A 144,179-nucleotide genomic window follows, 5' to 3' on the forward strand; every position below is an offset into this window, starting at 1 on the left:
CACCGTGCCGCCCTTGGAATACCGTTAGTAATTAGTTATACCGTTTGAATGTATGTTTTCTTGGCATCACAAAATCAACTGTTTAATATCATGCAACAGTAACAATGTTTAATGGAGAAAATTAAGTTTTTCACAATATGTATAAACCTGTAATCATTATGCAGATTAAAACTATAAAATAAACTATTACTAAATTATCAATGCATTTGATATAAAGATTTTGTCTTCTCTTTGTATTTTGCTGCACTACCTCAAAACTGCATTATTAAATATAACCTTATTAAAGATTGCCTATAATTGAAATCACACACATTCTGCTGCCACAACAGCTATCATTATAGATATAGTAGAAATGTATTGAACTGGAAAAGAAAGAATAAAGAGCCTCACAATTCATGGACTATAACATCAATGACCATTTTACAGCTCCAATTAAGCCAAATTGCAGTGTCACTCCACCATTTAATAACAACAGTGTTGGGAGAGCAGTGGTGTTAATCAACCATTATTAACTCCTCCACACTGCTGCTGAACGCCACTGGTCACTGAGGTGAATTATCCACCATCAGGAACTTTATTGTACCCTGAGAACCGTTTACTTTATGTAATGCAGAACATTTTAACAAAGGAGATGTTCCCTTCAAAATATGTTTTTTTTTAATGTAAAGTTATTTTGTCTTCAAACGCTCACATTTTTACCCTCTTTCAAAAGCTGTATGTTACTATGGGTTGGTTTCCCAGACAAGGATTAAGCCTACCTTTGGACTATATCCTCCTTTCAATGGAAAATCGCAATTCAAAATGATGTGTATTCCAGGTCTAGGCTTTGTCCCTGTCTGGGAACCACCCCTATATGTACATGCTGGAAAAGTGGGGGGATACATCTGTCCAAAGTGAATGAGGTTTTATTCCTTCTCCTGTTACTCTTTTGGAGAATATATTCACTCATTCATTGTCTGTCTCGGTGGGTCCGGAGCCTACCCGGAATCACTGGGCACAAGGCAGGAAAAACACCCTGGAGGGGGCGCCAGTCTTTCACAGGGCAGCACACACTTACACATACGGACACTACTGAGTCACCAATCCATCTACCAGTGTGTGCTTTTGGACTGTGGGAGGAAACCGGAGCACCTGGAGGAAACCCACGCGGACACAGGGAGAACACACCAACTCCTCACAGACAGTTACCCGGAGTGGGATGTGAACACACAACCCTGGAGCTGTGTGACAGCGACGCTAGCTGCTGCGCCACTGTGACACCTGGAGAATATATGCATATATATAATTTGTATGTATTATATTTGTTTATTATTATGGAAAGACAATGTAAATTGCACATAATGCTACAGTCACAAAAACAGAAACATTACAGTTTTTCATAATCTATTTTGTTCTGATTGCAAATCCAGCGAGCAGGACAGTGTTACTCATGAGGGGGAAAAAGCCAGTGACGAATAGCCAGCAAAACACAGAGCTTTAACAGCTCTAAATCAACAGTTTACATTTAAAATGCTATCAATATAAACAATTGATTTAAAAATCATGATGATACTGCACGGCTGTTTAAAATAGCCATAAACTCACTGAAATAATTGATATATTTCAAAAGACAGAGCCAGTAACATCTGAATAATTAACCTCTTTGTATAATAACTCATATTTAGTGAGATACTGATAGTGTTGCAGTTTGGTAGCTCTGCTATTTACTTTTCCCTGGTTTGTTGTGATTTTAAAGCTGTGTTTCAATTTCCACAGGAAAGCAGAACTAAGTAATGGAAGCAAAGTCTCACCTCTCCACCGCTCATCATCTCTTTCAGGAAAGCTTTAAGTTTAAGAATCTAATTATGTGTCTAAAACAGGATTATTATTTCTGATAAACAATTCATGTCAAATGTAAAAGGTTTGTATACCTCATTATATATATATATATATATATATATATATATATATATATATATATATATATATATATATATATATATATATATATATATATATAAAAAGACATTTAATTAAGCATTCAACATGCTATTGATATACATCATTCCATATACTCTTCACTGTGTTTCACATTCAGTAACAACATTTAATCATAAGGCTAACCTTCCTGAGCAGTGAGTAAGCCTTGGACACCAAGGAGAACGTTTTGATGACTTTAACATGGCGTGTTCTGGTGCATGTGGAAGTGAAATACAAGGAAAGAAAGAAATACAATAGAACTATTCAGTTCACTGAACATTAACAGAATCCTAAAACACTCTTCCCATTATTGGTGTTCTAACTGCTAAAAGACCTGCTGTAATAATATAGCCCTGTTCTATGAGCACTTAATGATCCCTTATAGCAAGTGTGCATAAAATTACACTTGAGTGAAAGCTATAACCCACAGTTTGTCATGATCTTGCAATGTTTGAATTTTTTCTTAGTTAAGGGTCTGTGTAGACTCTGTGTGAGAGTCATGAAAGGATTGGACAGCCGTGGCCTAAAGGTTAGAGGACTAGGCTTGGTACTGGAAGGCTGCCAGTTCAATCCGGGCTGAAGTGCCTTTGAGCAAGGCACTGAACCCACAACTGCTCCCCGGGTACTAGAGATGGCTGCCCCCCACTCTGGGTGTGTGTTCACAGCCCCTAGTGCACTAGTTTGGGTGTGTGTTTAATGCCACAGATGGGTTAAATGTGGAAGACGTTTCTTTGTAGGTTGTAATGACAAGTGAACCCAAATGAAATGCAGGACCCAAATGAAATGGCAGTTGCTTGTCTTGTTTTTGTGCTAGTTACACATTTCACCATTTTTCCCCCACTGTTCAACAGCAATTAAAATAAGTAATGAAATTAAACCAAATTACACAAGAGATTTTGATTCAGGATTCTCCTTATTGAGAGCACAGACCAAAAACACTGTTCCAGCTTCTGGGATACATATGATCATTATATTTGGCATCAAGACCAGTAAAGTTCAGTCAAAGCTGAGCATATATACAAATTAATTAATGTGCTTAAAAGTAGTGGAAAAAGCCAAACAAATACATATTGAGGCAGTTTCCTTGCTTCCCTGCATCTTGATCAATACCTGAATCTTTAAATCGATTTGTAATGCCATATACAAATACAACCACTTTCTCTCCAACCCAAGTTCAATACTGCAAGATTCATTTATTCATTGTCTGTAACCGCTTATCCAGTTCTGGGTCGCGGTGGGTCCAGAGGCCACCCAGAATCATTGGGCGCAAGGCAGGAACACACCCTGGAGGGGGTGCCAGTCTTTCACAAGGTAACACACACTCACCCATTCACTCACACAGGACTGCAAGATTGCATTAATTAAAAGCTTGAAAAATGTAAACACAGAAATACAATACCATCAGTACATTCAGTGGCCACTTCATTTGGTATCTAGTTTGTCTTGTGAATACATATCCTAAATAGACCAGTGTCTTCCATTTCAAATCCTGGAGGCCCAGCACTGTATGAATTCATTTTCCTTACATTATTTCCAACATTATTAGCAATGATCATATTCTTATATTAATAATAATCAAGTCTTTCTTGTGTTGAGATTTGTTACAGGAAGAGAACACAATCTCTAAGGGATCTCCAAGACTGGAGTGAGGAAATGAGCTGTTACAGGTAAGTAGGACTGCAACGTCTGATTGGTTAAACTGTATGTATACAACTATGAGATAAACAGCTCAAAGGAGACAGCTTTTTCACAAAAAGTTAATTTCAAACTACTTTAATTTTTTAATGTCCTGGAGAAAGATTTAGTGCTTATATTTAAGACGTGTATTAAAACATATCATTTTATGAAAGTTAAAGATAAAATGCTTAAGCTGTAACAGGCTTAAACTGTGTTTCTTAATGTGAATTAAATACAATGCCCTGCATTATTCCTTTTATGTAAAAATAATTTTATTTATTGTAAATGTGTATGTTCGTTAATTTGTAATCATTAGTAATAAAATTAGGATAAACCAGAAATCTAAGAGTTGTTAATGACCTATCTTTTATTATTTATTGTTAACTGCAATCCATGTTTTGATTTGACTCTGTTTTACTCTAAAGTTGTTTAAGTGACTGGAGTCCATCCATCCATCCATTATCTGTAAGCGCTTATCCAATTTTAGGGTCACGGGGGGTCCAGAGCCTACCTGGAATCATTGGGCGCAAGGCGGGAATACACCCTGGAGGGGACGTGACTGGAGTCTTATGTGATATTATTTTCTGGCCTGCTCTTTTATTTAATTATTTTTATTATTTTACTTTTTTTATTAGTAATGGCACAGAGAACTTCAAATTGATTTATATACTTTAGCATTATTAACATCTTTTATATTACTCCATGCATTCTACATGGAATTTGGACAAATCTAATTATTTGGTTTGCTTGTTTCATATTTTGTATACAATATTCATTTTCATGTTGCTCTTATTGGTTTATGACTTTTTGCTCTCAGTTCTCCTCATGTTCTGAAAAGATTATTCCAGGAATTCTGTAAAGCATTTGTACAAAGTAAACATTTGGACCACACTCACTTCTTACAACAGCATGAAAATATAGAGCAGGGCATCATTACGGCCATGGCAAGAAATTTTTCTGTATTTATTTAAAGGTGACCTTCATGATTATATTAAAACATTTTTTATAAAAATCATGTTTCCTTACCATTCGCTAGCTCTGCAGTCTGTTGGCATACACGAAACAGGTCTAATGTATTTATGAAGCCCCCAGTGTCTTTGTGTTAGGATTTCTCTCTCTCTGTCTCTCTCCTCATGGCGTTGAAAAGCATGAACTGAAATGAGAATATTGCTCTATTCCCGCTCCATAGATGTTCTCCAAACTCAGGAGACGGCTAACTGCATTACCGAAAGTGCTACAAAACTAAACAACTCAAGTTACAAATGTGTTTCTGTGTTAAATGATGTGGCGCTTCTGAATGTAAACAACCAGAAAGAACTGCATTTTCCCCCTCATTCACAGATGTTCCCTTTAAACATTTTATATAGATCATTGTTCTTCTCAAAGTTTGATATTAGATCCAGTTCTTATGTTTTGGCATGCAGTCAGATTTTCAGTTATACTACTCCTGGTACTTCATACAGTATATAACATGCATCCTTGTCCTGGTGTTCAGACTGCATTATATCAATTGGTGTAGCATAGTGGGTAAAAAGAGCTGCATGAACGCATGGTAGATTAAAGTTCAAGCTCTACCTTGAGCAGGAACATCATGCAACATTAAGGAAAGTCCAGGAGTAAAAAAATTCTAATGCTACGCGGTCAGTTTGGAGTGTCTACCACAAACATAACTGTCCTAATTAATCTATGAGTGTAGAATGTAGAATTAGTATGTGGTAGCAGGGCCTGTCTTCAGTTAGTTCTCGTGTACACTGCTTTTGCATATCATATGTAAAGCCCTAGTGCTGACTAACAAATCCAAAAGTGAACATACCTGATATAATCCATACCTCACACCCTGCAAACTTGGAGCTTCAGGTCCAAATCAGCTTAGTCTGCTCTCCCTCAACGATCTTGGAAGACATACATAACTTTGCTGACGAACCAGGTGGCGCAAACTTCTCCAGGATTCTAAACAGCATTTCACTGCCTTCTAACAGAACTGAAGACCCAGCTCAACTCACTGAAAATCACTTTAGTAATCAGTAATATTCCATCTATCTGTATTAAAATATATTACTGTGATTAATAAAGGTGTGTATATATTTGCTTTTTCTTTTTTTCTTTTTACCAATTTTCTGCCCAGTTTTGTTGTCAGCCAATTCCAGACACTTATGAAGACTCCACCAGTTACACACAATACTATCACTTTGGAACAGAGAATGCTTTTTTGAGACATGCTTTCTCTGAAATATGTGAAGTAACATACCACATTTTTGAACGGTTCTTAACACAGCACACTGGACAGTTCAGCTGGTTTAAAGGAGAATGTTAAATACAATGTCCAAATATTATATGCAAACAGCTAACAGATGTATATTCTGGCTAGCTATAGATATGAGTTTCTGCAAAATACAATGCATATATTTTTACCATGTTTTGATAAAAGGTATACCTGCCAAGTGTAAGGAGAAATGGAATGTGTCACATACAGCAGCTACTCATGACTGGAGTTAACAGTGCTGTAATATACAGTGTGCACCTTTTGTGTCTTTGTATTTCTTTTCACACCAAATGTCCCTTTCAGGTTCTATATTTAAATATATACTTTTAATGAATTTAACTTTATTGATAGCTCATTGCTGTTCTTCTGTTAAAAGTTAAACAAGTTATGTTTAGAGCTTTTCTTGGGAAGTATTTGAACTAAAATGCTTTGTAGCCAGTCAGACTGTGAAGTCACAACTACTTGTGATGTAACTATCCATCCATTATCTGTAACTGCTTATCCAGTTCAGGGTCACGGTGGGTCCAGAACCTACCTGGAATCATTGGGCACAATCATTGGGGAATACACCCTGGAGGGGGCGCCAGTCCTTCACAGGTCAACACACACACTCACGGACACTTTTGAGTCGTCAATCCACCTACAAACGTGTGTGTTTGGACTGTGGGAGGAAACCTGAGCACCCGGAGGAAACCCACGCGGCCACAGGGAGAACACACCAAACTCCTCACACACACTCACCTGGAGCGGGAATCTAACCCACAACCTCCAGGTCCCTGGAGCTATGTGACTGCAACACTACCTGCTGCACCACTGTGTCGTTCTGTGATGTAACTAATCTTAGCCAAATACAGGTAAGGATAACTTAATTCATGAGCAGGTGAAAAGTGAGCACCTCTGACTCATATCAAAGTTTTTGGGTGGATCTCCATCACCCAACAGAACACAGTTCTCCACTGACCTGTAATAGGGAGAATAGAGCTTCTAAAGTTGCTAATCTGGGCTCAGCACTGCAGAAACTGCACTGTGTAAATTGAAGGAGGAGGGTGATTCTGACTACTAGTTGTGCTACCGAAATGTGCTACTTTGCAGCTCTGCGCATGCGCAAACCAATTTTTTTTTTATTATTATTTTCATATGATTTTCGTGTTAAATATGTTTTTCTCCTGTGAATTTCACAATAGTAGTGTACTGTTATTATTTACTTGAGTGTTCCAAATCTGGCGAATTAAATGTAAAAAAACTATAAAACCATTTCTTATCACCGTAATAATCTTATAATTTCTTTAAAAAGGTGATTTAGGCTGTGCATATCTCTTACTTGTACTTCTGTAGGCAGCATTCCTTGATACACTACATTTAGCTTACCTACTATTTTATTTAAACAACTGTACGTATAAAAGTATGCTATGGCAGCACATTTCGAAAAGACAGCACAACTCGTCAGAACACCACCCTGAACAGGATGAAACAGTTGCAGAAGAAGAACGGTGAATTTCTAAATACTGCAAATATAGTTCACACTTAAGAATGAGTTATTAAATAAATAAATAACAGGCCTATTTATTAGTTCAACACATTCACTGAAAACATGCGCCTCATATAACCATATCAGTGTGGTTTTGAGCAACTATCTGACTTTGGCAGCTCTCTGACATTTCTCCAAATTAACTCTATTTTTGCACCATGCAGCTTTTATCATCATTAGTGTTTTGATCTAACAGAGCTGTCTGAACGACAGAAATCCCTCCAAGAATTGTTTTTAAACGCTGTTTGTCATACCGTCTCTCGGCCGCCTCTTCTTCCTGTGTTTGTGAACTCCAATTCCCAAGATTCTTCGGGAGATCACGAGGAAATAATGGAAGGTTCCTACACCAACCAGAGACTGGGACCGCAGCCCCTCGCCACAGCGCTGATTAGAGTCACCTGTTCATGAAGCTGTCGCTGGTACTTGAGCTGCACAGTATGACCGCTACCGTGTTTGTGAAACGTAGGCTCTATTTTTTTCCGCGTACTGACATTTTGCTCATATTTTTGACTACGCTCTGCCTTGCCATTTTTAAATAACTGTAATGATTTTTCTCGTTTTTCTCCGTGATTGACCGTTTTTTCTGTACAATCGCTACAGACTTTTAGGCTTTGTATTTTATGAAATTGCTCCTCGTTCCTTATTCGTCTGTACTCCTGTCCTTTCTTACAGTTAGCTATATGTACACCCTGCGCTTTTAGATAAGTGTAGAATAACCTGTCCAAACAAAGTAAATGTATTGATACTTGTGTAAACACAGACTCTTTGTGTATAAATTCAATTTCAAAATCTACAAATTTAGCTCAAACTGTAGAATTTTAGTAATTTAGTAACTCACAGAAATGCAATAGAACTTCTTAGAATCCAGCACCTATCTATCAATCAGCAAAGACACTGAAGGGTGTATCTGTTTATTTTGGAGTATTTTATCTTTAAACACACACACACACACACACACACATATATATATATATATATATATGTTTTTCAAAGAAACAAAGTGTAAATAATCAGCCATTGTACTGACAGACTGGGATTAAGTTTATGTAGCATAAATAAACTGCTTCATTGAGGAACTAAAGTCGATTCTGTGTTGCACGCATGTTGCACATCATAGAAAATATGTATATACAATAAATAATCCATTTCATGAATGCTGTTTGTTTCAGTGATGAATATGACTCATTACTTGCTAAAGGCCTGTGTTCCAAGTCTCGTGATGATACAGGGCAAAACCAATACAACACTGGATATGAAGACTCTTTTGCTATGAGAGATGAGTGAGCTTGCTCCACCTTAGCTTCTGCTTTGTGGATGTGGTCTCTGATGAAAAATGTTGTGTTGTCTTTGTTAAATGCTCCTTGTCTGTATCTTGACAGGTTTGGAAGTATGTTAGCCTGCACCTGAAAACATATTACATTTAAAATAGACACACTACGTCAACAAACTTGTCCTAGCAGAAGCTGCCGAGAACTCCAGCCCAAGTCCATTTGAGTTCCCCTTCCTTTCCCTGTTTACATCAGGCATGGTCCTCACTTCGCAAATACACAATTAAATAAGAGTATTTTTTTGGATGTATTTCTGTATTTCTGTGGCATAAACTGTGTTGGCTCCTTGTAGGAGTCTTCACCATCAAGACCCTGTTTCCCTTATATTTATTTTATCCTCTAATTTATAAATTGAAATAGCTCTGGGTAAACACTAGCCATTTTGTCTGTCATGAACAGGGCCCTATTTGTGACATAACAAGGTTTTAACAAAGGTTACTTTTACTGGAAGTTAGTTTTGAAGCAGCAATATATTATGTGTTTAGTGTAGTAAATCATACAATTATCAGGGTGTGTAATCAGATATTGAGCAAGCATTCATTCATTGTCTGTAACCACTTAACCAGTTCAGGGTCGCGGTGGGCTCAATATAGGAACACACTCTGGAGGGGGCGCCAGTCCTTCACAGGGCGACACACATTCACAAATTCACACCTATCGACCTTACACACGTTTTTTGAGTCACCAATTCACCTACCAACGTGTGGACTGTGGGAGCACCCGGAGGAAACCCACACAGACACAGGAAGAACACACCAAACTCCTCACAGACAGTCACCCGGAGAAGAGCTTGAACCCACGACCCAAGGACCCTGGAGCTGTGTGAATATGACACTACCTGCTGCGTCACCGTGCCGCCCTTGAGGAAACATATGAAGTTGAAACACAAGCATCTCTGAGAGCATAGGCTTATTGAGTGGTGTCCTTTCCAGAGCGGAACTTTTGTTTGTGTTTTGGCCTGTCATTCTATTTACTGCCCAGTCCCCAGCAAAGTTTCCACACCCTGAGTTGCCAGGTATGAAACACAATAGCAGAGAAACACAGCATGCTGCAGCCCTGGAAGAGAGCAAGCAAAAAGAACAAAACAAGAGTAAATATAGTTGATGTGTTATAAAGATGGAGATGTCTTACAATCCAGCAGGACTAATAGACAGACAACTTAGAGCTGACTAATTTTCAATGGGTAAGCAAATCATTTCTAAAAAGTTGTTAAAGTACAGATGTGAATGTATTGATTAAAGGTGTAAAATCTCTTGTTTGTGTGTTTTAAATGAAGAGAGTGAGTAATAAATATTGTGTTTCAAAAAGCAATCTTAAAATCTCATATAGTTGCCAATTTAAGGTGAAACAGAAAATTCAAGAAAGAAGATTATTCAAGGAAGAATTCAAATATTTTACCCCATAAACTGAAACATTTAAGGTGGAACTAAATGTATGAATGTGAAAAGTGCAAGTAAGAAACAAACATCTGTCTCCTAATATGACATTAAATCTAGAAGATGACATCAGCCTCGTCTTTTGACACATTTGAGGTAGAAAGGGAAAGTCAAATATGAAGCTGGTAAAAATTGCTCATGTAGATACTGTAGTGAAATTAAGTTAACTTTTTTGTGTAAATAGGTTGATTATGGAATATTCTTTTTAGTTATAAAGGTCCAAAGTTCTTTAACTCCTATTGTGTTAATTCGTGTATACTCAGTTTTCAGCAACCTGGCAACCTCTGTGGGTGTTGCCTATGGAGAGGAGGGGATGCATATGTCCCTCTCCAGTGTTTTGAATTAGGATTATTTTAATTGCTTGCTGTCAGTATTACAGACTGCTCCTTTAACAGTTTTATTGTGTACAACTAAACTCCAAAACGTGAACAAAAACAGAAATCCACCACTTCTTTCGTTCGTCACAAAATGAGCCACAATTTTGGAGATGCATGTTTTTCTTTGGACAGCAACAATATGTTATCATACACTGTAAACCCCCAGAAAACTTAACAGAACTAAAAAAATAAAATAAAGGCAGTCAGTTGCCTTAATATTTTTATATTCATAAACTCAAGTGTCAGAAGCATGCATACACATTTACTTTAGGTGTCCACTACTTCAATTTATGCTTAATACGATAAAAAATACATATGCCTTTCTGTTACTCATTGAATACATACTAATAAGTAATCAGTTGTGAGTATTGTAGCTAAATATTTAAGGTTGTCTAAATTTCTTGTGTAAGAGTTCTTCTAACTATTCAACCACTACACACTCACCCTTACAGGCGCTTCTGCTTGGCCAATCCACTTACCAATGTGTGTTTTTAGACTGTGGGAGTAAAACCTTGCAGACACAGAGAAAACACACTAAACTCCTCATCGACAGTGACCTGATATCACAGTGATTACATGTTGTACTACCATGCCACCCACTGAAATAAGCACATGAACGTGTCCACTCAACCCACTTAATAACTTTGAATATTGGGGTTTACAGTGTTTATGCTCTATGGTGTGGGTCCTCACATGGGAGCAACCATGTTTATATGTTTCGTACAGAATCTCTGATCTCTGTTTATTCATTAAGGTTAAAAAAAAAAGAAATGAAGGACATGACTGACTGCCCATAATGTTTGCAAAGAGCTTTCATTCATTCATTCATTGTCAGTTACCGCTTATCCAGTTCAGGGTCACAGTGGCTCCAGAGCCTACCCAGAATCACTGAGTGCAAGGTAGGAACACACCCTGGAGGGGGCTTCAATCCATCACAGGGAGACACACACTCACACATTCACACCTAGGGACACACTTGACCAGCCAATCCACCAACTAGTGTGTGTTTTTGGACCGTAGGAGGAAACCGGAGCACCCGGTGGAAACCCATGCTGACACTGGGAGAACACACCAAACTCTTCACCGATAGTCACCCAGAGTGGGACTCAAACACACAACCCCAAGACCCTGGTGTTGCATGACAGCGATACAATATGTTACGCTTAGAGCTTTCAAGATAAATAAACGAAGACAACATTGAAATGTCTAAATAAAAACAAATTTTTAGTGGAAGTAATGGAGATTATTTTATGTATACCTATAACGCCTTGGATAATGGCAATTTGTTCTCACCTTTTCGTTAAAGAATATTTGACCTGACAGTTTCTGTTCATATTTCTGTTCATAAAGCTTCACAAGATACAGGAACATCACTTTTTCAGGTGGTTTCCTCACATCCAATATATATCCACTAAACACACAGTAATGACTGCAGTAACAACACTTCTTATGGTTTTCATATGAATGCATGAATAAAGTGCTTTACACAGTAAGAAAAAACTATAATATATCTGGACGTTTTTGTCCTTCACAGTACAAAAGATATCAGTAAATACTCAAGTTACACATCCAATGGGAAAGATGCATATTTATTTTATTTTATTTTAGTTTTTTTAAGATAAATTAAAAAGCCAGGAAAATGTAATTTAGCTATACAATGGCTGAGTTGCACAACAGGTTGTGTTGCAGTCACACAGCTCCAGGGATCTGAGTTTGGGGAATCAAGTCCCGCTCCAGGTGACTGTCTGTGAGGAGTTTTGTGTGTTCTCCCTGTGTCCATGTGGGTTTCCTCCCACGGCCCAAAAACACATGTTGGTAGGCGGATTGTTGAGTCAAAAAAGTGTCAGTAGGTGTGAGTGTGTGAGTGTGTGATGCCCTGTGAAGGAGTGGCGCCCCCTCCAGGGTGTGTTCCCACCTTGTGCCTGATGATTCCGGGTAGGCTCCGGACCCACTGCGACCCTGAACTGGATAAGCGGTTATATGATTTACAGCACCATCTCCATTTTACACATGGCAAATTGCTTGGTGATTTACACATTGTTCTTGTTAGGTAGTGAAATAGCCGTTACCACAGGACTGAGTAGAAGGACAGGAAACTGGGTTCACCAATCATGGATCACTCCAAACTTCAAAAATTATCTGCACCCCAAGCGCTTAAGTTTATTATATTTACTCCACACACAAAAATAATAAAAGAAAAAGAAACAAAAAGAATATACCAAAAAGAAAACAATCATGAAATATGCATATAGTGACATGCACTGACTTCACAGCAGTCAGTAAATTAAGGTTTGCAACTACTCGATTAGTTCAAAACCTTTAGCCAATAGACCGCTAGGACAGCTCTTAATGACTTCTTTCCCCTTTATAAGTTTTAGCCCCGCCCCCAATTAACCTGAGCCAAACCATTCTCCCCCTCCAGGTGGGACATCCTTAACACTATTAATTCCTATTATCTAAATACATAAGATTTAATCCATAAAAAAAATAAACATACATATGAGGTCTCTTTCATCTTACCGGTAAGTATACTTCTATTCATTTAAACTCTTTCCTTCTTCCTCTACAGGTACAATATTAGACCATCCTACATCCCCGTTTTCTAGTCAAACAAGGGCCCTTCAGCATCTGCAAAAAGGGAAGTCGGATGGACCTCTCCTCGCCTGACCACTCTACCCGAGGGACAAGCAGGAAGAGGTAAACAATTTTAAATTTATTCACCTTTAACATGTTAACTAGAATAATGTCTACTAGGTGTTACAGACTTAGTGATGAGACAGGCCTTAACCTCATCACAGTTCACCTCACCATTTGGTGACCCTGCTCTGTAAGTTTTTGTGGCTTGCCACTTCATTGCTGAATTGCTGTGGTTCCCAAACACATCCATTTTTAATTGTACAATACACATGTTTAAGGTGAAACATGTAGAAGTTAAGGAATTTCATAAAAAGTCTTACTTCAACATTGGCATTCTATTTAGAGTACCACACTTGAAATTACTATCATTTGGAGAGGGTGGCACAGTAGTGCAACAGGTATGACTGTGGGTTTGAGCCCCGCTCCAGATGACAGTGTGTGAGGAGTTTTGTGTCTTCTCCCATGTTTTCGTGGGATTTCAGGGGCTCCGGTTTCCTCCCACATTTCCAAAACACACATTGGTAGGTGAACATTCATTCATTCATTTATTGTCTGTAACCGCTTTTTCCAGTTCAGGGTTGCGGTGGGTCCAGAGCCTACCTGGAATCATTGGGCGCAAGGTGGGAATACACCCTGGAGGGGGCGCCAGTCCTTCACAGGGCAACACAGACACACACACATTCACTCACACCTACGGACACTTTGGAGTCACCAATCCACCTACCAACATGTGTTTCTGGACCGTGGGAGGAAACCCACGTGGACACGGGGAGAACACACCAAACTCCTCAAAGACAGTCACTGCGAGACTACCTGGTGCGCCACCGTGCCACCCTGGTAGGTGAACAGGCTACTCAAAAGTGTTTATAGGTGTGAGTGTGGGAGTGAAGTAGGGAGTATGTGTTGCCCTGTGAAGGACTGGCACCCTGTACAAGGTATGTTCCTGACCTGTGCCCAGTAATTCTGATTAGAACCTGGACAAACCATGACCCTGAACTGAATAACTGGTTACATTCAATAAATGTAAAGCCCTGGCTAAAAGGCTAAAAGGAGATAGCTAAACTACTGTAAATGCCCATTACCAGGGCAATAATAAAGAAGTTCAAAGGTGCTGGCAATGTAAGTATCCTGAGTCTCCTGGGAAGAATCTTATATTTATACTCACCCTAGTGAGAAGGATGGTGCAAGTGCAGTCTCCAAGGATCACAGCTGGAGATTTGCAGACATTATCTAGTTCTAGGGGTCAGAACATCTCCCTAACTACAATGAGATTCCACCTACATAATCATAAGTGCTGTCAAGGACCAAAAACGCAAGTGCATTTCACCTACTGGAACTTTCAGTGAGACAGTTTTCAATGGATGAGACCTCAATTCTCACCAGAGGTAGATTTGGCGTAGACACAAAAACAGATATATCCACACTGTGAAATATGGTGGTGGGTCTGTGATATTGTGGGTCTTAACCACTTCTCACAACTTTTCATTACAAAATTATGTGATATATAATTGTATAGCAGTGAACATAATGTAAAACTATACCTACATACGTCTTTCACTGACTCACACCTAAATAAACATTTATTTACATTTATTATTCCAATAGCCAAGGTTAAACTTACATTTACTTTTCTTGAACACTGCTTTCTTGAATTCACAGAACAATTGTCAGGTAACATATATCTTCCCGCCAAAATGTCAAATTGCATTATGACATTTCCTATGATATTCAATGAAAGTTAATTACATTTTACCATTCATAAAAGTTTTGATATGTGATATATGTCCAGACACCAGTTGTTTTAATGTGTTATGTCATTTTACCCCTACAAAATATTGTGGTTTAATCGAGTGTCAGATAAAAACAATGTCACTGGACACATTTATTACTTCCTCTTTTAATCCATTTGTCATTATATGTTAATAGTAAGTTATATAGACACTCCCCTGTAGTAAACTATGGCTCAAAATTGGAATAAGAATCCCCACCTGGAGAAATAATAAGTGCATGTAAAAATATAGAAACAGGGTAACACTTTATTATACAGTCACATTTTAGAGTGTACTTTCCCTGTACATACAGTGTAATCTGCTGTGTTTTAGAGGGTTCTTGTCTGGTATTTACAGTGTAAATTCTCTATAAGAATTAGCACATATTACTAAGCGGCTCTTACTTGTGCTAAGGTTAATGTACAGTGAGCAACAGGAGAGTAACAATTTGGGTCTACCATTTGATTTCCCATGTACCATGTAACTTTATTCATTCATTCATTCATTCATTGTCTGTAACCCCTTATGAATTTCAGTGTCGCAGTGAGTCCAGATCCTACACGGAATCAGTGGGCGCAGGCCTTTGCAGGGCGACACACACCCACACCTAAGGAAAATTTTGAATTGCAAATCCATCTACCAGCGTGTGCTGGATTAAGGTATATAGACACTGCTGGTATAAAATCCTTAGAAAGGGATGAATTGGAGCAGCTGCACATGAGTCAAAAGTCACTTTGACCAATGAAAAATATTGGATATAAGTATATTAATCCCTGGGTGTAGAAAAAAAATACCTATGTTCTCTGGAGTGATGAAGCACAATCCAACTGCTTAGAGATGAATTAGGCTAGTGTTTGTAATCCAAAATTAGTTTTTTAGATATTAGTATTTCCAAACTCACTAATGTTCTCATGGCTGAACACAATCAAATTTATTGTTAAGACTTCCCAGAAAAACAAAGGCAGTCATTGCAGTAAAAAAAGAAACAGATTCATTATCATTACAATTAAGGTCAGAGGAAATGTTGAATAAATATGTGCTCATAAAGTCTTGGCCATATAAATTACTGTAACTTAATCTGGAGAGGGATAAATAGGACTGGAGGAATGTTATTTCTCGCAGATGAACTAAAAGGAGTAACCCCCCTGCTGCACTACTACTATGAACTTTGTCACTGTTTATAGGTACTTGAATGAAAGCCCCTATAGTTTATATTGTACTCAACAGTTCACTGTGATTTTGGCATTTATATAAACACGCTTATGATGTACCATTGTGTATTTTTGTTTCTGTATTATTATTCTTTCATTCATTCATTCATTGTCTGTAATCACTTATAAAATTCAGGGTAGCGGTGGGTGCAGAGCCCACCCAGAATCACTGGGCGCAAGGCAGTAACACACCTTCGCAGGGTGACACACACATCCGCTCACAGCTACGGACACTTTTGAGTCGCCAGTCCACCTACCAACATGTGTTTTTGGACAGTGGGAGGAAACGGAGCACCCGGAGGAAACCCACACAGACACGAGGAGAACACACCAAACTCCTCACAGACAATCACCTGGAGCAGGACTCGAACCCACAAACTCCAGGACAACTGAGCTGTGTAACAGTGACACTACCTGCTGCACCACTGTGCTGCCGTGACACTAAATTAATAATAACAAACTTTCATGACAATAAATGAACTGCTAATGAACATAAAATCTAAACATCTTGCTGAACTGACATATCATAATTTAGCAACCATCTACTTGACAAGCCATACATTCTTCTGTTGACCTAACAATGTCTATATCAACAAGAAGATTAAAACCACTGACAAGAAGTGAATAACATTACTTTTCTTGTGATAATACACCTGTTAGTGTGATAAATAAGGCAGCAAGTGAACAGTCATTTTTGATGTTGATATTTTGGAAGCAGTAAAAAAATGTGTGAGCGAAACAATCTGAGCAACTTTGACTAGGGTCACTTTGATAATCATAAGAACATCTCCAGACCAGCAGGTCTTGTGAGATGTTCCTTGTATGCAGTGGTCAGTACCATTCACAAAGTCTTCTGAGGGAAAGACAACCACTGAACCAGAGACAGGGTCATGGGCGCCCAAGTCTCACTGATGTGTGACTGTCTGGTCCAATCCCACGAAGAGCTACTACATTGCAATGTACTCTGTTTTTATATTAATGGCAACTTGGCCATTAATATATGAACCTAGAAAATTTGCTCAGATCCTTACACTTGTCCATTTTTCCTGTTTTCAGCACTTCAAAACTTTCAACCTTAAAACTCTGACTGTTGACATGATCCCTAGAATATCCTACCCCTTGACAGGTGTCATTATATGAGTCAATCATATTCACTTTGCCTGTTCATGGTTTTAACCTTGTGGCTGATAAGTGTAAATGAGGATCAGCAAGATAAACACAGAATTTGTATAAATGTATTATATGCCTAATTTTAAATGTTATTTTAATTATAGCATTGTTATGAATGATCAGTTTATCTTTTTTTTTTTTTTTTGGAAAAATTCATTCATTCTTCTAATTTAAAAATAAATGGTTGTAGTTTTTAATGTTCTGTGAGGGTTCCTCCATCCTTAAATTATCTTAAATATATACAAAGTAAAATTCTATAGGCTTATAGCTATAACTTAAAACTACTATCTCAGAAACACAGTACAGTACAAGTAAATTATTATCAGTGAAGTTGCCAAAAATGTAAATGTACCGTTAAAAGTACAGCTGTGGTTTAAATGTTGAGATTTCATCACAAAGCTGTGTTCCAAAAAAGGACATAGTATAAGTCCTGGAGATTAAATTGAGTGTATGGAATCAGAACAGCATTAAATTATTTTATTTTTACTTTAACTATTAGCTTTTAATTATTTTACAGCTATTATAGATTATGGTACATTTATGTTCCCTAATTAAAGGTAGAAAATACGTACCACTCTAGTGACAGTTTTCTGAGAGTGTAACTTTTATAAGAGACATAGTCAGTTAGTGCAGAAACTACTGTCTTAAATTCAGTGCACAGTACATATAGTGTATGTCCAATAAAAAAGCATGTATCTCCAAAATTGCGACTTTACAGGTGAAGAAAACTGTCTTCAATGTAATCATTCAATGGAAGACAATGTAAAAAGATCTTATTCCAAGTCATTCTGGAGCATTTCTATTGGTGACATGGTGTGAAGGAAAATGTTTCTATACGAAATTCAATACATGACACAAAGAAATGAGAAATGGAGATGAGAGACCTTTGTTTGCACCATGTTCTTACTCACGAGTAATGAGTGATGTCCAGAGTGTAGTCAGCACTTTGCTTCACCAGGTCCAGGCATGTGTCCAAGAGCAGAAAAGAGACTTGTGTTTACTGAACCTCTAAACTGTTATGACTGTGGAGCCAAGCACCCTTCACTAGTCTGAGCTTGGAGAACTTCCACCAGCAGGAATCAAATAGTTAGGTGACTGATTATTTCATCTGTTCTCTGAACACAACACCCCAAAAATAAGTGTTCATATTATGCTATGTATCCAAATGCTGTAGACACCCCAAAGACTTTTGTTTGTAAATTTGGTTAACACATGGTGGACCCATTGTGGAAACAGAACATCAGTTCTGCATTTACATGAAATATACATAGAAAAACATGAAATGAAATTCAGTGTTCTGCAGACGCAGTATATAAACTTAACATCATCATGTCCAATGCCAAGTGTAGACTAGAGGGGGATAAATCTCCCCAGCAACAGGTCATGGAGCAGTGTTCTCTGGAGTATAGGAATAATATAAGAATTAGTCAGGAACAAATGTGGTCAAATCTGCCCAACAGTGTTCATACATATAGTCCAATATAAGACGTGTCCACAACCATTTTTTTCACACAGTTGTTAAGCTATTATATTTTAAGAATGTTTTTGTTTTGTTTTTCAATGTTTATTTAAATATTTTATTTCTATAATTTTCTAGTGTTGTACACTGGTGCCACATCGCATGTCTCCTGAGTCTTTTCTTCTGTGATTGCTCCATATAGCAAATGGACTCTGCTTCATTACTCTATAAATATTAATATAAATAAATTAAAATTATTCTAAGTGACATAGAACCCCACTGCCACCTGTCCAAAATGTAAAGGATTTTTTAAATCTGAAAATATTTTTCTGACTATATACTTGATGTTTTATTTATTGGATGAAAAGAAAAGAAAATCGTTGAAGCCAATGCATAAAAAGACTTATCTGTAAGTTATGTAGTAAATGTAGTATATCAGTAAAGTCCATGTTGTCGGACATTTGGCCGTGTCTCATCAGTGTGACACGAGCGCCACCTACACAGGCGTTCAAAGTGTATTTCATTTATTATAAGAATGTTACGATACAAAACACTGAAGACGCAATATGAAAGTTAAATAATTTAAGAGTTATTTTGTACATCGCGGATCATGAAAACATCTGACCTATCGTTTAGACTACCGGTTATGAACTGTTATAGAACAACGACATTTCTTTTACAAGCTGCAAAGATGGTTTAAGAACTTCCTGCGGTAAGCACTGCCATTGTGTATGTTTGTGTAGAACGTTATCGACTCTTCGGCCAATTTTAGGACTAGCTGTTATCTTAGAGTGGGTTAAATAGCTCTGAACAGTTAAATTTGTGGGTTTGTTGTCTTTGAAGAAAACGATACATCTTTTCGAAAGGCCAATTGCGCCTCTCTGCGGATTTGCTAAGATAGTGTACACTTTCATCTCGTCTTCTCTTACTCAGCCTTTCATACCGTTTGCATTCACTGTAAACTTGGCTTTAGCGCGCTTTAAACACTTTAAAGTACTTCACTATTACTCTTTAAATTCAATGATCTCATTTAACGGCTGAAGTTGTCTTTTTTTAATCAATGAATCACAACTCGGCCAATTAGCAGAACGGAATAGTGAGGGGCGTCGCGCGAGAGCCCTCTTTGTGAAGGTCTCTGCCGCCATCTTGTGGTTATGTACACACCACCGATCCGACAGCGCACAGAAGCGAGCCTTCGCCACACTGCAGCGTTTCACTCAATTCCTACCCCACCACGGTGGGAGAATCTAATCTGGATCTTCTGAGAGGCAATAAAAGACTAGATTACTTCCTTTAAATAAAAGTCCCTCTTATTATGGCACTGAGAACCCTCATTATTTGGAGATGTGCGCGATAAAAAATGATTTATGTTGAGGTTCAAATGGGCACGATTACACAGATCCACGGACTCCCAAGTGCACATTTCCTGAAAAAAATTCTATTTTGAGGCATGAAATGCTATTATCCGCGGGTTACCTCGAGCTCACTCTCGTCGCTGTTTGTTTCAATGTTTGTTACTGTTTTTTTCCCCCATTTACAAAGTCTCTCAAATACTCTGTAACCGAAACCAATTTCAGATAAATAGAGCGCTTCTAAAGGGATGGCACACAGGAGCTGGATTATTTTTCCATCAGACGGGTGGTCGGCTGAGCTGATGAAACAGACCTGAGCCCTGAAAGAGTTTATCTTCTTACGACCTCTGTGGGAGAGTTTAGCATTTGTAAACATTATCGATGTTCACATTATTACGTATTTCCGCGATCATTCCCGCGTGTTAATGAAAACAACAAAAATCGATGTGTGCCGTAGGTTAATGGCGTCCCCCTCAAAAATGAATTACTATGACTTTTCTTAGTTTAAATGTAGGATACATAGTTTTCAGGCGAAAAATGTACTTAAATACTCAAGTAAAGTGACTGTGTTATACACACACACACACACACACACACACACACAAACATACATACACCATGCAATGTTAAAATATAGAGGAGGGCCGAAAAATCGAAAAATTTTTCTGTGCGTATATTTTGTCATTTATCTTCCTGGTCTCGAATTTGACTTTCCCCAGTGGAAACTCTAAAAATAAAATAAAAAAAACTCTCTTTTTGCCAATTATTTAATTAAAGGAACTATTTTTTCGTGTCATCCAGAAAATTATAAATTGAATTAGAAATTATATTAATTTGCTGTAGAATTAAACATTGGGCTGACTACTTAAATCCCATTCTCGTTCACATTATAGAAGAAATATCTGAGATTTTTCCAAAGCTGGCAAAAAATATCAGCGTTAGTCAATCAGGAATAGAAATAATGCAGGGTATTAAAAAGCCATGCAATTTAGCGTTTTAAATAGTTTTGCAGCATTATCGCCACAGACTTGTGCAGTACAGACAATAATCATTCTCTTTCAACACGCAGAAAAAGAGGGTGAGTGTGTGTGTGCGCGTGTGTATATGAGAGAGAGAGAGAGAGAGAGAGAGAGAGGGAGAGAGAGAGAGAGAGAGAGAGAGAGCAATGAGAGAACTGTTGTTAGCACTTCTATATCAAGGAAGAAGGACTCCCTGTTATCTGTGAATGGCTATGCCTCTTTCCAGAATAGATATAGCACGAATTTTTAATTCGTTTTTCTTTGAGAGACAACAATGCTGCATTTGAAAGCTGGACACAATTTGGGTTTTGTGAAGGATCTCTTTCTCTCCTCGTGGGCCCAGCTGTCCATATGGAATAGGATGTGTACAACAAGGACCACAATGGCACCAACAGACATGCTCACAAAAAACCAAGGATGTATCTCCCTGATTCGGGATGCACTGGCCGAGATAAAGGGACTGAATAGCACCAAGAAACTCTGAGAAACACACACACACATACTCTCTCTCCCTCTCTCTCTCTCTCTCTCTAACAAAGAATACACTCCCCCTGTTAAAATGCACGCCTCTAACATCCACAACCACCGACCCTATGCCTTTGTGCTCTTTTCGTGTCCGGTACAGTATTATTGTGTAACGATAGACTGCTCTGTCACATTGGGTCACACTCTCGATTATCACACTATTGACTTTCAGGATTTCATACAGTGCATAGCCGAGACATTACACTACAATCCCAACTTTATGAATACATCTGATTTTTCCCATCAGAAAGAAATTCGAATGCTTTAATTGCCAAAAAAAACACACACTTTATAAAAATACAATATTTACATTTTGACCATGAACTGCGTTTTCTTAAATAAATCACCATCATAAATAAAAGCCACATTAAAAACAGCAAAATTTCTAGTACGTTGTCCTGTGTACATTTTTAACCAATGTTTGCTAATTATTTTTTTTTAACCAATAATCTGCGTGCTCTGTGCTGAATCGAATGCTGAAATACGTAGTTGATGCTAACGGGGTTCGCGGAGGAATCAGCATTCTGTGAAATGCCCCAGGAATATTAAACATGCCAAAACAAATACATTTTGCTAAAGCACTATAACTGTTGCTATATAGCGAGCAGACTTTGTCCATTCACCATCAATACGCCAGGAAAAAGAACCCCTCCTTCTCCCTGGAGATCCAGTCCTGTAAATAATTAGCGCCGTGTGTCAATTCTGAAGTTTGTTTAATGATAATGGGGTCGCTCCAACATCTGTTGTTATTTGCGGGAAAAGCAAGAGTTGTTTAAATGTTGCAAGACGAAATTTTGCAGACTGTTGCTTTTCTGAAAAAAAAAAAAAGATTCTCATTGTTCGGTAAATATCTGATAAAACACCCTTTTACGTGTGTGTATAATCTACTCGGAAATTTCCGGTGTAAAACATGCACGAAAAATGTAGCATCGGCTGTTTAAGACACAGTAAAGACGCATTGCCTCTCGCTGTATCTAACTCACGCAAACCATACCATATCACTTTAAACGTTTTCACTGGCTGAATGGAGCTAACAGATTTAAACGAGAAAACGAGCAGTAAGTCCACACAGGACTCCTGAAGTGACCAGTTCCGACCCATGGAGCACTGCGCGGCATGAAAAGACGAGAGCAGGCGAATGAAAGGCTGCTTAGCTGAAGAAGCCCTCTTATATTAACTGAGTGGATTTTCCCCCCATCTCACAAAGTGACTTTAGCCTTCTTATTCCTGAAGTGATCATACAGATAAATTCGGAAAATTGATGCCATTTAAAGTGTTAAAATGAATGCAAAGCCCCACGCGCTTCACTTTCCACATAAAACAAGCATTAAACATTCAGAAACCATTCCATAAAATACACCGCGACAGTTTTTCAAGTCCGTGAACCTGTACCCTTTGAGAAATGTTAATAAAATCAAATTTGTAGTCCGTTACGTCTCGTTCAAATCACCCGCGACATTTCTGAATCACAGCATTTTATTTATTTAATTTTTTATTAAAAGTCTTATAAAAATCGAGGGTTTCTTCATCAGCGCGCTCTGCATCCGCTATCAATATATTTCTGAGGGAGGTTTCTCTACATTACAACTGGGCTCTATTCCTGTATGCTTTTTTTGTTTGTTTGTTTGTTTGTTTGTTTTTTCTGTCTTAAATAACAAGTTAACTAATACCTTCAGGACTAAATCTTAGCGTCCAAATATATTTGCATCGCACACCGTTACCAGAGCTATTTACACAGGAGGGAAAAATAAAAAAACATAAACCAAATAAAATAAGCTAAAATTTGCCAATGTTTTATTCATGGCCATAAATATATTCGGTCCATTGAAGGAGAGAGGGGAAAATGCAAGAAATAAAAATCTGTCTATAATTATTATAAAGTGGTCTTGCACGTGCTTAGAACACGAGGGACGAAAAAAAAAATTCTACAGCACACAAACATATTTTATACAAAAGAAAATCACAAGAGCTTTTTTAAACATTCTTAGATCTGAGGCTGGACCCGTTCTTTTTTCTTCCTTTTTTCTTTTTTTTTTTTTGGGGGGGGGGATTTTTTTTTCTTTTTGTGGACGGAAACATGTAAACACGGCGCACACTTCAGCCCCAGAAAATCAGACGGTGACGATGGGGTCGAGCTGCGAAACCAAGAGTCTTTTTTTCACGTTTTTTTCCTCTTTTGTCGTTGTGGAAAACTCCCTAACGAGGTCCTTAAAACGCGGAGTCCCTGTGCGCAGGGCTCACCAAGTCCACTGCTGCGTCTGCACCAGGTGGTGCGCAGCGGGGAAGTGCGGCGTGCTGGCGGCGCTATAGTGTGCGTTGTACTGCATGTGCTGCAGGGATTGCGCGCTGTATGCGGACAGGGGGATGCCGGCCTGAAAGGTGGTCGCCAGGTCCTGCGCTTTGAGCGCGTGGCACGGCTTTCCGTCCCTCACCAACACGGGCACGGCCACGCGCCGCGGTGATGGCAGGTGCGTCACTTCCAGGCCTTTTTCCGCGCGCGCGCGCTTCATCTTGTAACGGTGGTTCTGGAACCAGATCTTGACCTGTGTCGGGGTCAGGCGGATGAGGCTCGCGAGGTGCTCTCGCTCAGGAGCGGACAGGTAGCGTTGCTGGCGGAAACGCCTCTCCAGCTCGTAGGTCTGCGCCTTGGAGAAGAGCACGCGCCGCTTGCGCTTTTTCCCGGAGTCGCTACCGCTGCTTGAAGTCTCCTTGTCGTTGTCTGGGGACTCGTCCGCCGAGGGCTCCGGGGATTTCGCGGAAGAGTCTTGCGAGCTCGCGGAGAGGCCGTGCACTGCAAAAGCACAGGAACACAGCAGTGTGTCAATGGTGCTTGTACAAATAGTTTATAATTTCCCTCCAAAAATATTTAAACAAGCACAATACAAAAATATCAACACAAAACAAAATCGCAGTTCCATTTTCTCTCATAATAATAATAATAATAATAATAATAATAATAATAATTGAATTTGCAGTTGTTTTGAATGATTTCATATAGTTTATATCGCATGTGTGAAAATATGATGAACGGACTTTTTTAAAAAATATATATATATTTACATTAACGTACATTAGAAGTTGTGTAAAGTTGGTATTTTAGAGATTCTCCTGCATTGCGTAGTGAACAAATATACGAAATATGAATATATCAATTATATTACTAAAATTCATATACACTGTATATATGACGCTCTATTGCTCCCAGTTGGAGATGCATTTGTCAAATATAACGGCATAAATACTATAATAAATAAGCATTTACATTTATTTCAGAGGAATGAAAACCTTCAAATAACAACCATGTAGATTTCACTTCTTTCAAAACCAATTATATACAACTTAATATTGTTCTCCCTGGCTTCTTGCTACAGGCTCTGGTTCCATAGAAAACCTTCAGAGCATCGTATGAATGCATAAACACTTCTTTGTCTCTTTAATGGCTGTTGTGCAGCTGTTATAAATAGTTCATTATAAAACCTTTATAATATTTTCCCAAACAGCACTAAAAGGCGTCCAGCGTTGTTATGAGTCTAAGAATTCATTTGATTTATTCAGTACCGACCCGTTCGCTAAGAGAGTCCTGTAAATAAACATCCCAAAACCTGCGGATTTGCAAAGTATTTGTCAAAAAGGGAACAATCACTGTAAACTCCACTTGTGAGCAATGAATAACTTTGACAGTGCTGTAGGTTCCACTTCTTATGAGTTAACTCTCTGCAAATACCCATTCTTCTCAAATCACATCCTCAGCCAGTGAGTCTGGTTTGTTAGAGCTAACATATTCATTAACAAAAGGCACAAATCCTGCAAAGGCAAAGTGAGCCCGGCAAAGCTTGGTCTAAGCATCACAGCTGTGGTCCAGCACACCCTCTCCAAATCTGCACTGTTGAACATGTACATGCAATATTTCTAACATAAAGAACCCGCTGGACTAAAGCTAGTTCGTAACGCGCCTAATAAAGGGGTTACGCCTTAAGACAAGCGCAAGAGTGAGACTATAGCCTCACACAGCCACACACTGAGGCTCTAAGAATCTTGCCTGAGATTTCAACTGCTTTAGAAGTGAAAACGCCTTTAAAACACGCTCCGTACTTCCCCAACAAAGACTCGAGGATTCTTTAGCGGGTACTTACATGAGTACTGGATGCTGTCGGTAGTTGCAAGCCACCTGGTGTAAGGATTGTCAGCGTTATCGTAAAAAGGCGTCTTTAAAGGCAGGCTTTGGACGCTCTCAAGCGGACTCTGCACCAGCACTCCGGGCGTTTTGGCCGCCTCCGAGCCCTCCGTATCCTCCTCAGTCCCAGTGATAGATCCTTCCTCATCGTTCGTGTCAGGGAGGTCCAAAATGTCCTTCACTGAAAAGCCCGTCTTTGTGTTGGTCAACGACATGATCTGGGGCAGTGGACGCAGTGACCGCTGGAAAGTTGCTGCACCAGTTTGGCAATCCTCTGTTTAAACAAAATCAAAATAATAATGATAATAAATAAATAAAACACCAGAGAGGGAACGAGGTGTGGAAAAAAAGCAAAAAAAGGGGGAATCGCCGTTTCTCAAGGCGTAGCGCAGTGGAAGCGACTCATGGGGCTGGCTCGATGAGCATTGCCTAAAAAAAAGTAGCGGAGGAATCAGGTCTGTAAGTCCAGGGAGAACGCCCGCGAGACTGGAGAGCTAGGTCTGCTTCATGGGTACTGCGCGAGCGCCGGGTGTTCGGGGGAAATAAGCCATTACCGGACTGATCAGTCCATATAAGGTTGGTCTCAACACATGAACCTGCAGTGAAAAAGCATTAAAAACGCAAAAGGTTGGCCACGTGTGGGCGGGTCTTGGGAGTCAAGTGGATGAAGACAGTGTTTGCCGATGTGAAATTGTGGGTTTTGGGGAGATCCGAGCCTATACCATTGGTGCTTCAGAACATGATGAGTGGTATAACGTGTCAATTAATTACAAAGATGGGGAGGGCCTTTTTACACCCTATTTACATACAAAGGACCTCCAAGTAGCTTTATACACAGCGCGGACCAACTTGAAAGCACAATTTTTTTTATTTTTTTGCAAATCTCGCCTGAAATTTTTATACGTTAGTTTAAATCGTCGTCAAATACTATATTTCCTCGATTCAGCTGAAATACAGTGAAAACGAAGCCTCGAAACAGTTTCGTTTTAGCGGGTTTTCTCAACAGGACTCTCCTTCAGACGATATGATAGCGCTTCAGCTGGCAATAGCGTAATTTATGTAAACCTTTTAGGTCAATATTTTAGCTCGGGATTAGGATGAAAGGGCTTTCACTGGACGTGATTGAGTCATCAAATACCAATGCAGCAAGAACGAGTTATTATTATTATTATTATTATTATTATTATAAAAACACAAAAATACAGTTTTTAACTGTTATTACGGTGTTGTTATCCGATTTCAAAATGACTATTCTAAAATGCTCAAATATTCCCAGCAAATATGATATATATATATTTTTAAATAAAGTAACCGGAAGGATATACAACTAAAACACGTACGCGCTGTAGATTATTGCCCGTGCTTTACTCTGAGCAAACACTGAATACGCTGAATCATTTCTTTTTTTATTTTTAATTTATTTCCCTAAACTTCTTTTTTTCCCAGCTTCCAGAACAGCGGAGCACTATTGTTGATCGGGGTTCTTTCCTCCTTCGTACTCTCTCTCTCTCTCTCTCTCTCTCTCTCTCTCTCGCTTTTCTTTTCGCCTGTGTGCCTCCTATCTAGTATGTGATGTGGGTGACAATGTTGCACGTTTTTAGGCAGTCCTCTGCTCATCCTGGGTGGTCGAACCCGGGCAAACACAAATACAAACCGATTGCTAAGCTGCAGACAATGGAGGAAATGTAGACAAATGTCCGGCTCCTGTTGGAAGCCTTTGTGCGACCGCAGTTTTTGCATTTATTTAAGGGCCAAAATAATAGATGATTGACGCGCGTGTACAATACGTCCTAACTGTTTGGAATAAATCTGAGGTTGTTCCTAGTTGTCATGGCATTCAACTGCATTCAATGGACTATCTCTTCATTCATTTCTGAGCCCCTCCACAATATTAAGGAAAGTCCTTCATATCCTCCCTCTCTGTCTCTGTCCCTCTCTTTCTCTCAGTCTCTCTCTCTCTCTCTCTCTGACACAGTCAACAATTAAAATAATTTAATAATCAATAGAACAATTACAGTTATGTCGAAAACAAGATTAATCCTTAATTCAATAGACGACCCAGTTTATACGATTAAAGCTTATATAAGATTCTTTTGTCTAAATTAGTGAAATATTGAAATATGTATTAAGTTCTCGAGATTTTTATGGAAATAAATTAGGAATAAATGTATGCCTTGGCTTTCCCTTAGGTCTTCAGGCAGTACCTAGGCTGTGTCTTGTAATTAGTTACCTGAAATGGGAATGCTTCACCAGAGTTTTGCCTGGAATTAATCATGCAGCGACATATGCAGGACAATGGCAGCATTGAAGCGGCGAGTGTGGAGCTCTGAGCTCTTCAACAAGGTCACTCCCAGCTCTGACCACACAGATCCTTCCCATACTACACCTCAGAGATGTAAAACAATCTACAGAAGTAATACATAACAATAACACCACGGGCTCCTTCTCATCCGAGTTTAACCGTAGCGTCGTCTTCCAAACACTGCTGCTGCTACTTTTCATTTCATGCTCAAACAACCGCGTCATCTTCTCGGTGAACAACCCAAGTGAAATCCTTCACAGGAAAAGTTCCTCATATTTCACAAGTAATCACAAACCACCGCATGTAACATCCTAATGATGCGATTCTTTCACCCTAGTTTTTACATGTGACGGCACATTCTTGTACATTTTAAACTACATTTCATACGTTTTACACGTTGTAATAATGTGGAAAAATAAACGGTCTAAACACACACTGGACACCATTTTTTTCTGTAGGCTACAGCTAACAGTGTTGATATATGAGCAGAGCAATATGCTGTGTTTATATACACGTATCTTTTGTGTGTGTGTGTGTGTGTGTTTTGTGAGCTCAGCTCAGTGCTGGTCAGCAGCAGCAGCAGCTCTACCGCACGCGCTTCGCGGCTGCAGCAAGCAGCTGGACTGAGGAGGGAGTTGTGCAGAAGTAAAGAGGTAAATGTGCACAGGCTAAGTGGCCGTACTTCACTTGAAGAGCCATCTCCCTGTGTTTACCTGTTTACTTTCGCAGGTAGCTCAAACAGGCCGCGCGCCTTTTCTCCTCACTCCTGCGGCCACATATAGACCCCCACACCGCGGTGAGCTCACTTAACTAGTGCGGCTCGTGTAAATCCCGATGAGTGCCTTCAACAATGTTTACATGTCGCCTACTCTCCAAACATCCCGCCACTTAAAGTTACCAACCAGCGCCCGGCTCGCGCCAAACACACGCTTCATAGCACGCGAAAAAAGCGACATATATATATATATATATATATATATATATTTACATTCACGCACATACGTTTCGTTCATAGCAGGGCGGTGTTAATCGAATAATAATAATAATAATAATAATAATAATAATAACAACAACTATTATATTTATTTATGTATTTATTTTACATATTTTACTGTATAATTAAGAGGACGTTCACAGTCTGCTGTATTCTTTTTTTTACTAGAAGTTCACAAGGCTGGTAATATTCAAATTACACATCCAGTACCCTCTTGTATAACACAGTATCACACACACACACACACACACACACAAACAAACAAATAGTTTGTGTGTGTGTGTGAGTGAGAGAGAGAGAGAGAGAGACAGCGAGAGAAATGCTGAAGGACTGATATTACTTGTAGGCAACTACAAATACATCCGCCTACAGCAAGACAACGTTTGGGCCCCAATTTATAAATTCTTTCAGGAGTCATTTTTTTTAAGTGAGCAGAAGAAAAAACTATGCAGTCTACAAAACCGGGCCTCGATTCTTCATATAATTTGCCTGCCAACTTTACATTTTAACGCTACGTGAGAAATAGGTAGCACAAGTAGCAAAATAAAAGCGTGAAGTTATGGCCTTCATGCTAGCAGCGCGTGCAGGCTACAGCTGTGTCTTCCATACAGTACAGTTCAACAATACTCAACACTGGACTCAATCCTGCAGAAAGAATGCAGGCTGTATGTGCTAGTGCACCGGCATGGCCTTATCTGTGAATACACGAGGATACAATGAGGAGAAAGACAGAAATAAAAAGGGGTTTAACGCTGTTCACTAATTAATTTCCTATAACAAGGAAAATGTCAGAAGAATTTAAAGATAATGCGCATCAGCCGAATCCGCGTTTTAAATGAACTATTGTTGATGAAAAGGGAAAGGGGAAAGACCTTTAGACATTTGATTAAAGAGTAAATCCTTAGACTGAATACATGCAGTAGCCTACACGCCGGAGGAGAAGTGTAGTCTATAATGGCGTTGATCATTTCTTGCTTTAATCGCTGAATTTCAGTGTGTTCCGGCGCCCTGGGCGAGTATTTAGGCTTTGATAATGTAACCCCGTTTTGCCTTTAGGTGGTCGTGACAAATGTAGAAACTGACAAGAGCGATCCGGCGCGCGCCCCTCTCTCTGATTAAAAGGCCGAAAGAGCAGAATGGCCGAGGGTCTGCGGTTTAACTAAGCCAGTGCCCCGGGAAAACAGCCCGCGGCACAAATCATTCGCTGCGGTTTGATTCCCCAAATCCAGCCACCTTTGGCTAAGAGGCAAACGCTTTGCCTTTATTCGTCTCAAACCGCCTAATGATTAAACGTGTCGCTACGAGATTAACGCCGTGCCCATGGCCTGGGGAGATGCCTTCATTTGTTCAACTACCAGTTTATTTGTAACGGTGAATTTCATGGCGCTAAATTCGCCGGCTTGGCACCTTTATCTGCGCCGCCGCAACAATTTGGTTAAAGGATTATCATTTTAATCACTCCCCACGTTCAATATCTTCATGTGGAAAGGGAAATGCCTCCTGGTTCTTCCCGCCTGTCTGAAATTAATTAGAGTTTTTTTCTTCGTGCGGATTTGTAGGAAATAATTCATAATCTCAGAACGTGCATTTCTTAACAAGGTTCTAAACAAGGCCAGTGCATATACCAAGCAGTTCCCCCTCTTCTCCATAAGAAACAATCTGAGGAGAGTCGGAGTAGAGTGGTGGACTCCAGTGTTTTCAATGGGGAACAGCGAAGGCATCTCTGGTGCTCTAGCGAACTCTACTGACACAACTGCGTATCGTCCTGAAGAAAAAAGAAAGCCAGTTTCTCCTTCTGGGCTCTAAACAGGCGAAAGTTTAAGACAGAGTTCTGTTTCAGTCTTCATAACAATGAGACCCAGTAACCGTGTCAAAATACACTGACCTGTAAGTATCTTATTAACTACTACTGCTGTTGTTACTGCCACTAACACTGTTAAAAAGACTACTGCTTCTGCCACTACCAGTGTTACTATTGCTAGTATTAATGGCACTACCACTGCTACTATTATTACTGTTACTGCCACAATCACTGCTACTATTACTACTGTTACTGCCACTACCACTATTATTACTGTTACTGTTACTGCCACAATCACTGCTACTATTATTACTGTTACTGCCACAATCACTGCTACTATTACTACTGTTACTGCCACTACCACTACTACTATTACTACTGTTACTGCCACTACCAATGCTACTATTATTACTGTTACTGTTACTACCACAATCACTGTTAAAAAGACTACTGCTACTGCCACTACCAGTGCTACTATTACTAGTGTTACTGCCACTACCACTGCTATTATTACTACAGTTACTGCCACTACCACTGCTATTATTACTACAGTTACTGCCACTACCACTGCTACTATTACTACTGCTACTGCCACTACCAGTGCTACTATTACTACTGCTACTGCCACTACCAGCGCTACTGTTACTACTGTTACTGCCACTACCATTGCTACTATTACTACTGTTACAGCCACAATCACTGCTACTATTACTACTGTTACTGCCACTACCACTGCTACTATTACTACTGTTACTAACACTGACACTACCACTGCTACTATTACTACTGTTACTGCCACTACCACTGCTACTATCTACTGCTACTGCCACTACCACTGCTACTATCTACTGCCACTACCAGTGCTACTATTACTACTGCTACTGCCACTACCAGCACTACTGTTACTGCCACTACCATTGCTACTATTACTACTGTTACTGCCACTATTACTGCTACTATTACTACTGTTACTGGCACTACCACTGCTATTATTACTACTGTTACTGCCACTACCACTAATACTACTGGTATTGCCACTTCCACTGCTACTATTAATACTGTTACTGCCACTACCACTGCTACTATTACTACTGGTACTGCCACTACCACTATTACTAGTGGTACTGCCATTACCACAGCTACTATTAATACTGTTACTGCCACTATCACTGCTACTATTACTACTGTTACTGCCACTACCACTACCACTAATACTACTGGTACTGTCACTTCCACTGCTAATATTAATACTGTTACTGCCACTACCACTGCTACTATTACTACTGGTACTGCCACTACCACTATAACTACTGGTACTGTCACTTCCACTGCTAATATTAATACTGTTACTGCCACTACCACTGCTACTATTAATACTGTTACTGCCACTACCACTGCTACTACTACTACTGTTACTGCCACTACAAGTGCTACTATTACTACTGTTACTGCCACTACCACTGCTACTGTTACTACTGTTACTGCCACTACAAGTGCTACTATTACTACTGTTACTGCCACTACCACTGCTACTATTACTACTGTTACTGCCACTACAAGTGCTACTATCGCAACGGTTACTGACACTACCACTGCTACTACTGCTACTGTTACTGCCACTACCACTGCTACTATCTACTGTCACTACCAGCACTACTATTACTACTGTTACCTGCCACTACCAGCGCTACTATTACTACTGTTACTGCCACTACCACTGCTACTATTATTACTGTTACTGCCACAATCACTGCTACTATTACTACTGTTACTGCCACAATCATTGCTACTATTACTACTGCTACTGCCACTACCACTGCTACTATTACTACTGTTACTGCCACTATCACTGCTACTATTGCTACTGTTACTGCCACTATCAGCACTACTATTACTACTGTTAATGCCACTACCACTGCTACTATTACTACTGTTACTGCCACTATCACTGCTACTATTACTACTGTTACTGCCACTACCATGGCTCCTATTAGTACTGTTACTGCCACTACCACTGCTACTGTTACTGCCACTACCACTGCTACTATTACTACTGTTACTGTCACTACCAGAGCTACTGCCACTACCACTGCTACTATTACTACTGTTACTGCCACCATTACTGCTACTATTACTTCTCTTACTGCCACTATTGCTATGGCTACTGCCACTTCCAGCGCTACTGCCACTACCACTTTTACTATTACTACTGTTACTGCCACTACCACTTCTACTATTACTACTGTTACTGCCAATGTTACTGCTACTATTACTTCTGTTACTGCCACTATTGCTACTGCCACTACCACTGATACCATTGCTACTGTTACTGCCACTACCAGTGCTACTATTACCTCTGTTACTGCCACTAATACTGATATTATTCATACTGTTACTGCCACTACCACTGCTACAACTACTGCTGCTACACACTATATATGCTTACATTGTTGCTATTACTACTGCTACTACCACAGATGCCACTATTGCTATACTATTGGAGCTACCATGCTAACACAACTACAATTACTATACTACTGCTGCAGTAACAATAAGCCCTTTAATACTACTAGAACAACACATAGCAATAATCATTCCAATACGTCTATTTTTTGCTATGATAAGCCTAATACTGCTACTATTATTATACTAACTATAACTGCTATCATAACTATCAATAATAAGGATTTTACCGTTACTACTACAACTAGCAAATACGGCTAACATGACAACAACTAATAATAAGAAATAAGTGTATGGCAGAGGTACATTACTGCTCACTAAAGGTTCAAACAATGTAAATTTACCGTTAAAAGTACAGCAGTGGTGTTAAAGTCCAGTTGTGTTCCCTATAGGTACATTATATTCTCCTATCCATAAGGCAAGATGAATAATCATAATCTTGTATTACAGAACTCTAAAATAAAAGAACATAATATAAGTCCTGGAGATGAAATGGGGTGTATGAAATCAACACAACTTTTAAAATCTACAGTTATTATAGAACAAGATAAAATTATGTTCCCTAACTAACGGTACTGAAAGATACAGTTGATGGGACAACCACAGTGTAGTAATAAGGATTCTAATAGACATAATACCACTATTACCACAATAATATAACTACTAAAATAAATAAATAAATAAATAAATAAATAATAAGTAACCATTATAAGAGGAATAATAATAAGAAGAAGAAGAAGAATTTATCAGCCTGGCCTAAGTTGAGCAGACATAACATCCTATGTTCACATGTTGTACCACATATGGAATAGTTCAGTACAACAAGGAGTAAAGGGGGAGTCAGGAGCGAGGCGCGGTCCAGGCTGTCGCTCAGTGTGTCACGCTAACGTTTTAAAACGTTACAGACAATCTCGAGTTCCCTGATGTTTAAGGGTTAAACTGCGTTTAATAGCATTAGGCAGGCGCGCGCACTCACACATACCCACCCCTGTTAATCACAGTCATCATGAAGAGAGAGAGAGAGAGAGAGAGAGAGAGAGAGAGGGTGGAGGGAGTGATAAAGGTAAATGTGCTCTCACCTGGCGGCTGACGGAAGAGGGTAAGTGGTGTAGTGGTGTTGAGTTAAGACACTGTGCAGTTAATGAAATATCTCCAAATGGAAGTGAGGAGTGCACGCTCCGATAAGCCTGATGTGCTTTATATACCCGGGAAGCAAGTGCTGCTCTCCTGATTTTGCCCGAGTGCGTTTGCATAGTCGGCCAAGTGGCTGTGTCTTAGCTGCCTCGCTCACATCGCTCTCTGTTTGTTTTCTCCTGCAATGACGTGAGGCAAAATATTGGCCATATGTTCATCGGCAATAAATTGGCGAGGAAAGCAAACACTGCTGCCTCCAGAGCGGGCTTTTAGCTGAATCTACTTTACCCACCAATCTGCCATTTCTACACAACACTCTCACATCGATTCGGCCCCCTTTTTTAACTTACTCACTCAGGCTTATTTTTTTCTTTTACAGACCCTGCTGCTTAGGATTTAACACATCTCAGAGAGTTCATTCCGCCGAATTCTATAAAGCATTGCCTCGCCACGGAGGTTCTTTAATAAATCGCTCGGTTACCATGGGGCTGCGCGGTCACCAGAGCAGATGTGGCGTGTTATTTTGGGGGAAAGCACCGTTTGCTTAAGATACTCCAGGGTCGTTGATATCCGAGTTGCGAGAGGCTCTGCTCCTCTGGGGAGATCTGAACCCGAGCACAAAACCGTAACTAGTTTTTGAATCGTACAAGCAATTTCTGAGAGCTAGCGTACACTATAATACGATATAGATACAATATAAATACTACAATATTTCACACACATCATTAATATAAATATATATATATACATACACATATTTTTGTATAAACTATGGTGAGTTTTATATACACCATTTAATCAATTATTTGTTTGTTTTGTTGATTGGTTGGTCGAACACATCCAAACCGTTAATTGTTTGTTAAATGTACAGTGGCTGAAGCGTTACGTCGTGAATATGCATCAATTACATTTTAGAGAAATCATTTCCTTTTATTTCAGAAGTCAAGCCCCGAACCAGAGAGAAAAAAATATGGATGTAAACAATATTATTCGCATTAGAATATTATACCACCCCCCAATCCCCTCTCACATACACACAAACACACACACAAACACATAGCGAATCATGGCGACCAGTTTCAGCTTTTAATCCGAAAGACTGCTCCACGTTCAGACCATGAACAGTATCCATAAAATAAATGAAGAAAAATATTAAAATATAATTAAACATAAATACCCTCTCAGAAAATGGAGTGTATATGTTCATTTGTACTCAATAAAGTGTCACTGTAAATAAACCTGGTACAAGAGTGTTTTAAAATCCAACCCCTGAAAGTGTACGGTCCCTCCTCCGAAAGCTGAATATTTGTAAGTTTTATAACAAAACTCTTGTAAATAAGGAAAAATAAAAGGCTGGAGCTGAAAGGTGATGTATAAAAACATGACACAAACAATAATAATAATAATAATAATGATAATAAAATAAAATGTAATTAAATAAAACATCTACATTATAGACACAGAGTACAGTTGGGATCCCTGGTTAAATACTGAAGATGTAAATGGGCACCACCACAGCGTCAGTCAAAGGCCCAGTGACAGTTTTTCTGAGAGTATGGGCATTTGGTAAACACTGCCATTTTTTATTCTACTTGTCAAATTTAAAGTCATTCCACTAACAGCCTAAGTTCAGAAAATCTGGTTCACTCAGTCACTGTGGCGCTCCATTTCCCAATGGTGGTGTTTAGCAGTGGTACCATATGCAAATGCAAAGGTAGATTTAGTGATTCCTTTTTTCCATTTGATAGTTTTTCCATTTTAGAAAACGTATAGTATTCACCTGTCACTAATGTTCACAACTGCACTTTAAATCTTTGGTTGTACCTTAAGGATATTCCGTTTTTGCATTATTTGTTCATTCAGTGTATTTACAGGGACAATATTAGGTGAAGGTCCTGAGTTTGATTTAACATTCAGCAGCTTGTCCTCTGTACCATTAATAGCTGAGGAGGACAACTTGAATGGATGAGATTTTTTTCCTAGTTATCCTGCAGCCCTCGCACCATAATCACAGTGGTGCTGACTAATGTGGGGGCGAGCATCAATCAATGAGGACTACATCACTGATAGGTTCTGTGGGTCTCCACTTTACTGATGAAAGAGTGAGATTAGCCTGATTCTGATCCCTTTTCCTAAAGAGTACTGCCAAAGACCTGCAGAAAACAAATAAATAAATTGTCCTCATTACTGCTTTCAAATACCACATTAACCTAAAGTAGCCGGTAAGATGTGCAGTGTATTCAAGCAGCTCTACAGCAAGTACAAAAAAAAAAAAAATCCTTTCCACTCACCCCAGCGTGTGAATCCTCTTGTGCTGTGGGAGTTCCATTAAAGCCACTCAGAGGGCCAAGTAAAAGACCTTCGGAGCGAGGACAGGGAAAGATAGACCCTTGCGGTCAAGCTATTAGAACTCATCCCTGCCCAAAGCCTGATGACTGAGACACTTCAGATGAGCTGGACGAGCACACAGAGCACATAAAGACACCAATGGCGTGCCATTCTTCAATCTATCAGTTCAAGTTTCGATATATCAGCCACTCAAAGGAGGACACTCATGAGGAAGGAATGCTCCTCCATCCACAAATGCAACTGAGAGCTTTGTGCATTCTCATCCGCAGGGTGCACTCTGGGGAAAAATGTTTAATTAACACCCGGGCACCCTTGTGCATTTTTAGCGCAAAAGAGACTCCTGATCCAGGGACTTGTTCACTCTTTACTTCTCTACTTCTTCTTTTTTTTTTTTGGTCAGCGTGATGGCCACTGCTCTCGACTTAAAAGGCACCATTTTACTCCCCTCACTGAAACACATTTCAAGAAATCTTGGCTTAATGGTGCCTCAAGATGTCAGGTCACATAAATAAGGATTCTGTGGCGCAGATAGAGCCTGGAGTGATGATTCAAAACAGAAAAAGCTGGATTCTCGGAGGATCAGACAAAAGCGGCGGATTCTAAAGAGAGCTTGATGCTGGGGGGGCTGCCATCCTGGATGGGGCCAAGCCCAGAGAGGAGGCCTCTTCATCTCTCTCATGCCAGTGAGGTGATCATGGGAATGCCTGCGAAAGTAGAGGTGCTTATCAATGCCGGAGTATTTTCTCACTAAAAGGATGCGTGAAACTAACTCAAGAGTGGAAGGAAAGACACTCTCGCACTTATACTAAGAGTGGGAATAAAACGGCCTGCAGGTGAATGTCATAGAGTTTCAGGGGCCGAGGAGCGAAATCACAGACAATTAAAGCAATACACTGAGCTGTATTTTTCTGGAGTCTTCATAAAGAGCAGACAAAAGTCTTCCAAAGCCTCATCTATAGTTTTTATATAAAATCTCATAAAAGCATCTCGAGGAAGCTTTCAAACAATCTGCATCATGATGTTATTGAAGAAGGCCAAGCTGCTTTGAGCTGTGGAAACAGGGGCTACTTTAATGTTTATAGTTTAACATCACACATTTCCACAGTTCACTCATTGGAAATCATATGGAAAGAACTGAAAAAACAGAATAGTGGGGTCAGCAATGATCTCCAAAGGCTTCAGAACATTACTGTACACTCTCAGACAAACTGTCACTGTGGTGGTACCCTCAAGGATACAGATAGGGAACACAATTGTACCATATTCTATAAAACGTATAGATTTTTAAGTTGTGTTGGTTCAAACCTTCCATTTCATCTCCAGAATATTTTCTTGTTTTATTTGTTGTAATTTAAAACCCGTTTTAAAGGTGCAATGTACCTTTGGGATACTCAACCGGGCTTTCAAACCTCTGTTGTACCTTTAAAGGGATGTTTACACGGTTTGTACCTTAAGTGACAATAATGTACCTGTACAATAATGTTACAGTACGCTGCTCTTGCTTCAAATAACACTATGGTCCATCAACAAGGACACAGCATAAAGCCAATGATTTTGACCGAGGCAGCGGTAGCACTGTGATGAAGTGGCCTTTCTTGAGAGCCATGAGGTTATAATGATTTCAGGGAGGTAAAAAGATATATAACCTGTCGGAACTGACGTGTGTGTGTGTGTGTGTGTTGGTGTGTGTTTGTGCACGCACATATGGAATGGGTGTGGGGGGTGTGGGTAGGTGAGCTGTGGGGGCTATTGTACATACCGCTTTGGAATATTGTATCCTCTGTTGCAAGGACACTGCACTCGGCCAAACAGTCTTGAAAAGCCATTCATATGACAAACCTTAGAGACGATGGAGAGAAAGAAAAAAGAAGTCAGCACAATTAAGGTGTGCAAAAGTCACCTTTGCATCACATCTCTGCTACATTGTCTCCTCTTTATGTATGAGAAATATTCACAGCTGAATTCATGAGCAGTATGAGTTCTACAGTGCGCCAAATGCTATTTAACTAGTCTATCTGGGGTTTGTGTGTGCACTTCTCTGTACCTGATAAATGGCTGAAGCTCTGAAAGGCTGCTGTTTTTTTGCTGGAGTCTCTGGCATTGGTTTCTTTTGACATATTGCACAGTGAACGCGTCCAACTGTGGCCAGAGTGGTACTCGGCATTCTTCACCGTCCTCCTTAAACCCTGAAACATACTCCAGCCTCCACCCACAGAGCAGATCCTCTCCATCTGCCTGGACACATCTCCATCAGCTACAGGGGCAGCTCGGTACTGATGTCCACACAGGGACACCTGGAACTGCGGAGGACATGTCCACCTAAAGTAATCAAATGAAGAGAAGAGCATGTAACGTTTAACTCAAAGGACGCAATTAGAATTAATAGTATTTACAAAAGATGCCATATACACACCATATATTTTATTCAATGTTTTATTTTCAGTGGACCACTGTATTTACAAAAATCCTTCTGAAGACACGTCTCCAACTCTACTGCTGTGTTAACGCTTTACAGCAGATTCTGAAACATTGCTGTGTGAATCTGATTGCCTTCAGCCGTTACTAAAAACATTAGTGCAGTCAGGTATTAATGATGGCTGATTTATTCTGGATCATAAATACCACAGTAACTCTCCTGCAGAATGCTCTCCTGCAGTAGAGATGCTGGTGGGCTTTATACCCCTTCTCATCCACGCCTGGCATCTGACATGATTACGTTTAATGAAAGTGCTGCGGCTTTAGAGTGTCTCGATCTTTGGGCAATGCTTTGTTAAGAAATTTTAAAAGCTGTGAATGGGCAGTTGAAGTAATAGTGTTGCACCTTAGAGGTGATTCAGACGATCCATACAGCTGATCATTGGCCCACTGTGGTGTGTTCTCCCTGTGTCTGTGTGGGTTTGTTAGGTGGACTGATTGTGTGAAATAGTCCATACGTGTGTATGTGTGAGTGAGTTTGGAGTGTTGTTCCCTGTGATGCACTGGTGCACTGTCCAGGGTGTGTTCCTGCCTTATCCACCATAATATTCATTCACAATGAATGAAAGAATGATTAACTAAATAATTGAGTTTGAGCATGTTAATAGGTCCAGACATTTTTTGGATGCACCATTCACAGAGTGCACGGCAAAAGTTGGGGAATTTTGCTTTTACAGGCTCTCAAAAAAAATAATAATAATAATCGTTGCCAGCTCTGCTTTTCGATTGGAACAAGAGCATCACTGAGTTGAAAATATTAGAATCCTGTTGGAGATTCATTACACTAAGTTATCATATATATGAAGATAATTTTGGTTCCCTTTTACTCACTGTTTCCTCATCTTACCCCATGTACACCATGGTGGAGACCTGATAATTGAGCGATGCCTAAGTACTGGAGCAGAGGTGCAAAAAGATGAAGTGTAATAAAAAGTTAAAAAATAAAAATAGTTGAATTTATTTTCATATTTGAATATGAATTTTCTACATCACTTCAAGACACAGGGTGCTTTTGTGAGAAAAACTCAGAAATATTAATAGAAATACTCTACAATGACTTTGAATAACCTCTCCATTAGAAGTGAAGAAGGTTCTTGCCATTTTGCAGATACATGTTTTTGGACAGTACCACTGTACTGCGAGCGGTTATTCTGAAGGTCGCTGTCCATACAGAGATACGGCTTATAGATACAAGCCATGAAAAAGTAAAATAACAAAAAGAGAAGGATAACGTTTTAGGTTTCAATGATTTTTGGCCAAACGCTGTAGCCATGGCACACAAAAAATATCCCAGGACGTTAAGTAGCCATCCTTCACACCATCAAAGTGTAACAAGGGCTTACTCCATATTTCAAAAGCAGCTTTCATTTGGTTTCACTGGCGTACACTTCTGATGTACTTGAATATATCAATCTTGTTTCAAAGTCTTTTCAACGAAAGGCACAGACGCCTCGACAGAATTCCGGCTTAAAAGATGCAACAAGTCCATCCAACTTCCTTTCAAAATAGGGTTATTGTAGAGATCACTCAGACTGGCAGTGGTGCTGGTTTAAGGGAGTACATAATCAATCTGTGAGGATTACCTTTTATTGATTAAGGATGATAAAACTATTCTCTAATACTCCTCTCCTGATAAAGGACACTCGCTCTGGATTGCTGCATTGAATGTGCAAAATGTGAACAGCTGCAGACTTTGGGTTACAGAATTTCTCCACAAGAGTTTCCCGCTTCCTGACAATATTTTCCGAACTGACGCACGGTTCCACACGCTTAAAAGCCAAGAACCCACTCTGTAATGTCTTCGGTAATGCAGCTGATATCATGACTTTAAAATGGCTATGGTTCCTCATCACATTCAGTTATTATTCAGTCTTTGGTGTGTGCGGGGGTGTGTGTGTTATCTGTGTGTCTCAGCTTGGCTCTGCTTGTTAGGGAGCAGGAGTGTACTCTCTTTTGAATCCAGGATGGGCTCGAGTTCTCCAGGTAGGCGGCCCATACAAAGGGACGAGACCAGGGTATTAAGATGGTTGTAAGACTCACCTTGAACCAGGCATCACCCCAGAAAGACGCACATTACCCATCTGCTTTTCCTGAGGCCCTTTAATTAAAACATCCAAAATAAAAGCAGAGGAGAAGAGCAAAAATTCAATGTGCCTTCTACAGATGGGCTGAAAAATGTTCAGGATAATAGTGTAGGAAATATACTCTTTACACGGGCCTATGATGGCAATTAGCATGTTTTGTGGAGGGGTGAAAACTTTCCTCTAAAGCGGTCAAGATGACAATTTGGGATGATAGATGGAGGTCCATTTGTGAAGGTAATCAAATTTGCTGCCCATTCTTCCGTACTGAAAGGGCTGCTTTTATAAGGTGATATCAATTGAGGAATAAAATGCAAAGGACCTATGAAGAACTCATCTTCAAGCAACCTTAATTGGCCATCTCTCTCTTTTTTTTCCCCAGGCACATAAACACGACTCTACAATGAAGGCCAAATATCCCATCCAAATCTACCATTCAGCGTGTTGCAGAGCACACTTTAGGTTCAATTAGCAGAAGGAAAAAGAATGAGAGCCAAAGCTTTTTGGGGCATTTATCTGCCTGACACAGTCAAAGCACACAATCATATTTACCAAATCTGCACTTCCTAAACGTCATGATCCTATAAGGTGCAGTCTGAGAACGGACAGAGGTTTCTGAATTTGATGCTTTATATTCTGACAATGACAATGTAACCTGTGCCAGTGTGCACCTGCTGCACTGTGTGATGTGGTGATAACGTCAGGTGAGTACTGTTCTGATCTAGACCCTGGTTGAAGAGACTTTGATTTAAATCAGTTTTCAATCAAATGAGAACTCCACTCATTCATATTTATATTCATATTCATTCTACAGGTATATTCAGTCACTGTTTGATATCAATGTGTGTGTCCACTACAGGCCTTTGGAGATTGATGCATGTATCACTGATGTGACCTGACTGGCCTCTTATTCTGGTGCGAGACAAACTAAAAGCATGGTTATGTGCTAATCCAAGTTTGAAACAAAGCAAGAATCCATCCCAGAAAAGTCCTGCTCATTCCCAGCTCCCCAGAGTTTATGCTTAGTCAAATGTCCCAGATCATGACTGGTCCCAGATCAGGAATCTATGTCCTCCACGTGGACATACACACCTCAGAGTAAACTTTTCAACTTGGCTGTGTACCGTAACCAGCTTGCTGAAGGTGAGCCTGGCACTACATTGTCACCATAGAGACAACTGCTGGGCCCCCTGCTTGGCACTCTTCTTTGCTGCCATCTAGTGGTCATAGCTCCATCCAGCACAGTCCCCAACGCTCAGTCAAAGTACAGTAGAAGTACTAAATGCAGCACCATGTCTCTCAGGTAATTATTTCCTTTATTCACGGGCCACAAACAGACACATTCTCAATGGCTGCCCTTTAATGGGCCATTATTTGAATAAATGGGGTAATGGCATGGGGTTGGCGACCCCCTCAGTGCGATGGGCCTCTCCATACGGGCACACCTGCCTAGACAAGGTAACGTTTATCACTGACACCTTCTGGGGCAGCCAGAGAAAAGGGAGCCAAAATGGCTGCGAAGGTCAAGGCCACAGGGCCACGCGGGGCCGGTCGCATCCCAAATTCAGCCATTTGCTAAAGCTATGCTCTTGTGGTTGCCAGGCTACCGCCTAATAAAGGTGGCAGAGCATGGCATGAGGGAAAACAGAGGTAAGATGTTGACTTTGAGATAAGTGCCTCTTGAAATGAAACAGCACCATCACGTCACATTCTAAACAACATTTTGAACTTTAAATTGCCCATAAGCTGGAGGGTTCGAAAAAAACATCTTTGTGTTCCGCAACTCTCTCAGATGGCCACATTTGCATAGCAGTTAGGTTAGTTAAAGGCAATTAATTACTAATGTTTTAATTGCAGCACATGAATAGGATAATATAATTCTTGCTGTTTTAGGTTTATTTTTCTAGTGCACGAGTGTGTGTGTGTGTGTGTGTGTGTGTGTGCGTGTGTGTGTGTGTGTGTGTGTGTGTGTGTGTGTGCGCGCTTCATGCTGGAGCACTCGGATGTCTCCTTATTAAAGTAAACAAAAAGATAATTATATGTTCCCTTGCTCAGTGTTGGTGTGGTGGCCACTTAGAAAGTCATTGTTGAAATGGTAACTGGAGAGTATATGGCCCTTCATAGATAATTCCACTGATCTCCCTTCATCACTACAGTCTGCACTGGGACTAGTTCACTCTCCCTCCATTTCTGTCTCTTTGGTGTGGAGTCAAGGGTCAAGAAAATTGTTTTGCTGGCACTTATAGTCTCAAATCGCACGTGACATGAAGGGACTTAGACTGGGACTTGCAGATTGTTTGAAAAAAAAAAAAGCTACCACAAAGCAGAATGTTGTGGTGGAATATTTACCCAGAAAAGCAATTCAAAGCACTGCTAGCTGTGTTTTCCAAAACACGGTCAAACAGCTCAGAAGGTTTATTCTGTGCCCAGTATTCAGGTTTATTTAACAGTCATAATATTACCAAAGCCCTTAAAAACACGGTGGCTGTGTTCTGAATGAAAAGCTGGAACAGAAGGTTTCCTCCCGGTGATGTTCTAATCACTTCCTTATTTGTACAGCCATTTGGCTTTAGCACATAGAGCATGGCAACGGTAACAACAGTGAGGAGATATCTGTGCTAAAAGTGACAATAATGTTTTGCACATATGTTAAAAGCCATTCGAATGTAGCTGTGTGTGTGTGTGTGTGTGTGTGTGTGTGTGTGTATATATATATATATATATATATATATATATATATATATAGTACCTTGAATGTACCAAGTACCAAACTTTTGACCAAGCTTTGCAATGTTTCTCTGCTGCTGTATATTATCGGCCTCAAATCTGAACAGAAATGCTCTGTCTCTTCATGTGGATATCACTGTGCATTACTATACTACACCCAGATTGTTGTTCTTGGGGCATTGGCAGTGTTTCATTTGCACCATGTGCAATATTTTAAAGTTTACCCAAAAAGCTTTCTGTCTTGGTTTCATTGTTGACAACACTTTGCTCAACATATGTATTTGTATTATTATGTATTATTATTTTTATTATTAAAGGCTCCTCATTTTTAACCTTTTCCACAGAGACCTATTTACCACAGAGCTTATGATATTTTGGACTGGTGCATCCTTCAGCCCAAACCAATGAGCCTTAAACAGACTGATTATTTATAAATGTATTTTATGTATAAATTATGGTTGTAGAAAATATGCCATGTTTTACAAGTTAAGAGACAATTGCCATACAGGGATTAAATCAGCTGAGACATGCTCCAGAACGCACATGTAACTCCCATATTGCTTCAGAACAAAACTGTATCTCTGTTACCCTGGTTTTCAATTCTATAAAATGTATTAAACTACACCAGCATTTGGTAAAAGTTCAATCAAAAATGATCTAACTCAAATGCACCAAGATAATTTAAAATATGCTTTTATTAATGCACAGTGTAATAACGATGTTATGTTGCTTCCCTTGAAAATGGTATGAATGTTTAATCACAATCAAGATATTTGAGTTGGTTATTGTTTTTTTAATAAGTAGTGTAGTGGCCCTCTGTATCTTGCAAATCCTTTTGTCCAATTTTGGCTGTCCGTCTATCAACCAGTATTTGAAAAAAAAAAAGTATATATATTATTTAAAAGTTCATAGGTCACTCAATTATACATTTTAGAAAATACAATCATTATGAACTCTTATTAAATTACTTTCACATATTTTAATCGTTTTAACTAAATTGCTACTACAAATTAATTAACTGTTATCTGGCTCTTACAAGTTGCTTGTTAATAATTGATAGAAAAAACAGGCAAAAAGCATCATTTGAAATCCAGACCGTGCTAATAACTTTCAGCAGGTTTGAATGGTTTCATGACGTACTGTATTACTCCAATACTGCTCACACCTGGTGATATGTACGAGTGCTTGTTTAAAGAACCTTCCTGAGCTTCAAAGAACTATGGTGAGATTATTCTATGGGCAAAAGAGCTCAGTGCACAATCAAACTGACCAAGAGTGAGCTGAAGTTAGACCATGGTTTAAGTGGTTGTAAGGAATGCTAGAGTCAGTAATGAGACAATGGTAAAGCGATGACAGCACATAAAGAGTAAAGGTAAAGATATAACAGCACATCTGAACTAAACCGGTACTGAGTTATCATGATATAAAAGGTATATAACCTTCAGTGAGACACATGAGAAACTGTGATACTGCCTCAGGTGTATATTCATGTACATTTAAATTATCCTTTACAGTATACTCTTTGCATTTTGGTTTTACAGATTAGACAATCATGAGTCCCTGGTCTGAGAAGTTGAAGTTCATATGTTTGTGTGTATGTGTGTGTGTGTGTGTGTGTGTGTGTGAAGGCAAACCACAGATTTCCACATACATAAGTTATATCACAAAATATATATAAGTTATATCACATGTCTTATATGTTTCTAAGGATTCTTTGAAGCTGGACAGTAGTTATATTTTTGGCATGTAATAAAGCTTGAGAGGTTCTACTTTAATAACACAGGGCCTGACGTACCAAACACATTAGACTTTTTTTTTTCAAATCATTTGCTGTGTAAAGCAAATTATTTACATTGAACCTCCTCATTGGCAATAGGTAATTTCAGCTTTTTGTTTTCAATTATTCCATTATCAAACTATTATTTTGCACCATAATTAATTGTTCATAGAATACCACACTGGACTTTTCAATGTAATATGCTGCTAGAACTATAACCTTGCACTCTGATCGTCTTGAAGAAATCTAGGAGCTAAAGAACACTGACTATTTTATAAACAGGATCAATAAAATGTACTAATCACAAACATGTAATGACATTATAATAACAGTGTAATAAATATTTCCATTCTATGACGACTACTAATATATCAAAAAAGTATTTTACAGAGGTGCCTGTATATATCTCTCTCTCTCTGTGTGTGTGTGTGTGTGTGTGGGTGTATGTGTGAGGTAAAAGAGGAAGAAGGGCCAAAGGTGGTTTATAGTATTCACACAGGGTTCATAAGTTGTTGGCCCAACTGAATCTTTCCCACAGCTTTAGGCTCCACAGCTATCACCTGGTCCAGAGGCCAGTGAAAGGAGCTGGGTGATGTCATCAGCACGGTGTATTGATTGACCAAAGAGATGCAATTAAAGAGACGAAAACACACAAAGTAAAAGCTGTGTACATAAAGAGAAGCCCTGGACAATAGGCAGGGCAAGGCCTATTCAGGACCCCATTCCTCAAGCACTGGCCAGGGGTCTTGTAGAAGGACTGAGAGGGGCTGTTGAGAGGAGGGGGTTGTGGGTGGGGTGAGGAAGGCTTATGTTGGGAGAGGAGTGTGAGTGTCCAGGAAAGAGGACGCAGGGTGTTGCTAGGATGTAGCCGAGTGGCCCTGAAGGGCCCAACTCTTGTTCTGTGCAACAATCGAGGTGTCAAGCAATTACTGTGGATGGCTCAAGGATGGCTGATGGGGGTCGCGAGATGCTGCCTCTTCACAGCAAACACACCAGCAGACATCAGTACACACTCATTTTCATCTGTCAAAGCGTATACACCCCATAAATCAGTCTATTTCACAGCTACACTATATACAGGACATATCCACTCTGCCAGAGCAATGTCTCAGAATAATACGTTTTCAGAAATTCAGAAGTTCAGAAGTGTTTATCACATCAACACATTCGTTGCGACTGGTTCGATGTGAAAGAGGAATGTTCTCAATCAGAATAGTTTAAAGTGGTGGTGATAGGAACCAGGCATCTAATGCATTCAATGCCTTAGGCATTCAGCATGACATGGTTAATACGACAGTCTGAAGCCTGTGACTGTGTTCTGTAGTAGATTATTAATAGTATCTCTGTTTACTATTTCACCATTTAAAGAACTATGTATTAAATGGTGTAGGTTCACTGCTGTTTGGATGGTGAATAAAATGGCTATATTTGCAATGTTTAAAGAGAGAGAGAGAGAGAGAGAGAGAGAGAGAGAGAGAGAGAGAGAGAGTGAGAGAATGAAATATCATGCACATTTTCTTTTTAAAATATAAAATTTTAAGAAAACAAATCAGCAGAAATCATCTTTAATTTTAGTTTATACCAATAATTTAAATTACGTTTTTCCAAGCGATTCTGCACCATCTCTATCACTTAATTATCACTTAATTATCACAGTGTGTAGGTAATTTTAGTTTATATATAGTTCCAATTGGGACAAAGATTTTATTATTATCTCAAATAGAAACAGAAAATTGAATTTGAAAAGTCCAGCTGCTGTTTACGTTGTCGTAACATTTCACAATGAATCGGCCAATAGCAATGATCCTATATAACTTCAAAGCTAATATTTTGTCCTGTAAACATACCACTCTGAGACATGATGATTTCTCCAGACAAGGACAGATATAAAATCTGTCAGTGATGCAATATTCAAAATGACCTAATGTTCTTGGCACAGCGTAATCTGATGAATTCCTGTTCAAGGGCAAGGGAATGATTTATGGACCTTCAAGTTAGGACCCAACAATAGCATCAAAGCTGTGTCACTTGGTCTTCAGAGGATCCAGTTCTTTAATTCTCCTCACTCTTCTCAGCAGTAATTGCCTTTTAACCAAGGTGCCGCCACCTGGCATTCCCAGCTCTGAGAAACAGAGCATTGTCAACCTCTGGCTTTCAGTTTCTAATGTGCTCTTCTTCAGGGTCTCCTTCACTTCAGGTGGGGTCATTTAACCTCCACGCCCTCCCTGCCCACCGGACTCAACCGCTGGCTTTGGCTCACAATGCTGCCATCCTCATCTGCCGCCCAGGTGTCACGCAAAAAGTGCTCCCCCTCTCTTGTTTCTTCATCAAACGCTCCACCATTTGCATTTTCTCATTAGTCAGGCACTTTTATCATTCAAATGTGTAGATTATCGCTTGTCCTGCCCATGAACATAGGTTGCCCTTGACAACAGAAGAGTGTGGAGGTAGATGAGCTATAACCGGAACTGAAGCTTCCTGATGTGATCGAAAAATCAAGACTTCTAACGGTTCTTGGTTTGAGCGTAAAACATCTTCCAGAAAAGTTGGAAAATTTTGAATCAAGAATTTGTGATTTGTTATTTCTCTTGAAGCTTTATTTAACTGACAAAAGCACACAATAGTCTAGTATTTCCACTGAATAACTTGTTTACCACTGTATGCATCTCCTTTCCTTTCCTATTCATTGTTTAAACATTTGAAAACTGCGGATACTAACTGCTAAAATTTAAAGTGACATTTTTGCATTTTATTTTTGCTTGAAACAGGACTCTTCATGATGTGCCACAGGAGACAGTAAAGTCAGTCAGTCACAAACACTTCCAGAAGGACGACTGGCATTGACTTGCTGAACTAATCATGGACTTCCCAGGAAAAGACGTCATCTTGATGGCAAGTTATCCATGCCATGGTCACTGATGTATCCCACATACCATGAAAGATAATGGCGTTTGCATCTGTGGCTGGTAACAGTCTACGTGGTGCCTTTCCTCATTAACATGGAAAACATGCTGTTCATTTTATATGAAAAAATAAATAAATAAAGGATAGACTCTGACTACAATTTGAGATGGATCTTGGGATCTTGCTGGAAAAAGACCTGGCAGCTGCCATTTTTGGAGCACATACATTTGCAAACATATTTAACATAGAAAATAAAGTCTCAAATCCACTCTATTTTCACACTATTATTTATTAATTTATTTATTCAATATATACTGATATATTTTCAAAACAAAATCAAACACAACTATTTTTTGTACTTGTATCAGTTAAAGGTTCAAGAGAATTAAAAAAAAACATCACAGATTTATCCGTTTTCATTGCATTTTTTCAGCAAGTGTGAATATGGGTCTGCAAAGAACCATCTACTTCAAAAGGTTCTTCAAGGAGAGTATCGCGCCGAGAAAGCATACTAATGAGGGTATGATGGAAGATGTTTTGTGTGGAGGCCCAGGAGGTGTATTAAATAATACACAGGACATATTGCCACTCTCACAACAAATCATTGTTTCTATATCATAGGACTTTACAGAAAGCAATAACTTGCAATGTAAGATGGAACCAGACGTAGTTTTGCTCTGACAGCAACAAACTACATGTGAAACTGTTGGTTTTTATCTGTTTGTTACTTGCCAGCTGTTAAGGACATGCATGCAGTGAGAAATGGAGTAGCCATGGTGAGAAACGGCAACAAATATGGTAAAACTGGTCTAGCAAAAACTGTGTTTGTGCTCTTGATTTGCATAAACGACCCTTATGTGGGGCCTCAGTCCACTGAAGCTGCGGTGCTCAGTGTATGATCAAAACCCCAGCAGCAGAGGAGACTGTGACAAGCAGCCAGGAAAGAAGCAAGCCATTGATGGATGGCCTGGTGGAAATCGCTATCTCATTAAATCACATGAACGGGGTCCAGTCTTCATACGCGGTCATACATCAAGAAAGGTGGTAGGAGGAGATGCACCTATAGCTATAGCTCTTTCTTCCCACTGAAGGAACTGGTGCATTTGGTTTTCAGACGCGTATATTTTATGCTGTTGATTTGTGCACTTTTATTAAGCAGGAATAATCACTTGAAAATGAATAGCACATTATTAAGTCTTCTAGTGGCTCTTAGGGGGGGTTTTGTTGTTGTTATCAGGGCTTTGTATCAGCGTGCAATTCATCTCCAGCCATTCTTCACTGGGAATATGTTTTATATGAGCCCCCATTTATCATCTCCTGTCAGCTCTTAAACGCAGCATTATTCGCTCTAGAGTTATAAATTGGAATCATTAAACAGTTTTTCATTTAATCTGATGCAATAACAGCCTCGCCTTTATTGGCTTGTGAAAAGGAAAATAGTAAATACAATTGTCTGTCAAGATGAGCTGCAGATAGCGGAGGCGCTCTGGCACTGGCGCTCGTGTGCGACCGAAATGAAATTAGGAGGCGAGGAACGGAGGATCAATGTCAGAAGATTTGCTTGAGTTTCAGAGTGGATGGCTGGCGGGTGGAGGTGTACTTGTTGGCAGTGGTGGTGGTGGTGGGGTATATGGGTGGTACTGGGAAGGCTTATGTGGTGGTAAAGTTGGGGGATGTAGCTGCTGTTGGGAAGGTTTATGTGGTGCTAAGGTGGTAGGGATGTGCGTGTGTTGGTGGTGGTGGTAGTGAGGACTGCTTAGGTGGGGGGCTTAGGGTCAGAGGCAGTTTGCCACCTCCACGAACCCCATCACAAACTCAAGGCCTCTACACAGTCTTTTCCATCTACTGAGTTACACCAATCAGCCCAAGCTTTTCAGACTGGAGAGATGAATTTAACTCGTCACCACAATAAACCCGCACAAAGCCTGCCATCAGTGAACTCAATTAGACGGTCAACAAAAACCGGTTTGTTGTACGACGCAGCCCCGTCCCAACAGCACTGACCTAATCGGTGGTGAAAAACTAGCCGCTGAAGTAAAGAACTGGAAATAGCTACCTAGCTCTGTGCCCCCAGCGGTGACCCACCATAGCAAGTAGCCTACAGCGAGCCACTGAAGTTCAGTCTCTTCAATGTCTCCAGTGCGCCGCTCAAAACTCATCTGGAGCAGTTTATCTCTTTCATTGACATTCGACGACGAGTTTCGATTTGATTTCCTTCCCCCAGTGGAGACCATCATCTTCTTACACACGACCTCAACACCAGCAACAATCCTGCGCTTTCTAAACCCTGCCTCAGAAACCTTGGAGAAAGAGAGAGAGAGAGAGAGAGAGAGAGAGAGAGAGAGAGAGAGAGAGAGAGAGTGTTCGTCACCATCCCAGAGTTCAGAAAAGGACACAAGTCTTCAGTACACTTCTGAATTAGATCTCTTCTCTCCTCCATGTTCTTGGAGCAGCTTTTCGTCCCTCAGCAGCTGTAAAGAATGAGGGTAGACTGCCACCTACTGGACAAAGAGTGCATGGGAGAAGTCCTACATGAAGGATCCAGCTATAGAGGTACATTCATGTTCACCAGAGCATAGAACAGTGCAAATGTACCATCAAGGCGACTTTTAATAAGAAGAAATGTGCATAGCTCTATTTGTACCGTAGCATTTTTAAATAGAAAATAATGCCTATAGACAGTTCAAAACAGTCCAGTGTGAATGGAATCAAATTCAAGTATAAAACAAAATATATAATCCCACTTGAATAGAGTATTCATCTTTTTATCTTTCTTCCTTTTTTGAGTAATTTTAAGACTCCTTGTTCCTGGTTCCAGAGCTAAACTGATCTGTTAACACAGCACTCATATTTACACACTACGCAGTCAGTTCACTAATGAAAACACCGATCTGATACCCTAGTCTTATCTCAACACTCTTGTGCTTAGCTTAATTAATATATATTATATACTATAAGAAATGTGTTTATAAACATTATGTATGTATTAACTATGTGTGTATTATTGAATTAACTCTCTATCACATCTTCTGTTGTTCTTTCTTCTGTATTACATATAGCACCATGTCCTGCTATATTTAACTCCTCACATCACTGATGATTAGGAATGACGATAAAGTTGAGATTGACTAGACTAGGACTAGACAGGAAGAGGGTTGGGGTTTTTATTAAATGTGTCCTAGTTTATATATTAGGAGACTTTAATCAGTTAGCGTATAAATCCCAGGTTTATCATCACAACAAATGAGTAAACATGACTACACACTGTTAAAAAAAGATATTTGACTCTCACTGGGTAAAATTAGGTGTTTTTTAATCCCCACAAACAGCAGGAAAGAACAGTGCTGTCCTCCTCCCTCAGTCCATAGCGGAGTTGCCCTTAAGCAACTGCCATGTGTTTTCACTGCCATGTAGGGGTGAAATACACAAGAAATGTCATTGTAGTGTGTAAAATTACCAATAAATGCAGTTACATTTATCCATTGCTGTTATGTTTTCTTCAGCTTTATACACACCCTAAATATTTTTATTTTATTTCCTTTATATTAAACATTTAGGTTCTGAAAAGGTAGAAATGACCACATTTTTCAAAGAAACACAGGTAAATACAAGGGTTAATGGGCGCAGGTTTTAAGACCTCTGCTGTAGCTTTGAGGGGTAAATGTACATTATTTGTAACCTGATGAACAATAATGTACATTATGACTGTGCAGTTTAAGGGATATCTAAGGCTTTCTTTTCTCTCTAAGACACTTTTAATAAAGCAATCACTAATAGATTAAAGTGAACAACTTGAAATCCCTAATGAGAACCACTAATAATATTAAATATATTTATCCTCTATAATCAACAATTTATCATATTAAAAGGGACCTAATCCTACATTTTTCATTAAGTTTCCTCCACTGCTTTTAAGGGTGATCTATGTACATGAACTGTGTTCTGACTGTCTTTCCTATATTGCACCTGAATGAAAAAAACCTTGTGGCCAAAACAACCCCTTAAATCACTTTAAGGTATGACTGGGTGGAGTAAAACATCTGCAGACTAAAGAGACAGACATTTAAATGTGTTGGACCTTGTGTCATTATAGACACTATGGGTTCCAGTGGCTTATTTTCTATATATGAAACTTTTACAGTGTTCGCATTCTATATCAAACTTTTTATTTTATAAACATTTTAAATTGTGAGTTGTGCATGATGTAGATTATTAAGTTTGAAGAAGCATCTGTTCTTGAGGTCTTCAGCTGTTTACAGTAGTTTCAAAGAGCTGTAGATTGGCATGTGTTGGTCACTTCACTTGCTGTAGACAGCTGACTTTAGACTTCTTTTTTTTCATAGTTTGAAAGTGTCTGTTGAAGTAAAAACTCTAAGGAGAAACTGCCTGAATGTGTGAGTTCTTCACATACTCCATTGTCCATGTCCAGCATTGAGAAGTGAAGATAAATATGGAAGAGCTTTTCTCTGCAAATCACCCAACAGAGTAGCCTTGAAAGTGTTTTCGAGAGTGAATTGGGGAAGATAATGCCATAGAGGAGGAACACAACTCTATTACAGGTAAAGGACACACATGAAGGTCAAACAGAGAACTGACATCTGTTCATAGCTCTTCTCATAAAGCAGGGCTTTGACTGTGACCTGTATTGAAAGTATACACTAAAGCCTGCACTGCCAACTACTGGTGGTGAAAAAGAAGCTTGATCACAGTTCTGTAAAAGCAGACGAGTGGAGGCCATTCAGTCATTCATTCGTTCGTTCGTTCTAGAATATTCTATCTTCTTAGACGTGAAGCACTTCATGGAGCTGCAGAGATGAGAGATGGGTAGAGTAGCCAAGTCTAATACTATTACTTCAAAACAATAATTACTCTGGAAGAAGTAAAAGTTGTCAAGGGTCTAATGGAAAAAAAAATTATATATATATATATATATATATATATATATATATATTATACACACACACACACACACATACATGTTCTGGTCATGAACTGCAAAACTGGTACACAGACACCAAATTAAACCATGTCCAGGATATAAATTATCTTTACAAAACAAAATCATCCAAAGTGATGTGTGTTATGTTTTTAATACTGTGTTCCTAATGTCTCGTTCGCCCATTTTTTCTGTTATTTTCTTTGCTCTTTTTTTGTTTTTTCTCTATTATGTTTAGCTTCTATGTGCCACCATACTTGACATTTATTTATTCATACTTTTATTTATGTATCTGAGGAAAGAAATGCGAAAAATCCCCGCCTTGGTTTCCCAGCTAATTATTCAAACGTTCTGTTCAAACGTTCCTTTGAAAAAAAAATGCTGGCTCGGAAAATTCAAACGAGGAATAAGAAGCCAACATCAAGCTGGTCTGCTTCGGTGGATTAATCAACCCGTGAGTTTTTACAGCACTGGGGGTGGGGATTAGAGCGAAAAGTTGCGCAGGATCTCAGTAAACAGGCGTCAGGATCCGGAAGTGTTGATCTGCGCTGCGCGTGTGATGTGTGACGGAGGAACGCTGATGATTGTAACAGTTCGTTTCTCACTAAAGTGAAATGTTCATTTCTATCTTCTGAATACGGCCCGTAATTTGGTGTTAAATGTGGTTAATATTTACATTGTTGGTGTTAATAGACAAATATATTTGTTTAATCTTCCCGTATTATTCTTTAAGACCATAATTCTGAAGTAGGTCACACGCATGGAAGAGCCTTCTGTTTTAAAACGTTGAACGTGCTACTTCCGCTCCTGTCCAGAAGGTGGTGTATTAGTTCAAGAATACGTGGAACTGGCAAAACATTGTTTATCCACTGGCAAGATACATGCTTTATATAATAACATCCGGTCCATTTTAAACACTGTACCCATATTTTTTCTTATTTGTTAGACCTTGCTCTTCCACAATATCCACTGTTGGCTGGGTATTTTTGGTTAGCGGATGATTCTCAATCCAACGTTGACAATGAGTGACTTAAGTATTCTAGCAGCCCTGCTATGTCTGATCCAATTGGACCAGCACAAGACATATTATCATATCACCACCAAGCCAGTGTCACTGCAGCACTGACAATGATCCATGATCCATGATCACAACTACAGAGTGCCCTTATATAATGTGGACAAAGTATGTTGAAACCAGGATGTGGCTGGAACGTCATGGTTCATTAAGTGTATTGTCTACAGTTAATTTCATCTACTGTTACTGTTAATTTACTTGGTTTTATAAATGTATATTTGTTTTTCTAAATCAACTGAGGAGGTTAATAGTGCAGGGATGTGTTTAGGATACGGTTTAGGTTTTGTAGAAAACGTGTAATGTTCAGCATGATTTGTTCAGAGCCTGAGTCTATCAGGAGTTCAGATCGTCTTATCAACAACATCAAACATATCTGCTTTCTCACTCGAGAACCTGATATACCTGAGGCAACCGGGCCAGGAATCCAATCTATTCTTGTCTGTACTCACAAAACAACTGTACACAGGCAAACAAACAAACCCCACCTTCAAAAACAAAGAAAAAACCCCTTAGTGAACATACAATTTCAAAAGGTCATGTGGAATAACTCACAGTGAAGAGTTAAATATATTTGCAGTAATAAAGTTAGTATAATAATCAAGCTGTTTTAAAAGTAGTCGTTGTCATTTTCTCTAATTATTCTTCATCACATTATGAAACGTTTATTATTATTATGAAAAGTATTGTCCGGTTTATTTAAACATGACTGCCCCCATGTGGTAGACCCGCTATATTGAACATAACGTGCTTCATTTACGGACTACAAAGCAGTTTGATTTTTCATCTCCAGTGTGTTGCACCTTACAGAACAAAATATAACAATATTATACAATCACTTTATATATGTTTTGCTGCTTTTCTGGTGGTAATTATGACTTCTACACCAAAAATAAAATTACAGCTACATGTTTAAAATTATGTTAGCAAAATAATACAGAAAAAAATCTAGAGAATAAATGAGACGTTCCCTCGGTGAACCTGCAAGAGCTTGTTTTGGCTCTGATCCAACAGGAAACAGAAAAAAGTAAAGAGAAAAGAAAAGGCTACATCACAATGAATCTTCTTCAGAGCAGAAGCAGACAGTGATAAATTCTTTCCTAACCTGAAGTCAAACATGTTAGCTGGAGAATGCTAATAATGTCATGCTTGGTTGAGTCTGGGCCTCCGGAGACGGAGTGTATTACCTTCAACCTGTTCAGCAACTTCTTCACCAACTGTATCCTCACGCTCAGCTTCAACACCTTCCCCACTGTCCCCGCTGCTGTAGATGTGGGATCACCAAAGAGAAACAGAAACCAAGTGCAGTACGTCAACACCAGTATTACACTGATAAAAGCAGGGCTGGAATACACCCGAGGCCCCGTATGTGTGTATATTTTATAAAGTTTTGTTCTTTACATGAGTGTTACTGAAAGTGAAGACGTAACGAGTTGTTTTACCCCTAAAGGTCAGTTTAGAGCATCCATTCAGTCATTTAACTATGATTAATATTGTTGCATAAGCCGTCCCAGTGGAAACTTGCCTCCAAGTTAAATGAAGCTTCAAGTGAATTAAGAAATCAGAGTTAAATTTTTCTGGCAATGAGGATTTTGTATATTGCTGCTGTCCAAAGTAAATCACATTCCTCCAAAACAGTGACTTTACAGGAGAAAGAAAAAAACTTTCTTAACTTTCAATGAAAGTCAGTGAAAAAAGATTTTATTCCAAGTAATTTTGGAGCATTTCTATTGGTTCATTCATCATGGAATTTTCACACATTTTGAAGGACAACTGCATCAAATGATGTTTTAAACTACAGATTAACAAAAAGAGAGATACTTATTTTCTATGGAGAGCAACAATATTTTACAACAATAATATAGGCCTTCTTAATTATATGCAGCAGGATATATACAAGGTATATATATGAGTCAGCATATATCAACATCAAGTGAACAGAATACTTTACCTGTTATTCTCCACACATCCAACATATATGATAAAAAAATTTGTTTAAACCGTGCTCAAGCTATTCCTTCTGTACAATAGTCCAACCTCCAGCCAAGAAGGATTTACCCTGGTACCCTGCATAATTACAAGGTTCACAAAACTGTTATTAAAACCAGCAGTTGTTCCAAAACTGAGTTATGTAAAGACCTGATACACGTGAATTCAAAGATACTGAATTTCATTTTCTGTTAAAAGAGTAAAATCCTGAGGTGGATATACTGCTTAACAGAAACTGTACTGCCACCTTCATACACAAGAGGGCAGCAATGCCAATAGTCACAACTCTACCAGTGCTCATGTGTCCTCATTTACACACGGACCTTTTTTTTTTTTTTTTAAACACAGAGAGAATATTTCCTTCTTGTTCTATGCTTTTAAGTTTTTTATTCAGTTTTTCCAGTTTTGTAGACGCCTCGTTTAATCAGTGATCTTCAATACTTTAAATGGACCCATTAGTGACAGAGATGTTTGTACATCTCTGCATTGGAAAGCATTTCCTTGTGAAAGGGGGGAATAAAAAAAAAAACCTAAATTTTCACTTACGTGGTTTTGGAACCATTTTTTTGCACTAATTATTTTATGTTTTTTAAATTACATTGTTATACATAAAGTATACTGAATATACCAGTCATGTTGGTAGCTGCCCGATTGAACTCTAAAAGTGAATTAAAATATGTACTTGAATTATTAATAAAATATAAAATTTAAATAAAATTAATTAATATAAAAGAACAAACGTATGTCAAAAAAAGACACTAATAAAATCAAAGCAGTACAGAAAATACACATTACAATACTTATGAATTACAAGTATATGATTTATACTACATTATTGTGTGTGTGGGGGGGGGGGCATACTTTGGGATTAACCACACCAATTTGGAGCTTTATTTTAGCCAATAAAGATATTTAAAAATTGATTTCCCTGTGGTGGCGTCTGTACGAGTATGTGCTCAGGGAATAAACCCATCTAGGCTTAGACATGTGGTTCTTTGAGTAACGCTGAGCTGAGCTGAACATCAACAGTGTTTGGTGATTCTGTAATCTCTAAAAACAGTTCTTCTTTGACACTGCACCAAAGAATTCTTCAAGCAACCTTTGGTCTCAAGAGTATACACTTGTCTGGTTTGGTTCAAGCACTTGTGGATCTTGTGAGGTGTCTGATGTTTTTTATGTGAAACCAGGCCTCTCTCCCTGGGCTTCATCTGGTGGGAGGTGTTCATGCTGAGACACTAGTTCTACAAATTATCGCTCAGATCCATCATTTTACAAGTGCTCAGATGTGGGTACCAACTAATTATATTTACTTAAGTAAATCAAGATGGATTGGTATTTTCCTGAATATTTTTTTTTCATTCATTGAATGCAACTGTTTCATCCAGGTCAGGGTTGTGGTGGGTCCAGGGCCTACCTAGGATCACTGGACACAAGGAAGAGCTATAGCATCTGGAAGAATCCCACACAGACACAGGGAGAACACACTCAGCTCCTCACAGACAGTGATTTGAATTGGGCTCAAACCCACAACCAGAATTCTCCACAAACAAATGTAAAGAGAAACCAGGCAAGCTTAGTTTAACCAGACTGCTGTTAGCCACATAGCCATTGTCACAGAGGTGTTTTTGGCATTTCAAAACCAGGAAAGCCCAAGATGCATACCCTTATCATTGGAATGTCTGGAGAAGCTTTGGTGCTTCATATCCATGTCTTTGTTTGCAATAATAACAAGTAATAAATTATAAAATTAGTTTATCTTGTCAGTGGCTGTATCAAAGCTAAAAAACTGAAGCACTGCATTGAGACGACATTAAAGCAACTCGTTTACCAGAAAGCAACAAGATAACATTTCATATTTTGAACATTTCTAAAACCATGCACCTTAACATATTATCAACCAAGTGATCTATACGTAATAAAGGAACAGATACGTATTACTGAGTTACATTTCTATAAGGGTCCGACTGATAATTCATAGCCCCGTTTATTATGAGTAACACCTCGCTCTGGTGTTCTGTCTTTAATAATCTGGAGATTTTGCCTGTTATCGTGTAAAGTTAAACAAAAAAGCTGTGCAGATGTAATTTACTCATCAGAAAGTCAGTAACGGTGAGATGTGTCCGTGTACTCGTGTCGTTATAGGGACAGACAAGATGACTTTCTCTTTGTTAAATATATAGTAGAAAACAAAAGGCTGTGTCACAGAAAAATTCTCCAAACATAAAGAAGAAACTATGATAAATATTACCTCAACAACTTTCAAAACATTTCTGTTTGAGGCTCCCGTAAAACACTGAGCTGCACCACGGTGGATGGTGGACCTACAGCACTGAAGCGGCACAAGTGTGTCCCAATTCAGCTCTCAACTCTCTGACCCCTTGAACATGTCAACACATTTTTCTAGGTGCTAAAAGAGACTTGTCCAGGGAAAAGAGGATCTCTGGTCACCGCCAAATGGTTCGAAATTTAGTTCACAAACTGGAATGTGAAATATGGCCGAACTAGCAACAGAGGGTATAGTGGCGCCACCTTAAGTTCTCTCTGTGAAATACGGCTGATGTAACAGTTCCTACTCGTGCATGCGTGTGAAAAATAGGTGTCAGTCAGTCTGACAGTAAACACAAATGCCTTTTCTAAAAATCATGAAACAACATGGGATGCTATGGAGTAGCTGCATACGAATATAAGATCACCATGTTCAATGCCATGCAAGGTGCAACACCATGGAACAACGGAAGAGAATTCTCTGGCATGACGAAACACCATCCAAAAGCTTCAGGATAATGTGGAGAAGTCTAGAGAGCACAGAATGTGCCATGTTTTTCAATCTGGAATATGAATACAACTACGGAAGCAATTATAGAGTAGACTGATTCTGTGCAACTAAGGGTGAAGATACACTCAAATTATATTGTGTTTGTCTACATCCATAGTAACCATGTTTTGTAAGAAGCCACAGAGCTTTAGCTGCTCAGAAAACACCACAAGCCGTTTGATTAGTCTGGATAAGCCAAGTGTCAAAAGCCTTTGATGAGCTGATGATGAGGTAAAGACTTGTCCTGAGATAATGAATGTAATTTGACTTGTGTCACATTTCCAGCAAACGGTGTGTATCTCCTAATTACAGCATGTGAGTGTAATCATTTCTTCCACCACTGTGTACGTGTACACACACACACACACACAGCTGTCAAAGCTGTTGGGATGTGTATGGAACCCATCATCACTGTAAGCCTTTATTTCAGAAGAGGAAAAACTAACTCCCTAAGCATTTAGCAAGTGCTGATCGAGTCCCTTTATGTTCTAAAGGGGCTGAGAGTAATTCTTCTGTCTCAGGCCCAGTCCAAGTGTTTCATTTCATTCTTTAATGAAGCACAAATGAATGGAAAGAATGTCTGAGCTTCACATTGTGTTCATGTACTTTCAGTCAACAACAACATGGTGCCATAACTGTGAATCTACTTCTATAAAAAACTGCAGAAGGATCAGTAGCCAACTCCAAGACAAGAAAGATGGCATATTTAATAACAATGTTCTTCATCGGGTGACTTCTTTTAACACTCCACAGATAACCCTCACTTTAGCTCCCTCCACTCAGCACAGTTTTACCGGTGTTAATTCAACACTGTGTTCAGTTTTATCATTCAGTGTAAACTTAAGACTAACAGTGTTTATTTAACACTGGCAAATTTGCTGTGTTCTGGTCAGAATGCACTTCAAGTTCAAAGAGTTTATTGATATTTGCACAGTAAGGAACGGGTTTCGTTTACAATGAAATTCTTCATCCATGTTGTCATATCATACCCCAGTGCTTTACTGTGGTACATTTATTACTGATCATCTAGTGCTGGGCGATATGAACACAAATCAATATCACGATTAATTGTACATTTGACCACGATTACAATTAATGAACGATTATATTGTTTTTGTATTTTTGACCCTCATTGTTCAGTGACGAGGCTTGTGCTGTAAATATGTTCCAGTATTAAATATGGGATATTTTTTCTAATGTTGCTAGGAGCTTGTTCGTCTCTTGTTTTCTGAGCACTGTTTATATTTGGTGTGTGATTGTGCTTTGGTCGCTGAAACAGTTTTTTCTCAGTGTTTACATTTGACTTCTTTATGTTCAGTGTCGTCTTAATTATATTAAACACACAGCACGTCCAAACCACAGATGCTGTGTTTTTCTTTGGTACGAGCTGCTCGAGATGCTTGGTCAGCCTCTACAGGTTGCTTCCATGTGGCAGATAAAGGCAGAATCACGTGACTACAGGTTGTTGCCGTGGTTTTACATGAACACACAGTGGGGACATGTGTGTGTTTAGGTGGGAAGACAGTAGTGCATTCAGTGGCATGTCATTGTCCATATTTTAAAAGAACACTAGGTAAGATTTGGGTTTTTGACTGTCTGGTGTGTTCTCCCTGTGTCTGTGTGGGTTTCCACCAGGTGCTCTGGTTTCCTCTCACGGTCCAAAAACACATGTAAGTAGGTGGATTGGCGACTCAAAAGTGTCCATAGGTATGAGTGTCTGTCACCCTGTGAAGGACTGGTGCCCCCTCCAGGGTGTGTTCCCACCTTATGCCTTGTGATTCCGGGAACCCTGAACTGGATAAGTGGTTACAGAAAATGAATGGGTGAATGAATGAATGAATAAATCCACTTAAATATTACTGGTTAGATTGCTATTTGTTTGATAATAAAGCAATCTGTCTCATCTGGAATTAAACTGATTTAAATATATACCTTAGAAATGGTCTAATCTACATATCGACACATGTCTGAATCCACTTAATACTGCTTTTCTTTAATTACTGTCCCAGGTCACCTCATAACACTGTGAAAATTAGATTCCTTGGGCAAGACTCCTAACACTGTTCCGTACATCTGTATCGTGACTTTGGCATAAAATAAATCAGATCATTTAGAGAACCAAAGTGGGTACAGTGTTGATGGCACAGTTGCTGTTTTCTAAGGTAAGAGTTGCAGTGTAATTCAGTGTAAAATGATTATACACTCTGGCACAGAGCCACTCCTGTCAGAATGACCCAAACAGGAAAACTAAACAGCAATCCTCACATTACAAATGATTTCTTCATGGCATTAGCCAGGCAGATTGCTCTTGCCCACGCTGACCTGTGTCTGTATGGGTGGAGATGTGTGGAATATCAGGTCCAGATCAGCTTATGGCCATCTGTGTTGTGACTTGAGGAGGGCATGTTCGATTCTGCCACCTGCATGATGGGAGATTTTCACATTCATTCTGTGGAGGTGTAATAACAAGTCATCAATTTCCAAAAACACTGGAAATCCCCCAGTGAGCATAACTTTGGATCGCTCTCATGCATTTAACAATTTATTTTCTGCTATGGAAGCGGAAATCCATCAGAAAGGCACTTGAGCATGGAGAAGTGCTTTATCATGTTCAGTGTGTGTGTGTGTGTGTGTGTGTGTGTGTGTGTGAGGCAGGGTGATGGATGGTGGGGGTTGAGGGGGGCTGCATGTCTAGTACATCAAGGTAAAGATGGTCCATTTGTGTCTGAAATACCTCTACATGTGTCAGTTCGAGTACTTCCCCTAAAACTTCCCCTAAATAAAATGAGACAACTCCACAAAAAAGAGAAGATGCTGCTGATTAATCTGAGCGTTTCCTGTTAATTATGATAAGAAATAGACCACACAGCCTGTGCTTTGTAGACACCACTTATCGTTACTTGATTCTGTTATTTAAGGTGCACCCATTGTGTAACACACACATGAAGAAAGCAAGAAAATAATGGAATGTGTTGAAGCCAGGGCACATGAGCACAAGGTCATCAAGATCAATGTCAAGTTTTGCTAAAGGACTATGAAAAAAACCCTAACAGTGGCTTATTGAGCAGAAAAAACATTCCCCAGAGAACTATGGAAGAAGAGAATGGAATTGTGAGAGCCATAACCAATCGTCCAACATCGGTTCCTGACCTGGCAATTCCTCTTGTGACTGAATGCAATCAAATCCTCACAGAAACGTTCAAAAAAGTGTTCTCAGAAGAGCAGGGGCTATTATTGCAGCAAAGGGGAACAAAACACTTTATTAATACAGTTCATTTCAGCAGAAATACAAAGGGTAAGGTGTATTTTGTTCTGTTCCCGTCTGAAAAATCACTTCCCATTTGTGAAAACTCAGTAAATGATTAGAGCTTCAGTCACTAAACGTCTGCTACTGTAACTGACACAGTAATAAGACTATTATATTATGATTTATTTTATAATAATTAAATTGGCATTCCAGTCATTCATTTTAATAAAAAACAGAGGCTGTTCTAATGTGTATTTCTGTTGGCGATTGAAGGACATAAATTTTTCCACAAAGTGATATTGCATTGATTCAGTTTTGCCCTCCAGAAGAGCGAAGTTTGGCGAATCTGTGTGTAACTGCGCAAACAGGCCGACATTATGCAGACACGGGACCTAACTAATGCAGCTTTCAGCGGATGGTCAGGATGACAGACGACTAGCGGCACAGGTTCATGGGCCTTTCAGGAAGTCAGTAGCTCTCTTATGTGGAACATGGAAGCGAGGGCCTTGTTGATCACCCAAAACCAACCATCTGCAGGCCCCAGCTGGCACTGACACAAGGGCAGAAATAAGGGCTGGTATTTACAGATGCCTGGAAGCTGAGTGGGAATGAGGTGGGAGAACTCAGCATCCACAACTGCGCTGTGGATTCAGTCAAAATATTAGTACCATGTCAAAAAAAAAGTGACTTCTCGTAACATTCTTCTTCCTGTTCATGTCCATCCTCATGACTCAACAGCTCCGTCAAGCTCTGTGCCAGGGGCCCACTCACCCTGAGCTCTCAGCCCCAGTGGCCCATGAAGAAATTTTATAATTTTTCAGTTGTGTGTTTGTATTAATCAGACTGCATCACAAAGTATTACTTCAGGCAATAAATCCATTCAAATCCCAAGCAATTCAAAAGTACATGTGGTAAAATTAAATCTCAGTAGCCTTGCCTGCGTGCCAACTCTGCTGATGGTTTTACAAAGGTAGCTATATATTTTTAGCAGCATGCTTTACTACCAGGTTTAAACAGTTATAAGAAGAAATTAAAATTGTTTCGCCTTTTAAACTATTGCCATATTGGTAACCCACAGCCAACATTCTCTCTTTCTCTCTCTGATACACACACACAGAAACACACACACACACACCGTGTTAAAAGCAGTATCCAATAGTAGTGAGATTGTTGTGACATCAACGCTCAATTTTTCGTCTGGATTCCAGTGTCATGAATGGACTATTATGCTGGTCACACTGACAGATATCGAGCCTGGCTTCTGAGGGAAGACACAAGGTTTTCATAAGCTCATTAATCTTGAAAGACTGAGCTGTCAGATGCATACACTGCCCCTATGGCTGACATAGTAAAGGCATGTCTGAGGCCTTGATTCTGGCTCGAAGGAAAATGATATCACACAGTCTCTCCCTATAGCGGACCTTGAGATCTACTCTGAAGCAGTGCACACCAACTACACATCCTTCCATCTCTGTACTCTGGAGATGTTCACATCATGCTGAAGATCAAGACAAGGGCATCAGTTAAAAATGTTCAGCACCACTATTATACTGACCCATGCAGATTCCTCAACAGTATGTCACTTTGTAGTACTTTAAAAAGCAATAAACCAAGGTTATATCAAGGCTTACAAGAAGGAAATGGCATGTTTCAGGATGTTCTTAATTCATATATTTTCTTTTTTTTTTTTTTGAACATTACTAAAGTTACTGCACTGCTATGTGTGCTTGTATTTATATTCACACAGCAGAGTTCAGATATTAGTAACATGCTTTTTAGCCAGTCATCAGTCTAGACTAAGACATTTATACTCACAATAAAGTCATAAGAATCACGTAAAATGTAAAAAAATCACTTTTTATGTATTTTTCACATTTTATGTGTGTGCTGCTCAACAAGACTTTCCTCAATGTCCTGCGCATTGCTTTTTTAATGACAGATTTCTACTCATGCTGAAGGCATGCTTATCATTGAGGTAAGAGAAAACAAAATGTGCAGAGTGTTGTCCCTGTCATGATAAAACCTGTAGAATTAGATATTATTTATTAGACAATATTTCTTGACATATTTTCCAAAACCAATGTTCTAGGTTCTGTGAAATTAAAAATGTAACTGTAAAGGACTCTGTTATTGGGGAGGTCATTTATTTTAGGAAATAATTTGATTAGAGACACATGTCCTTGATGAAAGATGGAAAGTTGTCCATAACTTTTGATCCAGTGTTGGATGTTTGGCTGCAGATATTAGATGGGAGTCTGGTGTTTAAACAGTAATAGCCATGCACAAAGACCCTCAGCACAGATGTGACATATGATGTTGGGTATGTGATGCTCCTGTGTTTTTCTTTTCCTAAAAAAGCCCTGGGAACATGATACATGACATAATGTGCTCTGCTCTATTCCCCGGGTGAGAGACAGAGAGATTTTCCTCTCATTACAGAATAGAAGCGCCGCCTAGTGGTGGTAATTTTCACAAGAATAGAGGAAGACTCAAGATTCATTAACTTTAGCTGAAACTCTACAATTATAGTGATTGTCAGTGTTCGTGTCAAGCTTCCTTTTTCATGAAAATGATATATTACTTAAAGTGCACCCTGCTGAGAAGCCTGGATTTCTGTTTACACCAAGGATCTAATGCCAGAGGAGTCCACTGAATACACACAATCCCTTAAAAATCAGAAAAGCACAATCCTTATATCACAGAATAACAGAGGTATGAAGAGAAATACTGACCTCCATCTGATTTAGTTTTAAAGAGACAATGCGCATTAATAAACATGTGCCAGTTAAACCACTCTGCCTTCACTTCCAGCTGTAGTTAATAATGTTAACACGTGCAACATTGCTGTATTTACATTCCGTCAAGTGCTATAAGCTCTACTTTAAAGGTGCAATGTATTATTATTTTTTTAAACAATAAATGTTTAACATTGTGAATTACCACAGCTGATACTTAAAGGTGCAATATATGTAATATCTATATATCTGCAATGCCTTCTCTACTTGGAGAAACACTGCACTCTTCACCACAGTGCCTGTTTGTACTGTTGTGTTTCAGCTGCTTGGCCACCAGAACTCGTGTGTCTAGAACTTTGACTAACACACTGGTGCACTGGTTCGGATTTATGGTGTGCAACCTCTAGTGGCTAAGTAGGTGAACTACAACAACACAGACAGGCTCTACAGTGAAAATGGCAAATGTACCTTTAAGAGGATTGAGATGAATGGAGATTTGTTTAACCCTATATCTCCCTGACTGCCCAGCTTCATCTTATGCTGTGGGTGGAAATTTTAACAAATATGGATAGAGTAGGAATGATACTGTAAAGGGAAAGGCTTCATGCCTGTAGATATTTTTCTGACTTGGTGAAGAAGCTACTAAAATGTTAATAGGTCCACACATTTTTCTAAATTTCTGCATAATTAAGTAATTTTGATTTAAAACATTGCCAGTCGGGGTGGTCTTAAATGAAACAGTTCATTAAATTAACGGACCAATTTCAGGGGTTTTACTGACTATAATACTAATATAAACATTTTATTTGTTATCAAAACAACAGTGTGATTATAGGGGTTGGAGGGGTGGTGGTGGGGGTGGGGGGGTGGGGGGTGTGATGGCCATAGTGGGAAAATAATAGTGAGTCCAGAAAATATAAATAAATAATTTTAGTTCTCTTTTTAACTGACACAACGTTCACGTATCTCTCTACCAGAAATGAATTATAAAATATAAGTTTCAAGCCAAAACATCTCTCATCCCTGCTGTCGAACAATGTAACTGGCTCCGGGCGACTGACTATAACTGGCTCTATTTATTTCATGTAACATCTTTATATGCTACTGCTTTTCCAGGCATTGAATATTTTGCACGTCTGGCTACTCTCAACATCACAGTGAACAATTCTCAAGTTTCTCTAGAATGGCATTGCAAAGATCTTATCCATTTAATGACATACACATATACATTTTTAAAAAGTGTTGGAATTCATCATGAAATGATCCCTTGTTCCTAGCTTTTATTTGTTGACTTTGGTGGGCTATGGTGGCTCCTGGCTATCAGAAGATAAAGAGCACTGTTTGGTGGAATAATTTCCCGGGACATATCACTCATTTCAATTGACCCCTACAGGTAGACACAGCTTTCAAAATGGCCTCCATGCCTTTTTAATGGCGCTCAACAAATGGCCCTTGCTATTGGGTAGAGTCATAACAATCAAGCTTGCTCATCCAGTTTTGCACAGAGCGTGTTTTGCCAGTACTTTTGTGCTTGTATACATCATACCTAGTGAAGAAGTGTCAAAGGAATTTACCAGTAATCCCTGAAGAGACTGGCCAACACGTCTACACCATTGTCAAGAAAATATAGAAACATGCTAAACTTACTAATATCTGTTCATGTGGTACATTTACAAAGTCATAATCTACAAAAAAGCAGCACAGGGAAAGCAAAATATACATTTTACTGTTAATGTGTTATGTACATTAACTGCAAATCTAGCTTGACATATTTTGGCTGCATTATTTATGGGGACAGCATTTTCACATATGCATTGTAAAGCTACACACTACGCTATACTGTGAATCCCTTTACATTCATTGAGCTACAGTCTGAGAGGACAAGTCCAGCCCTGGTACCCGCTGCTGCAGAAGAGCTTATTCTCACATCTAACTTGTTACCACTTCCCTACAGTAAGGTGCAGCCCTACTGTAGCCTTCTTATTCTATTAAACATCTCAATAAAAACCAACAGTATGCAACAAAAACTGTGCTGAGACCAGCTGAGAATAATTTGCAGACAGTAAAACATGTCGTTTCTAAGGTGTACCTTTGCTTATCATGTTGTTTTGCTTCTCCAATGTAAACAAAGGCCAGGTATGCAGGCGCTAGGTGTGAGAGAGCTAGTTTGCTAGTGAAAACCAATTCATTTTCTTGCTCTGTATCTCACATCACTACAGTGTCTCCGGGACTCGTTATATCTGCACTCAGTTCAGTTTATTGGTGAAATGGGGAAGAGGTTGTTAGCTGTTAGAGCTGTCAAAGGGAAACCATGTGTTTGAAATATTAAAGTTTTCTAGCTGTTCCTTTATAGGTCACGGGGTTATCTAAAAAACATAAAGCTACAAAGGCAAGCAGGGTATAAACAAATATAAACGCTATAGTTTAAAATTCGAATAACTTAATAACTCACACTCGTACCAGATTATCACAAGGATTCTTTCCAGAATTTCTGTGCAACTCAAATGATTTTCATTCCAAATTCCATTATCTGGTATTTAGTTCATGACATAAATAAATAAATAAACAAATAAAATAGAAAAGAATGTACAGTAACAGGACAAGCTGTAAGTGCCTGTTCAGACACCAAAAATGCGAACCCATATCACAAGCTTAAATATTATACAACATACAAAATTATAATTACACTTATAAACAATTTCCATTATATATATATATATATATAATAAAATGTATATATATTTAACATACATATGTATGTATGTTAAATGCTGGTTGGAGTAAGTTCTTTACCACAGTCTGAGTCCACAACATAAAGCCACCTTTTTCGTTTCATTGTTATAAAGTGAAGTAGATTTAAAATGTGGTGTTTGTAAGCTGCACAGCACAGGGCTTAAAAGCCATTGCTGAAAGCTGCAAGACTGAAAAACATTGGCAAAAGTCAAAATCCCATTATCCATCAACATCATCCAACAATACATGTGTCCTCTAGTGACCAAATATTCTAAAAGGAACTGTCATGCCAAAAAAAAAAAAAAAAAAAGTACCCCCACAAAAAGTACAACCGTTTCCTCTGAATTAGAAGCATATTCAACTGTTTCATACCTTACCATTTTACAACAGAATATTCACCACGGGTCATGGCTGGCTGTACAGATTGAAAGTATAATTACACTGAAAAATGGTACAAATATATTCAACTAAAACACTGAAATGGTACCCTGAGGGTGTCACCCTGGTTGCAGATAGGTACCACCATCACTTTAGGTTTTAGAATACAACAGTAATGTTCCTGATGCACTTTTGAAAACACACACACACACACACACACACACAAACACACAGAACATGTTGGCCTACTTACCCATGTGTTTGGCTCAGAGTTGCTCCAGTAGTGCACAAAACTGCAATAGATCCAACATGGCAGCACACCAAGAAGCTGTAACAAAGAACATGGACAGAAAACACAGCAGAGGCTGTAAGTGGAAGATTGCAGCATCACTCAATATTCATCATCAGAAAGAGCCCATACTGCAGCTAGCCCCCGGTTACAGAACGTTAGACATGAAAAGCATATCCGAGGAACACGTGTCGACGCCAAACACCCTGCGTGTACCACTCCAGATGAAGCTGTTCTGTCTTGTGTTCTCGTCCAATGCCTGACACTCTTTCACCCCTTAGATGCGTGTTCTCCCCAGGGGAGAGATTCTGTAAAGGTCATAAACAATTAGGACTCTCTCTCTCTCTCTCTCTCTCTTTGCTCACTGCCTTCTCGAGTGATCCGCTTATTCCACCTCATGCAAATAATAACGCATCCGCGGATAGAGAAAAGGAACGAACGGATAAATGAATGTCATTGGAGGCTGAATAGTACCTTGCTGCTCCTCACGCGAGCAGTTCCAGCGGCGGCCTCGGGAGCCGTTGCCCACGTTTGCGCTGAGAAAGTGTGCACTGTTTTATCCGATAACATCTTTCTTGGACATTTCGAATTCAGTTCTGAAAATCGCCTCAATTACTGAAATGTTTCAACGGGTAAAGACCATTAGCGCCTGGCTCTACAGAGAGGCACAGTTTGAATGTTATTCCAGTAACTTAGCGTTAGCGCATGACTACAGAGACATTTCTTCAGATAAACTGCAGGTTTAATTTAAAGAATGTGATAATCTCCACGAGCAGCACAACACCAATAAAATAAATACAATTAAATAAATACCAAAAATTATATATATATATATATAATGCAGCATTAATCATTAATTGTTATTATTTTCATCGCACATTATCCGTCATTAAATAAAAATAAATGTTTAATTTTAAAAATAAATAAATACATATTTCTCGAATAGCTGGGAGGATGCTTATGTACCATCCACGCGTTATAATATTAATAGTCATATTAGCAATAATTATAATTATAATAATAATAGTAATTAAACGTATTATTATTAATTTGATATTTTTTTAAGATTATATTTTCTATTACAAGCTTTTAATCCCAACGCTTGGTTTTTAAGTATAACAGCTACTAAAGGAAGGCTGTGAAAAGCTGGTGGACCCTATTGTGCGATTTGCATGTTCGTATAATTGGTTTGATTGTGTGTGACTCCATGTTGATCTCAGTCTGTTTAAACCGCGAGGTCCAGGCCTGGTCTAACAGTTTCCACACAGAGCAGTGAGATCAGAAAACTCACAAACACTAAATCAAACGCTGTAGAACACCGTGAAACATCCAGAGAGAGGCAGAGCAGGGGAACGGAAACCAGGTCACAGACAATCAGCTGTGCCTCTGATATTTCTTTATTTACACAGAGATATCTGCAAAAAAAGGTGAATGTATCGTCTTGTAAAACGCATTACAACGTATTCTGCGCATGTTCTACAAAAATAGCTTTAGTCTCATTTAGTTAACACCGATACATCCACTCAGGTCCACCAAGGGTTTATTTTATTGTAATCCAGTCGGACTGGGAACCATAGCCCAGCGGGGGTAAGCGTCGTGTCCTCGGTGTTTATACACTTTTGATGTGACCCCTGGGAACGACATTATTTGGGGGTTTGGAGGCTACTGTTGATTTAAATTTCTGATATAAAGTCTGTTCAAGGACATAAGTGAAATAGCGGTGGTTCTTATTCAGTTACAGTGTACACTCCATTTATTCACTGATTAATATTTCGGTGTGAATTCGTTTTGTTTTGTTGCTGTGCTGCTTTGCATGAAGTCACGCTGCTGATTTTTAATGTTTGGCACTTTATTTTCGAACTGTAGGAGAAAAATAGAGCTGGACTGGCTTCAACTCCCCTGCTGATGGATCCAGACACTTCCAGCTACAGTTCTATATGTATCTCAGGAGTCATTTTTGAGCAGCTGCTTCTGTAGTTCTGCCATTTGCCACTATTAGTGGATTGAGTCATTATTCCAGCCGAACTAAATACTTTAACAGGAGTGTAAACTGAGGCTACTCTACAAATCTCAGTGAATGAGTCTCGGAAGCTGTGTGTGTGTGTGTGTGTGTGTGTGTGTGTTAGCCCTACATATGGATAATAGCAAATAGTGAATATCTGTCGCATCGCAATTATCTCTGAAAGAGGTTTAAACCCATAAATAATGAGATTAAGGCGAATGTGAAGGTGGAGAAGAGTGCTGCTGCAGACACACCACAGTGGTTCATATGCAGCGTGACGCGTTTCACTGGGACATAGCCGAGTTCCATTGATTGTCGATAGCGGAACGCTTTCCAAACACGCGAGGAAGATCCTGGTGGTGGAGCTACGTTTAAAACAAAGCAGATCCACGTGTAAACCAAAAGCACTTCCTCTTCGGCTTACCTCCCAAAAGAGCAGGAGAATGCAGGAGAATCCATATGAAATGACCAATTAGGAAAGATTTTTGCATAATAGTTATATACACAACAATTCCCATGAAGTGTCAGGTGCGTTCTGATTATATCTGATAACAGTTATAACTCACCCGTATAACACTACCTACACTGGTATTTTTCTCCCCAAGTCAAATCCCGATGTAGTCATTGGGACGAGTGCTTCGTGACCATTTAACATTTGTTCTTCAAATTAAAAACCAACTGCTCTCTTCAGCACCTGCACCCAGAGGTCACATCAAAAGTACAGGACACACAACCCGCCGCGCTACGACTCCCAGTCTGACTGGATAACACCTATACATTTTATAAATGTTAAATATTCTGAGAAATGAACAAGTCGATAGAGCTACATTTTAAGAATGTTTCCAGAAACTGTGGAAACTGTGAAACCGGATGGAGAACCCACGAAGGACCATGTTCTTTGTGATTAGAAAATAAACAGAACTGGTTATCACCATAAAGCAAAAGCAGAGAACACAGGAACATATTTAGGATACAGTTTTTAAATAATATATTTTATGCCAAACCCATTTATATAAACGAAGGTTCAGTGGTCCAGTATTTTAAACATTAATGAACTCTGGGATTATTTTATTAAGATCAAACCTTCTCTCACATTCCCTCGGTCATATATAATCTGCTTTATATGAGATGAATCTGTAATAATAGGCGTATGAATATGATGAAGACGTATTAATGTGTCATTTCCCCACGACGTTTAAATCAACGGTTGAATGTCAACAAGGTGGGTTAAGAACATTTAATACAGAAGTTATATATTCATTGCTTAGTTTTTTATTTCTGCGCTCACAATCGTCTTCCGTGTTAGTATCAGGGCGGTTTTTATTTTATTATTATTATTATTATTATTATTATTATTATTATTGTTTGTTTCTTTTGTAGAAAATGGGTTTTATTTTGTTGGATTGGAGACTTATTAGACACTAAGAGATCATAATGTTAAAGTTAGTCAGGGTTTCATTAAAAAAAAAAAAAAAAAACGCGTACTAGGACATAAAACCATATCCATAGAGTTCCAATATATGGAAATCATCCAGAATCCCTGAGGATATATTCTCCTCACTGCGTGAACAAATTAACAAGTCTGTTTCCTCATTAATGACTCTAACGGAGCATTGCAAATTAAAATGGACGTCTTGTGTTTAAAAAAAAATACTCCAAAACAGACAAACGCGCTCTGTTTCTGCATCGTTATGAAGAAGTGTAAACGGGGAGGCAGCTGAGTAACAGAGAGAGCAGTACCTCAGAACTCGCGCCATACCATACAACAGTGGCATGTAATGCCGGGGTTTCTCTGTGTATATTCATTCAAATGAGAACGACGTATCTGTGAGGAATTTGCAGCTTTACCTGAGCGTCTGCTGTGGTCTAGCTTCAGATCTGTTGTTTTATAGCAGTCCTCAAAAATTTGGAGCTCCATCTTCCAAATTCGTAGGCAATTCCAGGCAGTAGAAGCTGTGTGCAATTCCCATTTCCTCCAGATGGGGGCGAGTATTCTGTACACACTGCGGCTGCAGTTGTCGTTTGCACATGGCATAAAGTGGGCAAACATACTGTACATATTTAAAGGTCATACATTTTGAACAAACAGTATCCTCGCCCACGAGATAAACGAGATACACAACTGCTGCGAAAATACAGTTTAAGGCTGTTTTTTTCCCCCAGTTGTTTAGGAAGACTTACTGAAGGCCTTATTCAGGGTTTATGCTGTAGCTTCGACCTGATGTGTTCCATGTGTGAAAGCCTTCTCCTGAACTACAGTCACGCAGGATAGTGACACTGCTCCTTATTACCAATGGGTCGACTGTTAACTTTAACAAGTGACATTTTGCGAGCTAGTAAACTATACCTTCTTTCCATCCTCTGGAAACACTGAGGCCATGCTGTGATAACGCAGCCTCTTGGAATTCAGTCAATAACTTATATAAGTTTAGCTCTTCTAGGCCTGAGTACCTTATACACTGCTGTGGGTTCTGAAAAGAGTGTGCAGTGTTCGAGCTGCTTCAAGTGCCCAGTGACCTCCATCGTGTGGAACATGGTAGATTTGCTTTTGCAAAAGCGTCGAGTGAGAGGCGTGAATACGGCACTTACTGTTAGAAACAGACAGAGCATATGTACTTTAATATTCAGAGGAATACTCGAGCAGCAAACTCGAATTGTATATAATATGGGCCGTCTTCATTAGTCTCGTTATGAATATATATATATATACATATATATGCAAGTGAATTAATAACTCATCCTAGGTGCATCAGACCTGTTTAATCGATCAGCCTTCTCCATTCTTCAACTTCACTCCTCACTAGGCTTCAACACTCATTACAAATGCACTTCTCTCACAGTCCCCCAAAATCTCCACCATAGACCACCACACCGCCACTTTTCAGTCTGACCATTTCCTAGGACCCATCCTGCCTTATTTGTTGGCACGGTTTAAGTCCGTCCCCCTTTAATCAGAATTAGCGCGTTCAAAGCCTCGGTTGCGCAGACCGGATGACTCCTCGGCGGAGCAGCCTCTCTGAAGTCTCGAGGACCAATGAGAAGCTCGCTCGGCTCGCAGCGTAAGCGGAGATCTTGACGTGGAGGACGCCTCAAATTAATCCAAGCCAACCTTCAGCCTGCGGGATCGCACAAAACTCGCCTTGAGCGGACGAGCAGCCGTTCTGCCGCTTCTTTCCACGGAACTCTTCAGTGGCCTTTTCACGGGGAGCTCGCGCTGGAGCCGAGAGTTGATCTGCGGATAGTTTTTCTTTTTTTTTTCTCCCCAGCTCGCGCTCGAGCTCCAGACCCTGCATGCCGCGGAGGCAGAGCGTTCAGCCATTGAAGGAGAACGTGTCTGAAGGAAAGCATCAGCGGACAAATGGGTGAGCTCTCGTCCATGTCGTGCACGCTCCAGTGGCACGAGCACAACGCGCTTTTCTGTCATTTCTGGCGTCCCGGACGCAGGCAACAAAACAACTGCGAGGTCCAGTACAGGCTAGATTTAGTCCTAGATGAAAGTAACAAGTTAACTTCTCGAGTCTGTTGTTGTTGGTGGCACTGAGTACGAGCAACTGAATAAACCTAGGGCTATAGCTTTGACAGTTAACATATTTTGCAGAATTGCACATTGGAGTCATCTGTTTTTTTGTTTTCTTTGTTAGTTTATTTGTTTGGTTGGTTTTTGCCAAGATGCAAATCACTGAAGCTAGTTCCTGGAGCCTGCAGTTTGTCCGTTGCTCGCAAAGCAGTAATAATTTTAGAAGCGTTCAGTTTAACAGCTGACACCGTAGCACAGGATCTTGCCTGGCTTTATACATTCTGCAAAAAGTGTTTATCGGAATTGCCTTTTTTTTGTTGTTGTTTTTTTTGGAGATGCAATTAATTAGTTTGCACGAGCCTGCTGTTGTGAATGTGCTATAAGCATGCAATACATCAATAACTTGAGCTTCATTTATCATACTCCGTATTCATATGACACACCATCAAATACCTGACCCAGATCTATGGCTTTTGAAAAGTTTACCCATTTCACATTGTTGTTTCTGCACACTCGCCAATGTATTAAATAATTTATTTATTTGTTTGTTTTGTGGACTGTAGCTTCTTGTCTGCTTTGGTGTTCCTCTCACTGCTTTAGCCGCTGGAAGCAAAGTTCTTCTGTGTTTTTGTCGTTGCAGAGCAAACGTACGGAGAGGTGAATCAGTTAGGAGGAGTATTTGTGAACGGACGGCCTCTGCCCAACGCTATAAGACTGAGAATAGTGGAGTTAGCCCAGCTCGGGATACGGCCGTGTGACATTAGCCGACAGCTCCGCGTTTCTCACGGCTGCGTGAGCAAGATCCTGGCGAGGTACAATGAGACCGGCTCCATTTTACCGGGAGCAATCGGAGGCAGCAAACCGCGAGTCACGACGCCCAACGTGGTGAAGAGCATACGGGAATACAAGCAAGGGGACCCGGGCATTTTCGCCTGGGAAATCCGGGACCGGCTTCTCGCAGACGGAGTGTGTGACAAATACAACGTACCCTCGGTCAGCTCCATCAGTCGGATTTTACGGAACAAAATCGGGAACCTCTCGCAGCCCAGTCAGTACGAGAGCGGCAAACAAGCGCCGCCGCAACCGAGCCTTCCTTACAACCACTTGTACCCGTACTCCTACCCCAACGCCATGTCCCCCTCCGGGGCCAAAATGAGCAGCGCTCCCGGGGTCCCGGTCACGGGCGGACACGTGAGCCTGTCTCGCGGCTGGCCTTCAGCTCACACGGTCAGCAACATACTGGGCATCCGAGCCTTCATGGACCCAACGGGTGAGAGTTAACTCGCTTTGTATTTCTTACAAAAACACTTTTTTTGGCTGCCGTTTTCACTGCCCGTGAAACAAGTCCTCGAGGCCTACTCTGCTTCTCAGCTTCATTTAAACCCCACACACTTTCATTTGATTTCTAAAGAAAGAAATGTAAAAAGTGAGAAACTATTTATCTGCTTTGTTCCAAACATTTGTTAGCGTCATTACCTCAGCGCGTAGGCCTCGATTTTGTAGGCCACCCTCACGAAAACATGCAAGCAGAGTCAGGTCTGAAGGGAGGGCTGCTGTTGTCCAGAATTCCACAGTATTTCTAATAAAAAATTAAATACACTACATTAAAATCTTTGCAATGACCTCAATCTCCGAACGATAAAAAAATAAGATTATTTTCACGAATTTTCCAAATGAGAGTTTCTGTACCTTTACTGATGTCATGTGTTTATTTGTGACTATTGAATGTTAAAAAAGATATGCATTGTATTTAAAACGTATTTCCTTCTACAAATACACAGAATTAATTTAGAACCTCAAGGTAAATATAATTACTCACATATTTTTTTCCCTCAAGCATCTTTAGTCAAATATTCGTTCGAAGCAGTTAAAACAATAATATGGAGGAACATTCATTTAAAACGATATTTATAAAAATATTGATTGCATTTTAACATTAAAATCATTAAAGTGGATTTTGTCGTTCTCTGGAATTCTGCTGTAATTTATTTCTGGGCAGTTATTTCCACCTCGTTGCTTGCTCTAGCGAACTGAGTCCCCGTGTGTGTTATTGTATTAAGTGTGTGTTTTGTGTTTAGCTATAGCTGGCGCTGAAGGCTACGCACCAAAAATGGAGGACTGGGGGAGTATGAACAGGGCCACATTTCCCTCCACGCACGGAGTCAACGGATTAGACAAGTCCTCTATTGAGGCAGACATTAAGTATCCTCAGGTAAGAGCTGTTAAACACATCCACGTTGCATTTACACATTCCATCCCAATTTATACCGTGCAGTTTATGTCAAAAGTCTGACTCAAAATGTTGCACATGATTTGCTTAACAATTTTGGATATGATGGATTTCAGAAAATAATAAGAGATCAACAGCATAATGGATTTTTTTTTTTAGAAATGTATAGCGTGTAGGCGACATTAACCATCACGTGGCACCGATGTTCCTTGTTACGGAATTAACGAAAATGTTGAAAAACAAAACTCGTGTAGTGTGTAACACGTTTGGAATTGGAACAGCGCTTTGTGCGGAGCAAATATACAGTGAGCTTTAGTCTGAGCGGCTATGGAATTACTTAATGATGCCATGTGCTTCATATCTAAATATCTAAATTTGTGTGTGTATGTGTGTGTGTGTGTGTGTGTGTGTGTTTGTGTTCATGTTTTCCCAGTCTTCATCCACTCTCTCTAGTTACGTTCCGCCCTGTGCCTATTCCCCTTCGAGTCAGTACGGGGTTTATAGCGGAGCTGCAGGTGGTTATGTAGGCCCCGGGCCTCACTGGCAGAGTCAGGGGGCCGGTCTCTCTCACCCCAATAGCGGAATGGCCCTCCACTCGGGGGACATCCACTCAGCAATGCCCTTCAAACACGCTGCACGAGACGGTAAGCGCTAGCCGGTTTAAAAATAAGCCTTCTATTCTGACGATGAGCTGATATTCTTACCCTGGTATACAAGTAGGTTACAGTGTTATCTGTGAAGATTAGTGAATGACCGGTTCGCCGTAATGAAAAACGCTCAGTCTAATACAACAAACAATACAATAAACAATACAACTCAAAGCAATATCCACTGATTTGAGTTGAACACAATTAGTTCTGCTTTTCCTTCCCACGTGATTTTGTAGCTTAACCCTTCACAGCGTTTGACATTCTCAAAAGTATTGTGCCAGGCCCCGATCTGCAGGTCCTTAACAACTGACTCGGGCTTTTTAGACCCAGCACTGAACACAGAGTCTGGAGAATTCGTCAATGCAAATCCAACTTATCTTAAGGGTGTATTTAGCATATTGTATATAAAACACAGTTTAGAAATGGGAAGTCACTTGGTTCTTTCTTTAATGGTTGTATATGACACTGAGTATATTTCCTACACTAGCTACTTTCAGTCAAATCATCAGTACTTAAAGATTATAGATAAAATAAATATAAAGAATAAATGTATTAGATTCTATAAGGTAAAGGGTGTGTACATATAACATATAAATTCCACATCATTTATATGTTATTATCATAGTAGTGTGGTGTCTTTGGTGGGAAAGTCTTTTAGGAGCGTTTTTTGTGTAAAAAAAAAAAGAATTAATTTTGAATCAGCTCTTATGTACAGCACACTAAACTGCGTCACAATTTTGCATAAAATTAAATCATTTACACTCAGATATAATATCTGAGTACATTACTCAAATTATACCTCTGATGATTTATTTTCATGCAAAATTTTGAAGTATTTTTATTATTTTCAGTGTTAACCCTACCACATTGGAACAATATTTAGAGTTTATTTCTAATTCATTACTTTGTTGTTGCTATATTATCATAATATATAACTAATGTCTATAGCGAAATAACAATTCCAGTAATACCAGTTGAGTAACAGAGTGTCCCTCGCGCGCGCGTGTGTATGTGTACTGAGGTGGCGACACACAGCAGGTTAGGTTCAGACAGTAAACATTACTGACTTCAAAAGTGTTTGACAGGATTTGTGCACTTGACAGGGAGAGGAAAAGTTCACGTGAGGTCAGCGTTTTGCTTTCTGATCCCAGCTGGAGCTTGCGATGTGGCCTACGTCACACGAAAATGAGTATTTATGAACACGAGCCAAGATTGATTGGTGATTAATGGAATTTTGGCTTATTACATTGTGCTTAAACACAGAGGCACGTGTTTAGAATACTGCAGATTAAGTGGTATGTTTTTAGCGGGAGTTTTATGAATTGTCGCTACGCCCGGTTAGAAGATTTCTTCACTGAAAGTGTTCTAGGAGCTTTTCTTTGATATTACCTTTAGCAACGTAATCTAGTCTCACTATTCATATTTTTATATTGTGTAGTTATGGAAATATATACAGTCATATGCAAACTCTGGACGCCGCTGGTCATGCTTCTTAATGAATTATAAGCATTCATTATAGGGTTCACGCGTCTGCGCATTTTAACGGATCATTACAGTTTAGGCGTTGTGTTTTTCATACAGGCAAATAATAATAATAATATAAATAAATACACGAATAAATAAATTACAAAAATAAAAACACCCCAAATTCTATTTACAATTTATGTTCAATTTGTTCGGCGAAAATACGTAGGAATTACGCAAAAAAATGTCGAAGAAGGCCTTACAATTCTATCTAAAAACAAAGATGAAATTTTCAAGTGTAACAACTTATAATACACATACACATCATGTAACACATGTAGAAGTGCGACAAATGATTCTTTATAAACAAAATGTTCTCAGTTACGGTTTTGAAATAAAACATATAGAACACTTATAGAAATATTGTAATTGTATACAGCAAATTCACCAGAGTTAAAGCTACACTGTTAGTGTTTAGTTAACAGTGTGTGTAAAGGTTTAACACTCATCAACACACTGTTAATTTTACACTAATAGTATTGATTTAACACTAGGGAATTTGCTGTGAATTAATTGCAAAGTAATAACTTTATTAACTGGGTCACTCTCAAATCTCTGTATATACATCTTCCACATTTACTGAAAGAAAGGTTCATCTATATATCCGCGTATAAACATTGGATTGTGTGTTTGCTAAACATGTCTTTACCATGAAGAGGAGTCGCTTTGCAGCACTAAAAATGATTTAATGAGATAAGGTTCACTGAAGTTTTTTTTTGTTTGGTAAAGATATGTATGATATATGCAAAATATATGTAAATGCTCTAGTTATACAGCACATCAGTATTAATTTAGTTACCTAATAATAACAACGAATTTACCTGGATTTATGAGTGATACCTCATGAGTATGGAGGAAACTATGATGTATCATTTCTGTGTGATCTCTGTGACCTCAGTAAAGCAGTAAAAGTAGTGTGTAATATCAGTGTAGTAAATGAATAACAATCTGCTTGGTTTCTGAACGTGTCCTGTGTGTATGTTCTTGCCAGGAGACAGAAAACCCCCCAGTCCTCTGAGTAAACAGCAGCACGAAGCTCTGAGCAACATCCATAGCCTCAGCCTGGCTCAGCCCGCCTCCTCCTCATAGCACACAGCCTTCAGCTTCTCCTAAAACTGAGCTCAACACACTTCCTCAGTAAGTCCAAGCCCTCCCTCCTCCTACTCACAGCGCAGAGCCTCGGCCTCGGACACAGACCTGTCCAGCTCTCCATCCACCAGGCCACGTGCTCCTGAAACCCAATGAATGTAATGTAATGGACTTTAAAGTGACTCTCCTCGTGGCGCTGTGCTAGCGGCTGCTTGTTGTTGTTGTTGCTTTGTCTTATTCTCATCCGAACGCTTGTACTGTAAGTCAGCGCTATTTATGAAAACGACAAGGATGGCCGCCATTGTCCAGGACTCACCTACATTTTTATGGAAAAACGGACGACGCCTTGGTCTGTTGTTACGTGTTGCTGAGCTTCTAAACGAAAGTCTTAAAATGAACAAATCCTCTACACAGAACACACTTGCGAATATTAGTTTCTTAATAAATACAAACATCATTAAATCTTAAGATTATAAAATATTAAAGGTGACGTTGTTTTTGGGCAGTCCACATTTCATGTTTGAGATAGTCCAAAATGGTTTTACCACAGTGTGCAAAATTCAGAACTCATCACAATATTCTCTACACCGTAATGTTGAAAAGGGTGTTCTCTGTAGACGATTTATTCCTGTTTTCCCGCGGCGTTCACGTGTTTAAACTTTTGCACACGACTACATTTTGGCAAGAGGAATGTTTTAGTCACATGTGCTCAGCAATAACTTTCTAGCTCAAAAAAATAAAAATAAAAATAAATAAAAAAATAAAAATAAAAACTGCAATCCATTAATCACTCTGATATGTGAACAAAGAAATTAATTGTAAATGTTAAATATTAAATTCTTTAGGTATATATATTTTTTATAAATTCATTTGTAAATAGCTGAATTAAAGGCATGGTATGAATACACCCCTTGTAGTCATTATTGTGTTGGGTTCTATTTTGATGCTCAGGGTTTGCATTGTGCTTTGCAGAGTGTTTATCGACATGATCACTGTGCAGCCCGCGGGGCTGGTGGTATCCCAGTGTACCCTGCTGCAACCACAATTAGCTACAAAAATGCTGTTAAAACTCAGGGTGCTTTTTCTTCCCAAACAAGAACCAGTTGAATGCAATATGGCGTGTGGAAAAAAAAAACGCGTGGGTGAGTGGGTGATAGGGCTATTTTGCTTTCCTCTCATGTGCTACCATGTTTAATGGTGCTTAGCAACTTTTGGCGCCTTATATGATGCTATCATTGTTTATCCTGGACCAGAGCCATAAAGGCGGCTCAATATCCAATATCCAATATCCAATATCAGCTTAATCAACTGCTTTTATTCTCATATCTCTGGATTGATTTGGGACACCGCCATCATGCGATACAGTGTCAGCTTTGGCTGTGCCTTGTGGGAATTTTTATCGATTGCTGTTTTGTCCACATTTAAACCAACGGAATAAAAAAAACACACAAAAACTCCCGTCAAGTCTAGCAGCTCATATTTTAGATATCACAATATGAGATAATATGCATTAATAGTCCAGACAGACTGTATCTGAAGTAGATTCGGTCATTTTGATCTGCGTGTTTTGTTTTCCTTTTGGGATTTGTTTTCTTCCAGCCATAAAAATAGCTAGGAATAGTTTTCCTGAATGCTGGCTCAAGTCAAATACGCACAGCATTGAATGTGACAGTTGGAGTTTGCTGCTCAGTTATCATTTGAATCGCGAGCGTTTTTAAAGCTGTTGGTGTAGAACTTGTGGGAGTTGGAAGGGAATCAATTGGATGCACATGTGAACGACTGCTGCCAACTGCGTAGTTTCCCTCCACTTGCTCACGTCACATTGAACTACAGCTCTTTGTTAAAGGAAAGCCAAGACTAGCGTTCCCCAGAATACGTCTTAAAATCAATAAACAACACGCTCTATAATGATTGGATCCTTTCAGGACATTTTTTTTCAAATAAGTAAGATTACAGAGCTACGCCTACACAGTAAAACTGAAAGCTTAAATTACAGGACTATTCTACAGGAAAAAAAACCAACAACTCAATATTCGTTATATCTTATTTTACCTGTTGAATCAGGTGGATATATGTGTGTGTGTGTGTGTGTGTGTGTTACACAATATATATATATATCGTTGAAATATTCATAAACATATATTTTTTTCAGTGAGATTCTGAATGAATTAAAATCAATCAATTTTTCTTTTATTATTATTCTTGTTATTATTATTATTATTACTATTATTATTATTATGGAGTACATATTACGTTGTTATTGCTCCCACTTTATTATTTTACAGCATTGACAGCAAATATGTTTTTGTAAGAAATTAAATAGAAAGATTTTATTATTATACACAGTATTCAGCGGTATATTATATTGGGCATTTGTGATAAATGAATAACACCGTGTCAGGTGATTTTTTATTACTATAATAAAATCTGGTTCGTACTGTGTAGTTGTATATTCAGTAAAAGTATAATGATAATAATAAGTAATTTATTTAATAAACCTATGCTATGTCTATTTTTTGGTAATTTAATAAATGAGCTTTTTGTACTTTATTACAACAGTACTTGGCTAACTGCAGTTATACTGGGATACTCTAATGTTTTATTCTTGCTGTTTTACTGAGGTGCTTCCTCGCGAATGAGAGGAGCAGAGACGGTCTTTGGTGCCGAAAGATATTTCAGTGACACCTCTCTGGATCTCTGTTGACAGTCTGTTTACCTCCTTCCCCCTTTTTCACAGAGGCACTTAACGTCTCATATATCTGGCTTTAGATACAAAATCACTAATCACACAGTCCGTCCTGAACACACACACATATTCGATGCAAGTGTGAATTGTAAAAGTTTCCAAGAAGAGAGTATTAAGGTTGAAGCTCCATTTCAAAACGAGTGGTTTTCATTTGTTTATTGGTTTGTTATTTTCCAAACTGATGGGTGTATGATAGAAGATATCACGTTTTGCAGTTTCATACAATAGACCCTCCCCCCGCAGACAAGCTTTAATCCACGACCTGGAAGCCTAGAAATTCAATGCAGACGTATCATATGTTTTTTAATTCATCTTTCAAGTTTGTAGTTAAGTGATAATAACTGCAATAGACAGCAATTAATTATTGATTTATTCATTTACTGTGGTGTTTTTTTGGGGGAGGTGGACATGCTGTTTCTAAGTAATTATGTAAATGAATGAAGGGAGAGTGATTTCTTTCTTTAAAAGGCCCAAATCTTTATTTATAGCATTTATTTATTGTCTGATGCCCACTTATGACGACTGTGCAATTCAAACATTTAGAAATTATTGTGTAGAAATAGTTCAATTTCAGAAATTACAGAAAACCTTCCACTTCTGATGGTCTAGGTGTTTTTATTTACTAGGCCTTAAAGTAAAATGTATTCAAGCGACTCTAACTGACTGGAGTAGACTTCGGTCGGCTCTGAAACATTTTTATAACGTCGATTTTAAAGCGTCAAATGTGGGGCCACATTGATACAGGCAGTACAGGTGAATCTCCGTAAATAGGTTCATGAATAAATATATTCACAATGTGCCGCTTTTAGCTTAGCTGCAGTGTTTAAATTGTGGACTGGGAAGTGAACGGTACATTTTCGAGATGTTTACACATGAGATTTTGTTTCAGTAAAGTTTGGTTCCACTGGGGCTCGAACCCAGGACCTTCTGCGTGTAAAGCAGACGTGTTAACCGCTACACTATGGAACCGCACGTTCAACGGTTGTGGTCCAACAACCTACCATACGGTGATGTCACTATCCCGGTTAAAGAGAAGCTCGAGGGCACCCGTGTGTTAGAAAGCGACAAGGGTCGTTCAAACTGGGCGGGACATACCTTTTATCCATTCGAAACGCTCCTTCAGCACTGACAAGAGATGGTGGGGATATAGTTTAATATATTTTAATATTAATATACCACCGCCAAAAAGTAACGTTGTTTTGGTATTCTGATTCATAATAAATATCAAGGACACAGAACATCTTCAGATTCTTACGTTCCAGAGTGTTTTCATTTTCCCCAAACTTATCAAGGTCGTAGGTATATATTAGGTTAACTTTGTTTATTTCTTTGTATATATATATTTCTTTATGATGTGACTAGGGATCCAGAAAACTGTGCTTAGTTCATATACACGTTCACTTTTGTTCATTCAAAATTAATACAGTATATGGTGTATCCATCTGTATCAACCGGAGAGATCCGTTGGAGATTTTATTTACTGCCCACTCTATTAGACACACCTACCTTGTAGGACCACCCCGTAGATACAAATCAAAGATAGTGGCTCACCTGTTGCTGCACACTTGGTGTTTGTTGTGTTCTAGTCCTTTATCAGACAGACACTGGATTGTTAAAGGGGAGGTGTTATACAATTTTGCCACAAGTTTAACACACATCTCTGGTGTCTTAATGAAAAGCCTGTGACATGCTTTGGTTAAAATACCACAAGGATCAAACATAACAGCAGCAATCTCCCACTGTCCAAATATCATTGTGCAGAACGACCAGTTTTGTGCCTGCTCCTTTAAATGAATATTAGTCACAGCTCAGTTCAGAGAGAGGAGTGAGGAGCAGAAGATCTGGATTTTAGCCATTTTTGCTTTGTTCTCTTTTGCCATATTTTTCAATAGACTTATATCTCTGCACAGTGTGTGTTTGTTTTAACTTGTCTTTGTGCCCTCACATCATCGTAGGTCCAGTGCTGTGATTTGCGAGGCTCAGACAATGATGTGGGACTATTGTAAACTCTCAGCACTCCAGACACAGCACAAAATCAGAACGACTCCTTTTATTCTGTTTTCAGCCAGACCACAATAAACTTACTGGGTTGTTTTATTTCACAGTGTGTGGGTTGGTAAGAGCTCCACATCCCCAAATTAATGTGCTAATGCACTCAAAACGACCCCTCCCACTTTCACATGGTAATGCAGTGAAACAGAGCAGCTGCTTAGAGTCTCAGTACAAAGAGGAAACCATAGCCTTCACCTCTGAGCAGCCAGTCTGATGGCATTCATATAGCCTAAACAAAACAAAGAACACATTCCATACCTATATTGCATTTTGTTGGTGGATAATTCCAGTTCCAGGAGACTACGTGACCCAATAGGCAAGAAACTCATGCAACTGTGACCTTCTGAGAATGTCTTCACTGGTATTATTGGCAGGTATGAATTTACTGAGAACTTTTGAGGGCTACATACACAGACTTCATTACACACACTCATGTAGAAAAACACATGTGACACTGTTACAAAGCATCATGAATTTGCTTATAAGGCGAAACTCAAATGCAATTTTGCTGTTTTGTATATTTATGCATATTCATATATTAAATATTTGTGAAAATAAAGACTTAAATGGGACTTATTATGAAAGAAAACCACTTGTGCGTTTAATTTATGCATTAGTTTGGGGACCTGAAGCCTACAACACACAAACTATGAAAACAAAATCACCCAGGCTTTTTTTTTTTTTTTGGTGGAACGGTGATGTGTGGTTTGATCCTTGTGGTATTTTGGCCAAAGCATGTCACAGACATGTCATTAAGACCCCAGAGGACCATGTTGACTTCTGGTACAAGGAGTAAAATACATTCAGATTGAAGCTGAATTTGGCAGACATTATTAATTGTCAATTATATTGATAACCTGACATATCCGTGAATTTTCCATGATGTAGGTGTTTATACCTTGCTAAAGCAAGAACTTTTGTCTGCATTAAGTTAAACTGTTTAAGGAAGCTTTAGGATGCCTGTCTCCAGTCCTGTTTGTGGTATTCATGGACAGGACTTGATGAGTAGGTGTCAATACACAGAGCTACAGATTTGCCGTTTGCAGATGATGCTGTTCTCTTGGCACAATCAGAAAAAATCTTTTGCCACACACTTGAACATTTCACTGCAGAGTGTCAATCCGCTTGTATGAAAAACCATTCATTAATTTCCTGTAACTACTTAATTCAGTTCAAGGGCCACGTCCCTCAAAACCTCCGGCAGACCCTGGAAAAGATGGAGGATCTATATCTCACAGCTGACTGAAGGAGGCAGTAGGTGATTCTGGGGAGAGGGGTTAGAGTGGTCTTTATCTGACACTGCCACGACCTTCACCAGTTGGATGGAAGATGAAGATTAGTTCATTCATTATCTGTAACTGCTTCCAGTTCAGGGTCGCGGTGGGTCCAGAGTCTAACCTGAATCACTGCCGGTCCTTCACAGGGCGACACACACACACACGTTTTTGAGTCACCAATCCACCTACCAACATATGTTTTGGACCGTGGGAGGAAACCCACACGGACACAGGGAGAACACACTGACCTCCACACAGACAGTCACCTGGAGCAGGTCTTGAACCCATAATCTCCAGGTCCCTGGCGCAGTGTGACTGGGCTTTCATTGAAAAGTGCCTCCCCGGTTGAAGTTACTGCTACAGCTAGGGTTTTACATGCCACTTCCTTCTTGCCTGTGGGATCTTGACACACACTGTGTATTTTTGATTTTGATTTTGATTTTTTGAAAATCCTAGACTGTGAAAACGAAAGAAAAAAAAATGGAAGCAATTTTACAGGAAAATGACCCCTTTCCTAGTCACATAGTGCAGTTTCTGCAGTGCTGAACCAATCAATGAATCAATGACAGAAGCTGCGTTCTCCCTATTACAGAAGCATCACAGTGATTTTAAAGCTGTAATTTAAAGGAATAATTATTACATAATGTTCCTTTAAGGCATTTGATTGAGAAACTGGTGAGCAGCAATGACCCCTGTCTCACTGGCTGGATAAGAAGCTTTATTTTCTGCCTTTATGGTTCACCACTTATTTGGTCATTTGAGAATTATTGCTGTATGATTCTCTGTAGACGAAAATTCATATTTTCTATTAAAGACTTATATTTCATTTGAGTGTGGGTTTATAATTTCAGAGTGTAATTCATTTTAACAGCACTGTCAAATCAAGAGGGAGGTTTTGTGGTTTCCTACCCTTCTTCAAAGGTTACAAAGTGCAGTTTCTCCAGAGCTGAGGACAACGAAAGAGGACTCAGTTCTTCTTATTACAGGTCAAAAATGACTACCCAGTGCTCCTTTAATGTACCTTTTATCATCCAAAAATAATATACATTTAAATGAACAGAAAAGAGGGCCATTAGAATGCTAATAGGTGTTTGACTGAAGTGCTCTTTTAGCACGAGTCCCCAGTTATTGCTACATTATTCAACTGTGCTTTGCACCAATACTGTATATTAACAATATTTTGCTGTTAAATCAGCCGGGTTTAGAAAACTTGTGTCCGATGTGACTTTAAAATCCAAATCTATCACTAGTCCATATTCCCCAAAAATAACAGAATATTTGTTTAGAGCCATAAAATAAATCAACAGTTAACTGCTGTAAAATATATTTTTTAATATGTTTAGAGTTTGTGGCACTGTGACGCAGCAGGTAGTATCGCTGTCACATAGCTCCAGGGACCTGGAGGTTGTGGGTACGAGTCCCACTTTGAATGACTGTCTGTGAGGAGTTTGGTTCTCCCTGTGTGTGTTTGCTCTGGTTTCCTCCCACGGTCCAAAAACACAGGTTGGTGTCCGTAGGGGTGAGTGTATGTGTTGCCCTGTGAAGGCCTTGCGCCCAATGATTACGGGTAGGTTCCGGACCCACCGAAACTCTGAACTGGATAAGCGGTTACAGATAATGAATGAATATTTAGAGTAATAATGGTTATTTTTGGATTACAGCAATTTGCTGTAATTGTTATTACTGTATCTATACTGTGAAAATAATTACAATTTTAGTAAAACTGCTACCAGTTAATTACTGCAGCAACACATTGTTAATAACAGCAACACATTGTAATAGTTATTCGTTATTCAAAAAAAAAAAAATTAAAAACTAATAATAATTAAAAACATAATACTGGTGAAACAGCTGCCAGTCAATTACCATACATTTACACAATACTTTATACTTTGTAGATGTTTTGATGTATACCTACATCAAAATAAATCCCTTTACATCATGTGAATTATCTTAACATTAAAAGGTTCTTCTCAGTAAAGAACCAATTTGTTGAAAGATTTCTATTAAAGAATAAATATGTTCTCCATTGATTCTTCAAGTGATGAAGGTCCCTTACAATGACACCTAGAGGCCGGGAAATATGCAGATGCAGACTTCCTGCATTAAACCTATTTTAAACATGGCCAAGCTGCACAAAACGCTAAATGATCACATTCATAAACATTTCTTGCTGACTGACTGATCGATGGGAATTCTCCACCAATGGTGTATAGTCTACTGAAAAGCCCAATAGGCTAAATACAATACACAGTGCTTAACCGTCTGGGAAAATTCCACTGATGCAATAGTCTCGCAGACGCTAAAGTACTGTATTCAGTGCAACTGCAGAGTTTTAGTGAGTGAATCTTTAAGGAACAGGTGCAAAGGAAGAATGCAGTTAAACAAGAACCCACTAAATCAACACAAAAAACAAAAGCGGAAGACAGACAACAGAGGAATGAGATGAGGTCTCTTTATATGACAGAGACTACGATGAGAGAGAGAGAGAGAGATAGAGAGAGAGAGAGAGAGAGAGCTCTGTCCTCGATTAAGCACCTCGCACTAAGGCAGTTGTCATACCTTCTGTAATTATCTTTTGTTCTATTTTCTGGTGCTTTTATGAATGAAGAGTTTCATGTGCAGAGATCAGTAAATGTGCAGGGCACTCACTAAGTGAGGGGGAATGTTTTGCTTTTGAGGGCCATTTTGGAACTGGAAGCATAAACAGTGATGAAACAAAACCATCTGTGAACGCAAACAATAAGAAGAGGTGCATCTTTACAGTTTCAGAAGAGGACTCCAGTGCTTACTGCTTAAGAGCTTGAGGGATTTGTCACTGTCTCCTGTGTGTAAAAGAAATTGTGGACAAGAGCTTTTTTGATGATTCTGACAAACCATTTCCGCATTTTCTGGAGGATAGTGTTCTTGTCTGATCTTCTTTTTGCCAATTTATGATGAGAATAACTTGGGCAAAAGGTTTTACCCTGCTCCCATTCAGTGTTCAACGTAAATCTTACAGTGTGATGTATTAGCCAATGATCTTATCTTGTTTAAAAAAAAAAAAAAAAAAAAAAAAAATATATATATATATATATATATATACTAAGCTGTAGACTTAGTAGTAATCTGAATGGTTATAGCTGTTTACTCCTACATACAGTTACACTAGAAAGACATTCAGAGATAACCTTGAGTTAACCTTGAGATGATGACCAGCTGACCTTCGCAGATCACGTTACCGCTGTAGCTTGATTGTGCCGCTTCTCCCTATTTAACATAAGGAAGATTAGGCCATACCTAACTCAACATGCAACACAGCTCCTTGTTCAGATGTTAGTAATCTCCCGTCTTGACTATTGCAACGCCCTCCTGACAGGTCTTCCGGCCTGTGCTGTGAGACCGCTACAGATGATCCAGAATGCTGCAGCACACCTGGTTTTCAACCAACCTAAAAGAGCACATGTCACGCCCCTATTAGTTGAGCTGCATTGGCTACCCTTAGCTGCTCGCATCAAATTCAAATCACTAATGATGGCCTTCAGAGTATTCACTGGTTCTGCTCCCATCTACCTCAATAGACTCATAAAACCATATGTTAGCGCCCGTCCTCTCCGTTCCTCAAAGGAGCACCAACTAACACGGCCAACCCCCCGTACAGGTCAGTCGAGGCTATTCTCATCTCTGGTACCACGCTGGTGGAACGAGCTTCCAAGCATTATCAGAGCAACAGAAACCCTCTCTGCATTCAAGAAATCCTTGAAGACCCAGCTCTTCTGAGAGTATCTCTTGCACTGAAAGTCTTTCTTTAATGCACTTATTACTTTCTGGCATATTGCACTTAATGTAAGGTATTTTGTATAATTTGTGCTGTAGTTCGAATGTTAGATCCTCTTTTGTAAGTCGCTTTGGATAAAAGCGTCTGCCAAATGCATAAATGTAAATGTTAATAAATGTTAATGCTCGGTAATATCTGCGGTGAGCTCAGTGTAGTGTTGAAAGAACACCCCCTTCAAATGTCTGAGTATAATTCATATTAACAGCACTGTCTTGAAATAAAGAGGGAGGTGTTGTTGTTTCCTACCCTTCCTCAGTTGTTACAGGACAGAGAACAACGACAGAGGAGTCTGTCATTCTTACTATTACAGGTCAGTAAAGCATCACAATGATTTTGAATCTGTAATTTAACATAAAAATACTACCTAGTGTTCCTTAAATGTACCTTTTATCACCTAAAACAAAATATATTTAAATTAACATAAAAGAGTGCAGTTAGAATGCTAATAGTTACAGTTATTAGCCACTTTTACACAGAATTTTGCTTTGTTGTAATATATCATTGCCAAATATTCACTGCCATCACTAAGCATCAGTTTTTACTGATTTAGACACAGTACGGTTTGGATAAGAAAAAATCATGCTGGGTTTGTTTACTCTGGTCTCTTGCTCGTTATGCATGCATTTTTCATGGGACAGCTGACTCGTGGGCAATTAAAATATTTTATATAGACACACGCACACACATATATATATGAAAGTTGACCCAATGTTTAAAACCTCCATAAGCATTGCTGTATCTGATCCACTTGTCTTTTTCTTTCCATGTAATTCATGCGTGCATTCACCAAGAGAATTTCTTTGTATGTATAACACATAACATACAATGTCTAGGCCCCTCTCAGGCTTACTTTCCTCATTCCTATTTTTATTCTGATTATTTATTCCTTCTTTTCTCTGTAATAAGTATGTAATCAACTTAAGGGTTTCATCCTCATTATTCTATTAGTAACTAATGCTATACTATTTATTATGCACCAGCTGTTGGGCAGCATGTATGCAGCTGTGCTCACGTGAATGCAGAGAGGCCAAGGACCGTGCTGTTGAGGATAATAAATGGCTCCCTCCCTTGTTTCAACTCGCCATGGCTGCTCACCACATCAACCGGCCACTTTGAAAGCTGAGGCGGACAGACAAGACGATGACATTCATCTTCTCCAATTAAAACACAGCATTTCATGTACCCCGCACCCCCCCCCCCACACACACACACATGCCCCCCAGTTCTGTGGCCTCACAGACACTGATCCACGGATGGATTTGTTTTGCAGACAAAGCCTATGTGGCTGTATATGTGCTATAACCGCCAGTTCTCTTTGATTGCAGAGCCTGGGTTCTGATTATTACATTCAGATGACTACAGCAGCATGAAATGATGTTTGCATACACAATTGAAATGGTTCCTTTTAGGACACAGGCCTCAGAAATGCTGGGTGAACTAGAATTACGCCCAATGTTCTGGGCCATATTATCAACAGGGATGTAAATAGCTACAAATTGTCATGTTTCTTGCGTCCAACTCGAGACACTGATCTTTTGAAAAAAAGAAAAAAGAAGCATGTAGAAAAAGCGAGTGAGAGAGAGAGAAAACATTCTGGGGTCTATGTCATTGGCTTAAATGTAATACGCTCTATATGTGTGGTAGAGCAATGTGGGGAAGGAACAAGGCAATGGGCCGAGCACGATTCCCCCTCATTTCCTGAGACTAGAGGATTAATCTCCTGCTCGGATGCCCATCTGTGATTTATTTGAGTGCTGAAATATATAGAACGCTCCATGCTGCCTCATCCAGGGCTGCCATTAGCGCTGAGCTGTGTGGCGCAGGGTTTAACTGGCTCTGTCAAGTTCATTTCTGGCTCTGGTTCTTATGAGGTGATAATAGGACGATGACTTCCCTCAGAAATATGTCCTCGCGGCTAGCCACTGTGCTGTCTGTTGGTTTGGGGAAGGAATTTATTCCGATTCGGAACCAAGTTTTCTGGATTCACACACCGTTTCAGCGTGAGAAAACAAAGTCATGTCATTCAGTTCTTATCCTGTGTGGAGAGGAGGGATATAACTACATTCAGTATAAGAAGATATAAAATAATGAATGGACGGATACGTTTATAACTCCTTCAGCCTGTTCAGAAGACTGTAGGTCAGGAGTTTACCAGAATAATTGGGAATGAGGCAGAAACACACCCTGGACACACTTTTCAAAATCCAATCTATACACCAACAGGTGTTTTCAGACAGTAGGAAGAAAATAGAGCGCCCGGGGGAAACCCAGATAGACATAGAGAGAACACACACAACTCCTTGCAGAGAGTGACACAAGGTGGGGTTTGAACCCACAACCCAGGGATCCTGGAACAGTGTTACAGGGGAAACAACTCCTTGCACCAATGTGCGACCATGAAAAAATATTCAGGATTTTATCAATTGAAAAATAAAACATTCTCCAGCTCTTAGTAACTGTTACACAGAACTAAATATGACAATTGTCATGTTTTACTCAACAAAAATAACCTAAAAATGAAGTCGTTTAAAATGACAGACGAGAAGTGTTTATTCATCACTGAATTCATTATGAGTTCCTTCAAGTAAAAAGCACAGTGCTTGTGTTAACTGGTGTGACGCTTTTAGTCATTATTAAGGTTTAGCGCTCCAGGAAATTACCAGACTAATCACATGCATTTCCTCATGTCACATGAGGCTACTCAGCCAATCAGATCTGTGCATTGCGATGAGTGCTGTGACTCGAATGAGTGACACACACAGAGCAGGGCTCCAGACACGATAAATGCCTTTTGGGACACTTATGGGACGACAGTGCTGTGTGAGTTAAAACAAGGAACTTTAAAAATAAAGGAACGATTAACGGTTGAAATATTCTCATAACACTGAACATAGATTCTGTTAATAGATAAAATCCTACCCTCCTGCAATAAGAACAAATCAGATAGCTGGTTATGGAAAAGGAGTGAAATAAATTGCAACTCCAAGTCATTAGCGACTTTATTTAAATATGCATTCTTTTTCCCCCCAAAAAAATCATTGTTTTATTTATAAATTATACTTGAAATGAGAAAAGTTATTTAGAGTATTTGTTTGTTTAGAGTAAATGTTTATAAATCTTGTTGAAATATGTTAAAATGTCATTGAGGGTGTAAATTGATTTGACATCCATTTGTTAACTTCTACTTTAAATCTATTTTAATATATATATATATATATATAAATATGGGTGGGGGAGGGGGGGGGAGTGGACAACTACTGACGTGCAGACTGACCAATTAAATGTTTACAGAGAAGGATATCGACCAATAAGGTAGCTCTACACTCAGACGGTCCAATCCGAAGATTTTAGACTACTTCACCACGCCCCCTTCTCAAGTGAACCAATCGGAGTAGGGGAGGGCGGGACTAGTTTGTGAACGAAACGCTTCTCGAAGTTCTATGTAAGCTCCAGAAAAACAAAATCCCGGACGTTTGTGAAATTCCGCCGAGACATTTTTTTAAGTCTAAAAAAGAGGACATGTCCGGGTAAAAGAGGACGTCTGGTCACCCTAGGCAATACAGAGTTTTTAGTTTCCCTAATAATTCCCTAATAAAACCTTAATAAATCATTTTTATTACTATGCAACAGTGACCATAAAATAATAAGAGAATGTATCTTGAGTAAGTATATGTAACATATATTTTTCATGCTTCACATAGTATGGAATAATATGCTTTATAACTTCACACAGAACATTTAATATGCTGAATGTGTCAATATGGTTAATAACAATGTTTCCAGTCCTAATTAATTAATAATTGTTTTTACAGAATAAAGCCATAAATCCACCCAAACCTGGTTTTGATGATAAAAAGAAGACATTATTCTTATTTACCAATAACTACAGAGGCCATTATATAAAAAGATATCATTATAGGAAGGAGTTCTGTAAATTATTTATCATGGGAATTTACTCCAATATAGAGTTATGCTTTCAGAGCCTCACACCTGAACAGAATATCATCATGAAAGAAAGATTTAAATTTGTGTGTGACATAAAGTAAATATGCCTCCTATGACAGCATCTCTGACAAATACACGGTAACTGTGTCCATAAACTTTGACATCTAAGAATGAAAAGGATTTCTGTAACCTTCTAAATTATAAAACTGACTATCCCAGACCATCCATGCTTTACTTGCACTTGAAGGGAAAAAAAAAAGAAAAAAAACAAAAAAAAAACCACATAACATTGTGACAAAAAATGACCCCCGGCTGATTAATCACATATTTATCCAGGCCCTGGGGCAATGTCTGAGAACTAAGGTATGTAGATGTTAAGGCAAACAATGTCTAAAGTGATGACACTCCACATACAGTGAGCCACAGAATGATGATCTTTCTTACTACTGAGTCACTCCAACAGACAGCAGCAAGAGCTGAGAGACGCACAAAAGCAGCTCATCATTAATCACTTTCCTGACAGCTGATCACTCCCTTAATGTTTTCAGTGATGACAGCATAAACATCAGAGTTGAGGTCTACTCATTTCCAGTAAATGCCATCTGATTGCTTCATGCAGATTGTCAACATGTAAAAGGATTGCACTGTGCATTTTTCTTTTTGCCAATAACTGTATTTTGCGAGTACAGGCAGCACATACCCTTCAGATATACACAAACGAACACTAGTACAGCTGGTATTACCAGGTCTTTTTATGTTTCAGCAACATAAGGCCAGTGCTGCTTCTGAAATCAAGGGTATTACTAACAGCAAGTTCCAGGAGGGCTTTACGTAGACGTGGAATTTTTCTGAGATGATCTGATTGTATTCAAGGTCAGATGCTGAGGGATGATGGTTCCAGATCACAAAACTCACCTGATCTCATCTCGCTGGAATTGGAAGCTGCTAAATCACACATGAAACAACAGATCCACTGCTCCACAGCTCGGTGGTGGGGGCTTTATGTCTCTAGACACTGGACATGGTGACTTTAGGCTCATGAGCAGCTTCTGCAGAGTTTCTCATTTTATTACCAACCGTTTTCTATAAAGATTGTACAAGCTGCCTGTGCACAGGCTAAAGTATGTAGGTTCGAACTGGTGGCAATTTAAAGTAGAGGAAATTACTCTGTAGAAATGACACTCAAATTAGTGGAAATCACTCACTGGAAAGGATGTCCACTCTCTTTAATGTGTAGTGTAAAAGTTTAGTGCCAAGATAAACAGCACTTAACATGAGTTAAATGTTGTCAACAGTACTGCACATCAGGACATACAGCCTAGGCTCGACTCAGTTTCATCAGGTCAAATGCACAAGGTGTTATTTGTGGACATACTATGTGTATGCCTTTCTGCTTGTACACAGGCATTTTTGTGGGTCTTTGAAGAGCAGTAATAGTGGTCAGCTGTGGAGAAACTGTCCCCCACACTAGTTCAGTTCACCAGTTCTACTCTTCAGCCTGAACTGCATGCTAGACTTACCTGAGTTAAAAACAGTGACATGGTCACGCTAGGGAACCAATACAACCTGTAGAGTTTTATGACCTCTTTACGTCCACAGTGACCTAAAAATATTTCAGGAAAAAAAAAAGATATTCAATTTTTCATTCGCATTAACCAGTACTGATTTAGGCTTGAAGTGTATTAAATTAGTATCAGACGAACAGGAAGTAACCACTTATAATACTTTGCTAAACTGCACAGAAATGGCATGACAAATCTACACTGTATGTCAAAGTCTAAAACAATACAGTAAAGTCAGTTATGGATACATTGTTGCCAGTAGAACAGTGTGTCCTGGAGCAGATGCTAATGAGAGTTTCAAGTCGCCATGCTCAATGGAAAGCATCAAATAGAGTAGTGATTTCCAGACTTGCTCCTGGAGGCGCACTGCCCTGGTTTCCCATCTTTAACTCTCCCATATTCACACAATAAGAGGATTCTAAGGAGCAGGCTTACTTGTGACAGGCAAAATGGCCCAAGACCAGTGACACACCAGACTAGAGGGATAAAAAGTCCCTCTACAAAGTTACTGGCTTTATTGTAAATCAGTGGAACTGGTTGGGCATTATTTAGTACTTCTGGGATGAGCTGGAGTGGTGTTGTGATCCAGAACATCGGTACCTGATTTCACTAAAATCTGTTGGCCAACAGCAATCAAACTCAAACAGCAATGTTCCAACATATAGTTTAAACTGTCCCAGAGGAGTAGAATGTAGAGTACACCATTGCTATGCTCCCTCTATCAGATTGAAAATTTGGTTATTTTCTATATACTTTTCTTAATATCATATTTCAGTAGTACTGAACAATGAACACTGTTAGAGGAGATGTACTGTACAGGTACAATACTGTTCACCAATGGTCCAAACAGTGGACATGCGCATTAAAAGTACAACAGTGGTTTTAATGAAGATTTGTGCTCCCTAAAAGTTCACTTCATTCTCTTTTCTTTGTAACTTGTAAATAGGCAAACTAACCGAAAACAACATAAAAATCTGTATTTATAACAGAATAGACTAATGTTCCCTAGTTAAACGTATTGTGATGTACCCATGAAGGTTCCACCACAGCGACAGTTTGTGTCCGAATGTAGAATTACTCTCAAACTTTAAAAAAGACTAAAACAGTTTGGTATTTCACTAATACAGATCAGACCCATATTAATGCGTTACAGTTTCATTTAAAGATGCAGCAACATTCCTTTGTGATTTCTTCAGCAAATATGCATCCATTTTAAAATCAAAACCAAACAAAGAGGACTGAGCTCTGCTGCTCTGCACATATCATTAGTTAGCGTATCTTCAAAGTGCCGTGCTTTATTTGTCGAACCTCATTTGCTTCTTGATGGTAATAGAGGATGTAATGAGATCCAAAAACAAATACTTTCATTTAAATGGAGGGGAGTCACTTCCAGGGCCTTTGTGCAAACAATCAACTGATCAGACTATGCAAACAAGGTCTGGAACATCCTCTGTCTGGCCTTTCTCTGATAGCCAGGACCTGCTCTGTGCTTGCGCTGCAATGCTGTTGGTTCCTTAGTTCTTTTCTCTATTAACTGTCAGAATCAGCTTGAACCAGCAGAGTAAACAGAATCACCCCCCTGTTACCGGAACTTCAATCAGTTTGTAAGAGCCTTATGCTATCAACCAAGTGTCTGAACGCACCTGATCTTCTAACAGTGGAATAACAGAAGGTTATCAACAGGTATTTTGCTCCCTTTTGGCTTTAAAGTAGATACTGGAAGATTTCAGTTAGGACAAGTCATTCAGTCATAAGACCTGAGGTCAGGTTCTGATGCTGTAAAGTAAGTTTTAGAATGCAAAAGCCATTCCAAGTCATCCCAGGGATATGGATGGGGTTATATCATTCCAGAGAACACAGTTGCATACTTCAAGTTTGGGAATACAGCAGGATTAAACACCTCTAGCCTACATATTTTACCTGTTTCATTGTCTAGACTTTAAAAAGGTTCCAGTCACTGGATCCCTGCCACTGAACCATTTGCTTCCCTAAAGAACCTTTAAATTAATTATTAACTATTTTTGTAAATGTTTAAATATGAAGAACCTCTTAATATAGAACCTTCCTATACGCTGAAGATCAGGTCTCTCCTACCATTTACAAGCTTTTATTCAACCATTTTAGAGTGTTGAGGTTTTTTTTAAATTACCGTCTATGTATAAAAATGTGTCTTACTACCACATGCTAGAACCATATCCAAACCTGACCCAAAGTATACCTCACAACATGGATGACAACTTTAACAAGTGTATTTCTATGTTGGGGATAAAATCAGTGGTTTTCAAAGCATACTTCATGGTTAGGCTAAACAGCAAGGGAAACCAACGTGAAACCATCCTCTTCATGGGAAAAGGGAATGACCGAGTGTTCACAGTCCTGGTCACTCTTTATCTTTGGCTTTCAAATATCTCTTCATTCCTTTTTTTCCAGGTGAACAAAAGCTGTGTGTCAGGGAAGCTTCAGGAAGTGCTTTTAAGCTGCTCTTATAGTCTGGGACTCAGGTGTCTGTTTTTGGTCTGAGAGGGTCCTATCAGTTTCCGGCCAACAAAGTTCCAGGATCCTGAGAGCAAACTCTAAAGCTCTCTTTCAAACCGCTCTTCACTTCTTTGTGTTACCCCCAAGCAGCAAAGCAAACAAACACTGGGGAATGGACGCTGTTTGTTGGCTCAGGCTGTCAGCAGGTGACTACAGGGGACCTTTTACACACCCACGTCTTCATTCTGCTTCACCTGTGAAAAGGCAGCATTTGATGAAGAATTTCCGAGATCGATTCCCACCGACTCTTTCTGTTCAGCAGAAATTAAATAATGATTACTTACTGAAGAAGTTCTTCAATGTCCAGTCTGAGACATGTCTTTAAACCAATCCGCAGAGATCTGGGTCCACTCAGGGTTTCTTGAGTTTTTCCTTGTCACCGTTGCATTAGTGACACTCACTTGGGGCTAGGAGCAGGATTTCTGTAAAGCCACTTCGTGAAAACACCAGTTGTTAAAAGCGCTCTATTTATGAATTTGAACTGAAATTTCTGCACTCACATTATGTGCAATAGGTATATCTGAGGGTAGTCTTTAGCCCTTATTTGAGAAGGATCAGATTTACCTGATAAGGTGCTGTAATCTATAGACCAGATCTGTGATTTGAACTGAGTGTGAAAGCAAGAATTCCATAGTAATTTAGCTTCTACAATTTGTCAGACCCATAGGCCTGAAAAGAATTAATCCTGTTCAAATCAAACTCATGAATATCATGAAAATAAAAACAAGCAACAAACAGACAATGGTTGGCAAAGAAAAGCCTAGGCTGCGAACTAAACAAAGCTTGTTTCTTCATCTTCAAGTTTAGAACATGTCTACTACAGTCTACAACATTAAATAACCTTTTTTACACTAAAGTTTACAGGGCAAAATGAACCCAAACCAAGATAGATCCTACAGGACGATGATAATTTGGTAAACTGAATTCTATGAAGAACACTGGGTTTAGATTTCCACCCTAGGTAAGTCCACCAAGCTAGATCATTAAGAGTCCTTGGGGGAAAACTCCTAATGCTGCATTCAACATCTGTAACATGATTAAAATGGCAAGTCACTCTGGATAAAAGGGTCTTCTCAATGCCATATGTGTAAAAGTGGATATAAATAAATGACTCATGCCTAAATAACAAGAGCATTAAGTGTGTAAAAGAACATTGAGGGTTCATGTAAAAGTATCACTTTTACATAAACCCTTAAAAATCGACCAGCTGGATTCGCTACGAACTAATGAAGCTCTGTAGGTTAATCCACTTTAAACAGGCCTTATTATTTTTTTTGTAGAGGTCTGATGAGACGTTTTGTGAGATCCCCAGCAATTATCACTTAAACGATAATGTTATGATGATACCATCTCTAGAACTTGCACCTCCCCACTCCTCTTTATCCTCCCCCACCACTAAAAGTGTTCCCTCTACTTTCATCGTATGGAAATAATAGAGAGGTCAAGCAAATACTCCTCCTTGTGGGTGTTGATGGTGGGGATAAAGGAAGATGGATGTCCCTGGTGTCCACATTGCAGGTGCTTGCTTTTATGACTGAGCGTCGTCCGCAAGCAGTTTCTCATTAGAAGCTGGAGAGCAGGACAGCCTTCGAGTCTCCTGAATTCATACATTGTGCCTTGGACTGTGTAATTTAGGAGACTAATTTTAGGAAGAGGCAAATCAGATTTTATTCAAAGCAGATCTGAGTCAAATGGAGATTCACCGCACTGTGGCCAGACTTCAAACCCAGCTCATTACTCGCCCTTTTTCATGTCCAGAGTGCTGCAAATCTTCTTCCTCCCGAAAAGAGGCAAAAGGAGTCGGCCATTTGAAGACTTCATGTTAAATTATCTGCCACAGACACTGACTGATAAAGGAATACTAAGGAGGGGCCCAGTTTATATATTAGCCACAGATCCAGTCCAAAGGAGAAGTTGAGTCTCAATTTAAAAGTGGTTTTAAAATCAACAGTAAATTTAATTCAGTCTATTTCTCTTTGCATTGGTCTTTAAAATTAGTCAAACCTTTTCAAAATGATGTACTTCCACTGTTTACTGCACTGCTGTCAGGTAAGAAGACATACCATTGCATTATTAAGACTACATTCATCCCACATAAACACAATTTAGCACAGTCCTGAAAAATAAACAAATCTGAGTCAATTTGTCAAAACGTATATATTTAGAGATTGGAAAACTCTCTTGAATAAAGTGCTTATAAAACAAGGTATGAACAAGAAGAACATGGAAGAAAACTATGGAATGGTCAATGTACAAATGTTAGTAAACTTTTAAGTGAATAAAACAAACATAAAAATAAATGCTAAAAAGAAAAGAAAAAAAATCTCTCTCATACCCAATGGTTTATTGCTTCAGAAAATGAGTAGAAAAGAGAATACAGCCTCCAAGAGCAAGGTTCTGCGTCTGGATTGATACACAATTCCCCATAAAACATCTGTAGAGAATTAAGGCCTTACTGTTAAAATTCAGACGGAAAACCTTGGCTCCGGGGTCAAACAGAAACAAGGACTAACTCGCATCTTCCTTAAGTCTCTAACTTAAATGCTTCACGCCACTTCTGCAACATGGCCAACAACATGCTCCGCTCCTCAGAATAAAGCGACAAATTTGGCATGAAAATACATGCATTTAGATCAATGTAATATTAATCAAAGTAGTTAAATGCTGTGTATTGCCAACACTGTGTGATACTGTACATTAAACAGATTTGCCTTCAACCTCAAAACAATCAGAGTATTCATTATTTTAGAATAACAGTCAGAATTAATATATTTATTAACCTAATATTTTTAAAAATAAGTTTATTATTTTTTTAGGCTAAGCCCTGCTTTCTGGGCCACGGTGCTAATAGACTGAGAGGGTGAACAGCAGCACATTCCTTCTCTAACACACATGAAGCCAGTCACTCAATCTTTTTGCACTACTGCAGATGAAATGTCATCAGACAGCTCAGCATTCTTGGAGAACATTTAATGCGACTTATGTGGCATCAGCTAGCTAACACCTATGATGTTTTAGAGACGAGGACTATAATACTCTCAGGGGCGTCGCTGCATGGATCAAACCTGTGACCAGTTGACAGAAGTCTTAGACAGCTGCACCACTCTGGTGGCAATATCACAAATCACACTTTTATGAGGTAGAAAAGCGAGGCGACATGTTCCTGTAACACAGCTGTAGGGTCCTGGGGTTCTGGGTTCGATCCTTGGGGAGAGGAAAATAAAGGTAACTGATTTAATAATGGCTGTTTTGATGCAGTCTGCAGCTAAATGTCTTAAATACAGCAACCCCAGCAGAATGTTGGTGGTCCAATCAGCTGAGGAATAGATTTAGAAAGTCTGATCTTAACAGCGCTAAGATTTGTTGTGGTAGGCAGGCAACTCAGCAATGGAAAATGACGTGAGTAGATATGACATTCGGTCAGATAACGAGGCAGTTCCGCTCGACAGCCTGACAAATACATTGAGAGCAATTCAATTCTGATCTGCGAGGTTTGATCTTGGGCAAATGGGACGATGATAGCACTTCTTGTGAACTGGTGTTTCTGTTTCTTTGTATGTTCTTTAATTACACTGCTTGACTGAGTCTGCAACGTGAATCACGCCTGGTGTTGTAACTTCAGTGCCTGTTTGATATAGAACCCCAAATGTCAGGACACAATGGTGCGAGCTAAGGTGAGGTAGATAAGAGGCCAAGGTGGTTGATCTTGCTGTGCTCAGTGCCCCTGAAAGCCCCCCCTTTCTAGCTCTCCCTCCCCCCTCCTCCACCGATAATGATCTTTAATGAATGGTTTTGTGCAGAGGGAGTGTTGACTGATAGCGATCATGTCAAGGAGGGTAGGGTTCAGCTCTCAAAAACAAATCAGGGCATTCCATCTTAACCATCTGGATGTCTTCCATAATGCCACACACTGGCTGATTACTCTTGTAATAGACCTACACTGAAATCAGACTTGGCACCACCCAAGCATTCTTGCCCCCTCCCCACCCTCCCCCTGCCCCCTACTCCCTACTTTTTTTTTTTTTTTTTTTTTTTGCCCCATGTGCAAGGTGGCCCATTTCTGGGCTGTTCTTTGCGTTCCCTGCATTCTGATCTCAGGTGAAGATACTACAGCGTGTGTGAAAGTCAGCTTCTATGTGCTGTTGAAGGTGTGTGTGTGTGTGTGTGTGTGTTTGGTTGGTTTACATGGCACGCATGTGCATACGTGTGCAAATACTAAGTCTAAAAAAAAAGAAGCTAAAGAAACCCCAGCTTGGGTTAGAACTCAATCAGAAACATGCCAGAGTCACCAAAAAAAAAAAAAGGCCCGCCACCCCCATCCTGTCCTCTGCAGGGAAAGCTTATCGGCCACACACACCAGAGTAGCCATAATTAGCAGTGCACTATGCTGATACAGTAAATGATGCTTAATAGCTGTTGAGGCACTTAAGTCTTTTCAGTGGCGACTCGGTCAGTAATTGACATGAAAGTCTTTCCTCTGAAGATGCCGAGCAGTCTCTTACTGAGCTGACTACATAGGCTGCATTGGGCAGCTTCAAATATAATTATATTCTAATTCATTTTAGTCATAATTCCAAAAAGGGAATTTGAACACCCACATGGCACTGCCAGCTCAGGCAATTGTTTCAACTAATGATGCTTTTCTACTGCATGATACAAACAGTTTGGTCCGTGGTATGAGTTGGTTTTCTATTGCAATGGCTCCCTCAAACATTAGCCACTGCTGTCGCAAAACCACAACAACGGCAGCATTAACGTTAAGCATCGCTTGCTCATTGTATATTTGCATATTGGTTTTGTTTTTTGAGACTGAACACACTCTCTGTCAGAGTTCAGACAGATCAGTGTAGTTTTTCATTCCTTGTTGCACTGTCCAGTTCTTGCTGGAGTCTTGTGTCAGGCAATCCAAGCAGATTTTGAAACTCTTAAAAAAACAAAAGTAGCAAAAAATAGATTTGTAGATTTGAGATTCCAGCACAAACAAGTCTCTGTGGCCAATCAGCACTTAAAGGTTTACACGGAACCAGGAGCGAGCAGGGACTATAAATAGTACCCAGTTCCACATTACCTAATGGAAAAGCAAAAAGGCAGAGTAGAGCTGAGTCGAGTAGGTATCCTGCAGTGGAAAAAATACCCACCACAGGCTAAAGAACTAAACGTTAGTGTACACTAAACTGCAGTAATCTTCTTGTATATCACTGAGTAAAGTTTGTAGGAGCAAGGCAGTTCAGTAACTATCAAGACACACCCAAAGACTTCTGCTGCTGCTGTCTTACACGAGGCATGAAGAACAACTAATTATGTCACCTCAATTGATTTAACAAGCAGAAGTAAAAGGAAGTATGTACTTGTGGCTTGTTTGCCCCTGAGCGGTGCATGAACACTGCAATTACCCACATCACACTTTGACAGATTTGTATGACTGTGATTGCCTGAGCTTACACTTTAGGCAGCATCAATCAGACACACACTCTGTAATGAGCTTTTTGAATTATATCTTGATATGTCATTTGAAATTAAGACAAGCTAAACATGTCCAAAAGCTTGTAGACATGTGCTTATCCACAGTTCTTTCCCAGTATATAAATATATGTGGCGTGCTTAGTTGTGTGCTCCACTGAAGTAGCTGAAGTTAGTAATACCATGGGGTGTCTACAAGGTTTTGGACATACATACAATACTATTTATGTACGGTAAATAGAGTCAGAATGATATTTTACAAGCAAAGTCATTTTCTGGGTAATATGTGCTTGACAATTTATTGCTGAAGACATCTGAGCCGTCACCACTACGTGAGCAATGCAGCAAATAGCAAAACAGACAGCATAAAAGTTCCAGCCACCTAAGTCTGTTCAGAGTTTATGCTGGTGGGAATTGTTTTAGGAGTAAAAGAAGAGGGTTGACAGGATCACTTTGCCATGTAGGACCTGTCTTGACATGCCTCCAGTGTCTGGGAAACAGTTTCAAATCAGCACCATGTTTTTCTTCCAAACGCAGAACAGGGTAAAGCTGAACATACGACTTAATGTAAGACTACTGCTTTTGCATGCTAATGGGAAGAGAACATAACAGGAGTTCTGTCAGGAGTGTGACATATTTATTTATGTATTCATACATGAATGTGTAAACTACAAGGAAAATATTAATTATATATATATAAAAAAAGCACTACTACTGCTAAAACAATGTGTCCACTCACTGTCCACTCTGTTAGACACACTTCCTCAATGGTCCACCTTGCAGATGTAAAGTCAGAGACAGCAGCTCATATGTTGCTGCACATTGTTTGCTGCCCAAAGGATATTTTTAGTCGGTGGACCATTCTCAGTCCTGCGGTGACACTGATTGTTTTAGACGCTCTAGCATCACTGCTGTGTCTGATCCACTCATTCCAGCACAACACATGCTAACATCACCACTACGTCAGTGTCACTGCAGTGCAGAGAGTGATTCACCACTCAAATCATACCCTCTGTGTGGGGCGCCTGACCACTGAAGAGCAGGGTGAAATGGGGGATAAGAAAGTATGCAGAGAAACAGTTGGACTACAGTCTGTAATTGTAGAACTACAAAGTGCTCCACAGGGACAGTTTAGCTGAGAGAATAAGCAATGTGTTTAGAAACATGGGTATAATTCTACACATGAAGTGTATGTGAAAATATGTGGAGTGCTATGTTGTCCTCTGCCCAAAAGAAAATGCAATTACATTTTTTCTGTTATCATTTTTCTACATCATTTGGATACAGAGATCTTTTGCAAAAGGACAAAAGCAAAATTTCATGAAAAATAAACTAAACAAAATTGTTTAAAATGCCCTGAAATTGTTTATAATATCAACTTACATTTGAAATACAGAAAGTTTTCCAATTTAAATTTTTTTTTGTTTTTTGAATGCTTCTTTAATTTTTTTTTTTGCTTGTTTGTGGTTACACAGTGTTACTGTAATAAAATATGTGTGTACAATTACAGAGAAGATTCTATATTACAGATATATATTTTTAAACAGTGATACAGAATATAACATAAGAAATCTTGTTAAAATAGATAACCTGGAAAAATCTGCTGTCGTTTATTCCATCATATTTCAGAGTGTAATAATCACATCTGAAACCAGGCAGCTGAAAATAAGCCATATCTGATCAAAAGGACATTAGGGGTGTATGATATTCTTAAGCCAGTCTGTTCTCTAATCCTCCCAGTGAAAAATGTGACCTGCACTCCAGTGCACGGCTTGTTTTTTCTCAAAGCTAAAACAACCCTAAAAGCTTCCTACCTGAATCCTTTAACCAAATATTGAGAGAGACCCTCTTGATATTCTAGAGCTCCACTATTTACCAGGAGATTCCAGGGATTAGAGCATCCAAGCCATTCTCTCTCAGAAAGTGAGAAACGGTTTTTCGCGCAGTTCACCTGTCACTTTTTAAACCAGACATCTGCACATATTTAGGGATCATGTCATGGCTCAAAGAGGATCAACACCATATTAATATTGCAAATGGGTGAATGAAAAGTTAAGGAGTAGTTCACTAGTGCACGACCCATATTATGAACACCAGAGAAAGGTCTATTTTTAGGGGGGGGGGGGGGGGGATAAAAAAATAAATTATTGCCCCATTCAGTCTAGAGCAGATTAGCAGGAGCCTTTCACAATTAAATTATAAGGAGTGATTCAGCCCTTTCTGATTAAAGCAAATTCCCAAGTAGAACACATTTTAAAAACATCACTGCCCCCCAATAAAAAACGCTTCTTTAATTCTAAGGCATGGAGGGAAGAAAATGGCATAAACGGGAAAAGTGAACTTCAGGGGAAAAAAAAACGAAATACAGGAAAAATGTAGGATATGGGCCCAAGCAAATACATACGGGTAAACAAGACGAATAAATAATTCCTGGGAATTAAACAGAACGATGATTCAGCTTTGAGATAAATGCGATATTTGCCATGGTTACACATGTACACATGCCACGCTCTCATTTCCTGTCTTACAATTTGCACTAAGCTCTCTCCTGGTAGCCAGGCCCTTTCTCGGCCACGAGCTGTTGATTTCTGGTCGGATAAAGAGTGCGTTTCTTAAATGAGGGTACATTGATGGTGTGCTGTGAACAAAGCTATCTCCATCTACGAGGTATCTGTATGGGTAGTTTACAGTGGCATTTTTAAGGTGTGAGCTAGTGCTTTGAAGGTGACAGATAGCCATAGATTGGCCATTGACTGTGACACACACATTATTAGATTCCATTTTACTTCACTTGATGAAGCTACTGTGTGGTATATTGCCTGAGGCTTTAGTGCATTTCCCTGCGAGTGAAATATGGTTAATCACATTTTGCCATTTCTGACATCTCCCTTGGGTTACCCGTATTTATTGACCCTCACATCTTTCTCTTGATGGGGGCATAATAGGCAGCTTATTCCTCGCCACTGACCCCTGCAGCCAGGCCAGCCATAATGGAAAGTGTACGCTTCCAGCAGCTCCCTCACAGGAGGCTAGACGTTGTTTAAGAGTGTTTGGCTAGGCCAGCTTTCCTGACCTCGGTGCACAGCTTCAAGAGGCTTATCCTGAAAAGACATCTTAATGTATACCCTGTACCAGCCTGCTTTTATTTTATTTTGTTTAATAAAAAAATAGAAAGCAAATGAGGTTTTTAATAGTCTGATCTAAGTGCATCGTGTTTCTTTAAAAACAAATGTAGATATTGTCACTGCTGGAACTAAATATTTTCTCTTCATTTGGGGTGTATATATATATATATATATATTTTTTTTTTTCTTTTTACATAATTCAAAATACCATCCCTTTTCACTGTCTAAACTTCACGATAAATGAGTTAATGTAAATGTTCCAAAATGACTTTTACCCATTCTCAGAGATAACATTCCTTCCTCAGGCAGCAGCAAAACACTATTCACCCAAAAATATAAAATATTTCAAAATGCCTAACACCATCTTAACCATGTTTTATATTACACGTAGAGCTGGATGATATGGCCAAAATTTATATCACAATGTATTTCTTAATTTCGGTCAATACAAGATAATTCTCATATCGATAGGAACAATAAAAAGCCACAGAAAACCAAGAACTAAAAACAAGATGACATCACAATCAAACAAAAACTTTGAAATGGAGTGCAATGAACTTACGGCAGCGCATTGTAATGACCGTCAGTGACAGATGCTGTAAATAATGTATATTGACATATTGAAAATGTGTATAAATTTCAGATCAATGTTATTGAAACATTTTTATTGCGATATATATATATATTGATACTTAATTAATGTCCAGCCTTAACAACACACTGGAAGGACCTAATAGGGAATTTATTACAAAACGCTGTATCTCTAAAATGGCAGCTTTACAAGAAAAGGAAAAATTAACTTGTAGCTTTCAGTAGAAGTTAACGCACTGATTCTTCATTCCAAGCCACTGCACATTATTACTATTGCTGTGTTCATCATCTTTTTTTTGACGCAATGTTAAGGGGCATCTGCCTCTTTCAAATTGTTAAAAATTAGAAAAATAAACATAGAAATCCTCTTTGCGAGGACATGTTCTCCTGAGACTTATAAGAAGACATGTGCATGCAAGTCAGCATCCAGAAAAATACATTTCATTTCTTCCCTGTTTGTAAACAGTATAATCATGAACATGCTGGCACTTGATGGGGTAAAGAAAAGGCCCCTCAAAAGCAATGAAAATGAAGTCCAGCATAATGTGAATACACCATAATGCAGAGCAAAATATCTTCACGGGGTCGCTCCTGTGTACACGCAAGGCCATTAAAGAGAATGAGTTGTGTTACAGTAATTAGTGAGTCATATGGCGAGGTTCCTACACACAAGGAAAGGAGTGGAAGAACTGGAGATGCATTTCCCCTCTTCTACACTGAGTGGCAGGAGATCTGTTGCAAATATTTTCCTCTTGTGGCCGGTCTTTCTCTCCAAGGCCATTTACTTTAATGCATCTCAGCTGCCTTCACTCCCATTGTAACACAAACCAAGGGCACAAAATCCATGGATTTAGCCCCAGTGCTGCTTTTCATAAGGCATGAATATCTGCTACGAATTGAGAGTATAAGTTCTGCTTTATTGTGCTGAGTAACATTTCCTTGTCGTAGCTGCTGTCCTCCAGGGCCAGCTGTGAGAACACAGAGCTTTGATAAAAGTTCTAATTCCACGGATTTGGAAAGGAAGGCCATTCTTCATATTTTGGTTTAGGAGGCATGTCATTGCGTCACATGGGGGCTGTCCAGTAACATGAATGATTGGACTCCATCCTCGTTAAAGATCCTGAAAACTCAAGTCTGAATCTCTCTCTAATGTCTTTGAGAGAGAGAGGAGAGAAAGAGAGAGCGAGAGAGAGAGAGAGCAGTATTTGTTTTTGTTTTATTTGAGAGGTGTCCAACCCTACATGCACCATGACCTGCGCGACCATTACTCATCTTGAAAACCTTAAATATACACACCTTTATAAACTAGGCCCTGCTTTTCTAAATATATGGGAAAATACAGTATGCGCTGCCTCCCCCGTGCTTCATCTCAACAGCCGTTCACATTTGACATTCATGAAAAAGGAATTTGTTATCCAGGGATTCTGTTCTTCTCTGTGTCCTCTCGCTCCTCCAGTGGTGGGGCCACGTATGGCCGCTCTGCTTCTTCCAGCAGATGAATCCCTCGTATGAATCAGAGCTAAGTCTTAGGCCAGGCGTCAATGTGTGTGTTGGACTGGGGCGCACATTTCTGGAGACCACACAGGTTTCCTGCCTGACGGCCAACTCTCTCCGCTGCCCTCCATCTTCGTCTCTACATGTCTCCATGGAGATGAGGTCACAAGTTCAACATCAGCAGGGGATATGGACCTGACAGGAGCCAGAAAACCTGCAAAATCCCCTCCATCCTAATAAGAGACGGACGCCTGCTTCCAGAATGTTCATTAGTATTAGAAAGCATTTCATATTTATAACTTGGATGAATATAACCGATTTTATATTTATGAGCTCTTTCAATGCAGTAAGCTCAGTCAAACTGTTTCTGCTGGGTTATAAAAGAAAATGAAATGATAGAAAGACATTTGTATGATTGTAATTAAGTGCTAGTGTCATGTGTAAGTACGTGCACAAATTGGGATGCTGGGCAAAATATAAATAAAAAAATAGATTGCAATGACCCTATATTTAACTGAAAATAGTACATACATTTCAAATGCTGAAACAGAAATATTATTTTTTTTTTTAAAATGACTGACCTATTTGGAATTGATGCAAGCAACACATTAAAAAGTAGGGGACAGGCCATGTTTATCACTGGGTTGCATCACTTCTTTTTAATAACAATCAGTAAATATTTGGGAACAGAGCAATTGCTATACTTCTTAAAGTGAAATATTTTCTCATTCTTGCTAGAAATAGGACTTTTCATAATGTGGCAATGGTTTTCTGATATAGTTCAGCACCTCTCTTATTACAGGGCAATGCTGTTGTAATCCATGCTAAATTGTGATCGGGACTCTCTTGCTAAAGCAAGAAAGATTTCCCTGAAAATAAACGAGGAAGGCAGCATGTTGCTCCAGGACCTGTCTATTGTTCAGCATTAACAGTGCCATGCCATGTGCACTAATGAACCTCAATATCATCACAAATACTGGCTTTTAACAAGCACTTATACCAAGCCTCCTCTTTAGCCTGAAGGACACACCGTCCATAATTTCCAAAAAAGAATTTCCAATTTTGATTTGATGGAACACAAGACACTTTTCCACTTCACCCCAGTTCATCGTAATTGTTTTTTTTTTTTGTGGCTTCTGCATTGAGTTGTCTTCACAGACAGTGGTTTTGGGAAATTTGAGCCCAGGCACCGATTTCCCCTACAGAAAACTGTCTGCTTTTAATTCAGTGCCGTCTGAAGGCCTGAAGATCAATGCCAGGTAATATTGGTTTTGGGACTTTGGTTTTGGTGCTTTGCCTATAGAGATTTCTCTGGATTCTCTGAATCTTGTATGAAGTGATATACTATAGATGGAGAAATTCATAGACTGTTTACTGTTTTAGGTTGAGAAATGGGATTCTAGATTTTTTCACCCCCCATCTTTATTTCTGAAAGACTCAACCTCTCAGATGTTATTTTAACAGAAATATGTCACTTACATGTTGCCAATTAACTCCTGTTTTTTTTTTTTTTTTTTTTTTTAACCCCATACAGCGCTACACTGTTTTATCAGCCTTTTATTGCCCCATCTCAATTGTTTTTGCTGGCATTAAATTTATATATGGGCATATATATTTTTCAAAGATCAATAACATTACTCAGTTTTCAGATTTCTAATTTTGTTTGGAGAGAGAGAGAGAGAGAGAGAATTGCAATCGCTAAAGTGCATCTTGAAGTCAGGAGTGTTCTTCTAAATGAACTTCCATATGATCAAAAACTTACATTTGATATAAAAGGAAAATTTTAAATAAAAAAAAAAAACAGAATTTTAAAGTTTTCCTTTTCCTGAGAAGCCACCTTTTAACTTTATATATCTACAGTATTCAACACTTCCTTACAAATAAAGATGTTCATGACTTCTTGCTCTCCGTAACATGTGCATTCAACCTGTTGTCCTGGCTGTGCTCTGGAAGCGCTGCTGGAGACGAGCCTCGCTGTGTGTGAAATGACCCTTAACCCTGGGCTCCCCAGGCAGCTGCTATACGCCTTCCCTTCCTCATCATATCCTCACACAAATATACACAAGAGCAGATTATTTCATTACCTGCAGAGCTACCACTGGGGCTGAGAGCAGAGAACATGAGAGAGAGAGTGAGAGAGAGAGAGAGGTGTGATCTCATGCAAAGCGTTGAAGGCTTGCTGTTATAAATGAGTTTGTCATACCACCATGGTCGGCCATAAATGACCTCAGCAGACATGCTGCTGTAGTAAACTGAACCAATAAGAACAAGCAGGAAGGAAAACAGTGCCTGCAGTGAGGGGCACTACTACAGCGCTGGGAGATGCCTGTCGGGGGGCATAAATCCTGCTGACTTCAACCTCTGCTTTCCTGACATGTGTGGCGAGAGGTAGTGTGAGATTATGTGTGTACACCTACAGAAAGTGACAGAACTATCCAGAACTATCACTGCACTCAATATTTCAGTAGCTGTAGTCAGGGAATCGTAGTTGCTTTCAATTTCAAATCCATATTTTGAATTACTATTGAGTCTGTGTACATGACTTCAGCCATGTATAAAAAACAAACAAATTAAAAAAAAACCTTTCAATGAACAAAAATGTATCTGTACATTTTACATAAAATTAATCTGGGGGTGCTTCTTCATGTCACTACATCTGCAGCCCTGGAGGACGGCTCCCTCTGCTGTGTAAAGGGACTTCCATATGTACTTGGGTTTTCAGTGGCCTTCTAACCCAGAACAGATGTCCACAGTAAATGGCGGTGACCCACGGAGGCCCCTCCAGCGTGCGAGCAGGGCCCGGGTTCTGGACTCTGCCGCGGCGAGCTCAGCACCTGATCAAACTGCGAGGTTTACAATAAGGAGGTGTAAAACTTTCTCCCTGCGTCCTCCCGAGTCAGAGGCCTTTCAGAAACATCAATATATTAAAGTCTAATTGGCTTGAGCAACAGACTGCAGGCTCCCGCGGGACTGTTCTGTGGGCTGTTACAACCTGCCTCCCGTTACAAGGTCTGCTGCCATGGAATGACCTATCAACTCCACACTCTAATCTCTCCACAAACATCTGAAGCAAGACATGCGCATACTCCACTTTATCATGCAATCTTTTCGCTCTCATTTTCCACTGGCACCACTGACGGATACGAAGAGTGAAATGTTCAGCACCTCTGTCGAGCAGGTGGAGGGCTGCATTAAATCTCTCTATTGACTCTGGCAATAGCTTTGTGCATTTGTAAGTGAGAGACACGTGCAGAATCTAAATATCAACTTAATCTCCAAAGAATAAAGGTGGCGAGAAGATTTCTTTGGGGCCATGCCATAAGAACAACCTTTGCTTCTTAAAGAAGCATCAATTGAAAGCTTTTGTAAAGAATAATTTCCATCAATGAGAGATGCATGTGTTTGGAACACTTTATCCAAGCTTAAAGACACTCCACATACCCTTCATTTGTTGTGTCCAAAGAAAAATAAAAAAGTATCTCGATTTTTGTTGATCTGTAGTTTACTAACTCATTTGAACACAGCAGATGTGCTTCACATTTTGTGAAAATTTCATGATGAATCAACCAACTGAAATTTGGAATAAAATCTTTCCCTGACCTTAAGTTGTTTTTTCATTCTCATAAAAAAATGCCATTTTGGAGATGCATATTTTTCTTTTGACAGTGATGAAATAAGGGTGCTGTAAAGAGTTCATCAAGCCAAAGAAAAGACCATTATTGATTTCCTGAGAGATAAACTTACCCTTTAAAGGTTCTCTACCAGCTCAATGATTCTTTCTGAATCCTGTAGATCATCCATATTTTCTTAATTTAAAAAATAATAATTTTCAAAATCCTGCTCTGTCATGGCCCTGACTATTGAAGAACAAAATGGAGATAAGCTATCCGTGCAGAGCTGGGTAGAGCAGCCTAAATCCATCCTTGATTACCAGTGTTTATTTCTCCATAATAAAAGCAGCTTAAGCAGAAGAGCATTAGCTTGAAAACAATAGTAACTTCTAGAACTGCTATGCAACATTTAAGAATATGCATTATCTACCAACTGAAGGGTCAGATTCAAAAGATTAAAATAAAAAAAGTTACTAACTGCATTGAAGGCTTGTTGTTATAAATTAAAGGAATTGGGATGTAGATGTCTTACTAGCAGATGGTGCATGGGTGGAAATATATTCATTTAAAAAACTCAGGCAAGTAAAAATTAATCAAAGCATTAAGACCTTGGGTTAATATAACTGATTACCCACCTCAGTTCAAGGCAGGAAGCATTTATTTGTTAGTTACAGGACTCAGTAGAAAGGAAAATGTCATTTGCCTAAGCTGTGCAAAAAAAAAAAAAGTGGAGTTAACCATGAGGTCAAATCTCTGGGCTGCCTTCTGATGAACAAGAAAAATTCTGATAGCCATCTTGAATGGCACATTTGTTAAAGACACAAACAAATGGAGCCAGTGGAAGCCCAGGCACTCCTTTTAGTTTTAATGGTGGTCTCCTTAGATCAGCCAATGAAGCGGAGTAAAGACTTGTTCACATGCTATTAAACAATATCCAGGTCAGATAGGTATGCTAATCTACTCAGTATGGACAAGGTTTATTTTATGGGGAAAGCTAAAACAATCTAAACCAATATTTACAGAGGAACTGCAGCCAAACAGCCGCCTGTTTCCCAGAACTACAACATGCAAATCTATCTGAACTTCACTGCTGTGTATAACGTACTAAATGCAGATGGCATATAATTTCTGTATTAGTAATGAGAGTTAAGTCATTTTAAAAATTGGGCATAACTGACCACTGTGGTATAACACTGTGCACCTTCAAATATATAAATATTAACTAAGTGGACAGTTTTAAAAGGGAACAACAGGGTTGGGCGGTATCCACATTTCTCATACAGTATTACTGTGTGATGAGGTGGGGGTGTGCACTGTCGGGCTGCATGAACCTCATCAGTGAAGGGTTTTCGGCGATGTGCAGTTAAGCTCAGCACACCCCGACCTGTTTCTGAGAGAGCAAATTTCAGCAACTAGTGCTGGAGGAAGAGAAAACTTAAAAAAATAGGTGAAATAAGACAGACTCTACACTGTTTAGATGCATAGCTGGTCAGCTAACAGGCACATGTGGTTTAGCATATTACAAGCAGATGATTTTGCAGTGAACTGAGGCTCAAAACACACATATTTAGAGGATAAAGCTTCATAACTGTGAGCAGAGTCGAGTGAAGTGTCTTCTGAGTATTTTGTTTTCAGCTTCCTTCCTCTTTCTTTGAACCCAAACTCAATGCTAAACTCACACCTGCGGTGGGCTACTGGGCTGCGTTTTCACCTGATTTCAGAGTGAGACATCACTAGTCAGAGAGCTCCCACAGCAGCCCCTTTCTGTGGCTCTCTTAAATGCACATAAATTAACATTATGACCTTGTACTTAAGGACTAAGGGAATGTTGACACATTACGTAAATACCAGTCTCATTTTGAGATACCATTCACATGTTTAAATACGGTATTACAATTATACAAGGTGGGCCATTTATATGGATACACCTTAATAAAATAGGAATGGTTGGTGATATTACCTTCCTGTCTGTGGCACATTAGTATATGGGAGGGGGGAAACTTTTCAAGATGGGTGGTGAGCATGGTGGCCATTTTGAAGTTGGCCATTTTGGATCCAACTTTTGTTTTTTCAATGGGAAGAGGGTCATGTGACACATCAGACTTATTGGGAATTTCACAAGAAAAACAATGGTGCTTGGTTTCAATGTAACTTTATTCTTTCATGAGTTATTTACAAGTTTCTCTTTGTTCACAGCCATTGACATGTCGCAGAGGTTAACACGTGAGGAGCGGATAGAAATTGTGTTGATGTCTGGTGAACGCAGTAACCAGGACATTGCAGCAGGTTTCAATGCAAGACACCCTATGAGAACATCCATCTCCCATGCTACAGTTAGCAAAATGCTTGCCATGTTTCGTGAAACTGGTTCAGTGTTGGATTTGCCAAAATGTGGATGCATGAAAACTGTCACTAATGAAGAAACATCAGTGGCTCTCCTAGCTTTATTCAGCAAGAGCCCACAGCGTAGCACTAACCGCATGTCACTGGAGAGTGGCATCAGTCGAACATCCCTTTGGCCGATATTAGCTACTCACAAATGGCACCCTTACAAACTCCAGCTGCACTGAATTTGCAGAACAGGGAAAACAAATATTGGAACAGGAGCCTCAGTTTACACAGAAGATTTTGCTCAGTGATGAGGCAAACTTTTATGTGAATGGTGACAGTTAACAAAACAAAACCACCGCTATTGGTCTGACACTAACCCACATTGGATAGATCCCTCCACGACTGTTGGAACAAAAAAATTGATGGTATGTGTGGTATATGGGGTACAAAGATAGTGGAGCCATTCTTCATCAATGGAAACCTCAAGGCCAGTGGACATGCAAAATTGCTACATGATGATGTGTTTCCCTCTTTATGCACTGAAGCTGGCACGTTCCCTGAGTTGTTCCAGCAATGTGTGTACCACCACATTATGGGTGTCAGGTCCGAGCATTCCTAGATGAACAGTTTTTTTCTAGTTTCCTGGAAAGTGGATTGGTCGTCGTGGGCCAGTTGAATGGCACCAAGGTCTCCCAATTTGACCCCCTTAGACTTTTATCTTTGGGGTCATCTGAAGGCAATTGTCTATGCTGTGAAGATACGAGATGTGCAGCACCTGAAACTACGGATACTGGAAGTCTGTGCTAGCATTTCTCCTGTGGTGTTGCTATCAGTGTGTGAAGAGTGGGAGAAGAGGTTTGCATTGACAATCCAACACAATGGGCAGCACTTTGAACACATTTTATAAGTGGTCAGAAACTTGTAAAGAACCCATGAAAGAATAAAGTTACGTTAAAACCAAGCCCACCATTATTTTCCTTGTGCAATTCCCAATAAGTTTAATGTGTCACATGACCCTCTTCCCATTGAAAAAACAAAAGTTGGATCCAATATGGCCAGATTCAAAATGGCCACCATGGTCACCACCCACCTTGAAAAGCTTCCCCCCTCCCATATACTAATGTGCCACAAACAGGAAGTTAATATCACCAACCATTCCCATTTTATTAAGGTGTATTCATATAAATGGCCCACCCTGTAATTCCCAACCCTAGGGTACATATGAGAGAGGAATAAACAAAAACTGGTTGAGTGTATTAGCACACTGCATATTTCATAGAACAGTCCAGCCTCCTCATCTGTGCCTTTATAATCACAGCACTGAACCTGTGTTTATGTGACTTCACAAATATGAGGTGAAAGGAAGCAAAACAAACAGTGTGGAGTGTGGAGATTACTCAGCAGGTGCACTGATTAAATACAGCAAGAGCAAGAAGAGAGAACCAAGCCAAATGGTTAAAATCTAGCATTTCTTCTCCTTGTGCCTCATTCCTGAGCGCCTTGTGTTTGTAGTAAACACAGGCTGGTTCTTAACAGGTGCTGAAACCAGTAGGCTGTTTTGACAGGGTGAGAATGAAGCTGTGTTGTTTGATCCTTGTGGTATTTTAAACAAAGCATGTCCCAGATATTTCATTAAAACCCTAGAACATGTTAACTTGTGGAAATGAAGTTAGATTTCCCCTCTAACCAGCGGTATTAAGTTGAAATTTATTTAAAAAATTACCTCAAGCCGGGTCTGGAACATCACAATGTCTAACTTGCATTGTGATCAGTGCCATATCCTGTATATTGAAGAAGCCTAGTACTTATATCAACATTTTTTTCAGTTCACAACTGAATGTCAGATCAAAATACAATTACAGTTCAATATATTTCAACAATATTTCACACAGAATTGGACAAATCTTTCTCACTGCAAATAAAATTTAAAAGTCAAAAAAAAAACAAACAAAAATAACTGCACCTTAATATAGTTATTGTACTTATTGTAGTATTGCTGACCTTTCTCTGCTGTCCTTTTATATTTTTATTACGTGTCCTATATTATTGTGGCTAAGTACATAATTATATATTTTCTGTAAACATTAAGGCGCAGCAGGTAGTGTCGCAGTCACACAGCTCCAGGGACCTGGAGGTTGTGGGTTCGATTCCTGCTCTGGGTGACTGTATGTGAGGAGTTGGTGTGTTCTCCCTGTGTCTGCGTGGGTTTCCTCCGGGTGCTCCGGTTTCCTCCCACGGTCCAAAAACACACGTTGGTAGGTGGATTGGCGACTCAAAAGTGAGTGTGTGTGTACTGCCCTGTGAAGGTGGTGTGTTCCTTCCTTGCGCCCAATGATTCCAGGTAGGTTCTGGACCCACCGCAACTGGATAAGGGTTATGGATAATGAATAAATAAAGTGAGTAGAAACAAAGATCCATAATTCTCTCTGTGAAGTCCATTCCCTCTGTAAACTTTTTATTCTAATACTTTGCCAAAATTAAACAATATTTCTGTTCTTAAAATGTATGCAAACTGTAGTGCTTAATTTACATATTTAAACATACATTTCAGAAAACTTGTAATACACAATATAGAAGTTTCATGGTGATGACAGGAAGTTAAATTTTTTACCTTATTCACCTGTAGTGTCTTGCCTTGAAGGCAGGGAGATGCATGCACTTATATTAACACTTACTTTTATTTTCTGTTCTTTTCTAAACAAAACACTACCAGCCTTTCACTTTGAGTCAGTATTGAAGCCAGGAACATGAGATCCTTGATAACTGTCTTAATGCTAAACACAGAGGCTGTGTCCTTGTGGCCCAATTTAACATATTAAAGTAATGATAACTGTGATGAAAAAAAAACGTGTTAATTATCATATCATTGTCCAGTGTGCAGTGTGTCACCTGTCCACATTCCAAGAAAAGCAGCAGTGCATCTGGGCAACATTAAAAATAGACAGGAAGTGAACTCCTCAGGTAAGTCCCACCACATTCCTTTGCCTGTTCCCTTATTTGCCTCTCCATATATCTCAATGCTGTCCTGCAATGCACGCTAGCATACAGACGCCTTGGTGGTCCCATCGTTGGTCACTATTAAACTTGCGTTATTTTTCTTCCCCTTGACCCCTGGCGATGGCCCCTCCATGCCACTGCCGTGTGCTGGAACAGAGCAGCTGGCTGTAGTTAGGCAGCAGGAAGCAGCTGTCAGGACGGTTTGCTGCGTGCATGGCTCTCTCAGGCCGGGCCTGGGACTCGGAGGCTGTTTGTTTAAAGAACGGGTGGGATTTAGGCTCGGACAGTCCACTGCCAATGGAGTGGAGGAATACCTGAGTGCCCTCAACAGATGCTGGAGCTGGAGAGGGAGGGACAGTAGTAGCTAAGAAGCCGTATATGCTGCATGACCTTCACATGTCCCTTCACGCCAGCTGCTCCAGTCATTATATGATTTTCAGTTTCAATACCTTGATTGAAACATGACAAATATTATTTAGTCATTCCAAACTTGAGGAATGCTGAAGGTGCAGTTAAAAGTCATGGAGATTCTTCACACCGACCTTGATCTTGCCAGCATCTATTATTTAAACCTTTAGTGCTCGAGGCTGAAACACAAATGGCCTTGTGCCAGTTAAAATAACTTAATGATGGTTCTATGATGGTTTTTAATTAAAGCAAATGGTTCTGTATAGAACCCTGAACACTTGAACTCTTTCATGATGCAGAAGGTTCTTCATCTTATGAAAGTTTTCTTCAGATTAGTGGAGAATGTGCCAAAAATGATTCTATATAGCACATTTTAGAGTGTTTTATATGACACCAAAACGATTCCTCTGTTGTTACAAGCTTCACATCATAACAACAGACGAACCCTTTTTGGTGTCATGTAGAATCCTTTTCTAAAAGGTGCTATATAGAAATATCTATATCACATTCTCCATCAATCTGAAAAACCAATTCATGCAAAGAACCCTTTAATCATGCAAAAGACTCTTCAAGTGTTCAGGGTTCTATATAAAACTATTTCCTTTAATAAAGAACCCTTTAAAAATCATCATTTTTAAATGTGTAGGTTTACAGCTTATTTTACATAACGGATGATGGAACGAATGACTTATTATGAAGTACAGTGAAGTCGCGAAAGAACATCACTTAAGGGTGTCTTGTAGAATCATTCAGATGTGGCACTGATAAGAAGCATTTAGATATCTGTCGTATCAAGACCTTAATTTGAGACGTGACTTGTGTTTTACACTTACCTACCTCTCAGATGTGCAACAGGACAGGGATCTTACTCATGAATCAAAGTAAAGCAACAGTTTATTTATTCATTCGTAAATCTCCTTATCAGGGTCTCACTGGAACAACAGGCCTACCCAGAATCATTGGGCAAAGTCAGCATTAAAGGAAGCAGCACCTGTTCCCAACTGTACTCTGATAGGGATAAAGGAAGATAATGGAACGGCAAAATGCAAAAACATGGGATGGAAGCAGGTAGTGAGAGTAAATGCAAAGTTACCTCTGAAATGAAGGTTAATATCAGGTTTGTCCCACAGCTTCTACTCTTTTGGAAGGGCTTTACACTAGATGTTGGAAACAATGCTGTATTCAGCCAGGACAATGTTACTGAGGGGAACCAACACCACATCCCAAAGATACTGGATGGTGCTACAGCAGTCCAGAGGGGGCAGTTATACACTTGGCATTGAGCATGATTAGGGCTGGACAATAACTCTGTATCAATATAAATCAAAATATAAACCGTTTCAATAACTATGAAATAATTCTTAAACACATTTACAATATTTCTATATTGAGGTTTGTTTACGTTTGACGGTGAGGTCATGTCCAGCCCTAGGCATGATGATCTTAACTACATTTGTAGATACTTCAGATTTATTCTATCATCACTGCTTTTCTGTGACAATTATACAAGTAGCACATGCAGTCTGTGGTATTACAGACACCTTCTGCATACAAGCAGCGTAATGTAGGAACATGGAAGGTGATGTAACCAAGAACATTTAAGAGCTTCTTTGAGGAGGAAGTGGTCATTAAAGGTGGGCTGTAACGATGAGAGACTACAACCAGTAAAGGCTACACGCACCACAATGATTTTCATTTGGTTTTCATTTGTGCCTTTCAGTCTCTCACCAGCATACCTCAGGCCCTGCCTCAACTGGATCGTTTGACTCTTTACTCACCATGGAGAAGGTCTAATGAGAGAAGAAAATCAAACCGTGGGGTAACCGGACACTCTACTGTACACTGTAAAGCCCGTGCGACTCCCCAGCCCCCCGAAGAACTTCATTACCTGATCAAAAGATGGCCAAGCCTCTTTAAAATTCCTCACCTACAGTTAAATTTAATGCAGCACTCATTAGGAGAAATAAAACAGATTAATGCAAGTGCAATTAAATGTGAGCCATTGGTGGAGTGAACAGGTAGACACGGACATGTCGGCACTCATGCTAAAATCCCACAGGTTTTCCTATTGTTGAAGTGTTTGGAAAGTCATTCTAACACCCCCCCCCCTCCCCGCACCCCCTTTTTCGCTCCCCTTGTTTGCCCTCAATTACTGTCTGTAGATATAATATGATGAATGACTGTTTTCACTTGCCTTTTCCAATGTTTGGTATCAAAAGAAAAACCTGACAAAAATGTTGAAGAGGAACTTTCTGAAACCCACTTCATCTTTATATTTGTGTCCGTTTTTCAGAGAAGTCTATGACATTACTGTATATTACCAGAGGGCCGGAGGATTTGTTTGGAGGAAAGGAAGTAACACAGTCTCATTACGTGGCTAATTTTAGTCGCAGGAAAAGATGTTTAGGGAGACTTGGCTCAGGCCTGAAAAGCTGAAGTGCCCATTCTTAATTCCCAGTTGTGAAACGGGAGTCATTTTGGTTCTTGACTGAACTCAAAAGAAACAATTTATAGCATATACACAGCGACTTCAAAAGTGCCTTATCGCTACGAGCATCAAACATGAGTGATTCCACATGAAATAGCAACTTAGTATTTACCATAATTAGGGAAATAATTATTCCATTTGTATTGTACAAATAAATCACCATGGCCCTAGTTGAAAGGCAACTGAAAATCCAACGTTTTCCTGGTCTTGAAAATTCACAAACCATTTGTGGAAACATTAATTTTGTGTTAGATAATTGAGGTCATTTAAGACTTATGTGACCTAATCCTAGGGACACACACAGACAATTCTGGATATTTCTCGGTCTAAATTGATATGTGTGCCATGTACTGTACTTGCATAGACATTGCTGTTGTGTTACAAGGCAAAGGAAGACATCTGCACACAGAGAGTGAATGCTAAACGCTGCACTTAACATACTGGCCACTTTACAGCTGGCAGAAGCAGTAGGAAACACAGAGAGAGTGAGAGAGAGAGAGAGAGAGAGAGAGAGATAGTGAGAGAGAGAGAAATATAAATATGACAGATAATTAATCACAGCAGAGACAAGTGAGCAAAGGCTTAGATGGAAGGTTGTGGTGGAGCACTTGTGAGAAAGGTGAGTGCTCTCATGCCTTGGCGCCATGGCTTCTATAAAACTCCAAGCACTCTGTAGACTGTGCCAGTTAAAGGTATCAAAGTATCTGGCCACTTAGGGTCAGGCGAACAAAGAAGAGACATGTAAAACAAAAGTGTAGCCGATCAGAAAGGCACAGCACAGGACAGACAGAGCGAGAGACTTTACACATGCCCGATGGGAATGTGGTTACAGGTTGAAATGATCAATTTTTCAGTATTTCTGAGGATGTAGATACAACACAATTCACTTGGAGAAGGACATAGTCAGCCAAAGGGAAGAAAGTGGAAAAATAAAAAAATCTGGAGTATATTATTAACGTATTTACACACACACACAAACACATTATATATATAGACCACAAAAAGTGTCCCCAAACAAACAATACCATGTAGCTGTAAATTAAAACTAATCAGAAAAAAAAGAATCATAATCAGCATAATGGACTAGCCACCCCAGTGTTTGGATTGTGAGAAACAGAAATTTAAACCAACATCTAAAACTGAATTTTGCAAGGATAATATTCCTGCACACTGTTTTTTGGCAACAAACAAAGGACATTAAGACAGGCACAGGGTTTCTCTGGATAATCAGTGTTTTATATAGAGGGACAGTTGGTCAGTTAAAAAACAATGTGTATAACATAAGCTACCGTGTAAAGGTTTATGTTTTTTGAAGCAGATTTAGGGTAGTTTAAAAAAAAAAAGCCCTACGGACACTGAGGAGCACAGGAAGATCTACGGGAAAGCGTGCAGCAGGACTGTAAGTTGGTGTCCAACTGAAGACACGCACATGGACGCATCTTGTCCGTTGACTGAGATCAGGAGGGGGCACTGTTTGTTGTTCAGTTGTAACAGCAATGCACAAGGCACGTTACACACTGCACATGATAATAAGTGCCCCTGCAAGCCGGCCAGACCACCCAGTCACATAGTGTTGAAACACAGTCTGGCACTGGTCATTAAAGTGTTTCCCCAGGTCACTCAAATCAGACTTGTTAAAGCTGTGAACTGGGAGGAGCTGGACGCAGGCCAGCAGCCCCAGACTAACACTGATTGATAATATTTCTGTTTGGCCAAGCTACAAAGCTCGCAGAGCATTTTCTTCATCAGTCTCTCATCTCTGGTGTTTCTGCAATCTCTCTGTGTGCATGTGTTTGTTTTTTAGTACATTGGGGATAAAAAATGTCCTGAATATGAAGGAAAACCAGAGGAAAAACAAGAAAAAGTCCTGACACTGCAAGGGGCCTTTTTTGTTACAAAAGCTACATGTTTTAAGAGAGCTGAGATGAGTGTTGGGCATGAAACATGTTCATTCACTTAACCTTCAGGTCAATGGCCATTAATTGCATTAGGAAAATAATAATACATTAAACTGAACAAATATTAATTATTTATTTATTAATTAATTAATTATTTATACAAATAAAAATTATTTGTTTTGAGTGTTGCCACCATCTGCCTGAAGTACTACAGCCTCAGGAGAGCATGGGTGAACAAGCGTCTTCTCTAAGACATGAGGACCACTGAAGAACATAATGAAAGTCAGCACCACTGGGAGAAGAAGTAGGAGAGTGGAAGCCATCAGACCCACCCAGGCAGCAAGACCAGTTGTAATATCTAGGACTCCCAGGCTCAGACAGCTAAAGCAATATCTTGGATCGAACTGGCGATCTACAAGTGCTGTGACTGGAAGTCTGCTGCCCTGTGTGTGTGTGTGTATGCTCCCAAAGGGATTAATAAAGTAACATTTCTAACAAATCTCTAATAATTTTCCAATTTCAAATAAAACCACTGAAACTTTCATTTAATAAAATCCCAATTTTAGTCTTAGAAAAAAGAACATCCAAATATTTTCAGTTCATGACTCTAAATCAGTTCACTTCACTCTAAATATCAGATGAACAGTTTTGGTGAGCTAGGGCAAATTGTTGCATTTTTTTCTTTGAAACATCTTCCTAACAACTCCGCATCCTTTCAGAACCATAGTGCTGCCTTGTGGTCGCACTGTGGAAGGGTGGACAGAAATTGTGGATGTTTATCAGTTGTTAAGAGTCCCACATCCTAGAGTCAGGAAAGCATTGCACTGAGTTTTTCCACTGATTTTCTATATTTTCTACTATTTGATTTATTTTTATCTAGTCTGAAGAAGAGTTTTAATCTACTAAAACGTGATTTATTTTAATTAATTGAAAATGAAAACAAATGAAGCTAGATCTCTGACTTTTGCACAGCAGTGATCCTTCATACGAGTGTAAAAAGTCACATGGCCCCAAAACACATTGACATTACAAAAAAAAAAAAAAAACTAGAGCATCCATCTGTGTGTGTGTGTGTGTGTGTGTGTGTGTGTGTGTGTGTTTGTTAACTGCAGGGGTGTAGTCATAAGCACAGAATCTATGTTTAATATGAAAGTAACCGCTGCCCTAAATTTACCTATACAATAGTAAGCAAAAATGGCAGATTTGACGTTAGTGTGCGCCACACAGCTACACCCTTGGGATCACCCTCAGGAAAGCATTGCAACCAATTACATGAATATATCCACATATCTGCTCTGAGCTATAACATTAAATCACTGTTTGTCAGAGCATATTGTGATCATCATAAATATTATATAAAAAGGCCTTAGAAAGCCTTTCTTTAAAAAAAATAAAATAAAATCAATTTGGGAAGGAAAAAAGTGACTTTGTGGAAGAGTAAGAAAAACATGTTTAAAAATGAACTATTTAACCAATATTTTTGAGATTTTTCAAGAACAAAAGACAAGAATTTTATTCATTTGCTAAGCACATGTTCTACAGAGAACATATATTATAATCACTGATTACTTTTGGGGAGAAAACTACATCCTGTGACCTGTGCACATTACAGCACTTGTTTAAACATAAACTAAATTATGCACTAAATTTGCAGGGGAAAAAAACACAAAAAAAAAAACGCACACACGTTTGTCCTCTAGTGAACGCATACTTGTTTTTACTTAGAAAATGAAGACGACATGTAACCTGAGTGGGGTATTCAAAGATACTGTCACAGTATGGGTCGCTGCTCTGTTTCGTCCTACCGTGAGAGTAAAGGGCCTGCAGCACTGTGTGCATGGGTTACAGTTTATATTGGTTGGCAGTGCTTAGCTGACTGTTGCAGCATGTGCTAAGCTGGACTGTACAAGTGGTCAACTAAAGCACTCATAAATCTTTTGCCTGCCTAGCAGTGCTGTGACTTACAGCAGCCCGGGGAGATAGCCTCACTGGATGGAAACGGAATGTCAAAATATTCCAAAATATCTTTTGTGGAAACACTTTCAACCTCAGTAACAGCAAACAGGCCTTGGCAAACGCAATCGTGTTCAGGCAGTGATTTCTTTTTCACTCCAATTTGGACCATGATTATTTACAAAATTTAAAAATATGGATAAGTATTGACCTCAAAACCCAGACTTATTTACAGTCTGAATCCAACTTAAATTCACTAGGTCCACTAGAATTTCTACCAACATTGTGTAAAGCCTGTCCAATCTCGCAACATTGTTCCTAAGAACACATTCGTAGATAAGGCAATTATCACCCTTGATTCAATGAAAGTAGCTGAACAGAGCTTAAGGCAATACCTGCACAGCTAGAAGGCACAACTCATGTGTTTTGGCTGGGAACAAAAACGATGAATAGAAATCCTCCACAGTATTTATATGATTCTTACACTGATAGAGCAAGAATGTTTACCTAGGCCAGAAGATTCTTTAGACCAGACTACGACTAGGTTGAAAGTTGCCGCTGAGGTGCCACCCAGTTCCTCAATACAGAGGCAACCATGCGCTCGGGTGAAAAATAGTTCATAATGTCACCTTCGCACCTTCTAAAGCACAAAAGCGAACTCCCACCAAGCCGTGCGAGAATATGCAGAAATATTCACAACACCTCACAGGACCAGGAGTAAACATGGTCTACAAACACAGGCCTAGTCAAAGGGGTCACCAGGCCACGGACCAGTACCAGGCTGTGGATTATTATACAAGGCCGCAACAACTGTCAACTTCCACATGAACTTATACCACACCGTTTATAAATATCACCAATATTTTTAAAATCTTGTCATCATTAGAATATCATTCTAGATTGTTCATAACTGTCTTTATAGATTTAATAAAGGCAGCATATATTGAACCAACAACAATAGCCCTGAAGATGATGTTGCCTTTTCCATTCACATATTTGTGAGAGCCTGGGATTTTATGGCATTATTTTAATGCCAACAATCAAGAGCATATTTCAAACAAGCACATTTATTTTACACAAAAGCAATGCGTGCTCAGCGTGCTCCATGAACAGTTCTCACATTTTAAATATATATTCTTAATGTAATATTAAAAAAAAAAGTTGTCTCCAGTTGTCACCTTGTATAGCCACCAAAACAACTTTTCATAACTGACTGACTGGAAGCTGAAATCTCACCGTGACAAACAGACCCACGGTTCACATTAGTCCTGTGTTAACATGTCAATAGTGCGGTGTAACTAATGTATCGTATTCTTTACCAGCAGTACTGGGAAATATAGTCCCACCTCTTCCTGGTCCATTAAAAATACCATTGGGTGTCATCCAGCATCGAAATATCTCTATGATGAACTCAAATGGATATAATACGCAGCTATAAAAACACGTATAAACAGAGAGGAAATTACACAGAGTGACCCCGTTTGTGTGTGTGTTTGTGTTGAAGCAGTATCTCACAACTGCAAGTCAGGAATTTGCTTGAACCAACCATATTAATGTTGTGAAGTGTTAGGGCTGGGAGCACCTTATTTCAGACTTTATTTGGACATAATATAAAAAAGTTAGCTTGCAACACTTTTAATCTGTTTTAGCGAAGTCAGGTTGAATGATCTCTGGCATGTGAAATTGCAAAAATATTATACTATAATATCTAAAGAGTTTCATAATAAACACCAATAAGTCATAGTATTACTACCACCTAGGGATGGGTAATATGGCTCTAAAACAATGCCACAATTTTTCAGGATATTTATGTGATAAAGATATTCTTGGCTACGTACAACACTGAACAATTTTTTATCAATTTCCAGAACATAATTTGCATAATATTTTTATATTAGTATACCTGTAACAGCTTCAAACATTCAGGAGAATCAAACGATTCTGATTTGGTATAAAAGAAATAAAAATAAATCCACTATGAAACTAAATTGCACAAAATGTAGTGCATGAACAAAGAATTACACAAAAAATACTCAAATTAAAATTAACAAAATAGATAGATGATCTGCTGAGTCAGTGATGTCTGTCTGCTTGGGCTAGAGCTCACACTGTTTATTTATTTATTTTTTTAAGCAGCTTCTCTCATATATTTCATATTACTGTGGTTTGATATACATCTGTTATTCTGGAATAAAACCACCTTCACACTACTGAAAACACAGCCCCTTTTTTGGAACAATCTCCACTGCAGAGCCACTTTCCACCATACATGTTGCTCTGCCTAAATGACTCCCATCTGCTGCTCCGCCCCAGTCCTTCAATGGTCGGGACCCCCACAGAGCAGATATTACTGGGGTAGTAGATATTTTGGTTGCTGGAAAATTCAGCCCAGCAGTGACATGGATGGGTTTAAAAACTCCAGTGGCACTGCTGTGTCTGATCCCCTCGTACCAGCAAAACACAAACACTAACACATGTCAGAATCGCTGCAGGGCTGAGAATAGTGTACTACCTAATTCTTAGATTCTCTATAGTGGTTCTCTTGGGGGCCTGAATGCTGAAAAACAGGGTGAAAGTGGACAAAGTATGCAGAACACCAGGTGGACTAGTTCATTTATAATTACAATATGCTCCTGTGTGGTCAGTGGAGTGGAGACAATGGAATGTGTGCACAAAAAGGAGGTAGTAGCAATATTAAAGCAGATCGGTGTATAATGAAACTAACATTCACTCACTCAAACATTTAACAAAACACAGTTGAGTGATATACATCAGTAACAATGTGTCTTAGTTATTCAACACCACACTGAATCTAATTCAGCATGACTAATTATGCTCTCTGTCATAAAACATGTAGTTGATTGATGTTGGTCTGTCAGATACACTATAACAGTACTGCACCTGAACAGTTGTTGAGCTACAATTAATTTAGTTGTTATTTCGCAGTTTGATAAATGAAACCCTAGATGGGAATGGAATATTACACTGATTTTAAATGTAATGAGGATGAACTCAACTGAATCCAAACTACAAATGAGATGAAATGCTGAGATAAAATGTTGGAACTATAGGGACATGCCCCATCACCACAATCAATGGAAAGTGAACAATAACAAGAAACATTCTCACACACACACACAATCTCACAGCTCTTAGTGAAGCATGGTGAGTCACATTAATCAAAGCTATCATTCCTATCAAGTACCGCCCTCCTATTTTTATATACCAGCCAACAAACGTGGCATGATGGATGTTTGTCCCACTCCTCTGGATTTTTATCCAGTCTGAGTGGAATTTTCAGCTGGCAGTAGCCTAATCCATAAATAGGTGCTGGTTGCTCTTTGGCTGCTCCCAAATGGGTAAAATGTGGGTGGTTTTTTGGAACCTCTCCTCAGCTCAAGCACACAGAAAAAGCCCTGAACAAAACCTCATGTGGCTACATTTTGGTTTTCTTCTTATTTCAAAAGTGCAGGTCTCCTTTCTATTGCAAATCCCTTTTTTTCTACTTTATTTATGACAAACACATGTAGGCTCTTTTGGTTCGTAAGTGCAGTACTTTTTTTTTTTTTATCTTAGCATTCAAAAAATAATCATAATAATCATAAGCCTGCTTGACAGACAAAAACCGTGAGCAGAAATATAATAACTAGATTTCTAGCCCTGGGTCTTCCTCAGAAATTCTCATCAATTCAATTTTCTCATGTACATCCTTGTAAGTGGATAACTATTACATGAACATTAAATCTGAGACACTGTATTAAACCTTAAACATTCAGTGAAGCTGATGTCTAGTCTGGGTCCTGTTTTGGAGTTCAAACGCCTTCATTTTTTTGTTTTATTAAATCACCCCTTCCCTGTGTTTCTTGACAGCTACACATCTCATTAAATGGTAACATATTAAAAGTATTGCTCCTTCAATTTCCATGTACTCATGATGTCACTTCTCTGTGTATTATTGGTTTAAAACATGCCGATAACTGCTGTTTGTAGTGTTTGTGCATAGGATAACAGGAAGGTGTATGCATTGTGAAAGCAAAGCATGTAAAAAGCACTGATTTATCATGAGACTCTACTGTTAATAACTGTACAATCTTCCAAATGAGAATTCTTTCAGCACAAAGTCACTAAAAGTATGGTCTTGCTCTGTTCTCAAAACATAAAGGTCTATTGCCGAGAAGTACCCATGGCGCCACACTGCAATTTTCACTACCTGTCTATTAGTGCTCTGGCCTCTGTGGAAATGGCAGCTGAAGGTGGAGTCTCACACTTAGATGTAGTTTTGATAACACTGAGCTATGAAAACATTTCCAATTCCACTTGGCACCACAGTGCTTAAATACAAGGGAACTATGACTGGCCCAGTACGGGCGATCATGCAGATACTTGCTGTTCTCACAAAAAAAAAAAAAAAAAAACATTAAATTAAGAGTCTGATTATGTCCAAGGCAGGTATGTTAGGAAACCTGTGCAGCTCCTACGAAGGTCTTTTGATCCTTCATAAGGGCAGTTGTGGTACATCTGTGATGGTTCAATGCCTTTTTTTTTTTGTAAACTTTGATTCATGTTTGTTTCAGAAATTATTTCTTCATTTTGTTGCTTCTAGATTACTCAAAGAAGATAAAGATTTGGCTGCTGTTCCTGTGCCCTTGGAACAGTTTATACTTTTTTTTTTATATCTACTTTTATATAGATGTTCTGTAAGATCTGGACAATAATTGCTTTGATGGAGGTAGTTTAGCAATCCAAATCAGATGAGCTGCTCATAAGTAATGCAGGTGCCAAGATGAATACTTATCTGCATGTCTGGTATAACATCTATATGTATACATGTATACACACACACACACCATATTACATTATACCAGCACAATACACACACAATCCACTATACAAATCATAGCTGTTTTATGGTGGGCCTGTGGGGTGGTTCCGACCACTGAAGAACAAATAACAGAAATAAGTGAGCTACTATCTGTGATTGTAGAACTCCTGTATGGTCAGTGGAGCTGATAAAATGGACACACACACACACACACACACACACACACACACACACACACAGAGATCCCTCCATAACATTATACATTTCTTCATTGACCATATACATGCACATTGATTTTCTACAATTACAGACAGCAGTCCATCTGTTACTCTGCATACCTTGTTAGCCCCGTTTCACCCTGTCCTTCTGTGGTCAGGAGCCCTTAGAGCCAACATGGAGCAGATGTTATTTGGGTGCACAGCACAGCAGCGGTACTGACGTTGTGTTAGTGTGTGTTGTGTTGGTATGAGTGGGGGGTCAGATACAGCAGTGCTGTTGGTGCTTTTAAACCAACTGCTGCACTGAGAAAAACCCACCCAATAAAAACACCCTACTAACAGCACTGGGGAGATGTAATATGACCACAGATAAAAGACTAGGGAAGACTAACAAACTGCAGCTACAGATAAGCTAATGTCTCTGATTTTAGATCTTTCTGTGTGGTATAAAAGTGTATAAATCATTCAGAATCTCGTCCAAATTTTTGATTGCACTACTTAATTAAATCAGTGTACTTAAGCAACCATCTAACCATAATCAACAGGTTTGTCATTCCTCCATTCTTATTGTGCACTAACTATCTACAGTCCACATAACTGTCCAATTTTAATATGCTTGCTATATGTCCATCTGTTCCAACATCAGCAGTGTGCACCAACTATAAAAGGTCTAAACCTTAGCCAGAGACACGGCAGGCACGTAGAGCTATCAAGCAGCTACCCGCAGTGTGGGATTTGTGATAGTGTGCCCTCTTTTCACCTCCCCCTCTACAGCGAGGTGTGAGAACCTGCTACCAGCATTCACCTCCCATTTGTAAGCTGAGTTCTGGAGAGAGATAGTGGCCTGGAGAAGCTAAGGGCCGATATAAATTACCTGCTGATGACGACGATAAACCATGTCATAACAGCTCCCTGCTGGCACAGGCCTAGGAGAGATAGTCTCGCGTCTCTCCCTGGGATGCTTTGTCACTTTTGATTAGATCACCATCTGGATGTGGTCGACTTGCGGCAGAGGATTTATTTACATATATTGAATATCCGTGAGCTCACACACACACACCCCATCTCCACCGCTGAATAGACCTGGTCCAGACTGCCAAACTGCCCACAGGGAGAGGAAACCTACATCAGCAGAGGAAGACCAAACAGACCATATGCGACTGCAACTGCAACAACTTTTCAGCAGGAGCAGCTAATGGAGATTTCATGAGAAATATATTAGTCATGAGGGTTAAACATATGCTAAAGGTTTTGGTAGCTGGATGAAAGTTGCAGCTGTGCAGTGGAGCTATGCATGGACTTGGATGCACAGGGCAGAGAACAACAGCCCTCGTCTGTCCATTTGATCCATGGAAATTCCCACCAAAATGACAGAAACGGACCAAGATACAAGTGGTTCAGAGGGTTCGTTTTACCAACATCAGTCCTCCTAACCGCAGGAGCTATCTTATGAGAATTAGTAGTTATTTCACTAAACAGTGCTGTTTAGGGCTCCCTAAAATGAACTGTTTACATACACATGAAAGAGCGCTTGTGCTATGTCAAACGTTCCCCCAATCTAAACACAGTATATTTTTTTTCTTTACAGGGCCAGACAGTTAAGCACGTAATGACCGTGATAAGGCGGCTTTATCAGCCAACAGAAAGTCTTTGAGGATAAGCTCTGCGTGGATGCTAATTAAGACGATACAGTCAGGCAGAGCTTGCAGAAAGCAACTTCATGTTTAATTGCTTAAATCAACATGATAAAAATCCTCCAGAAATGCCTGTGCCAGTCTGACCAAGCATGCTGTCATGGCAAAGAAGGGCATCTCCGGTTCCCTTATTGTCCAGTAAAGTCCTCCATTGGGAAGCTCCAGTTGAGCACACACGCCAAGACAAAAGCTAGATTACAGATAAGTTTGGCTTCATCACTATAACCTCTGTTCAATGCAGAGGTGCTGGTAACATACGCTAAAACTAGCAGCCAGCCCCATTATTACCCATCAAAAAACCCCCACTCATCAGTCTTGTAGGCCTGCTACTATCTCATAATCATTACCATTACAGATGAAAGCCCAGGCCTAGTCTCAGAACAGTCTCAATTGCCACAATTAAATAAGTGTGGTTGAATGATAATATCTCCCCGTCCTCGACAAAAGAGACTGCAGCATTAAATAATCCTACAATTAGAGACAATCAGGGCTAATGTTTGATGTTGTTGTTGCACTAAATCTCACGAATACATCTCAGGCAGAAATGGTGTTTTGGACCAACCTGGTAGGCGCCAGACCGCCGAGACTCTGGCCAGGGGGGTCAAATCCACATGCCACCTAAGAACTCTTGGCAGATTGAACACATAACCATTGTGTTCCCACCCATATACTGTAAATGTATCATGCCCTCTCAGCTACCCATACCAGTATCGCTCTCTGCAACTGGGAAATGTGATTTTCCGAGCCACAAAGTATAGTCTATTCTGTTTTATTCAGGTATAACCATCTATAAACAGACGAAAAATGGAGGAGATGGAATTTTCCACATTCCTCAGTGTGAAATTTTAAGCATCTTCTTGTAAAACTTCATGGCTTCAGTCAGTAGCACAGAACAATAGCTATTTAATAGGTAGAGGTGTGTTGTAGGTGGATCATTGATTCCAAGCTGAACTGAATCCTCACCAACTGCTCATACTCATAATTAGACAACTACCTAGCTACATTTAGTGGTATGGTAGTGGTATGGTAGGCCTATGGTAGGGATTAAAGAAACTCTTCTTATGAACTGAATGGTGGATAGCTGCAGGAAATAATAGACCGTGGAATATAGATGAAGACAGTAATACTTCAGCTTCTGTCACTGATAAACCCCACCCCCCTTTCCTTTATAAATTCAACAGCTGCTCTCATTTACCAATAGAATTGGACCAAATTAACCTCTGGCTATCTCAAAATATATAAAGACAAATGTAGTGCTATTGTTCAACTATAAAGTTACATGTACAAGAAAAGAGGCAGCATTCATTTTAATCTGTTAACCCATTCAAATTATCTACAAATTTATTATGAAGTATTAGTATGGCTAATAAATACTCTCCTGTACAATCTGTCATTATGAAAATTAAAAAGGGTCCAAAAATAAGTTGAATATTTGTTATTACATTGGTGCACATCAAAGGTTAAGAATGTTTTCTGTCCCTGAGATATCGTGTTTTGTTCTTAGTAACAATTTGCATAGTTTACACTGCTGCTCGCAATAGCTGTCTCAGAGTGGTCGGCAGAGTTAACGATCTCAGAGACGTGGACGATGAGTGTACAGTCTGCGGAACTGGATATTCTGTCTGATTAGACAAAGTGCTGGACGAAGTTTATTTTTCCAAAGGTTGAGTAGCTTTAATCATAGGGTCGAACTCTTTGAGACTTGCCTGTGCTACTGTAGAGAGAGAGAACCTCAGAGGTATTCTCTCTGTGTTTACACGAACTGGCCAGTTACTTGCATGGTTTACTTTAGTGCCAACATGTGGTTCACAGTGGTTTAATAATGCTGTCCACTTAATTGTGTAATTGAGTTATTTAAAGCCCTTGTTTGCTTTTACTGAAGCCATATCAAAAGCTTTTAAAAATGTCAGTGGATATCTGGAGGCAGCTATGTTAGATGAATGATATTGAGAGATAAAACACAATAAGGGCACATTTTTTGATCTGCAGCTAAAGTAGGAATGCGTTGTAATTACAAATAACTGTCCACATATATCCACACACTGACTTTAGGGTGACCTGGAACGAGCAGGCTAGGACAAGCTGAAAATATCAACATCGTCTCAATGGTCAAAACAGGAGAAAAGCCCAAGCTCTTCCCCTGAGGGACAGACGTAGCTCCTCAAAGTCCATTTAGCGCATAATCTATGACAGATTATGAACTATGACAGAAGTGTGAAGGAAGTACATGCAATTGCCTGAGAGGCTCTCATTGCCTGCTTAACGACAAACAGACCATGCCGGAGCTCTCACAACAGGTATTTGTGAAGCCAACAGGCGAGAGCGAGCAGCCCGTCTAGGTTAAGTTACCTGAAATGAGAACGTGCTGTTTTGGAGCCTTTCATGTGCTCAGTTCAAACACCCTGCCCAGCTCGCTGCCTGATAGCCGTGAAAACCTGTTTGGCTGATGATGTCACTGGAGTGTAATCAGATTGTTCTTTTAGCGCCTTGCTATAGGGCACTTCTACATCCTGTAGGACCCACAGTTCAACACCCAGTCAGACACACACATGTACGTACACAATCCAACGCATACGCAACCTAGCGCTCAGTGCTATTATATAAGAGGTGGTACAAGAACGGTCTCGTTTGTCTGTTCGTTTTCGTTTCTACTTTTAATACAGAACTGCATGAGTTCCAAATGTCGTTTAATTCCAATTAAAACAATCATAAATGTCCACGCCATTTCCTAGAGATATTTGTGATATTAGATTAGATAATCTACTTGGCTGTTCAGTTTTTTCATTAACACAGGAAAAAAAAACAACTCATAACAGCCATGCAAGACCTGTTCAACCACCAAAGCTATCACAATCAGATAAAAGGTACTTTCATTTTTAAGGGGTTGTGAGAAAACTGAGGCCCTGTCTTGCTTCACCGATGTTTCTGTCCAGCCTCCCTCTAAGTCGACAGCTCAGCAATATGGATCTCAAAGGATGCGTACAATTTTCTTTAGAAAAGGAAAAAAAAGGGGTAAAGCTAATTAAATAATATAAATAGTTGTTATTATATTATTGAATAAGGCTTGTAATAAGTGCTTCCTCTATTTCTCAGCAAGTTAAGTGTATCAGTTTTGATGGGAATATTATTATGTATGAATGCTGAGTTCTTATATTTGCACAGAACTGTATAAGCAAATAAATAAATAAATAAATTAATAATAATAATAATATATTTTTTGTTGAAAATATTGTCTAAATAAATAAATAATAAATACACAGATGTTGTTTTTGACCACACATGAAAGCAGGAGCGTCCAGGAAGTAACATCAGCTAAAATAGAAAATGGCACTCATTGTGCACTCACACACAATGCAGTAACTTCTGTGCAAACGGAGTGAAAATGAAGTCGCTCGTACTGGAATCCTAACCCTGGAAGAGGAGCTAAAACATATGAGTAAGGCATATTTGGAAGGAGGCGAGCAGGACCAGGCCTGTGCTGTGCAGATGAGATGCATGAGGGTAGTCCAGCAGTGAACCGTGAAGAAGCAATAATGTTCAGAACTATCAGTCACCCTCATGACAACACGCCATTGCCATCATCTTGATGATGACACATTTCTTCAGTCTTTCTGCAATTCAGCCAGACAAGATGGACACACCGTGTCACAAAACTATCTACATCTCACCTTAGGAAAAGAAAACTAATAGAGATTCAACAGATCAGGACATTAACTGTGCAAAATAAGCCATGGATCATAAACAGTAGATGAAGCGTCTGGACCAAACCATGTAAAATACATATAACAGAGGTGTCACAGCTAATCATTTAAAGATCTTTAAAATAAATGAATAAAACAATTCATTTCCATATGTGCAGTGGGAAAATGTCATTTCACTGAGTCGTTACAGTGAGAACATCTCAGTGCTATTACAAATATATATTAAATAGCTATACATGTTTTTAAAATATCTTAAATGAGTAAACAAATGTCCATTTCTACAGAAGCTCACCTTCTTAAGACCAAGGTACGAGACTCAACATCTGTTTTCAAAAAGGTATGAAACAGTATTAGTTTTGTTACTTACACCAAAATCTCAAAAATAAATAAATAATAAAATAAAATAAAATTGAAAATTCATGTTACACATTGCATTAGTTGTAATCATTTAGTTGTAAATATTCTTCAGAGTTTATAATTTTCCTTATTTTTTATTATATATTTAAATTCCATTGTTTATATGTATAGTAATTTTTATATAGAAGTTTGTTTCTTTATTTCCGAGTACTTCACTGCCCCTTTGCTGCTGTAACACTGGAAATTTACCAACTGTGGGACTAAAAAGGATGATCTTATTTATTAGATTTAAATAACCAACAGAATGTTCCATTACTCATTTTTATTCAGCCTTCTTCATTAAAGTTAACATTTGGAGATGCCTTCTGCAAGACGAAGGTCATTCATGTATTAGCAGAAATCACATTAGACCTTTGCAGGGTGGGGGGAGTTTGGACTGCACATGAAGCCTTTGTGGCAAACTTGTAACATAATCTTTCATCCTTAATAAGGGCATATTTCATGCTAAATGCATGACCACTTAAACAGTTCACCTCCCCTTATTCAAATCACATTTCCTCAGCTGGGACAGTGGATACCCCCCTGTGAAAAACAGGGGCCAAAGGTTTAACCTGACATACTGCAGGGCCTTTACCTGAGCATTTGGAATTTCTACCCATTTCTGAGGTTTTTGTCAAAGTTGCAACTCTTCTGAACTTAACATCCAATAGGAGGGGAGCATGTGAAATTCTTCTCTAACTCCCTCTTTTTCGCTCCCCACTCAGTCCTCCTACACACTAACAAGGTGCGGCACTGGCTAAATTTAGAAGATTGCTTCTCTATCTTTCAGTTGAGATTTAGAGAGCCCAGAGTGCGCCGACGGTATCAGCACATGATCTGGTATTCATTTTGATCATTTTGAACATGATCCGTGCAGCTGGCCTGGTTCTTATTTTCGCAGTGTGCGCGCCGGTCAGAGTTGGCTTGTTTTATTGGAAACCTTGTTCCTATATTCCTGCTCAGCACCTTTTGACCCCGTCTGTCTCTGGGGACTCATGGGTAAGGGGAAAAGCAAAGAAAGCTGCTTCCTAGTTCTGTACAGCTAATGCAAATAGAGCTGTTGACTCAGATAGCCCCGTCATAATCTTCAGATCATATCTGATCAGAACTAATGCTTAAGCAGTAAGGGTCAGCAAGAATGACAACACCTCTGGTTTAACTCCATTACAGTAGTTATTCAGCAAGGGCAGTGCATAAAGACTTAAGTAGTTATTGATCATATGACTAATAGATGAGATTTCTGCACAGATTATAGTGCTTTTCTCAGGGTTACTTTATTATTACTATTCTGCACTATGAGTTTACGCTGCAATAATTCGTGCCACTCCAGCAATAGTACCATTTTGTCAAAATTTTAAAAAGGACAAGAATACTCATGTTTAAGAAAAATTACCTGGGCATTCCATAAGAATTCCTTATTCTGAACTAACCACTTCAGAACCCTCACATTTCTTATCATTCTAACAACCCCCAACAACAGCATTCCTAATATCACTGTTCTGAGAGGCAGCAGCGACTAACAGAAAGCCTCAGGAGGCCAGCCAGACCTGCTCCTCTCCACGTCCCGCTGCTCTGCTCATTTAATTGATGAACTACAAAGAAGCATTGAATAAAATAGAGGGGGCTCAAATTTTAATGCTTTCTATAAAGGAAGAGGAACAGAAAAATGTCCTGTTGTTATTGTAGCCTGTGTGGCTACTCAGCAGTAGCACTTCACTTGTAAAGTGAAGAGTAGATAAATTAGAAATGACACTGCGTACCTGGGAAGAAGCTCACAAACCCACTGTCTCTCTTCCTATATCTCTTAAATGTCAGGGATATTTACAGTGATGTGGCTTCCAGCTCAGAGCCCTGCTGTCATTGCTGTCTTTAATAAGTGGATAAAACATGAGCCGATTTTGGCCCAGGAAACATGCAGCTTTAGATTATGATGCAATGGAATTTATGCAGTTACACTACCATCTTCCTTTGATATAAGCCAGAGTCCAAAACATGGATCATCACTCATCTACTAAAGGAAAGTCAAACAGGAGCTCTACCACCACCCTCCAGGTTTAAGCACTAGCTGGATTCTGTTCCATTTAGCTGCCATTTTACTGTCACAGAGCAGGTCTTATCAGTGATGAGCACTGGTTTGGTAGCAGTGCAGTTTCATTTGTTGGGAGTATGTTCTGTATCACAACCTATACAATTTATATTTGTAAACTGAGCTTCAAACGTATGTATAAACAGTTTGTGTCCAACCATTCAGACTGAAGTTATAAGGAGCGTCACAGCCTACTCTGTTCTATGTATTGTTCTGATTTAATAAGCAGAGTGAATTAAATTAAAACCCATACTAAAATATGGGGGGTAGCAAAGAAGAGAAGTTAAATGTACAACATCTGCCCTTTAAAACATTGTTTAATTATTGTGAGTTGCAAATAAAATAAAACAAAAAATTGTCTACACGTTACCTACACTCTAAAATATAGTTTTAGAATTTCCAAATATGAAAGTGACATATTTAAAAAGACAGTGATACTGAATTAGTTCCATACTGTCCAAGTGCAGTGCCACTGGCAGCCAGACGTGAAACAGAAAAGCTAATCATTTTGCATCCTTAGTTTTACATGCTGTGAAAAAATGTCAGGAACACAAGAGAATGTAGACTTTCTATGGTCTAGTGTAGGAAACTAAATCAACAAACTGAGAACATTACACCACAAAATCAGGCTGGCTGCACGACAGCACCACCCCAGCAGTTAGAAATCACTATCCAGCATGTTTATTTCATCAAAGGCCTCAAAGACTACAACCTTATTTCACAGAAATGATACGAAATTTTTCAATTCCGACTCGTGAACCAAAACAAAGCCTCAGGGAAACTTAATAAAGCCCTTTTTTGTTGAAATGTATAAAATATCTGCAGTGGAGCCATGGTTAAGTTTAACGGCGCAGAAGGCGTCCCTTGCCTTGACACTGGTAAATATTCAGATAAAACGCCAGCATTCTGTTTTGATTTAGGGTAATAATTTATTGCATCTGGCATCAGGGACTGTCTGAGGAGACCAAAGGCATGGGGCAAGCTTTAGAAAAGAACCTGATATTTTGGCCCCTAATCAGTTTAAGATGACCCTCCTCTTTGTAATAAGCATGATTTGCTAGATCCATCCAAAGAAACATCTCTGTAGTCTCGCAGAGCCATTAATGTGGACATAATCATAGGGTTCTTCTGAAAGATTCCGCCCTGCCTGGGAAAGCCTCTGCAGTGAAAGCCTTGCCCCCTTTCAAAGCCCAAGTGTGACTTACAAATGGCTGACAAATAGTGAGTGACGGACGACATGAGAGATGGCTGCCACTGCCGCGCAGTGCGGCCAAGCAAATTAACTCGTAGCTTCATGTAGCAACTCATGGCACAGCATAAAATATTCGGTGCTATGACTTTCCTTTGAAAAAGATGCAAAGGCCCCAGACTGTCCCAAACACAGCATGAAAGCTAAGGAAAGTCTTGTATGGAAGACTACAGCTCGAACGCCCCAAAGCCGTCTTGTGAGACATTAAGTACATATTCTCTAGAGAGAAAATAAATTAAAACGCTTATAATCTTCATATCATAGCACACACTTTCACTTGTTTTTAACATAATGGCCAAACGCATAAACAAAAAACAAAGCCAAAAAAAGTTCACATTTTGTTGTATTTTCCATATATTATAATTCTACTGACTTTCAAAATCCAAATAAAATTTGCCCAGTAGTTCACAAACGTTTTTTGAACGTAGAGTTCAGTCCAGTGTAAAACTAGTTCACTTACAGCAATAATTACTAACATTATGGATTAATCTCAATAAAAACAATTCTATTTCACAATTCACAAATAATTAGTCAAAATACAAGTATGTCTTGTCAAATACAGTAATGTTGATAAAAAGTACTTGCAGATTCTACTGAGACACAGACTGATACTGAATCCTGTCCTGACAGGCTCCCTGCACTTTCTCTACATCGTCATAAAATTCAACTTCAGAATGCATTTAAACTGCTGCTCAATGAGGACTGGCAAAATGGTCAAAGTAATGATGAAATACGTCTAATAAATTAACAGAAACTATTCAGAGGTGGTCCTACGGTTATTTTTCCATGGGAGGAGGACACAGCAGTTTAGGTTTTTGGTAAAAGCGCTAAGTGCTAAACTCAATGCACCTTATTTTCCCAGGAGAGCAAGTTGGGAGCTGCCTGTGCGAACACAATGGCGTAACAGCTAATGTGGCTCATTTGAACGCATGGTCGCTCCTCTATGGACACATTTCCTCACACTAAAAGATCCCTTCTCCACAGCAGTCGGACGAGGTGAGACTGTGTCAAACTGCCTGGCGCCTCCTATCACCTGAGTAACATCACACCAGCGTCTGGACGCCTGCACCTCAAAAGGCATTTCTGCTTAGACCCACGCAAGATCGGGAACATGTATTTGGAAATGCATTGCTGCAATAAATCAACTTCAATCGATGATCACCTGACTCATCCCCCACCTACCGTACGGCTAGTTAATAAACACCATTGTATTGCACAGTGCATGAACACAGTGCATATCAAAACTCTCATTACAACATCATGACTCATGAATTGTTCCAGTTTTTTCTCTTTTTTTAAATAATGAACACAATGTCTATACTTCTTTTACACTCACCTCCCGTGTGGTGTCTCATGTTAAAGAGGATTTTAACTGAAACTGATCTATATAAAGCACAGTTAAAGTTTAAGAAGAAAACATACAGGATATATTTATTAAAATGTTGGAAAAATATTGTGTAAGGAATTTCACTGAATTTGGGATTGGGATGACAAAAGAAATGCATCCAACTTATCAGTTTTAAGTTTGGCAGTAAGAGCAGTGAAAAATACCCCTTAAGATTTCTTTGGGAGAGAAAAAAAAATCCTGAAAACAACATGTATTAGTTTTTCTATTGAAATTATTTTCAGTGGTCTCTGAAGCTTGCACTGTACTGTGAAATCACAAAATTGAGCATCAGATTTGAATATGGCTTGTTGCTTCAGCCAAACCCCAGCTTGAATCTGTGTATGTTTTCTGTAGTTTGTGTCATCCTTTTCTTTCAGTGCAGCTTTAGTCAGGGCCAATACTGAATTAAGTCTGGACATATATGAAAAATCTGAAGATTATACATAAATCCTGCTAATGTTTCATAATCATATGATGGTTTTGAGGCTAGTTTGAACTGTGTGTGTGTGTATGCATGTTTACACGTATGTACAGATGTATGTAGTTATATCCATATGAATGCGAAATGAACATGGGTTTACTGCAGTGTTTGCTTCGTATGATATGCACGCTTGCATGTTGAAGAGTCTTGCAATGACAGATTGTGTGTGCACGTGTGTGTGTGTGTGTGGACCACTGGTTACCCGCAGAGAGAGAGAGAGAGCAGCGGTGGGTGGCACAGGGCCTGAATTATCCAGCTTGCTGAGTCTCACTGAGTGTGACTCCACTTGGTGAAAGAGCAGCGGGGCTCAGACATGTCCTTCTCTCTCTTTCTCTCTGAGCTTGACACACTGTTCCCTCCCCCAAAACATATACTGGAAACCAGTCCATTCACATATGAAATCCCAAACAATTTCAATGGGTCTATACTTTTTTGTAATTTAACTGTCCTGTTAGAGTTTGGTTTACACACTGGATGTTTCATCTTAGATTCAGTCTAAAAGAAATATATGCTGAAAAAGATGCTTACTTTTTCAAATCTAATAGTTATATTCAAAAAAATTGTTTGTGAATAAATTGTAGCCTTCTACATTAGACTGACAAACATGTGTGCTTTTTCATGATGGATTTTTCATCTATTTCTAGCATTTGTTCCAACTGTAAGGCTAGTAGAGCAGTAACTAAGCATCAGCAATGTTTGGAGATTCCACTGCTCTAACACTACAGCTAGAGTCTACCGGCCTATGTAAATATATACATACAATTTATAATTTAATTACTAAAAATAACGGCAGATTCTAAGAACATATATTCATTATAAAGTTCTCTCATCCTCAGGGATCGTAATTTTGACTATTATTAAATGACTGATCAAAATTAACCTGTAAGGTATTAAAAATAAATAAATAAATAAATACCTCAGGTACATGGATGGGATTGGGATTGGCCCAGGTCTTAACATCACTGAATTTGGGGTTGGGATGACAGAAAAAGCATCCAACTTCTCAGACTGAAGTAAGAGGAGTGAAAGTGGGAAGGAAAAAAAATAATTATAAAAAAACCTGAACACAATATGTATTAGTTGCTCTACTGAAATGTTCTTTTCAGTTTTTCCCCTTAGTATCTCATGAAGGGTGGTCTCTGGATTTTGCACTGTTCTGTGAAATCAAAATTGAGCATCAGATTCGAATAAAATGTGTTGATTCAGACAACCCCCAGCTTCAAGCCACTATATGTTTACTGTAGTTTGTGTCATCTTTATAATTCAGTGCAGCTTTTGCTGAAGCATTCCTTAGTTCAATTGAGAATAGACAGAGGTAAACCTTTAATATATAGATTCATATAATTATTCAAAATAGATGGTCAGAAATGCTTTTTTACATAACTTTAAATATAGAACCTAAGAGCTGTTTTTCACTTGTATATTCATGTGGAATCTTACTATATTCTGCCATATGACATATTTAGACGCCTTTCCCCATTGTAGTCCTGGAGTGCCCCTGTCCTGCATGCCTGGACTCATGGAGAGCATGTTAAAGAGCTGAGGTGTTAAATCAGGTGCTGGAGCAGGAATAACACTAGAATGTGCAGTACAAGGAAACACAAGGATCAGTATTGCGAGTCAATGATCTATACATCTTTATGCGTTTTAGATAGATATCAGTACATTTTGTTGACTGAGGAAAGGTGTGAAAGTTCATGTCCTGATACTGAGGGCACTGTAGCATGAAGCATTTTTAGATGCTTCAAAAAAAGTTATTTATGCTTCCATTTTTACATTTTCATTTTAGAATTAGGATTTGTAATTCAAAAATGCAATTATTATGGATCACTGTCACGTTTAAATGACACGTCAAAATAAAACAGACATAAAGACTAGTTTTGTTATCTAATTTTTTTTCCTAAATGCATTACCAATATATACACACACACACACACACCTATATTGGCTTCAATGTATTGCATTGAAAAGAGCCAAACATCCCTCTCTCTGATTTTTAATCTATAGGAAACAGCCAAACCGCCCTCCTGCCCCTCACCATGTTACAGACATATTGTACCATTCATGAAGAGACTCTTAACTGATATGAAACTGTTAATAAATGTGCAATTACAGGCACAACTGTCCTCTCAGTACCTCAGTGTGGACAAAGCATTTTCCCCCTGATTTTCAACATTACAGAACTAACGTCTAAAAGGCACAGGATGGCGCCTTCTGTGCTTTGGAGAAAAAAGAAAGGAAAACAATAATACTTGCAGCTCTATTTATTTAGCTGCCAATGAACCATTTAAATCAATTAATTGCTTCCAGTCATATCCCAGAGCGAGCTATTATGAGAGTGATTAAGATAATGACATGAAAGGAAAGAACATAAACTCAAAGTCCACAATGCTTTCTCAAATGAACCCAAAAGTCTCGATAGTTAAGTATTATGAGAATTATGCCTAGTATAAGAGCAGTGAAAAATATATAAAGATACTTTTTATTGTATGTACTCCATTTAAGAAATAAAAAAAACCCCAACCCCCCCCCACACACACACACACACACAATTAACTCGAACAATCTAATATGCAAAGCTACACATACTATTCAGAGGTGCACACATACCTAAAGGCAAACAGTTCTGCAACCCACAGTTAACCTCACCTCTACAAGCAAAACAGCAACACTGCCATCTGCTGGAGAACCCGTCTCTCTCTGCATGTTGTCTGAAGAATGGTAAAGAGATCTTCAGGTCTCTAGTGCCTTTTTACTATCAACAAGCCCTGCACCTGAGGCCAAAGCCCACTGGTCTGCTCCTGGATTACAGCCCCCTGAGTGATCGCCCAGCTCCATCTTTCCCTACAGTCTTTAAAACAGCTTCCAAGAAAAACCGCACTCTTTTCAACAAAGGAGCGTGGTGTCAAAACATAACTTCAGTGTTTATTAGCAGAAGTAAAAACCTGTGGAGTAAGCACAATTCTGACATGCTGAGCAAAGGTGAATCATTCCTTGCCCAGACCAAATGCCCTCGAGCAACACTCACTAATCAAGGAACATGAATGCTGCGCTCCTCATGTTCCTAATCATATCAGAAACGTACATCAATTACAGAAGGGTGTTATTTTGTTTGGTTGGTTTTCAATGTATTTATATTTTAGACGGACTTGTTCTGCAGCTTGGGAAGTTCAGCTCTAAACTGCACAGTTGTTATATTGTACAGCAGAACTGAAATGTCCCCAGTAAAGTACATACATCTGTCTGTCTCTCGAGGGGCTGCTGAGACGAGGGTAAATTCAGTTGTCCTTCTACACTGCTTGAAATTATTATTACATTCCTATAATAAGCTGGCATTATTCTTTAAGGGACATATTCTACCACATTTTCAAAAAGTTAACACAGTAGTCTGTGGATTCAATTTAACATCTGTAACATGTTTTGACCAAAACACCACAAGGAACAAACAGAGCGGCATTCTATCCCCCATCTAAACAGCTCTGATCCAAATGACTCTTTTCAGCACATACCTTTAAATGAGAATGAGCCACAGCTCAGTTCAGTGTGAGAGCCCAGGACTGAGGAATGTGGAGCAGAAGTTTTACGAAGCTAAATAACTGATTCAAGTATTTGAATATTTGAATTATGTGTGTGTTCTCCCTGTGTCCACGTGGGTTTTCCTCCTGGTGCTAAGGTTTCCTCCCGTGGTCCAAAAACACACGTTAGTAGGTGGAATGTCAACTCAAAAGTGTCCATAGGTGTGAGTGAATGTGAGAGTA

The 144,179-nt window shown here is 39.2% G+C and overlaps 2 protein-coding genes and 1 non-coding gene across 4 annotated transcripts; 1 reads left to right on the forward strand and 2 right to left on the reverse strand.

The window, feature by feature from the left end:
* Window positions 1–23,456: 23,456 nt before the first annotated feature.
* nkx2.2a (NK2 homeobox 2a) lies at window positions 23,457–73,961 on the reverse strand. 2 transcript variants are annotated; one of them, XM_066670022.1, is made up of 8 exons: window positions 73,843–73,961; window positions 72,936–73,675; window positions 69,050–69,124; window positions 56,087–56,163; window positions 38,972–39,246; window positions 38,687–38,766; window positions 25,844–26,158; window positions 23,457–24,501 (listed from the first exon to the last, which is right to left on the reverse strand). In XM_066670022.1, the coding sequence occupies exons 6-8, from the start codon at window positions 38,751–38,753 to the stop codon at window positions 23,948–23,950; spliced, it is 936 nt and encodes a 311-aa protein (XP_066526119.1). In that variant the 5' UTR covers window positions 38,754–38,766; window positions 38,972–39,246; window positions 56,087–56,163; window positions 69,050–69,124; window positions 72,936–73,675; window positions 73,843–73,961; the 3' UTR covers window positions 23,457–23,947. The 2 variants fall into 2 exon arrangements, 1 of the variants encoding a protein (XP_066526119.1); XR_010802384.1 differs by lacking the exons at window positions 23,457–24,501; window positions 25,844–26,158; window positions 38,687–38,766; window positions 38,972–39,246 and adding an exon at window positions 49,259–51,191.
* Window positions 73,962–74,178: 217 nt separating this feature from the next.
* On the forward strand, window positions 74,179–82,582 carry pax1a (paired box 1a). The gene is made up of 5 exons (XM_066670021.1): window positions 74,179–74,449; window positions 75,245–75,874; window positions 76,683–76,816; window positions 77,268–77,478; window positions 80,000–82,582. The coding sequence occupies exons 1-5, from the start codon at window positions 74,446–74,448 to the stop codon at window positions 80,095–80,097; spliced, it is 1,077 nt and encodes a 358-aa protein (XP_066526118.1). The 5' UTR covers window positions 74,179–74,445; the 3' UTR covers window positions 80,098–82,582.
* A 1,157-nt stretch (window positions 82,583–83,739) lies between these two features.
* On the reverse strand, window positions 83,740–83,812 carry trnav-uac (transfer RNA valine (anticodon UAC)). Its single transcript has one exon. It is a non-coding gene; the product is annotated as a tRNA-Val (tRNA).
* Between the last annotated feature and the right edge of the window lie 60,367 nt (window positions 83,813–144,179).

Source organism: Hoplias malabaricus, chromosome 1 (genome assembly GCF_029633855.1).
Source record: "Hoplias malabaricus isolate fHopMal1 chromosome 1, fHopMal1.hap1, whole genome shotgun sequence".
Taxonomy (NCBI): Eukaryota; Metazoa; Chordata; class Actinopteri; order Characiformes; family Erythrinidae; genus Hoplias; species Hoplias malabaricus.

Excerpts from the sequence above, each read along its gene's own strand:
- nkx2.2a (XM_066670022.1), bottom strand. The coding sequence starts at position 38,753 with ATGGCTTTTCAAGACTGTTTGGCCGAGTGCAGTGTCCTTGCAACAGAG. Across the intron at positions 26,159-38,686 it reads GGATACAATATTCCAAAGCG|AGGATTGCCAAACTGGTGCA; the intron begins GTATGTACAATA and ends TTGTTTAAACAG. Across the intron at positions 24,502-25,843 it reads CGACAGCATCCAGTACTCAT|TGCACGGCCTCTCCGCGAGC; the intron begins GTAAGTACCCGC and ends GTGCTTTTGCAG.
- pax1a (XM_066670021.1), top strand. Across the intron at positions 75,875-76,682 it reads AGCCTTCATGGACCCAACGG|CTATAGCTGGCGCTGAAGGC; the intron begins GTGAGAGTTAAC and ends TTTTGTGTTTAG. Across the intron at positions 77,479-79,999 it reads CAAACACGCTGCACGAGACG|GAGACAGAAAACCCCCCAGT; the intron begins GTAAGCGCTAGC and ends TGTTCTTGCCAG.